The 144,179-nt window shown below is 45.1% G+C and overlaps 2 long non-coding RNA genes across 2 annotated transcripts in view; one reads left to right on the top strand and one right to left on the bottom strand.

Moving 5' to 3' along the window:
* Positions 1-983, top strand: part of LOC136568535 (uncharacterized) — a 1,796-nt gene extending 813 nt beyond the window's left edge. The window contains exon 2 of the long non-coding RNA XR_010785239.1: positions 296-983. This is a non-coding gene — a long non-coding RNA (uncharacterized lncRNA). The remainder of the gene's footprint in view (positions 1-295) is intronic.
* Positions 984-24,301: 23,318 nt separating this feature from the next.
* LOC136568563 (uncharacterized) lies at positions 24,302-135,487 on the bottom strand. Its single transcript, XR_010785253.1, has 4 exons — positions 135,383-135,487; positions 80,117-80,153; positions 78,681-78,751; positions 24,302-24,708 (listed from the first exon to the last, which is right to left on the bottom strand). It is a non-coding gene; the product is annotated as an uncharacterized lncRNA (long non-coding RNA).
* Between the last annotated feature and the right edge of the window lie 8,692 nt (positions 135,488-144,179).

The raw sequence follows: 144,179 nt of genomic DNA, 5'->3' as shown, positions 1-144,179 counted from the left end.
GCCGCCCCAGGGTCCTAGGACCCGCTGTTGCTGCTGGCCTTTTTGGAAAAAAAAAAAAAAAAAAAAAAGAAAAGAAAAGAAAAAAGAAATAAAAAAGGTGGAAAAGGCTGTGTTTTCACTGCCAGCTCAAAGTACTGGAAAACCACGAGCCAGCCTCGGCCCAGGTTGTTGGATTGAGGGCTGTGGCCAGGGCATTCCAGGAATTCTCTCAATATTGCTTGATAATTATATTATGTCACATTTGATAGATTTCTAATAATTGTTAGTGACTTTATTTACCAGTTCTCTGTTTCAGGATCAAGAAGGACCTTCAGGGATGTCAAAGATCAACATCTCCAGTCAATTAACCTTCTCCTGAAACTCAGCTGCTTGGACTTGAAACAATGAGCATTCTTTGCATGGTTGTTTGGGTTTCTTATATTGTAAGCCTTGTTTTAGTGATTTGATAGAAATAAATATTCTACAGGTAAAGAATCTCCCTGATCATTCTATGTCAGCACCTGATTAAAGTTCTGATTGACAACCAGCAAATTGTTAAGGGAACCTCTCAAGATGTGTTTGTTTTCTCTTCTGCAAGGGCCCAGAAGAAGAATCGCAAATGCAGCTCCTTTTCTTTTTATTATAGTAAACAGGGGGAAATGTGGTTTTCACATGCCCTCTGAACAGAGAGAAGCTGTGAGAGAAGCAGAGAAAAGAATTATCAAAACAATTCTTATCTCATTTGCTGCTCCTGTGTTTGTGCTCATGTGGAATGTGCTCTGTAGATTGTTTACCCAAGGTGATTGCTTGATTGGATTCTGGTGGAATTGTTTATGTTAATTAGCCTATCAGGTCCAAGCTGTGTGGCCTGACTGTCCAGAGACAGTCATGAGTATTCTTTAGTATTCTTAGTAGTAAGTAAGGTATAGTATAGTATCTCTCTTTAATATAGTTGTAATGTAATATAATATAGTTTTAATAAAGCGAGTGTTCAGCATTCTGAAGCCTTGGAGTCAGATGTGAATAATTTCCTTTGTCAGGGGCACCCTGATTACTTTAATCTATTGACCCCTTTAGGGAGGAGCCCTTGTGAATTCTTTTTAGACAATTTACAGATATTTCCCTTCTGCTTCCTAAAGTCTTGGTGTTTCCTGGTTCCTCTCTGTCACTCAGAAAAACATCCCCTTCCCTCACTGAATGTAGTTTAAAGCTCTACTAATTAGTCCAGCCAGCTTGCTTCCCAGAACACTCTTACCCCATCTGGTCTCATCTGATGTCAACGTACCCAGTCTCTCAAGGATATATCCAAGATCGTAGAACCCAAAACCCCAAGTGTGGCACAAGCCACACAGCTAGTCATTCACCTGCTCCATTCGTCTCTTCCTTCCTGGGTCCCAGTCCCCAATAGGGAAAATAGAAGAGAACACTACCTGCACTCCTGATCCCTTCAACATCTTTCAGAGTGACATGAATTCCCTTTTGATATTTTGCAATCTTGTTGCAGCCTCATTTGACCCTACATGAAAGACTAGGAGTCTTCTGGTTTTACTAGGCTTGGTAGCCTCTTTGTGACATTTTGAATGCAGGTCCCTGGTAGGCAGAAAACCTCTCTAGAGAGGTTGTCAAGATGGCAAATAGCTGCTTCCATGCCCGCAGCGAGGAGTCTCCAATTACTAACAGCCTTCATGCCTTTTTGGTGACACTGGTTTTAAGACGGGTGGTTGGTTGCATCAACTTTGTGCCACTGTTCTTTTCTTGGCTCTGACTATTTATCATGGAGTCTTCTCCTTCCAGCCCCAGAGCATCATATCTGTTATGTAAGGATATATCTGCAGCAAGGGGGAGACTTCCTTCTGCTCTGAGCAGAGACAAGAGTCCAGTCTCCCATCTTGCAAATCAGCTAAGCCTGCCAGCTCAGGGTTGGATATTAACTTATGTTCTGCTTGCAAGGAGTGAAGACAGGACTGTTGCTCTGCCTGTGTCAGTGCATAAAACCATGCATTGATCTGCTCATATTCACACATAATATGCTGTCTGGTGAGCTCTTCATGCAACAAGCTCAAAAAGCTTATCCATCTGGGCACGCTTGCACCCATGAAACCCACCTCTGCCTTTGGGCCTTAGGGGTACTTCCAGATTCTGGAGTTCCCTGCAGCTGAGGGTCTGGGTAGCTCTTCTGGTTGTCAGGAGGTCTGTTTGGATGTAGGCATCTACCTGGGAAGGCTTTGGCCTCTCTGTCTGGGTTCCAGCCTCAGCTAGGCAGCTGTGACAGGTAGACACCACTTTTATTTCAGTAGAAGGCTGCTTCTTGTTGCTCCCAGAATAGAAGTTAGTGTCCCTTTCAGCATGTCCTTCCGTACAAACTGCTGCACCATGCCCTGACTGATGCACCATGTCCTGGTTGTCTGCCCTGTAAAAGCCCTTCTTTTTATTCTTTACCTCCCTTGCCAAATTCAGCTCCAACTATGTCTTAGATTTCCTGATCCAATCCCTACACACCCTGGCAACATTCCTATATTCTTCCCATGAGATATGTCCCTGGTTCCACTGCCTGTACATTTCCTTGTACAGTTTAGTTTGAACAGGAGGTCCTTACTCAGCCATGCTAGTCTCCTGCCTTCCTTGCCTGATTTCTTACAAATGAGAATTGAGAGCTCTTTCACCCTAAGAAAAATGTCCTTAAAGAGCTGCCAGCTCTGTTCAGCTCCTTTACTTCTGAGGGCAGTTTCCCTTGGGGTCCCATCCACTAATTCCTTAAACAACTAAAAGTTCACCCTCAGGGTCTTGACTTTACACTTTGTCTGGCCCATATCCCTCAAGATTGTGAATTCCACCAGGGCATCGTCACTGCACCCCAGGCTTCCTCCAATACTGAGCTCTGCAGTTAGTTTATCTGTGTTGGTGAGCAACGGCTCTAGTAACATTTCTTCACTAGCTGGGCTGTCTATTACCTGGATTAAGAAATTCTCCTCAGTGCCCTCCAGTAGCTTGCTGTTCTGCTTTTCCAGGAGGTGTCAGGGTGATTGAAGTCCGTCATCAGGATCAGAGCCTGTGAGTGTGATGCTTCCTGTATTTGAAGTAATAATGTTTCTTCAACAGGGTCCCCTTGATTGGGCAGCCTCTAGTAAACACCAGCCACAAGGTTTCCTTTGTGGAAACTGGAGCTCCATGCAGCCTGAGGTCTGGACAGTTATATCAATCCTTAGGAGGTCTGTTTGGGTAGAGACTTCAGCATAGGTAGGCTGTAGTGCTTCTGCTTGTGTTACAGCCATAATCTTGCAGTTGTGGAGGGACACCATTTTCTTTCAGGAGGTCACAGTGTCCTTAGAGTTCCCAGAAAACTCACCCAGTTATAGAATGGCAATTCTTTTTAAAGATGTTGTCCTTCTAATTGTAATTTTCTAGACATCTCAAGCTTCTGGGTAAGCTTGCACAGCCACCAGTTAGTTGGGGGGACCATTGAGGATACAGTTTAAGTCTGTGGATGAACAGAGCAGGCAGTAGCTCAATAACTGGCAGTTTCCTTCCCTTCCCACACAAAATTCTAGTGAAATTGATGATGCTGCCCTGAACAGATACTGCACCCTGTTTGCATGCCCTAGTCTAGTGCTCTTGTTCTCAGCACTCCCTAGGGACCAGTTATACACAACTTTGTAGTGGATTGACCCTGGCTGGATTCCAGACACCAACCAAACCTTCTCTATCACTCCCCTCTGCAGCTGGACAGGGGAGAAAAAATATAATGAAGGGTTCATGAGTTGAGATAAGAACTAGGAGAGATCACTCACCAAATACTGTCATTGGCAAAACAGGCTAGAATTAGAGATATTAATTGAATTTATTGCTAACAAAACCAGAACAGGATAATGAGAAGTAAAATAAAACCTTAAAAACACCTTCCCCCCACCCCTCCCTCCTTCCCAGCTCTACTTCCTCCCCCAACAGCACAGGGAAATGGGGAATGGGGGTTATGCTCAGTTCATCACATGTTGTTTCTCCTGCTGCTCAGGGAGAAGAGTCCTTCCACTGCTCCAGCATGGGGTCCCTCCCATAGGAGATAATTATCCATGCACTTCTCCAACATGAGTCCATCCCACAGACAAGTCCTCCCCATACTGCTGCAACGTGGGTCACTCTTCTACAGGGTGCAGTCCATCAAGGACAGGCTGCTCCAGCAGGGGCTCCTCTGTCCATGGGCTTCCTATGGGGTCAAAGCCTCCTCCCAAGTATCCACCCGCTCCAGCATGGGTCTCCACGGGTTGCAGGTGAATCTCTTCATCCCTGTGGATCTCCATGGGCTGCAGTGGTACAGCTGCTTCACCATGGTCCTCACTACAGGCTGCAGAGGAATCTTAGGTGCCTGGAGCACCTCCTCCCCCTCCTTCTCCACTGACCTTGGTGTCTGCAGAGTTGTTCCTCTCACATATTCTCACCCCTCTCTTCTCTGGCTGCAATTGCAACTGTGCAATAACTTTTTTCCTTCTTCTTAAATATGCTATCACAGAGGCATCACCACCATTTCTAATTGGCCCAGCCTTGACCAGCAGCACATCCGGCTTTGGAGCTGCCAGGGATTGGCTCTGCCATACAAGGAGGAAGCTTCCAGCAGCTTCTCACAGAAGCCACCCCTCTAGCCCCCTGTGAGAGACTGGAGGGATTGCTGGCTCAAAACATTTCTTTGTGTGAGTGTGTGGGAGAAGAGGTAGATCAGGCCTTGCCCTGGTGAGGCAGTGCACTGCCCTGTACACCCCCCCCCGGGCCTATGTCCCAGCCCCTGCAGTGGTTGACAATCACTGGCACACCGGAGGCAATGCTCTACACCCTACCTCTGGAGTTCCTAACCCAGCTCCTAAGTGGCCAGATGACCAGAAATCCCACCTGGGGGAAGGGCCCAGGAAGGCCAAGGGGTATTTAAAGCGGAACACGAGGCAAGCACATGTCTTGACCCTACCTCCTCTTGGAATTTCTATCAGCTGAACATGGCTGGAACCCAGGAGTAGCAGTGTGTGTGCCCTTTTCTACATATTTTCTGTATTTCTTTCTTTCTCTTTCTTCTTCTAATTTCCTCTTCACAGAATATTTTAGTAACTTAAAATCAAACAGGCTTAGATTTTGCCAAGTTGAATGGGCTAAGTTAATGCTTTGGGAAGTGTTTTATGCTGATTGAATGTGGCTCTAAACTTTTTGCCAAAGTTCTTTGATTTTCTAAAGTTGCCAGTAAAGTTTTTCTTGCTGTTTTTCTCTTGAGAATACCTAGTCAGTATTTCTCTCATGCATCTAACTCAAAGTACATGAACAACCATAAGCTGTTTTGAAGGTCTCATTGAGTGAGTTTTATGGGGCCTTACACCCCTCCGCTACCAAAGCTTGGCCATGCAAACCCAGTACAAACTTCCTGCCATTTGAGCTGTCTGGAAGAACAGCTGATATTGCCCAACTCTCCCCTGCCCCTCTTGTGAGACCTGCTGTCTGCTGGCTGGTCTCTCCCCCACTTACAGCTCAAGGGTGTTGGGGGTCCAGAAACCATCTCAGACACCCCCTGGGTACCTAACAAGCCTTGCACTCTCAGGATGTGGCAACTGCTGCTGTTGATGTTGATTGCTTTCTACAATTTTATAAGATATAATAAAATTAATAATTAAAGTTTAAATAGGAAAACAATGAAAATTAAACAAAAATAAAACACAGGTTTGGGACTCTGCTTTATAAAACTGCTGAACAAACCCTACCATGTTTGGTGGGGGAGGAATTTAAGCCAGTGGGTGTTCAGTGTTCCTGAATGGATGGGGAACATTAATAAGTTTGAACATGTCTGTGGGACTAGGGACCAAACATGGGAGGCTAATCAAGAGGTCCACACACAACCCCCACCCTATGAAAAGAAGAGACCAGTCTTGTGAGTCTGACCAAGAGGTCCCCTGTGGTGGTTTGACCCCATTTGATAAATAAACACCACACAGCTGCTTGCTCATTTTCCCCTGCAGCAGGATGGGGGAGACAACAGGAAAAACAAAGGCAAGAATACTTTTGGGATGAGATAAAGACAGTTTAATAAAAAAAGAAAAAAAAAAGAAAAGAAGAAAGGGAAAAAACCCAAAGTGATGCAATCGCTCAACACGTTGCACAAGTAGACCAATGATAAGCCAGCCTCTGAGCAATGTCTCCCTACCCAAACCCAGTCTCCTCTCCATTTTTATTGCTGAGCATGATGCTATATGGCATGAAATATCCCTTTGGCCAGTGTGGGTCAGCTGTCCCACAGTGGGTGTTTGCAGCTACCTGCAAGACTGTTATTCTTAAGTCAGTTATGGTTTTAGCATGTTTTCAAAAGCTCCACCTGACTGACTGAACAGGTTGTTAATTTGGACATACCCATCATTTCTTTCTCAGCTGGCCACTGGGGAAGAGTTTCCCTTTCCTGTTTCTCTCTCCTTTCTCTCCTGCCCCCAAAAGGTATTTTTTACCACTAGAGTAAATGTATATCATCAGTTACAGACCCTGCAAACAATTCTTTGTGTATTTAAGTCTGTATCATAATCCTTTGTGCAACAGGGGAAGCAGTTGCAGGGCTGATATTTAGAGGGACTGTGAGAAGCTAGAGAAATGGCCTGACAGGAAGCTCATGAAATGCAACAAAGGCCAATGCAAGGTGCTGCATCTGGCATGGAATAATCCCATTCAATACAACAGGCTAGGGGGCAACTGGCCACAAAAGTTTTGCATAAAAGCATCTAAGGGTACCAGTAGAAAACAAGTGGAACATAAGTCAGCAGTATGCCCTTGCATCAAAGAAGGCCAACCATCTACTGGGCTGTATTAGCAAGACTGTAGCAAACAGGATGAGAGAAATATTATTCTCCCCTCTAGGTGGTACTTTTGAGTCTGAATCTGGAGTACAGTGTGCATTTTGGGGCTCCTTATTTAAGAGAAGGAAGACATTGAAAATACTGAAATTCATCCAGTGGAAGAACACCAAGATGATGAGGGGGTTGGAGCCTAGGGCATACAAGAAGAGACTGAGAACTATGCTTTTTCTTGGCTATTTTTTTTAATATTATTTTTTTTCCCTAAAAAACAGAAGGCAAAAGGGATGGGTTATCTTATTACTGTCTACAACTATCTAATGGGAGGCTATAGAGAAGACAGAGCCAGACTCTTCTTCATGGTTCACAGTGATAGGACAAGAGGTAATGAGCAAAAGTAGTAACATGAGAAATTCCTATTATATATAATGAAAAACCCTTTCCATCATGAGGTTGGCCAAATACTGAGAGATTGTCCAGACAGGTGGTAGAATCTCCATTCTTGGAGATACTCAAAACTCATCTGGACAAGTTCCCAAGCAACCTGGTCAAACTGGACCTTCTTTGAGCAGGAGGTTTGACTAGACGACTTTCAGTTCTTTCTAACCTAAATTATTCTATGATCCTGTGATCATCCTTCTCTGAGCAGACAGACTAAATGGCTTCCTGTTCTCCCTTCCAAGCAAAATTATTTTACGATTCTAGAGTAATGGAAGACTCAAGGAGTGATATCCTGTAATCATTGCGTCAACCTCAAAGGATCCATAAGTGCAGATTCTACAGACAGTATCAGTAGGTATTTAACACAGGTCCTCTGCCTCTGATAAAGGGATTACACTCTCTGGATACTTCACACACAGGGAGGGAAAGCCAGATCTGAGTAGTGTAATAGTCATCCTTGTTGATCAAGAAAGAGTTCTCTAATATTTGGGAACCTGCTTTCTTACCAAGTCACAATTGGATTGCAGCTCTTTTGTACCACCTCAGCATTACTGAGAGCTCATGACTGAACTAGCAAATCTAGTCACAGAACTCAACTTCTCCAGGCAACCTACTACCTCCAGCTGTTTCCCAGTAGAACAGACATGGTAGTCATAACTGGAAATGACTCCACTTTTCCTGAAGGGTGCCTGGAGTTCCACCACTGATGTTGCTAGGTCAAGGCCAAAAGATTCCCATAATGGTAATATAAGTACAACTTTTATTAAAGTCAAGAAGTAATAGAGGTCACCTGTAGAAGCCCTGCCCCTAATTACAATCACATGTCCGACTTGACCTTCTCTGTTCCAGTCACAAGGTCAGTTTATCCCATCTCTTTTTGCCCCGGAGGCTGGCATTTTAAAAAATGTCATAACCCATGTGTTCTCAGACTGCCCTGTGATTGGACAGAAGAGCAAGTTACTCCTTTCATTTTACCTGGAAAAACATCAGAACCAGTAACCCCTCCTACTACATGCAGAGAGGCTGCCATTTTCTTTCCACCACCATTTTATGGCAGGGACCCATCATTTTTGATTCCACTGTACCCCATGTGTTCTCAGACTCCCCTGTGATTGCCTGACATTGACAGAAGTGAGCAAGGCTACCACAGCTCCATGCCCCAAAGGCCTAACCAGTAGCAAAATTAATAATGTATTCCCAATAGGCACAGACACATGCACACACAAAAACATATGTATACCCACAAATATATGCATAGATGCACAGCTAGTCACACAGATTAACACAGACAGACACATTCAACTCTCACAAAAACACAGACACCACCATTTGCCTTATCCTGGTCCCATCTCTGGCTGATCAGGGTGAATCACAGAACCATACAATCATTTTGGTTGGAAAAGACCTCTAAGGTCATCCAGTCCTGTAAACTCATTGTTCAGGCTGAAACCCATCAAGATGAGTCAACACTGGGAGCACCTTTTGGACTGAGAGGGACCACTGCCTAGGGGTATGGGATACATTATGGACTGCAGGGGAAGAACATTTGGGGATTGCATGGGATTTTTATGGGATGCTTTGGGGGGAAACCAAAGATGTAGAAACAGAGGGATATAAGTAGTTTCAGAAGAAAAAGTGTGGAAAAACAGAGGTGTTGGGAAGGATGAAAGTTTGACAAGAAAGTCTCACAGATATGTATGCTTGGCAAAAGATTTTTGAATGTAGAACCTGAGAATGAAATGGAGATGGAAGCAAGTTTTGATATAGAAGAAAATAATTGCTGAGCCAGTGTTGCTGGACAACTAAGAAGGCAAAGGGTATGTTAGTTAGAAGGGGTTTTTATGGCTTAGAGCAAAGGATAAACCCACCTCAAACAAGATGTTTTTACCAAGCAGAATGATACCACTGGAGAAGAAGACTGCCGATGTTGCAAGTAGAAAAAAGGTCTCAGAATTTTCCACTGCAAGAAAACTGAAAAACAACTTCTAGCTTAAACTGTAACATACTAACTACTGTAACATACTAACTGATTGGAGAATAGTAAAATGAATATGGTAATTATAGTAGTTATGATAGGCTATAAGTAAAAGTTAAGGTATAGATTGGTTCTTATGTATTAAGATGCTCAGCAAAGTATATAATGCATTGTAACCAAAACTAAAGGGTCTCCAGGCTTGTCTGCAGCTGGAGCTGACAGCTGTAGGCACAGGCTCTGTCGGACACGACCCTGGACTGATGTAACATCTTGGATACAATAAATTGCATTTTGAAGAGCCACCTGGAGTCCCACATCTCTCATTACGGCTCTTACAAGAGGGAACAAAGGGATTAAAAAGGTCAGTCACAAAAAAAGACTTGCTGGTCAGTATACTTGTCTGGCCATGCAGAAGATGCTTTTTAGGTATCCCCCAGCTTCAGAGTCAGGTGCTGTCCTTTGAATACTTTCTTTAGACAAGTTTTTCACATCCACCTGTGTGAATACTGAGGCATTTTAAGTGCAGTTATCAATTATAGCCACAGTAGCATTGGTTTTACATTCTTGCATGTGCTGAAATGAACAAGTTTCATCTTCCCACTCTACTGGTAGAGCTACAGATCACACAAAGACTGCTGTTCCAATTAGTGGTTACAAATTGTTTTTCTCTAAAAGATAAAAGGGTACAAATATATTGAGTTCTATTATTTATACAAGTCAGGCACAAAGTGGGGTTATTGGGCATATATCCATTTATATTCTGGTTTAATTATATTCTTTTACTATTCACTACCAATTTTTAAACTTTCATATATGCTTGCTTAACCTTCAATTCTCTCAACGTGTAACCACTTAAGTACAGGTAAACATCTAGTTGGTTCCCTTCTGTTTTAAACTTTTTATCTTCTTGGTTTTCTTTTGTTAGTCACATATTTTTTTAAAAGAATATTATTGAAACAAAAAAATTATCACTGGGTTTGGTTGTTTCTTTTCAAGTTGCTGTTCTTCAAAGCATCACACAGTAAAATCCCCAGAAATATGTACCAAGGCCACTAAGGTTTTATACTTTGGCTTCAACTGACACTACTGAAACTATTTCATGGGACAGTCTACGACACCAGGCCTGCTGATGACAGATGAGGTACACCTGTCTCAAAGGGAGAAAAGGATCTTTTCACAGGAGTTAGCCGGGCTCATTGAGAGAGCTTTAAACTAGATCTGAAAAGGGAAAGGCAGAAAAACAGGGTTGCTAGAGATAAGTCTGGGGGCAGTTCACCAGTGTTTGAAGAAGAATGGTGAGCCAGTGAGATCCTTTGGTCTGCCATCTCAATGAGTAAGTGATAGAGATCCACAAAGCAGTAGACACAAGGGATATTGACGTGTTAGAAACCATGGAAGTGCCTGAGAATAGTCATATATGAATTAGGGCTTCTCCTCCTAAAAAAGTTGGAGGGGACAATAATCCAATTGAAATGCATTTACAGCAATGCACACAGCATGGGCACCAAACAGGAGGAGCTAGAAGCCATTGTACAGCTGGAAAACTATGATATAGCTGCCATTACAGAAATATGGTGGGATGACTTGGACAACTGGAATGCTGCAATGGATGGCTAAATACTCTTTAGAAGGGACAAGCAAGGGAGGAGTGGCATTGAGGTAGCCCTGTATGTCATGGGATGTTTTGATTGTCTAGAGCTTGACAATGGTGATGAAAGAGCCATGTCTATGGGAAACAATCAGGGGAGAGGCCAGCAAGTATGATTGAAAAGGACCCCTGGTCCTCAGATTAAGCTTAGCCCCGAGCAAGGCAGGCCTATCTGGATAACTCAGTCCCTCTTGGAGACAGAGTGCCCGAATACCCAGTCAGCTCGTAGCCGCTGGCTACCCTAAGCAAGCTTAGTGGATTTCAGCTCTTTAGTGATTCTCAGCTCTCTTAGGATTTCAGCTCGAGCTTGCTTGCTAGGGCGCCTTTGGGCTATGGGTAGAAGCAGATGCTGCGAGAGAGGAGAAGGAGAGTCCTGGTGGTTCCACAACGATGGTTTATTGAGGGGTCTGTGAAGGGTTCCAGCGACCGCTCTTCTTCTGCCAAATGGGCTAAAACAGCCCCTTTTTATAGGGTATAAGGGGATCCAAACTTGTCCAATAGTAGGGAAAAAGTGACTTATGGGGTTACAGAGATAAGCTATGGTTCGAGAGGCAGAAGACAGGAGCTTATTTTGCTGTCTCATCATGACTCAGCAGTTCCTACTGTTAAGTCTCAGCCCACCACGGGGCCTAGCCAACTCCATGGAGTCTGCTACATATGATCACAAAGACCACCAATTAACTGAGTCCCTTAAAGCTGAAATCAAAGAAAGTGAATGGGCTATCACACCGGGGGGACAGATGGTAGTCCCACCTCAGCGAGAACATGAAGGCACCCATAGGAGAACAGAGAACCTTTTGAAACAAATGAAGAAGGTAGTAACAGAAAGGGAAATTACTGATATTGCACAATCTACAACAAGCAAATGTGAAATCTGCTATAGAAACAACCCAAACATGAGCAAAAGAGTTGTGTTAGAAATAACCGAGGCAGGGGATTTTCCTGGAAATTATTGGCAAATAGATTTTGTCTGAGTTACCATGCAAATAAGGATACAGGTATATATTGGTGTTGGTTGAAACCTTTAGTGGATGGTCTGAAGCTTACCCCTGTCACACTAACATACCTAGAGAAGTGGTGTGAGCTTTGCTCAATCATATAATTCCAAGGTTTGGGGTTCCTTTGGGGTTGGTCCCCCAGTAATTGGGGAAATTAGTCAAATATTGGGAATTGTTTGGGATCTGTAAATTCCATATACACCCCAGACAAGTGGTAAGGCTGAACGTGTGAATGGAACTCTCAAAACACAGATCAGTAAAATTTGTCAGAAACATCCATGACATGGGTTCAGGCCTTGCCTATAGCCTTACTGAGAATCCGCATACAACCAAGGTGGAGAGATAACATAAGTCCTTATGAAATATTGCATGGCAGGCCACATCAAATTGTGTATAATATGGGAGAAATTAATATATGAGTGGGGAAATTGACTTACAGAGGTATTTAATAGCTTTAAGTTCCACTTTGCACAAGCTCCAGAGATTCATCATGTTATCCAGACCCATAGGACTGGACACACCTGCTCATTTTTTCCAGCCTGGAGACTATGTTAAATGGTGAGACAGTGACCCTTACAAGATAAGCGGAAAGGGCCATTCCAAGTCCTGACTACCCTCACCGAAACCATGGGTGCTGGCAGAGAACCCTGAATTCACTACTCCAGAGTTAAGAAAACCTCTGCTCCTGAAACAACTGGAAAACAGAGACTGATACAAATCAGGACAATGTGGTTTAAATTTGTTCTTTTGTGTCTTTTATCTGCACAGTTGGTAACCATGATTCAGATTTGGTCCCAAAATTTGCATGTGGCTTTAGTCCAAAATGTATCCAAAAGCTCTTCATAAGAACAACTTGTCAAGGTGGTATTAGATATGTGAAAATGAGACCTGGTAAGTTCAGCCTGTAGGTAAAGATTGGGCCTCTGCCCATGGAGCTGTAATTCCAAACATCATATTTGATCACATTAAGGGTTATTGAATATATTGAAAAGCAAATTTCAGATGCAATTTCAGCCTCACAAGAAGTCCATGATTTGTCTGGTATAGTTTTACAAAACAGAATGGCTCTCAATTTCCTACTAGCCACGAAATAATTAACACTGGTTATTGTTCTTATGTAGACCAGAGTGAAAGCATTAATAAGGATTTGGTTGAAATTGGGAAGCAAATTCAAATTCTACATCAGGTAGCTCTCAAAAGAGCTTACTGAACCTTGAATATACCTTCAGTACACTCACTTCATGGTTATCGAACTGGGACTGGATAAAAGGAACTGTTCACATTACTTATATCTGTAGTTACTCTTTGCATAATAATTGGCTGTATGATATGATGGTGTGCTTAAATATGGAGTAGAGACTAGACAAGGTAGAGTCTTGTTAGTCTCTAAAAAAGGGGGGAAATTATGCCGAATGATTTTTGCCTTTTTTGCTTTTATATATATTCTCTATATTCTTTACACATATATTTGTAGATCTGTAGCCTATTTGTAGCTAGCTTTCCTTACCTTTTTGCTACCCTGATAGGCAGAAAAACAAAACACATTACAAGGCCCCCTATCCTATCTTGGTTCTTTCTGGGAACCAAGGCCAAAAAACAGCTCTTCAAGACCCATTTTCATAAATAAAGTTTCATTTCCATCTGAGGGGGGAGGATTTAGAGAGGGGTGAATCGGGGAAAATTGCATCACCACTTGCTCCTAATTGGTGATTTTTGTCAATTATGCTAATTTGCTAAACATATAAAATCATATTCACCCCGTGGGGGTTGGGCATTTTGTGGACAGTTTTCCATATCTGCCCCTGGATGCTTCCAATAGAGACCAACTTTTTAATTACCTCCTATACTAATATTATCTTGAAAGTGTGTTGCTTCATTTCTAGGTTCTTTAAAGCATCATATCCTTCTGGACAAAATGTCCAGCATATAGCTAGATAAATACATAACGGCATGGCTTGCCAGCCAGGCACAAAGGGTAATGGGGGTTGCATCAGTCTGTTCACTAGTGGAGTTCTGCAGGGGACCATTTTAGGGACAGTGCTCTTCAACATCTTCATTAACCGTTTGGATGCAGGACTCAAAAGTATAATGAGTAAATTTGCCAGAGACACTTGTTGTAGTGCGTTTTTATACTTTGTAATACTTTGAAGTAATTTTGTTTTGTATCCCCATATTTTTCCCAAATGGTTTATCCCAGACTGTACCCCCCTCCCTTTACCTGTGTTATCCCTCTCCCTGGATGAGATCATCCCCAAACCCCCACCCTGGCTCTCTGTCAATCATTCAGCCTCCCATCCCCTCCATCCAGAAGTTTCGGTCCAAGTCATCGAGTGATTAGCCAGAGGCTAGAAGTCAGCCCCCCAAGCCTTGCCCCATACACTGTCCTATATGTCTATCCCCCAGCATCTATCCCTTAGAGTCACTTATTGGTTGGTAAAATGTTATCTACTTTTGGTTTCCACCTCCCTTTAAATGTAACCTTGGCACATCTCCCGGGGCTCTCGGCAGGAGGCCCCCTGAGGTGCAGGTGCTCTTTTGGGACTCCTAATAAAACCTTGGATTGACCCCTGCTAAGAGTCGGCCCTTTATCTTCTACCGATGTCTCTGGTGTCTCTTCTGCTGCAAAGGCGACCAGCCTAGGTGCCCTCAGTACCCTCGGGGCACGGGAGAGTGTCTCCTCGCTGTCGGCCATGTCGGGGCTGCCCCCCCCCCCCCCCCCCCCCGGTGTCTGCCGACTTGGGACTGGCCAAGGGTTCCTGAGAGGCTCGCAGAGGGACCGAGACAGACACTAAACTGGGAGGAGCTGTTGTCTCCCTCAAAGACAGAGAGACCTAGACAAATCAGAAGACTGTGCAACCACCAACCATATGAAGTTTAACAAAGAAAAGTGCCAGATTGTGCACCTGGGACAGGGAAACCCTGCATGTACAGACAAACTCGGGAATGAGAGGCTGGAGAGCAGCACTGAAGAAAGGGACTTGGGGGTCCTGGTTGATGGAAAGTTGAATGTGAGTCAGCAGTGCCCTGGCAGCCAGGACGGCCAACCGTGTCCTGGGGTGCATCAGACACAGCACTGCCAGACAGTCGAGGGAAGTGATTGTCCCACTCTACTCTGTGCTGGCAAGGCCTCACCTTATGTAATGTGTGCAGTTTTGGGAGCCACAATATAAGAAGGATATAAAGCTATTGGAGAGCATCCAAAGGAGGACCACGAAGATGGTGAAGGGTCTGGAGGGTAAGCCTTATGAGGAGTGGCTGAGATCACTTGATTTGTTCAGCTTAGAGGAGACTGAGGGGAGACCTTATCACGGTCTACAGCTTCCTCATGAGGGGAAGTCAAAGGGCAGGCACAGATCTCATCTCTCTGGTGACCAGTGATAAAACCCAAGAGAATGGTGTGAAGCTGTGTCTGGGGAAGTTTAGGTTGGATATTAGGAAAAGGTTCTTCACCCAGAGGGTGGTTGGGTGCTGGAACACACTACCCAGGGAAGTGGTCACAAGACCAAGATTGACAGAATTCAAGCAGCATTTTGTAAAACCATTTATGGGGACTGTTTTTAAGTTAAAGACTCTGCATCTGCTCAAATTATCAGGGTATATAGAACAAAAGAAAAATTTCAGAAAGATTATGAGCAGATGTTCATGGATAAAATTTTCATGGTAGCTGAAGTTTTGAGAAGGGGACAGATACTCATGTACCGCTTAATACACTATGGTCACGGAGCAATCAAGGGGATATTTTACACACAGAATCACACAGAGAATCACTAGGTTGGACGAGACCTTCAAGATCATCGAGTCCAACCCATGTCCTAACACCTCAACTAAACCATGCCAACCAAATGCCACATCCAGTCTTTTTATAAACACATCCAGGGATGGTGACTCCACCACCTCCCCAGGCAGACCATTCCAGTACTTTATCACTCTTTCTGTTAAAAACTTTTTCCTAATATCCAACTATGACGGTGTTCACAGGGGTCTTAGGATGAGGGAAGAGACGAGGATCTGACTCCATGTTTCAGAAGGCTTGATTTATTATTTTATTATATATATTATATTAAAACTATACTAAAAGAATAGAAGAAAGGATTTCATCAGAAGGCTAACTAAGAATAGAAAAATAAGGAATGAATAACAAAAGCTTGTGTCTTGGACAGAGAGTCCGAGCCAGCTGACTGTGATTGGCCATTAATTAGAAACAACCACATGAGACCAATCACAGATGCACCTGTTGCATTCCACAGCAGCAGATAATAATTGTTTACATTTTGTTCCTGAGGCCTCTCAGCTTCTCAGGAGAACAAATCCTAAGGAAAGGATTTTTCATAAAATGTGTCTGTGACATCCAACCTATATTTCCCTTGGCGCAGAGGACTGTGTCCTCTGGTTCTGTCAGTTGGTGCTTGGAGAAAGAGACCAACCCCCACCTGACTACAATCACCCTTCAGGAAGTTGTAGAGAGTGATAAGGTCACCTCTGAGTCTCCTTTTCTCCAGACTAAACAACCCCAGCTCCCTCAGTCATTCCTCATAGGGCTTGTGTTCCAAGCTCCTCACCAGCTTGTTGCCCTCCTCTAGACGTGCTCAAGTGTCTCAACGTCCTTCCTAAACTGAGGGGTCCAGAACTGGACACAGTGCTCAAGGTGTGGCCTCGCCAGTGCCAAGTACAGGGGAAGAATGATCTCCCTGCTCCTGCTGGCCACACTATTCCTGATACAGGCCAGGATGCCATTGGCCTTCTTGGCCACCAGGGCACACTGCTGGCTCATGTTCAGGTAGCTGTCAACCAGTACCCACAGGCCCCTTTCCGCCTGGACACTGCCTAGCCACACCGTCCCCAGCCTATAATGCTGCACGGGGTTATTGTTGCCAAAATGCAGGACTCGGCACTTAGACTTATTAAACGTCATCTTATTGGATTCTGCCCATCCATCCAGCTGTTCCAGTACTTTCTGCAGAGCCCTCCTACCTTCCAACAGATCAACACATGCTCCCAGCTTAGTGTCATCAGCAAATTTACTAATGAAAGACTCAACACCCTCATCCATGTTCTGAATAGAAATATCAAATAGAACTGGCCTCAGTACGGACCCCTGAGGGACACCACTAGTGAGTGGCTGCCAGCTGGATGCTGCACCGTTCACCACCACTCTCTGGGCCTGGCCATCCAGCTAGTTCTTAATCCAGCAAAGAGTGTTCCTGTGCAAGCTGTGGGGTACTAGTTTTTCCAGGAGTATGCTGTGGGAGACAGTGTCAAAGGCCTTGCTGAAGTCCAAATAGACAACATCCACAGCCTTTCCCCCATCCACCAGGCAGGTCACTTGGTCATAAAAAGAGGCCAGGTTGGTCAAACACGACCTACCCCTCCCTAACCTGAGGCAGGCTAGGTCTAATACCCTGGCCATCCTGTAAGTGCTGCGTGATGACACTCAGTATAAACTGCTCCATTACCTTACCAGGTACTGAGGTCAGGCTGACTGGCCTATAATTACCAGGATCCTCCTTCCCACCCTTTTTGTGAATGGGCATCACATTGGCCAGCTTCCAGTCATCTGGAACCTCACCAGTGAGCCAGGACTGTTGGTAAATGATGGAGAGTGGCTTCACAAACTCATCTGAAGCTTCCTCATCACCCTGGGATGGATCCCATCTGGGCCCGTAGATTTATGAACATCCAAGTGGCTCAGCAGTTCTCTGACTGCCTCCTTCTGGATAACAGGGGGACCGTTCTGCTCCCTGACACCATCTACCAACTCAGGAGGACAGATGTCCTGAGGAGAAGTTGTCTTCCCACTAAAGACTGAGGCAAAGAAAGTGTTAAGCACTTCTGCCTTCTCCTCATCTGCAGTTAGTAAGTTCCCTGTCGCATCCAATAGAGAAGAAAGGTTGTTCTTACCCTTCCTTTTGCTATTAATATATTTGTAAAAATATTTTTTATTATCCTTTACAAAAGTTGCCAAATTAAGTTCAAACTGAGCTTTGGCCTCCCTAATTTTTCCCTACATGCCCTAGCAACCCCCTTAAATACTTCTTGAGAAACCTGACCCTCCTTCCAAAGATGATACATCCTCTTATTCTTCCTAAGTTCCTTCGAAACCTCATTGCCCATCCAGGCTGGACATTTGCCTCATCAACTCATCTTTCAGCACACAGAGACAGTCTGTTCCTGTGTCCTCAAGATCTCTGTTTTGAAGCACACCCACTGTGGAATCCTTTGAACCCTTCAGAGAAATCCCCAGGGCCTCGCCTTGGAAGAATATACCACAGAGTCTCCACCTAGGCTGAAAGAGAAGACTTCCCCATGGAGCCTTGCAACACTATGATCCATCCCAGTTGCTTTCTCCATATGTCCCAAGTTCTCGTAGTTTCTCCTTTCCCTGTTTCATCATTGGTTGTGGCATCCCTGGTGGCCATCCCTGTCTTCCCTGTAGGGCAATGCCCTTTGCCCTGTCCTTTGTACTGCCCCTGTGCCCTCAGCTCATTGACCACTGACTCCATACTTAACCTTGTGCACACTACATGGCTTGGTCTTTTGTCCCTGATTTCCCTTCGGTGTGCTGGAATAAACCTTTGCTGGAATTTATCATACAAAAGGCCCTTCTGCCTCTCATCGCTGAGCTAGCCATGGTGAGTGTGGTGTGTGGACTTGACTGCTTTGCCTGAATGTTTACCCAAGCAGCTTTTCCACAGAAGATGCTTATTGGGAAATAGGTAGCAGCATCCACCATCTAAACCCCATGCTGCTACAGCCCACCTATCCTGGACTCCTTTGTTTCTAAGGGCTGCTTCCCAAGGAACTTTCAGAATAAGTCTTCTAAATAGGCCAAAGTCTGCCCTCTGGAAGTCCAATGTAAAGGTCTTATTGATGTTCCTCCTGATTTCACCAAATATTGTGAACACTATAATTTCATGATCACTATGCCCCAAGCAGCCTCCAACCAACACATCTCCCACCAGCCCATCTCTATTTGCAAATAACAGATCTAACATAGTCCCTCCCTTGGTGGGCTCACTCACCAGCTGTGACAAAAGTTGTCCTCCACACACTCTAAAAACTTCCTGGACTACCTCTTTTCTGCTGTATTAAGTTCCCAGCAGATGGCTGGTAGGTTATAATCACCTGTAAAAACAAGGGCTGGTGATCCTGAAACATTCTCCAGCTGCATATAGAATAAGTTGTCAACCTCTTCTTCCTGGTTGGGTGGCTGATAACAGACTGCCAGTAGGATGTCAGCCTTGTTGGCCTTCCCCTTAGTTCTTACCCAAAGGCATTCAACCTCATTGGCATTAGTTTCAATGCCCATGGCATCAAAAGCTTCCCTAATATAAAGTGCCACTCCTCCACCTCTTCTCCCTTTCCTGTCTTTTCTAAAGAGCTTGTTGCCATCCAGTGCAGTGCTCCAACTATGTGAGTCATCCCATCACATTTCCGTGATGGAGACTACATCATAGCTTTGCTGTTGCACCATGGCTTCCAGCTCTTCTTGTCTGTTATGCATTCTGCATGCGTTAATATACATTCACCTCAGCTGGGCTACTGATTTCACCCCTAACTCAAGCTTATCACCCTTGGGCCTGCTTCCAGACAGCCCAGCTGCATTCCCTTCCCCCTTCAAACCTAGTTTAAAGCCCTCTCAATAAATTCTGCCAGTTCATGAGCTAAAAACCTTCTGCCCTTAACAGAGAGATGGAGCTCATCCAGTTCCAGCAGGCCAGGTGCTGAAAAAGTTGCCCCATCATCAAAGAACCCAAAATTCTGCTGATGACACCAACCCTTGAGCCACATGTTAATAACATGTGCTCTCCTATTCCTTTTAACTTTTTCTTCCACCACCAAAGGGACTGAACAGAACACTACCTGTGCTCCTGCCCTACCAACCACTTGACCCAGTGCCCCAAAGTGCCTTTTAATTGCCCTGACACTCCTCTTTTCAATCTCATCACTACCAACCTGGAGTATTAGCAGTGGATAATAATCAAAGGGCTGAATCAGCCCAGGGAGTCTCTTGGTAATATCCTGTACCCGGACCCCAGGGAGGCAACAGACCTCCCAGTGGGTTGGGTCTGGTCAACATAGGGGATCTTGTCTTCCCCTCAGATGGGAGTCACTCACTACAACCATCCTTCTTTTCTTTTTAATGTTAGACGTGGTGATCTGTCCGACAGATAAAGAGTAATTGGGAGGCCCACTGGGCAGATTATTTTCTTGGATGTCATCTGGCTGACCCTCTAGATCCAGGGCCTCATACCTATTCTGAAGTGGCACCTGGGTAGGTGATGGGGGTTGGGAGGAATTTTTATTACCTCTCTGAGTGGGAACCCTTTTCCACTCTCCTTCATCTACCAGGTGTCCTCCTATTGCTTGACAGTGGGAGGCATGGGAGTCCTCTGACTCCTGATGGGTGTCCCTCAAGGATGGAAGGACAGAACTCCACCAATCTAATTCCCTTTCACTTTCCCTAATACTTCTTAGTCTTTCAACTTCCTCCCTAAGCTTGGCCACCAGTGAAAGGAGATCATTCAGCTGTTCACACCGTAGGCAGGCTTCTTCTGCAATGCTCCCTGGAACCACTGATAAGCTCAAACACTCTGCACAGGAACGCATCCTTTGTGGAGGGTTCTACTTGTCTACTTGTCTACATACACTTTTACTAATTCCAGGTTTTGATCATGTAAACACCATCACTAACAAAAAAAAAAAAAAACAAAAAAAAAAAAAAAAAACCAAACCAAAAAAAAACCCCAAAAGACCAAAAACCCATCAACCAACAGAAACAACAAACAAAAGACCTCACTAGCAGGAGGAAACCTGCAACCCCACCTACTTGCCCTGCCTGTGCGAACTGATGCACAAACTGCCATCCCACGCCCTCAGAGCTGTGCCACGTCCCTGTTTACCCGCTCCTGTTCACTGTGCTCCCTAGAGACCTCTTAATCACCCCACCGCTTGCTGGAAGAAAACCCTGCCCTGTGCCTGTGTGGCTAACAAGAACAAGGAACCCACCTGCCCAGCACCCCTCCTTACCCTGAACGCTTCATAAAGTGAATCCTGATGAGGACAGAATCTACAAAATTGAGGTTATTACTGCAAAAGCAAAAGCAACAGCTGCTCATAAAGAGGCATGACTGGCCCCAGAAATTTAATGGCTGGATAGAAGCTTTACAAGTACCAGATATCTAGTGACTGGGATAGCATTGGGGAAAAAGAAAGACTGCAGACCAGGGTTTTTACATCACACTGCCCAGCTGTGTCTGCCAGAAATTTCTCACAACACACCATCTCAAACTTCACCTCACTGGTGGTGAAACCCCTGGAGTTCTCAGGCAAGTAGGAGGTGGGGCTTGCGGAAATGCAGTACTCACACATATGGAATAACATTGACATTGGCAAAGACACCATCTTTAAAATAGTGCTGTTGGGTAAGATATGGCAGTATACTTTGAAGAAAGACTATCCAGCCATCTTCATGTGTATTGAGATTAGTCTTATTATGAACAATCTTATTAACCTCCACAACAAAGCTTCAGCCATTGCCTCTCCAGCCATAGGCCTAGTTGTTGTGGTTTAACCCCAGTACGCAGCTAAGCACCACACAGCCACTCATTCATTTCCCCCACAGTGGAATGGGGTAAGAATCAGAAGGGTAAAAGTGCAAAAACACATGAATTGAGATAAAAAACATTTAATAAGTAAAAACAAAAAAAACCCCACCCAAAAAACTCCTAAACAAGAAATACAACAAAGAAAAACAAATCCAGGAAAAATAAGTGATGCAGAAACCCCAACAATTGCTTACCACCAATCAACTGATGCCCAGTCAGTCCCCAGTCTTAATGGAAAACTTATCCACTCTCAGTTTTTATGGCTGAGCATGATGTCATATGGTATGGAGTATCCCGTTGGTCAGTTTAGATCAACTGTCCTGGCTGTGTCCCTGCCAAGCTTCCTGCACACCCCCACCCTCCTTGCTGGCAGGGCAGTGTGTGAAGCAGAAAACGCCTTAATGCTGTGTAAGCACTGTTCAGTAATAGCTAAAACATGGGTGTGTTATCAACACTGTTCTCATCACAAATCCAAAACATAGCACCATACAAGCTACTATGAAAAAAATTAACTCCATCCCAGCCAGACCCAGGACACTGGTCTGTCATCCTGTCATAAGGAAAACAAAGCTTAAAATGAATGAAAATCCATGACACTTCTCCTACAACTGGGGAAATAGAACATATTTTGAGGGCTTCTTCAGGGATTGCTGCTAAGAAATTTCCCTTTGTAGCAGACATTACTGGACAGTTTAATTTGCTCTGGCTCTACATGGACATTGTAGAGCACTAGCTTGCTGAGAACTTTATGTTTCCATTATCATGCTGTGTTCCAAACAAAAGTAATGACAATGAGGCTGTTATGGTGACATATGATAAGCTGTTCTGTGCCTATAAGCACAACAAGCATGTCTTGTTTTGCTTTGCGAAGGTGTTACGTGAGGTCGTTGGTCAGAGACAGACAAACGACACAAACTCTCTGAAGATCATGAGACAAATAGCCATGAGTTTAATATGGTTGCACTTTTTATAGGGCGTTTGAATTTCCCGGGCTTAGATAGCTGATTGGTCTGGTCTTAACACGGCCCAGCTCCTTGATCAGTGAGATGTCTGCAGCTTAGGATGGAACGTGATTGGGTGAAGTCCCTGTTTTGGTTTGAATGTATCCTATCATTGCTCACCCAGGGACTGGTTTATGGAACCAGACTGGGTTTCTTGTTTATACCTGAATTAATTGCCCAGCCAAAGACCAGCTGTGCTGTGACATGAAGGTGATTGTGAAGCTGCATCTCTGGACCCAGAAGTCGATGAAATTTCAGAAACCATGCCAAATAGGTAGTGGTAAAGAACTATGAGGAGCTGATCTTGTACATGAATAAACACAGAGCCCAGGCCGACAGTGGTCTCCCTGGTTCTCAAGGCGTTCCTTCGATGTATGGGATAGACTCTGGAAGTATATTCCATAGCCTGTTTTTCTAAATATTCTGCTTTGGAAAAGGAGCTTGGAAATTATTAAGCCACATGTTAAAAGCATCATTCAAGACGTTGCAACAATTGAGTTTGAAAGCATTTTCAAGAACCTCCTGGACAAGCTAGAAACATGAACCAAACAGGAGGTCTTGAGGGTTGATTATATTCAAAGAAAGAGCTTTAAAAGAAAGAGAGCTGTTTCATGCCCCCAGAGGGAAAGCTGACTCCAGACACTTTAAAGAAAAAGAATGGGTTGTGCCAGGAAGCAGTCTGACTGGGACAGGATAAAGAAAAAAAACAAGACAGTCTGAATGGTGCAAAATAAATTGAAAACCCAAAGAATGGAGGCCCATTCTATTGCTAGAAAAGGAGCTATATTTTGACAGGGATACTTTTTGTTCATAGCTTCTCAGAAGCATTCCTTGACTTGCTTCTCTATTGCAGACATGACACATTGTCCACACATTTCTCCATGAGGCTCTTCTACAAAGACACAGGCAAGTATCAGTAAGCAGTCACATTGGACAGTGCTGGTAATCAGGGGTTTAGGGAAATCTTGGCTCTGATAGCCCAAGTTATCACCATAATCTCATTCCTGTATGATCTGCAGGCCCCCCTCAAAATTTTCACATCTCGCTGGCAATAGTAACATAGTTCTTTCTTAAAGTCAGAAATCTTTTTCTCATCAGCTGTATATCATGCCAAGAATTGTGTTTTCTCCTCAAGTATCATGCTGTGTGCCCCATAATACTGCAGTTGTGGAAGAGGGCCCACATAACTTTGATTTTCAACAGTATAGCAAAAGCAGGGGAAATAACCTTTGCAGTCCTCAATATCCAGGACACGGGGAAGGTTGTTTAGTTACATGGATAAAAAATGTGAAGAGTCTATGAGACATACTCATCAAGCAAATGTCCATGCACAGGAGTTTACCACCTCCACTGCACATTAATTCTTTCCTTCAAAAGCTGACTAACAACAAATTGGGCTTCATAGCCTTTGGCATTATACACTGGGAAAGTGTAGGCCATAAACAGACAAAGTTGACAAGACATATGCCCCCTTTAAACTCCCATTCTCCTTCATGTTTCCTTTCTGCTCTATAGTGGGTTGATCTTGGCTTACCATTAAGTGCCAACCAAGCCACTCTCTTACTCCATCTCCTCAACAGCACAGGTGGAGAAAACATGATGAAAAAGCTCAGGGGTTGAGATAAAGATAGGGAGGGGTCTTGGTTTGAAAAGACAGCTGTCTTCTTAAGGAAGGTAGGAGCCTCCCCTGAAATGGAAAATGTAAACCACCTCCCTCCAAATTAATATGATTTTGAAATTAAAAGGGTCTCAGGCAAAGATATGGGAATAGGAATAACAGTTCTTTATTAGGAAAACTAAAAAAAAAAAAAAAACAAATGTAAGAGTACAGACAAAAATACCTATTGACAGAGCTAGAATACAACCTGACACCCTGTGGGTCAGGGTGTTGGTAGCAGTCCGATTGAATGGTGGCTGCAGTCCTCCTGGAGTGACAGATGTGGTTTTGTTGAAGCAGTGATCCTGTAGAAGGGTGTAGGTTTCCTCTGAAGATCCAGTGGTGGTGTAGATGGGCCTGGTCTTCCTCTGGGAATGCAGTGGAGAAGACTGTTGCTCCTCTGGGAATCCAGTGGGAAAAGGCTGCCTGGTCTTCAAATCTCAGATTATATCCAGTTAGGAATGCTTGACTCCTCCCCCTGGGCAGAGCTTCTCAGAATGGATGATGCAATTTTATCAGTCATGCAGTGAGACTTAATGGCCCATTAGCTGAAGATATCTCCCCTGAGGGCAGATGGGTTGTGGAAGAGATGAAAACTGTCCTATTAACAGAAGATAACTGCCCCATCAGATAAGAATGGAATACACACACGCATTTCCAACTTAAGACAGGAGGTCACTCATTAATCACAGTCATGGGTAAAACAGACTCACCTGGGGAAGACATATTTAATTTATTGCCAACTAATAACAGAGCAGGATAGTGAGAAATAAAACAAAATAAAAACGTCACCACCACGTCTCCCTTCTTCTAAGGCTCAACTTCACTGCTGAATCTTCTACCGCCTTTCCCCTAAGCAGTACAGAGGGATGGGGAATGGGGGTTGCAGTCTGTTCATAACGCTCCAACTTGGCCACTCCTTCCTCCTCACACTGTGCAAGCATGGAGTACTTTCCACAAGATACGGTCTATGGAGGCCTTTGAGCCTATTAGGGGAACTTTTAGAGTAATGCCCTGGAAGAATCTGTCACAGATTTAGAGAATGCCTCACTGCTTAGGGTGATATGAAAGGGGCTTCTCCCACGGTGCTCTGCAGCACTATGTTAATCTGCCCTTTATTGATGCCGGGCGACCCCAATGTAGGGAATAATGTGCTCTGACTCCATGATTCAGAAGGCTGAACAATTGCTTTATTAAGCTAGGTTATATTACACTAATACTATATTAAAACTATACTAAAGAGATACTATACTAAAAAGATACTAAAGAAAAACCCATGATCCTTTCCAGACAGTTACGACACAGCTTTGACCCAGTTGGTCAATCAGTCCAAACAGCCATCAGCAGAGTCCAATTAACAAATTACTTTCGGTAAACAATCTCCATAACACATTCCACATGTGCCAAACAACAGGAGCAGCAAGTAGAGATAAGAATTGTTTTCTTTTCTTCTCTGAGCTTCTCACAGCCTTCCCCAGGAAAAATCCTGGGAGAGAGAATTATGTCTCTGTCTGTTCAAAGAATGTGAATACTACAGCCCTTCCCCTATCGGCCATTGCCCTTTGCCCTGCCCTTGTACTGCCCCTGTGCCTGCAGACCATTGGGCCCTGACCCCATACTTAACCTAGGACACTGGATTATTTTCTCGTCTTCTGTCCCTGGACTCCTTCAGCATGACTCTACAATAAACCTCGCTGGAACTCTATACAGAGACCCTTTCCATCTTTCTTTACTGACCTATCTGTGGTGTGAGTGTGGATTGAGTGACTGTCTGTGCCTGCCTGAGCGGCTTTCTCAGAAGACGCTTTTGGGACGTAGCAGCAAACACCATCCATTTTTACCATGCTGCTACAATTGGGGCCCAAATGTGGGGCCCTTCCATGGGCTCCTTGAAAGCATCTCCAGTGGCCACTGCCACTGGACAAAAGCTGCATTTGGGAGTTCCAGTTTTCCTGAGGAAAAAAACCCCAATTTTCTGGGAGACTTTCCTGAGGGAGTGGCTGGCAATCCTCCATCGTCGAGGATCGGTTGCGTCAGCGAGACCCCCAGGAGATTTTTCTTTTGGCCAAACTGTATGGTGAGTATGTTGCAGTGAAGGGCACATTTTTATTTCATTTTCACATTTTTATCTTGTGGGAGGGAGAAAGTGCAAGATGGGAGCAAAATTCACTATCTTGAAATGGGAAGTTTATTTTCAAGTTTATGATACCCTTGTTAAAAATGGTGTTGGGTTTTCTAAGAGTCATTTAAAGTATTTTGTTAGCTGGATTTTTGAGTATTTTATGGATATCACACGGTAATCGGTTTTGTCAATTGAGTTTTGGGACAAAGTTGGGGAAAAGTTATATATCATGCAATCTGAGGGGAATTTTTGGGTTGGGAAGTTTTATCCAATTTTTCATTCTATTTATGAAGTGATTGAGGGTTTGGGGGAGCATTTGGGGAATGTTGAGAGTTCAGTACCCCAGTTATTACCTCAGTTGTCGTGTTCCTTCTCCTGTGTCCCTGTTCCCTCGTCCCCTCAGGAAAAGTCTGGAGATGGAAACTGCCTAAAGGTGCAGGAGAGCTACCTGCCTTCTGCCATCTCTGGTCCTCTCCTGTCCCCTTCTCAGGATGGCACTGGCCATGGCACCCTGGGCTCCAACCTAACCCTCTTTCCTATGCCCATGTGCCCAGTTCCCCCATTCAGTTCTATGGCTCAAAATGGTGCTGGCCTCATGGGTGGACCCACAATTTTGAATTATTTGGAGCAAAATTTGCCTGCTTTAGCCACACAAAAAAGTGCATGTGATCCTTCTCCTCTCCTGGCCCCGCATCAGGCTCTGCCTGTGTCAGGCTCTGCCCCTGCATTGGGAACCTCCCCTTACATCGGGAAGCCCCTCCCTTGTGCAGCCCCTGCCTCCTCTGATATGGCCACTCTCAGTTCCCATGCTTCTAGTGTGGGAACCAGAAGTGAAGCTGACCAGAAGGTAGCCATCTTGGATACTAAAGACCCCAAGCACCAGGGCTTGCCAGTCAGCTGGAGCTCTCATGCCCATGCCAGCACATCTCCCTCCTCTCTGGAGAAGGGCAGTGATTTCTCAGATTCAGATAGTGGTTCTGGAGATCACTGAGCAGAGGTACGAAAACAAGCAGCTCAGGAGGGTGATTGGGATATAGCTGGAAAGCTGCAAATCCTAGCCCCCTGCCTCCTCTGATATGGCCACTCTCAGTTCCCATGCTTCTAGTGTGGGAACCAGAAGTGAAGCTGACCAGAAGGTAGCCATCTTGGATACTAAAGACCCCAAGCACCAGGGCTTGCCAGTCAGCTGGAGCTCTCATGCCCATGCCAGCACATCTCCCTCCTCTCTGGAGAAGGGCAGTGATTTCTCAGATTCAGATAGTGGTTCTGGAGATCACTGAGCAGAGGTACGAAAACAAGCAGCTCAGGAGGGTGATTGGGATATAGCTGGAAAGCTGCAAATCCTAGCCCCCTGCCTCCTCTGATATGGCCACTCTCAGTTCCCATGCTTCTAGTGTGGGAACCAGAAGTGAAGCTGACCAGAAGGTAGCCATCTTGGATACTAAAGACCCCAAGCACCAGGGCTTGCCAGTCAGCTGGAGCTCTCATGCCCATGCCAGCACATCTCCCTCCTCTCTGGAGAAGGGCAGTGATTTCTCAGATTCAGATAGTGGTTCTGGAGATCACTGGGCAGAGGTACGAAAACAAGCAGCTCAGGAGGGTGATTGGGATATAGCTGGAAAGCTGCAAATCCTAGCAGCCCCAGTTATATTTAAAAGAGGGAGGAACCCTAAGTAGGAGTCAATCCCATATGGGGAACTTAAGGAACAATGCAAAGCATGTAAAGATTATGGGAGGAAATCACCCTATTTTAAAAACCTTTTATGAGTGACTTTCTCGAGCTATGTCCTTGTGCCACACAATCTTTGACATGTTACATCCCTCCTCCTCTCACCCACGGAACTTCTTCTGTGGGAATCAATTTGGAAAAAACAACTAAAAGCATTATTAAATAATTACAAAGGTGAGGATGGACAGACCCATTTGACTTCAGAGAAATTAAGTGAGGATGGCAATTTCAAAAAGCCATAAGAGCAGGCACAATATATCCCCAGGGCCATTCTAGAGGTTATTAAAAATGCTGCCCAGAACGCTTTATTCCAAACACCGGATGGCACCACCTCACAACAAAGTTTCTCGGACATTCGCCAGAGCATTGACGAGACATTAAATTCATAGACAGACTAAAAGACACTATTGATAAGTAAATTGATTGCCCAAGGGCTAGAGAGGAGCTGCTCAGCAAGCTAGCAGTGTCCAATGCAAATGCGGAATGCAAGAAAATTATAAGGGCACTCCCTCCTGACCCTGAACCCCACCATTCAGCAAATGGTGGAAGCCTGTACCTGTCTCACAACCACTGAACATATGGTAGCTCTGGCAGTGAGCAAAGAAGTAGCTGAAGCCTTTGTGGCACAGAATAAACAAAATATGAGATGCTTTAAGTGTGGTGAACTGGGCCACCTCCAGGTGGAATGTGATAAAGACTTTTTGCAGAAACACCCCTCCACTGGTTGTCCCTCCACTGCATGCCAAAACTCTAAGGAACATTTTAAACATTGTCCCCAGTTTCAATATCACCAGCAGGTCCAGCATCATCCGTCTTACCAGCAGAACCAGGGAAACTTCCAGCCAAGCGCAGGGCAGCCATGCACTGTGACACCAAATGCCAAGCTGCTCTGTCCCTCTTTCCCCACCATCTCAGAGAGTTGAGGCCCCGAGAGATCATCTATGACAACACCTACTATGACGAAGAGTGCCGACTCTCCAAAGCCTACCAACAGGTTCAGGCAGGAACACCATGCACGCTGGTAAGCGCCCTTTCCATCCAGTTTGATGATGAAGTGAGCTACCAAATTCCAACTGGTAAATTTGGACCTTCTGATGGACCAAGGAACATTTTAATCATAGGGAACTCTATTAACAGATCAGACAGGCTGCAAGTACTTTCTGAAGTTCAAACAGTGGGATCAAGGGATGAAATTACTGTGGCTGTCTCATGTGTAGACCCACCTTGGTTTTTGTCTAAGGGCACACCCATCACCCACGCTTTTCTCATACCTACCTGGACTGACATTTTGCCAGAAAACCCTATGGTTTTTTAGGCAGAGACTGTGGGCCAAGACAGACCTCTTATAGAGTGTGGCTTGTTTAACAAAGGGGACAAAGTTTATCTTCCAGGTGTGGCAGATAGCAGAGCAGACGTGACCATCATTGCCCTCTCTGAGTGGACACAGGGCTGGGGACTGGTGCCAGCCAATGGAGTCATCTATGGGATGAGAGGGGCTGCCACCTCTATGTGGAGCAAACGGACAATCCTTATTGAAGGACCTGAGGGTCAGGTTGCCACAGTAAGACCTTTTGTGGTAAGGGCACCTATCACCTTATGGGGCAGGGACCTATTGTCTCAATGGGGAGCAAGGCTAGAAATACCCTCACCACCAAGGGATTTCTAGCTGGGGCCACTGTGGAGTGCTCTACCATACCACTCACATGGAAAACTCATAAACCATTGTGGATTGATCAGTGGCCCCTCTCAGAAGTAAAGTTAAAGGCACTCGAATCCCTCATGCAGGAGCAGTTGTCCAAGGGCCACAAAGTACCATCCACCTGCCCTTGGAACACCCCTGTCTTTGTCATTTGTAAGCCAGGCAAAGACAGGTGGAGGCTCCTTCAAGACCTCAGGAAGATCAATGAGGTCATTGTGGACATAGGTCCTCTGCAGCCCGACCTACCCTCACCCTCAATGCTCCTGAGAGATTGGAAATTGGCAGTCATTGATATCAGAGACTGCTTTTTTAATATCCCTCTCCATCCCAGACATGCCCCAAGATTTGCATTTTCTGTGCCATCAATTAATAGACAAGCCCCTACAAAAAGGTATCAATGGCAAGTTCTTCCCCAAGGGATGAAAAATTCTCCAGCTATCTGCCGAATGTTTGTTGCTTGCATTCTCTCGCCCACCTGAAAAAAATTCCCTGATGTTACAATTTTTCACGATATGGATGATATTTTAATATGCACTGATACTACCTATTATTTGGAGATTGTTCTCAAAAAGATTCTTCAAGCCATCAAAGGAGTAGGATTTGAAATTGCTACAGAAAAGATTCAGCACACCTGCCCGTGGACCTACCTTGGACTCCAGATCAGCGAAAAGACCATCATACCCCAGAAGCTCACCATCAAGGATAACCCAAGAACTCTGAGAGACCTTTATCAGCTATGTGGGAGCATAAACTGGGTCCGTCCACTGTTAGGGATCATGACTGAGGATCTCGCACCCCTTTTCAACCTCCTGTGAGGCTGCAATGACCTCGACTTGCCACAAACTATTACACTGGAGGCCCAGGTAGTGATCCAAAAGGTATCAGAGGCCCTGTCCACGAGACAAGCCCACCATGCTGATCCTACCCTGCCTTTTCAATTTGTCATCTTGGGTAAGTCACCCAAGTTTCATGGGCTCATTTTCCAGTGGGCCCCCACTCTGAAGGACCAGTTTTTAATCATTGAGTGGGTGTTCCAATCACACCAACCAAATAAGACTATTACAACACCCCAGGAGCTGATGGCTCAGCTCATTATAAAAGCCAGAGCACACCTCAAGACCCTAGCAGGGTGTGAGTTCACATGCATTTAGCTTCCATTGACATCAGGTAATCTCGAAGCTTTGCTCCACACCAATGAACACCTCCAGTTTGCTCTTGACAGCTACCCAGGTCAAATCTCTATCCACCTACCAAAACATAAACTATTTAGTGCGTGTTTTAATTTGGTCCCCAAATCATTAAAGAGTCAAACTCCTTTAAAGGCGATGACTGTTTTTACTGATGGCTCCGGAAGACCCCACAAGTCACTTCTGACATGGAAAAATCCTGACGCTCAGGAGTGGGAGTCTGATGTTCAGCTTGTTCAGGGATCCCCACAAATCACAGAATTAGCAGCCACTGTCAGAGCCTTTGAGAAGTTCAAACAGCCCTTGAATCTAGTTACTGATTCGGCCTATGTTGCTGTAATAGCTGAAAGAGCAGAACATTCTTTGTTAAAAGAAGTGTCAAATCCAAATTTATATTGTCGTGATCGGCGGAGGAATTGCCTCACACAATATGCGTGAACAGCAAATCCCAAAGTTTATTGATAGCTCACACATATTTATATTGGTGTTAATGAAGCTTATACATATTGCAAAAGCTGAGCTCATTATTGGTTAAAGCACACTTAGATCAACCACACCTACTTCTATGCTCTAATGATTATTTTGTTTCTATGTTTACATTCTTATAGCTACTCTACCTAGGCTATCTTCATTTTCTGGCAAGCGATTTTCTCCCCCATCTTCCTGTTTCAGCGAAGGTCACCATGACCTCTGTCAGTGATTGGCCACTGGTTACTTAATCCCCAGCTTGTTTCCCCTATCCTTATCCAACGGTATCACATCGAAGTGGCCTTTCTCAGCTAGCCAATTATCCACAAAGCTCTCCACATTATATAGCTTGTTCTCAAAGCTAGTCTATCTCCTCTCCCACCAAGAACAACCATACCACATTATGCGTGTGAAGTCACACACCGACCTCCCAGGACCAGTTACAGAGGGCGACCAGAGGGCAGATGCTTTGGCCATGGCAGTGCAGACCACCCTGCCAGACATCTTCAATCAGGCAAAGTTGAGCCATCAGTTTTTCCACCAGAATGTGCCAGCCCTTGTTCATATGTTTAAAATCACAAGGGAACAGGCAAGAGCAATTGTGGGCTCCTGCCCCAATTGCCAGGACTTTGCTATGCCATCTATGGGGACCAGTGTTAATTCCTGGGGCCTCGAGAGTCTACAACTGTGGCAAACAGACATTATCCATTATGCCCCCTTTGGAAGACTTAAATATATCCATGTGTCTATAGATACATTCTCTGGAGCTGTATTTGCATTGGCCCATGCAGGAGAAAAGGCCAAAGATGTTATCAAGCATTTTCTCCTAGTGTTATCCACCCTAGGCATTTCCCAAGTCATAAAAACGGACAATGGTCCTGCTTACGCCTCCCAAAAATTCAAATAGTTCTTAAATCAATGGGGGAATGAGGCAAAGTGGAAATTCTCCAGGGTAGAAATCTATTTTGATTTAGGTGAAATGTACATCTTTGAGTTAAGTCTGTAGTTTGAAACATAGCTATGTAGCCTGACTGCAAGGCCTAGGCTCAGAGATTCAGTGAAGGACAGAGATAAGCGGGGGGAGACAGAAGGTGATAGAGAGAGACAGAGAGACTGCTGTAAGAGCAGGTCAACCTGACCTAAGAATTTTTTCTGATAAAGAAGAACTAGCGGCAAATTTCACATGAAATTTGTAAAAATGAATATGTATGAACCTATTGTGAAATTGTATGCATATGTATCTGAGAGGGGGATAAAAAGGGACCTGAAGTTCCCAGAGATACACATGCCTTTTAAGGAGAGTAATCTCTGCATACGTCCAGCGCTGTAATAATAAACATACCGGCTTTACAACTTTCACAAAGTTGTGGAGTTTTTGGCTGTCTCCGCAAAACATTTTGGCGATCTAGATGAGACCATCTCTGTCCCCGCAGGGACAGAGAGGATCGACAGACCTCCAAGGCACACCCCGGGATTTTCCCGGAAGAGCTCCGCTCATCTCGGCTTGCCTCCTGCAAGGACAGACAAGGACCTGCTGGCCTGTGGAGGATACGGTATGTATTGAGGGACCCCCAGAGGAAAAGAGAGATAGGACGGCTGAGTAAGTCACTCAGAGACGTCTGAGTGCTCGGCCTGTAGATGCAGCTGATAGAGCAGCTGGACTAGAGACGGGAGTTCACTGTCTGATAGGGCGGACCGCTAGCGACCCTGGGGGTGGGTCGAGTGAACCTGTGTGTGTGTGTAGTGTCCGGACACTGTATCATTGTATGGATAATGAATTGTGTGGGTAATGTTAATGTGTTTGTAATCGTGCAAGTGTGTAGTGTATGAAAGAGAGAGCGAACAAGTGAGTTCACCCATGGCATGGAAGGAGTGAGTTCTACCCGTGTTTGAAGCATCCGGGTGAGGCTTGAGGCGCTGGCTGAAGCAGGCTGTAGGGGCAAGGAGTGCCCTGCGGAGAAGTGGAACAAGTGGAGAAACGTCAGTGAAGGTATTTATTGTGTTTAAATATGATTTGTGTAGATTTAGCATATTTTAACTGTGAGTATGAGCTCAAGGAGTTCCTTTGCCCTAGTAGTTTGGACTTGATCTCTGGAATTTTACTGTGTGCTGTTATTTTGATTGTGTCCAGAGACAGCTGATGTGAGTAAATGCTGAATTATTGTATGTTGTGTTGTGTTGAGAAAAGTGGACACTTTGAGAGATATGCCCTTTCCCAGTAATTTTGTGTAGTGATTTTCTTCCACCACACTGTGGTAATTTGATTCTCAGATTGTATAGTGGTGTTTGTAGAAATTTTAAGATTTTGTTTGCAACAAGTGTAGCATTTTACACAGAAGAACTATGGTATGGTGATTTATGTTTAACTGTGGTAAAGCGAATTAAAGGAATTCCAAGAATTCCCCCCCACAGCAATTCAAGCCCTGGCTCTAGTGAATTTGAGATAGGGAGGGTGTGTGTGTGTCTGTGTTTGTGGGCATTTCAGAGTTTTTGCTGTAACAAGCGCAGCCTTTTGCAAAGCAGTAAAGTGAGTGTCAGTAGAAACAATGCTTTAATTAGATTGTGCAAGAAGAGAACTAGAAAAGACTGACATTTTGTAAAACAGAGTTTAGATAGAAGAGATAAATGAGTTAATGGGACTTCAGTAGGTATTATAGTAAGCTTAGACTGAGAACAACGTGCCGTAGAAGTTGAGTGATAAACGCTGAAGTGATAAACGAGATAGCCTGCAAGCAATTCCTTAGAGTTTTTGGTGCATTGAGAAGCTGGCACCTTATATGCAATGCAGAGTTTGTGAGAGGCGCTAGTATTACTGTTCTGTGTCTTAAGTGTAAATTAAAGGTTCCTGATCAAGCCGATTCAGAACCTGAGATCCTAAAGCTTATGTGTAGAGAATCACATCTGATACCTGCCACCTGGAAGTCTGCGTATGAAGAAAAACTGAGAAAAGACACTGTGAAGCTTAGGCAGAAACAAGATAGTATAAGGAGAAGGAGATAATGAGAACTAACCAGAGCAAAGAAGTTCCTGAACTAGCCCCTTTTGGGAGGGGCTCACTAGGACAAGGCTGCCAGTAGGGGCAGCTCAGAAAATAAAAAGATTTATAATACCTCATTGCAGTTAATGCTGTTTTTAAGACGGGAAAGTAAATGGTATGAAGTTTCGTATGCCAATATGTTTTTTATTTTAAGAAATCACCAAGAATGGCAAAAGGACTGTGGGATCAGACTGTTCTCGGATCCACTAGTCTTGGCCCTTGAAAAAGAAAACAAGGCAAAAAGAAGGCAAATCAAACGTGTTGTTCAGCATGCAGCATAAGATAGCAATGTATGAAGTCAGACAAAGATTATCATGCTGAAACGCAAAGCGATTTCAGTTCGCAAAATGAGTACATATGATTTGTTAAAGGCTCCTCCTATGGTAAGAGAGGAAAGATGAAGATGACCTCCCCAAAAAAGAAGACTCAGGCTCCAAAGGTATACCCATTCGCACCCATCCCCCTCCTGGCAGTCCAATTTCATCCAGAACTAAGAAGTAACAGACCCCTCTGCAAGAGGCAGTGAGATCAGAAGAAAGAAAAGAGTAGAATTTTAGTTGATACAGGGGCCATTTATTCAGTTTTAAATAAAGCTTTAGTACCTGTGGAAAATGTTTATGTTGTAGGTGTGAAGAACAACTGGCCAGTCTGAGAAGGCATACTTTTGCAAACCTTTAAAGTAACATGTGTACTTAGAAGCTTTTGTATATGCTCAATTCGCTAAACATTCTCAAATGAAGAGGTTACTCTGGAGGCAAATGATATAAAGATGTTAGGCTTAACACTAACAGCCACTGAAATTAGGAAAGACATTAGTAAAGAGATATTAGAATAAGTAAATAAGTATTTTCGAGAGTATGAGCCTCTGCTGTACCAGAGAGGGTGAAAAATGCCCCCGCATAGTAATCAAGCTTAAAGAAAGAACACAACCAGTGAGAATTGAGCAGTACCCCCTCAAAAAGAAGATAGGGAGGAAATCAGCCCAATTATGGATAGTACTGGATTGAAGGCTGTCAATAAGATAACAAAGAATTTATACCCTGTGGTAGAAAATCCATATACTTTACTAACTTTTTTAACACCTGAGCTAACCTGGTTTACTGTTTTAGACCTGAGAGATGCCTTCTTTTGCCTCCCTATCCATGAAGCCAGCCAGAAAATTTTTGCATTCAAATGAGAAAGCCCTAGAAGCAGTGCAAAACACAGCTCACATGGTTCATATGCCTGAAGGCTTCAAAAATTCCCCCTCTCTGATTAGAGAACAACTTGAAAAGATCCAGAGTCCTGGGAAGCTCCACAAGAAGGGAGGCTGTTTCAGTACGTAGATGATCTTCTAGTAGCCACTCAGATGAAAGAAGCATGTGTAGCCTAGACAGTAAGCCTTTCAAATTTCCTAGGACTCCAAGGATACAGAGTATCAAAGTAAAAGGCACAGGTAGTGAAACAGAAAGTTATCTACCTAGGGTACGAAGTGAGTGCTGGGCAACAGACTTTAAAGCAAGGAAGCCATATGCCAAACCCCGAAACCCCAGACAATAAAGGAACTCTGAACCTTCTTAGCATGGCAGGGTGGTGCCGGCTGTACATTTATAATTATGGACTGCTCGTCAGACCCCTCTATGCTCTTATTGCCAATGGAAAGAGAAATCTCCAGTAGACAAAGAAGCCACACAGGCCTTTCACCAGCTAAAGAGTGCCCTCATGTCAGCTCCAGCTTTGAGACTTCCAGATGTAAGTAAACCATTCTTTCTATTTTCCCATGAAAGACAAGGAATTGCCCTGGGAATACTGGCTCAAGACTTGAGTCCATACCAGAGGGCAGTTGCTTACTTCTCTAAGCAACTAGATGCAACAGCCAAAAGATGGCCAGGTTGCCTCAGAGCTGTAGCAGCAATCGTGCTGAATATTCAAGAGGCATGCAAGTTTACCCTGAGACAAAAATGACTGTGCTAGTGTCCCACAGTGTCTGCAGTACTGGCAGTAAAGAGCAGCCACTAGCTCTCACCACAGAGGTTCCTGAAATACCAGGCCATCATAGTAGAGCAAGATGATGTAGAGATAATAGTGACTAATATTGTCAACCCAGCTTCTTTTCTCAGTAGAATCAAGGAGAAGCAGTACACCACGATTGCCTGGAGACCATTGAAGCCACCTACTCCAGATGCCCAGACTTGAAAGACAGTCCTCTGGACGATGCAGAGACCTGGTTCACTGACAGGAGCAGCTACATTGCCAGTGGAAAGTGACATGTTAAGTACACAGTAATTACCTGCAGAGAAGTAATAGAGTCTAGACCCTTACCAACAAGTACCTCTGCACAGAAAGCCGAGATAAATGCACTGACCCATGCCTTAGAAACAGCAAAAGGAAAAGAAAATAAACATCTATACAGACTCGAGGTATGCATTCAGAGTCATGTATGCACATAGAGCCATCTAGAAAGAGAAGAGACTGCTAACCTCACAAAGAAAGAAGAGACAATCTGGCTGCTAGAAGCAGTTCAGCTGCCTGAAAAAGCATATTAAGGCACACCAGAGAGTGAGCTTAGAATTAGAAGAAAGAAATGAGCTAGCAGATAGAGAGGCAAAGAAAGCAGCAAAAGGTGAAGTAATTAGGGACAGATTTCCTCGAAGGTAAGCCAGAATATAATAATACTAATCAAAAAAGACATGCAACCACAAGGGGTGGGCTACCATTGAAAGAAAGCTAGTAATCCCTTCCCATTTTCATAGTCACTAGTGAAGGAAGAGCACTAGAAAACACACTAGGGCCCAAGTACTTAAAAGCTTTTATAAAGTGTAGCTCCTTTCCCAAAATGACCAAGGCTGCCAGTGATACAGAGTGCATCGAAATAAAGTGTTGACTTTGAAGTAGTAGTTTCCACAAGCTTTCTAGAACACTGATTGAAAGAATTGTTGTCAAGAATTTATATGCCACTATTACTCAGGTAAACCGACAGTGTGATCCTTGCCTCCAGACTAACCCCAAAAATACCCCCAGGCCAAAACTCGGTCAGATTGAGAGAGGCCATGGGCCTGGACAGCAGTAGCAAATTGCCTTTTCAGAACTCCCAAGGAAAGGGGATATCGGTATTTACTGGTATTGACAGATACATTTTCAGAGTGGCCAGAAGCATTCCCCACCAGAACTGTCAAAGCTCGAGAAGTAACCAGGGTATTATTGCAAGAAATAATACCACGCTTCAGAGTTCCAGCCACAATATCCTCAGATAGAGGATCACATTTCATTTCCAAAATAGTGCAACAGATTAGTAGCCACCTAAGAATAGATTGAGAACTTCACACTCCATACCGCCCCCAATCAAGCAGCCAGGTAGAGAAAATGAATAATTTTATCAAGCAGCAGATTGTAAGACTGGAGCAGGAAGTTAATCTACCCTGGCCCCAAGCTCTTCCACTGACACTATTGCAAATTCAAACTAAACCTCGAGCTAAAAGAAAGCTGAGTCCTTTTGAAAAGCTTTATAGAGGACCATATGGAATACAAAAGAGAATGTCCACCCACACTGGAGAAGTAACACTGGTCACCTACATGGTAGCTTTAAGCAAACAGCTCAGAGAAATTGAAAACACATGGCTGGAACTCAGAGCAAAGAGCTAGATAGACCAGTACATAATATACAGTCTGGAAATTATGTATATGTTAAGCCTCTTGCAGAAAAGACTTTAGAACCACAGTGAGAGGGACCACTGCAAGTACTTCTCATCACCTTCACCGCAATCAAGATCAAAGAGCAGAATGCCTGGATCCACCACTCTTGAGTGAAGAAAGCCCCAAGAGCCCCTTAGAGAGTGACACCAGGAGACAATGAACTGAGATTAGAACTTACTCAGAAAAAATGAATATACTGCGGTCAAAAGTAGTTCATACTTTGATTTACAGAATTGTTTTGTATGTAATTATAACTGAAGTTTTAGAACTAGAGAGTACCTCTATCCAAAGCAATGCTGAATAGCCTTAGTCCCAAGCTTTTAATCAGTATACTGGATCCATGGGAGAACTTTCTAAGATAAAAGATTTAAACCTATCCACTGTATTAATTCATGAGAATCAAGTATATGAAGAGCAAGAATGGCAAGAACGAGAACAGTAGGCACTTCAAGAGCTCAGAGAAGAAGAAATCAAAGTGCCAGGTCATCAATAGGACAGCTTATGAGAGACCAGATGCAATTAGTGTCTCAACCTCTCCTAGTGTATACAAACACCAGGAAGTTTGTGATAGCCTAAGTGAATCAAACTGTTAGTGTAATTTCACCTTGATACGACCTGTAGAAGTGACCTGCCTTTAGGCTCGAGATGCTATCAGGCTCTCATTTAAATTTAAAATGGACACTGCACTTTTTACAACACCAAGACCTTATACAACCCACACTGAAACTCAAATAGTTCAGACCCAACCCAAACTTGAACCTGAAGTGTATGAAATAGGCCCCTACTAGTGAAGAATGTGAGTGAACAACAACTGTTGTTCAATCCAAAATGGTCTCTCAAACGTGTTGAGTTGCTAATGCAAATTAACATCTCAAAAATCCAACCAGCCTGCTCCTCTTTCCTAAGAACATCCTTTGTGGGCTAGACAATGTGGTTACAAAGACAGGTATATCTCAGGAGCAGAATAAGAAAAGATCTGAGATATTAGAGACAAGATTAAGAGTTTTAAATAGAATTGGTTCAGAAATACTGATGAATAAACTGGCCACTGCAGCAGGTGGCCTAACAAAATTGAAGCAGCCTTTAGAGTCATCTCTATTGGCATTAAGAACTAGCCAGTGGCAGATTTCAAAAGCACTGCCAAAGTGAGAAAAAGCCGAGGACCAAGACCACAAGTTAATAGTAGAAGCACTTAGCACAGTTCAAGATAACGTGTCTTTAACTTTTAGTTGTATACAAGCACAGTTATAAATGCAAGCAACAGCAGCTCTGATCATACGAGAAAGAAGTGAAAGTAATTTTCCAGCTGAAATTTGGAAAATTGTCTAAGATAATGTGATTGATTTTGAAAAGAACTTTCAATCCTAGTAGACTATAGTAAATTTCACCTATGATCCTGCTTCTAATGTAGCCACTGCCTTTGTGCTTACCATGTGTAATGCCATTGTTTACGTTATCCATCCCATCATTGCACTAAGATTAAATCATGAAAAAAAAGTGCTCTACCCTTCAAAACATAGAGTGTGAGCATGAAAAGTGAATGAAAAGTGGCAAACAGTAAACTTAGAATCCTGCATTATGAGAGAACAACAGCTGAGATTCATTTGTGAAAGCAATACTATTATATGCCCAAGATGTGTGTCTAAACACTGAACAGAGTATTTGCCACTTTGAAATTCATCCAGTCACTGACCAGAAAACTGAACTTGTATATACTAGTAAAAGTTGTGTGTGCCTGAGAACTGCTTGTGCTGCTGTAAAGATTGATAACAGTGATGTTATTTTGTCTAGCAGAAATCATTTTAATTTTTGTATTTGTAATTTGTTAAGATTATCGAGTGTAGTTTTTCATACTTAGCCCAAGTGACATCCCACCAGTTGATTAAAACCAATTACACAATGAATCACAGACTATCACCTACTCCCATTAGAATGGACCTTACATTAGTAAAACAATTAATTAAGTACCAAGACCTACTAGAGATCTTGAAGAAAAACCCAAGAAAGCAGAAAGAACTGTCCAACATGATACAAAAAGAAATAACTAAAATTCTGCAAAGAATAAAACAAAATGCAGATCATCACTGGTGAAATGTGATCTTTGAGTAGTCACCAACTGCAAATAGAATCTTTAATAAGTTGTGTCATCCCATTGTAGTTTTGTTAATATTAGTTAGAATAAGTTTAAGATTATCCATTATATTGCTAATTTAGAATTAGAGAATACTACAGCGAGTAGGTGTGTTAACTTCCTTATCAAACGTAAATGGCAAAGCACTAAAGTATACTTATTGTCATAAGAATTTTCATGAAGTAAAAGAATTTACTTCCTCCTTTTTAGGAAAGGGGGGAATGAGGCAAAGTGGAAATTCTCCAGGGTAGAAATCTATTTTGATTTAGGTGAAATGTACATCTTTGAGTTAAGTCTGTAGTTTGAAACATAGCTATGTAGCCTGACTGCAGGGCCTAGGCTCAGAGATTCAGTGAAGGACAGAGATAAGTGGGGGGAGACAGAAGGTGATAGAGAGAGACAGAGAGACTGCTGTAAGAGCAGGTCAACCTGACCTAAGAATTTTTTCTGATAAAGAAGAACTAGCGGCAAATTTCACATGAAATTTGTAAAAATGAATATGTACGAACCTATTGTGAAATTGTATGCATATGTATCTGAGAGGGGGATAAAAAGGGACCTGAAGTTCCAAGAGGTACGCATGCCTTTTAAGGAGAGTAATCTCTGCATACGTCCAGCGCTGTAATAATAAACATACCGGCTTTACAACTTTCACAAAGTTGTGGAGTTTTTGGCTGTCTCCGCAAAACAGGGGGGGTGAAACACACCACTGGCATACCCCACTCCCCAATAGGACAATCTATTGTAGAGAGGACTCACCACTACCTCAAGAGAATCCTTGATCAGCAGCGTGGGGGGATTGAAACACTATCGAGTATAGAAAGATTATGTAAGGCCCTTTACATAATCAATTTTCTTAATAATTCCTTTATGGAGCCAAATCCCCCTATAATCAGACACTTTTCAAACACTAGCAGAGCTCAGCTCACAGAGAAATCACCTCTGCTGATCAAGGACCCCGAGTCCAAAGAAATAATGGGCCCCTTTCTATTAATAACCTGGGGTAGAGGTTATGCTTGTGTGTCTACAGGATCTGTCCCAAGGTGGATTCCAGGCAAGAATATCAATCCGTACATCGAACCGCCAAATGCAGCACCCAGAGACACTTTCCCGGAATCTCAAAGAGAACAACGAGACCAGGCTCAGGTGGCATGGAGGAGAAGAAAGAAAAGTAAACACAGATATTCCTCAAAAAGGAAGATAACCGTCCACTGCTCCACCTACTAGAATTATAAGACTTTCCTTTAAGTTTTAATCACAGATTGTATTGCACTGTTACCCCTTTTTAAAATTGTTATATGGTTGCCTCCTTTTAGTCTGTTATACTGTTATTCCCTCTTTCTTCCCATACCCCTTCTACTCAGTATAAACTGAAGGAATGGGATGAGAAGATATGAGAGGCTGTTAAAGTTATACAAGTCTAAGAACTAGTTTTTTCAAACTCACAGATCAACTCGTCATCCCTAAGTCTCCTGCCATGTCTTCAGTGGCAGGGAACCTCTGACTGCTCCATATAAGGTTTTTGATGCTCTTCACCTTTCCATCAGCTGGTGTGTGGATCGTCCCTCAGCCCAATCAGAACATCTGGTTCACACTGGCCAAGGCTTTACAACATGACAATCTATGTCTGTCCATGGGCAGCCTAGAAAACCCGCTGTCAACGTACCTGGTAGGGATTCCTTTAGCAGCAAATGAATACCCATATACAGGTAAGAAACCCAATCCAGTAGACACTTGGGATGAGTGGACCAAAATTCTGCTGCAAGCACCAGAGGAACCCCAGGAATTGGATTTGTTGGGGTCCTCCAAAGCTGTATATTGTGTGCAATTTTATTATAGACATCCTTGCCAACACTTGACCTGCCTTGACCTTATTAGGTCCACCCATAGAAAAGATGTAACACCAATTAACAAAATTTATAATCTTCCAAATTGGTGCAATTACACCAGTAATACACTTTCTTCGTCCTCGCTCCATTTCAAGGTGTTGCCCCGGGGAGTGTTTCTTATCTGTGGAGACCGGATATGGGCCAGGATCCCCTCATGCCTCCAAGGGTGTCCTTGTAGCCTTGGCCAGCTTACTACCCTCACCTCAAACATAACTTTACTTCAAAATTGGAATCAAAAAAGAAAATTTGCATGCCAAAAGAGATCATATACAGAATTTGATGAAAATTGTGACAGACAAGTTACTAATTGGAATAAAGGAAAGAGAGTCACAGTCTCATTATTTTTACCTTGGGTAACCACAGCAAAGGCTCTCGGTGAGCTTTCTCACCTAGGGTGTTGGCTTAGTAAGCAGACCAACACCATCTCCACTGCACTCCGTGACCTGCTTAGTGACACTGAAAATACCAGGCACGCGTCACTAAAAAACCAAGTGGCAATAGACTTTTTACTGCTTGCCCATGGACATGGCTTCCAGGACTTTGAAGGGATGTGCTGCTTCAACCTTTCTTCGCACTCAGAATCTATCCACGCAAACAGCCAAAAGCTGAAGGAGCAAGTAAAGGACTTAAAAGTGGAAAAGAGCCCAGACTGGGTCAACGAGCATTTTGGACCACGGGGATTGACAGGATGGGTTTCATCTTTTGTTAAAGGGATTTTGTGGCTTGTAATCATTGTTTTTATCATTTTACTTATGTTTTCTTTTTTAGTTAAGTGTCTGCAGAAATCCATTAGAGAAGCCTTTTTAGTAAAACAAAACGAGAGTTGTGGAGGCCTTTGAGCCTATTTAGGGGAATTTCTAGAGTAATGCCCTGGAAGAATCTGCCACAGGTTTAGAGAATGCCTCACTGCTTAGGGTGATATGAAAAGGGCTTCTCCCATGGTGCTCTGCAGCACTATGTTAATCTGCCCTTCTCCTATAGGTGATTGCCCTTTGCCCTGCCCTTGTACTGCCCCTGTGCCCACAAACCATTGGCCCCTGACCCCATACTTAACCCAGGACACTGCATTGTCCTTCCCACACGTTGCAGTTCTTTGAGAACTGCTCCTGCATGTTCCCTTTCCATGGAGTGCAGTCCCTCAGAAGCAGACTGCTCCAGCATGGGTCCTCCACAGGGTAACAGGTCCTGCCAGAAGACCTCCTCCTGAGTGGGCTACTCTCCACAGGCTACAGCTTCCTTCAGATCATGTTCACCTGCTGTGGTGTGGGGTCCTCCATGGGCTGCAAGGTGGATATCGGCTCCAGTGTGGACCTCATTGGGCTGCAAGGGGACAACCTGCATGCCACCATGGTCTTCAGCACAGGCTGCAGGGGAATCTCTGCTCTGGCACCTGGAGCAAAAAGCAGAGATTCCTTCTTAGAATTGTAGAATCAAGAATCATAGAATGGCTTGGATTAGAAGGGACCTTAAAGATCATCTAGTTCAAAACCCCCTGCCATGAACAGGGACACCTTTCACAAGACCAGGTTGCTCAGAGCCCCACCCAGCCTGGACTTGAATACTGCCAAGGATGGGGAATCCACTGCTTCCTTGGGAAACCTGTGCCAGTGCCTTACCATCCTCACAGTGAAGACTTTCTTCCTAATATCTAATTAACCTACTCTCAGTTTAAAACCATTCCCCCTTGTCCTGTCACTACATGTTCTTGTAAATACTCCCTCTCTGTCTTTCTTGTAGACTCCCTTCAGGTACTGGAAGGCAACAATTAGGTCACCCCAAAGCCTTTTCTTCTCCAGACCAAACAATCCCAATTCTCTTAACTTTTCCTTGCAGGAAAGGTGCTCCACCCCTCTAATCATCTTGGTGGGCTCCTCTGGACTTGCTCCAGCAGGTTGATGTCTTTCCTGGTCTGGGGACTATAGAGTTGGATGCAGTACTCCAGGTGGGGTTTCAGAAGAGTAAAGTGGGAGAATCCCCTCCCTTGACCTGATGGTCACGCTTCTTTTGATGCAGCTCAGGATACAATTGGCTTTCTGGGCTTCCAATGCACATTGCCAGCACATGTCCAGCCTCTCATCCACCAGCACTCCCAAGTCCTTCTTGGCAGGGCTGCTCTCAATCCATTCATCCCCTAGCCTGTATTGATATGAAGGCTTGCGCTGACCCAGGTGCAACATCTTTCACATGGTCTTGTTAAACTGCATGAGATTCCCATGGGCCAACTTCCTGAGCTTGTCCAGGTCCCTCTGGATGGCATCCTGTCCTTCAGGTGTGTCAACTGCACCACTCATCTTGGTGTCATCTGCAAACTTGCTGAGGGTGCACTTGATCCCTTTGTCTATGCCATTAGTGATGATATTAAATAGCACTGGTCCCAATAAAGATCCCTGAGGGACACCACTTGCCAGTGATGTCCATTGGGACTCTGAGCCATTGACCACTACCCTCTGAATGCAACCGCCACACCAATTCCTTATCCATCTAACAGTCCACCCATTTAATCCATCCCTCTCAAATTGGAGAGAAGGATGTTGTGGGGGACTGTGTCAAAGGCTTTACAGTGGTCCAGATAAATGACATCTGTAGTCCTTCCCTTGTTCACTGATATAGTCACCTGTAGGAATGTGCCCCCTGTTGATGGAGTGACAAAATTATCCTTTGTCTCCTTAAAAAGGAAAAAATCCCAGAAGTTTCTCTCCTCAATTGGGTAAAAAGACACCTCATAGGACCTTGGGGACTTCACCTCAAACTTAAGGATAGCCAATTGGACAGAAGCCAAAAAGTCCCGCCTAAGCAATTCACTAGAAAAAGAAGAGAACAAAGGAACTAATTGCTTTTGTGGCATGTTTTACCAAGAGCAAGAGCCTCTTGCCCCTAGCTTGTGTTTTCTCTCTAAAGAGCTTTGTTATTTTGCCTTTTATTAAAACTTTTCTGTTTCCAACATTACCACAGAAGCCGTCCTACTGATTTTATGCCATCTGAGGTAGCTGAGCTATCTCGGGTGTGATATATTTCTCTGAGACCTCATAAGACCTAGCTTGAAGAAATAATATAACAGTCACCCCATCAAAGAAGGCCACAGGTTGGTGAGGCAGGTTTTGCCCTTGGTGAAGCTATGCTGGTTGTCCTGAATCACCTCCCTGTCCCCCATGAGCCTTAGCAGAGCTTCTAGGAGGACCTGTTCCATAATCTTCCCAGGCACAGAGGTGACGCTGACAGGTTGGTAGTTCCCAGGGCCCCCCTTTCTAACTTTTTTAAAGAAAGATGGGTATAATGTTTCCCCTTTTCCAGTCACCTGGGACTTCTCCTGACTGCCATGACTTTTCAAATGTCATGGAGAGTGGCTTGGAAACTACCTCAGCCAAATCTCTCAGGACTCTGGGATGCATTTCATTGTGTTCAACAGACTTATATATGTTCAGGTTCTTCAGGTGGTCATAAACCTGATCTTCACTTTCAGTGGGAAGGACTTTGCTCCCCCAGTCTCCATCCTGCTGTCCATCCACCTGAGAGGTGTGGGAAGAGAGGTTGCCACTAAAGACTGCGGCAAAAAAGCTGTTGAGCACCTCAGCCATTTCCTCATCTCTTGTTTCCAGTTTAGCAGCGGATATGCTTTTTTTGACCTTCCTTTTCTGGCTGACATACCTGTAGAAGCCCTTCTTGTTATTCTTTGTGTCGCTTGCCGGGTTCATTTCCAGCTTCACCCTGTCTTTCCTCACCCCATCCCTACACTATACTCTTCCCAGGTCACCTGTCCTTGTTTCCACTGCCTGTGCATTTGTTTCTTTCTCTTTAGTTTGACCAGTAGTTCCCTACTCAGCCATGCTGGTCTCTTGCCTTCCTTGCTCAATTTCTTGCTCCTGGGAATCGCAAGCTCTTGCGCTCTATGGAAGTCTTTATGAACGATCTGACAGCTCAGTTCCATTCCCTTGTCCTGGAGGGCAGTGTCCCAGCCATCCTATTAACTATTTCCTTGAAGAGCTGGAAGTTTTCTTTCCTAAAGTTCAGGGGCCTAACTTTGCTGCTTACCTGACCCTTGTCCTTCAGGACTACGAACTCCACTGGTGCATGATCACTGCAGCCCAGGCTGCCTCTAGTCTTCACGTCCCCAATTAGTTCGCTTATGTTGGCGACCATCAGATCCAGTATTGCATCCCCTCTGGTAGGGCTGTCTATTATCTGGCTCAAGAAGTTATCCTGCATGCATTCCAGGAGTCTCCTGGATCTCCTACAGCTCACCAAGCTACTTTCCCAGCAGACGTCAGGGTGGTTGAAGTCCCCTGGCAGGACAAGAGCTTGTGAGCATGATGCGTCCTGCAGCTGGAGCAAGATGGCTTCATCAATAGGTTCCTCTTGGTCAGGCAGCCTGTAGTAGACACCAACCACAAGGCTCCCTTTTTTGCCTCAGTCTCTGATTCTTACCCACAGGCTTTTGACCTGCTCATGGCCATAGCTTTCTAGCAGAACAGTGGCTTCCAACTGGTCCTGTTTGTTGTCCATGCCATGTACATTGGTCTAAAGGCACCTCAGCTCCTCAGCTGGGCTGTTGGCTGTGTCTCCTTCTTAGAGGAACACCCTTTAAATTCCTTTGAAATATTTCCCTGGTGTTTCCCTGTTGGCCTCCATTACCTGACGAGTCCCTGTCTCATCTCTTTAAAACTGCATGTTCCAGTGTGGCCAGCACATTTCAAAATCACAAGGCAGAGGGCCCTCTCTAGCACTCTGTCCCTCTAACCTTTGCATCTCATCCCACAGCTTGCCAGGGACAAGCCTGATATTGTCCCCCTCCCCCATTACATCTAGTTTAAAGCTCTGCCAATGAGCCCTGCTAGTTCCCAAAAAAAGACTCTCCTCCCTCTCAAAGAAAGGTACGTCCTCACTGACCTTGGTGTCTGCAGGGTTGTTTCTCTCACATTTTTCTCACTCCTCTCTATCACAGCTGTTGCACAGCATTTTTTACCCTTTCTTAAATATGTTATCACAGAGGTGTCACCAGCATCACATTGGCTCAGCTTTGGTCCGACTTGGAGCTGGCCAGAACTGACTCTGTCCAACATGGCAATGCCTGATCTCTTCTCACAGAAGCCACCTTTGCAGCCCTCTTGCTGCCAAAACCTTGCCACATAAACCCAATACATACACTTTGTCCTTTATCCCAAGAGGCTTCCAGTACTGACTTCGTGGCAAAAATGTAGTTTGAGACACTCTTGTTGCCTGCTTATATTTGATTACCTAGAAAATATAGCCCTGCCCTGCTTCTGGGTTTTTGATCATGGGCATGAAGTATCAGTTCTGGTTTACATGATAGATATTTTCATAGCACATTCTCCACTTCCAGCCTTTACACTTGTGAAGTCTTTTCCACATAGGCCTTCCACTTCTGACAGAAGATCATAGTCAATAAATCAATTTGTGTTTTTAAAAGTTGGGGCCTTGTGCCTCTGCAAACATTCCCCATACCTGCACAGGAGTTTGTATTCTCATGCCTGTGTTAAGTGCACAGTCGCACAACAGGCAGAGTTGACAATATTTACATCTGTGGCCATGATTATATAATGTTTGATGAAGCTTAAATAAGTTTCTTGCCTCAAATAACTTCCTGACATCTTTAACTCCATGAAAAATTTCATTGTGCAAAAGCGGGAAACAGATCTTGAGATACATAAGACTATTGTTTGGCTTAAAAATCCCCCAACCTTTTTCCCCTGAAATAAGAGGCTGACACGTACATTAACATGTAGCAGAATCTCAAACAAGAGGATGTCACTCAGCATGACCTTCCTGCACACAGATCGCCTCAGTATTAAGAGATGTTATAAGTAGCCACTGCATCCAGCAGCTACAGGGCCTGGTGATTCCTCCTGACTGCTGGAGTCCAGCCAGGACACTTGAGGGTCTCTGTCCCAGGCTGATGGATGTAGTTGCTGCTTTCACATTTGCAGGTTCAAGCAGCGAGGCTGAGTGTATCCCTGTATTGGATTTGCGTGATGAGGTCTTGATATCAGGGAGGCTACAGGGGTGGACTCTGTAAGAAGCTGCTAGAAGCTATGTCCAATACAGCCAGTGCCGGCTGGCTCCAAGATGGACCTGCCACTGGCCAAAGCCAAGCCAATGGCAGCGATGGTGTGATAGCATATTTAAGAAGGGGAGAAAAAAACCCTGAGCACCAGCAGCTGGAGAGACAAGTGGGAATATGTGAGACAAACAAATGCAGACACCAAGGTCAGTGGAGAAGGAGGGGGAGGAGGAGGAGGTTCTCCAGGGGCCAGAACAGAGATTCCCCTGCAACCCATGGTGAAGACCATGGTGAGGCAGCTGTACCCCTGCAGCCCATAGAGGTTAATGGCAGAGATGGCAGAGCAGGCATCCACCTGCAGCCCATTGAGGACCCCATGTCAGAGCAAGTGGATGCACCCAAAGGAGTCTGTGACCCCATGAGAAGCCCGCACTGGAGCAGGCCTTCTGGCAGGACCATGTGGACACATAGAGAAAGGACCCCATGCTGGAGTAGGTTTGCTGGTAGGGCTTGTGACCCACGCTGGAGCAATCTGTTCCTGAAGGACTGCACCCTGTGGAACGGATCCACGTGGGAACAATTCATGAAGAACTGCAGCCCATGGAAGGGAAGCAAGGGAAGAGTGTGAGGAAAAAGGAGCTGCAGAGACAAAGTGTGACAAACCGACTGCAACCCCCATTCCCTGTCCCCCTGGGCTGCTTAGGGGGGAGGAGTTAGAGAACTTGGGAATAAAGTTAAGCCCAGGAAGAAGGAAGGGGTGGGAAGAAACTGTTTTAAGATTTAGGTTTTATTTCTCATCCTACTCTGATTTGATTGGCAGTAAATTAAATTAACTTTCCCCAAGTGAAATCTGTTTTGCTCGTAGCGGTAGTTGGTGAGTGATCTCTCCCTGCCCTTATCTCAACCCGCGAGCCTCTTGTTATTTTTTTCTCTCCCCTGTCCAGTTGCGGAGGGGGGTGGAGTGACAGAGCAGCTGTCCTGGTTTAGGGCAAATTTGGGAGAAAACTTCCGAAGGGGTTCTTCTAGAAAGCAGATTCAAGCGGCCCTTCCCCCAACTGGTTCAGGAAAAATTTCCTTGGAGAAAAGTGGAAAAAACCTGTTTATTTAACAAGCAAAGCATTCACCAGCACAAAAAAATGAATAATATTAAACAATAAAACATCTTGCTGGTCCAAAGAGATTGACAAACTCAGAAAGTCCCCTTCGTGGGCTGTAGTTCGGCTTACTCAGTCTCTTACCAGTCCCTCTGGTGCTGGAAATGCCGTGGCCCAGGCCAGACCCTGGCGGGCCACAGGTGCGAGCTGCTGGTGCTCTTCTGGATTTTCAGTCTAGAGTAGATTTGAACAGTTCCAAGAAAAATAAAAACCACATTCCAGGGAACTTCTCTGCCTCAGCTAGCTAAAAACTAACTAAAAAGCAAAGGAGAGCTCTCTCTTGCTGTCCATTCCGCTGACAACATAGTCCAGGAGAAGGAATGCGGAGGAGCGAATGCAGTTTCTGAAAACAAACTCCGCACTTCTTTTTCACCCCCTTCACTCTCAGAACCAGCCTTAAAGGTGCAGAACTTAATATCCAGCATAAACAGAACAGAGGATTGGAGATACCAGCATCATATAGTCAACCCAGGACAGCGGCTTTCAGGAACACCTGGCATCCAGCCAGGGTCAACCCACCACCATCCTGTAGACACACACAGAGGACACTGGCACAGCTGACTGCACACTACTGCTACAGACAAGAATCTGCCTTTAACAGCACCTACATATAAGACTACCAAGAGTCACATAAAACATAAGTATAGACAGCCAAGTTCCCTTCCTTCTCTCTGACTGGTAAAGACTGAAGTTCGCAAGTGAGAGCACACACTCCCTCATCCTAAATTCACAAGCACACGTACTTTTGCAGATCCTTCACACAGTGGCACAGACCTTCTGTTTGTTTGATACCCCTAATTGGATCCTGAGCCCTCTTACCCACTCCAGAGGTCTCCTACTTGCCACCTAGTTCATCTTGATGCTTGCTAACAGATGCACATGTTTACAGATTTGCACAGTCATCTCACAGGGAGTCCACACTTACAGGTCATCCTGAATACCAGCACTCTGACCACCTGATATCCCTGTACAGACCCTGAGCCTCCTACTTGCTGTCTGGTCCAGCTTGAAGTTTGGTCGTGAATTACACACAGTCCTCCACGCACACCAGGTTTGGGAAGGATATATATACACTGTGAGCACTGCTCCACCAGCTGACACCCAAGCACATTGGCCTGCGACCCATGGTCTTACTCCAGTCACTGGTGCTGCGACCCTCACTCACCCTGGCCTGCCAAGGAGCTATGTCCAGGACGCATCCCAGTCCCATCTAAGTGGAGCCGTAGACCACTGCTCCAGTGATTGGCACTGACACAACCCTATTCACTTCAGTTGCTGACACCACAAGCGAGGGGGCACCTACACTCCCAGTCTGACTCCACTTCTTGGCACCAAATCCACTCGTGGTGGGCTTGGGCTAGCCAGTAGCTGGTATCTAGTCCTTACAGCACTCACACACACAGGGTAGAGTCAGATTACACAGAGAGATAGTTAAGAAAAGGATTTACTAAAATAGAGCAGACTGCAGTGATCAAACACAGGGCTTGGTCAAACAAACATAATAAATGGTTCCATTTTATATGACTGGCCTCTTTTATACCTGTTTTATACCTGTTTCTAATCTCTGCTTTGTTCCTCCTCAGTTGTCTTCTTCTAAATATTCCATAATCGTTTTTGGAACAGGTCCCCCCTTGAATAGCCCAAATCCTCATGTTTCTCTTTTTTCTCTCTTCTTATCAGTTACAAAGTTCAGGTGGCCCTCTCCAAAAGCTGTGCCTCTAGTTTCTTGATGGGCTATCAATTAGTGACCAGAGACTTTGTTCCTTGGCATTGTCTCTGTTATCCTTTGTCTACCAGGTTTGTGTGTTCTCCTTAGTTGCTTCCTCCTTTACTTATTATCTTATTTTGCATTGAAAAGGTCCTTGATCAGATCACCTTAATGAAGCAGATGAAATCCTCTTTCCACAGATCCTTACACTCTGTTTGGAAGCTCTTTTGCACCTATTAACAGTTCTGTACCTGTTAGCTCCTTCTGTGCTGTAAGCACTGCAAGACTCCCAGCAAAGCAGATATTATTTTCATTATTTAGGCCAATTAAATAGAAGCATTTTTTATCTATTTTAGAATGAGGGATAGACTGTAGAGTTCTGTGCATCCCATCTCCAATGCCTTTTACAATAAAGATAGCCAGGCAGACAGTCTAATCAAAACACAGCTCTTTTACTTTGTAAGAAAGTGCTGAGCCAATCGTAAAAAAACCAAAAAACAACAACAACAAAAAGACAAAAACCAAAAAACCCCTGCATTCATATTGTTTACATTAATAGTGGGAGAATATAAATTTGTTCACCCTGATAGCTTCAACAAATTGGCATAACTGCCACTTTCAAACAGCTGGAGTAGACAAAAATTTGCTCTACACCCCAAAAAAATGTTTCATAAGTTTGATGTAAGTGATACCTGATATAAATTAGCAATACTGTACTCTTCTACACTTCACCTAGCCCCAAACCTGGAAATCAACCATTTCTACTGCTGCACATGCTCTATGGAAGCCACAATCTGGACTGCCTACACCTCCCCTGCTACATTTGAGGGCTGGATTTTCAAATGCCCCCTGAAGGGCTTGGGAGTGTTGCTGGTGATCTCTTCAGGGAGTCATCTTCATTGTGAACTTCTGGGAGCATAGCCTCTTGATTTGTAGGGATCTGTGGTAACCAGGAAGTCACTTCCAGGGGGTCATCTTTTGCCCTAGTAAGATGCATCAGTGGTCCATCAGGTTCAGGAAAGGAGTTAACATTTTATGACCCTTGAGGTCCCTGTAAAACTCTTGCCAACAAGAGGCTTGAAGTGGTGCAAAATTAATTTAGTTTTTCTAATTAATAGTCTTCCTTGTAACAGCGTTTTCAGTTTTACTAACCTGTGAACCAAGGCCCTAGACTTATCAGCAACAGCAGCACTTTTATGCCCTCCTTCTTGCCTACCACTCCTTGAACATGATAATAATAAAGGTCTTTCATCTCTGCAACACCTCATTGGCTCTTATTGTTCACCTTGCTCCTTCTGCAGTAGCTGTGGTCTCTAAGAGATAATCCTTTCAAACAGTAAGATGTACAAAGTTATAGGGAAAATTTCCAAGAAAGCTGATGAAGCATGAAGGACTTATAACATCATAATCAAATAAACCACTAGAAAATATTAAGATGTGTTAGTGAAAGCATATGCAAAGTTGAACCACTGCAGCTAAAACAAGATAACTTTGAATCTAGAACCTTAAGGTGAGGAAGAGGCAGAACTAGGCATTTTATGCATTCTGCATATTTCAGGCTAAGTATTTTATTTCACTTATCTGTATCATATACATGTTTAATTTAAGGGAATAATTTGTCCCTTATTTAGTTCCTTATCTGGCAGCTTTTAGTGCCATCACTGCTCCTATGGTGCTTTATTTTTTACATTACTATAGTGTAGTCAGTTTGGTTTTATTTGCATAGCAACTAAGGAAATAGGTGGATGAGAACTCTAAAAGGGACATTCCAAAACTAGCTACAATTTGCATCTTTGTGGGTTTATTTACAAAAAAGAATAGTGAGAAATTAAATGAGCAGGCAGTAACTTAACTAATTGCCCAGTCTTGCCTAAGACTGGGAGAAGGCCTAGCTAAGCATGATGTAGAAGTACTTTAGACTATAAGGACACTGATTTCAGAAGCTTCAAAATTGCATTTTCTGTAAGTAAACATATCATGACAAGATGCATTATGTAGTGCATTTCACAGTGAAACACTAAGTCTTACAAAGAAAAAGTAACCCCAAATCAGATTGTTCTTGCACCACTCTAAAGACAGCTGGCAGCCAGAGAGGAACGTAGACTACATGTTTCTTTTCAACTAATAAAAGCATCTTTTTGTGGAATTATACTAGCGTTGAAATAAAAAGCAAATGTAGTAATGTCTTAGGTTACAATGTAAGATGTAACCAAAAGTATGTATTCTGTCACCATCTTCATAAGGTGTTAAAAATAGGTAAGGCAGTGTTCTTTATCTCCTCCATGACTCATCCCTGATATCTCCCTCCGGGGTCGATCTTCTGCTAATGGGCCATCAAGGACTTACTGCATGACTCATAAAATTAGATAATTGTCATGGTTTGATGCTGGCACAATGCCAGTGCTCCCATGAAAAAATGTTCTCCCTGGTGTCTACTGTGAGATGTGATCAGAAATAGAGCAAAGCAGGCTCCAGCTTAGGAATAAAGGGAAAAAAAACCTTTACTAACCTACAACTATATGTAAAAAGAAACACACACAGAATTCAGAATGAAAACCTTCCAAAAACATTCCTCCTCCCCCCCACCAAATTTCCAGTACATCACAGTAGGACAAAACCATGGATTCTCCATTCAGTTACCACCCCTCAGATAATCAACTCTCAGTCCATCATCACCCTTTAGAAAATCAATTCTCAGTTCATCAAGAAGAGAGGAGTCCCTCTTGTACCATAGGCTTCCCCTGGAAACACAGTTGAGACCTCTTGTGTTTCCATGTCACTCGTGGCACCGCCTGGAGAACATTTGCCATCGTGACATCTTCCTTCCATGTCCAGTGCTCTCACCACTGCGCATGGACCAGAGCTGCTTCTAGGGTTCCCCTTTTAAGGATGGTTTGCCCAGTTCCAAAAAAAAGCAGTCTCTCACTTTTGGGACACCTGCCCCCCCCAAATTCACCCCCTGGGGCCGAGGGGTCTCGTGAACAGAGGTCTTCTTCTTCCCTGAAGACGGAGGGCACCACCACCCTCCTCACCTGTCGTCTCTGTTCACGCACCCCTTCACATAACATCACTGCACTGTCTTGGCTCCAAGCCATTGCCTCCCCCTAAATGCAGTCTCTGTGTCACAGGAAAAAATGGTTCTGTCCATGGCTGTACAAGAAAAGTCCAGCCAAAGGCCACTCCATCATCTCCTCCCATTTAGGATTCTTCTCAACTTTTCTCGGACGTCTTTCACTTGCACAAACTTGCATCACACCTGTCCATTTCCTCCTATTTCATCTCTATCTTTCTTCTCATTCAGCTCCAGGAGGATCAGCATTTGTAAGGTTTCCATCATCCAAGAAAAGGGTTAAAATCTCAGGCTCTGCCTGTCCAGAGCTCCCACAGATGCCCTGCTGGGTACCTTCTCACCACACCCCCCCTTCTCCTTCTCGGCTGGCCATGCTATCAAATTTCAAGGTGGCACAAGCACAGGCACGGGCTCTCATTCTCTCTCTCCTGGGGGGAGGGGGGGGGGGGAGGTGGCTGCCCGATGCCTCTCAGTGCTCCTCCACCCTTGCATCCGGCAGGGGCCTTCACCTCCTTTCTCTGTCCAAGGCCCCAGCCTACCTCACCCAGCCCACAGCTGGGAAGGGGAGGTCTGACCTCTTTCATGGACGGAACCCAAGAGACCTTCCCCCTGGGAGTTCTCTGATTTTAATCCCCTATGTATCCATGTCCTCAGTGGCCACACCAGGTGCCAATACTCAAATCTGAGCACCTATTGGTTTGACCACACCATCCCAAAAAACTCACTTCCTTTTCAAACCAGGACCTATTGTGAGATGCTCTGTCCAGGGGGGGAAGAACCAAGCATTCCTACCTGGATATAATCTGAGGTTTGGGACAGCACGAGCAGCTTTACCTACTGGATTCCTAGAGGACAAGAGCTACATAACCACCACTGGACCTTCAGAGGAAGACCAGATCCTTCTAGAGGATCACCACTTCAACAGAACCACATCTATCACTTCAACAGGATCGCAGCCACCATTTAATCGGACTGCTACCACCACCCTGACAAACAGCGTGTCAGGTTGTATCCTGACTCTGTCAGTTTCAGCCAGTGTTTTCTGCCTTTAGTTTTCCTATTAAATTGTAGTTCTGACTTGGAATCTCTCACTGGTTTGCTTTCAAACTAGTACAAGTAAAAATACTTAAAGAAAATAAACTGAATATTGTTTAAAAGCATTGAAAAATAATCAGTGTCTCTATTTACCTTTAATGGGGAGCCACTCTTGAATTTTAAATCAAAGGAATATTTTTAGCAATGGCATTTTCTTTTAATAAAATACTTTTCCCTAAATGCAGTACCTCAGGAAGAATTTTCTCAATTTTTGTGATTTCTTTAAGAATAAGAATTCCAACCTCATCTTATATTATTAGTCTATTAATTTAAAAAACACAGGTATTAAATATATATGACGTGTTGCACTTCAAAAAAAAAATTCAAAGAAATTTAAAGTATATAAAAGGGTCCATCTGATTCATGCATTGATACTTGAAAGTTTCTACCTTGAAAACAGCAATTTAAGACTTGTTTATAACCATTTTATACCACAACATACAATGAAATACTGTATTGTACATATATTAAATACTACAGATTTTAAGGGATAATTTGCAAAATTATTCATTTTGATGCTGTGAGGTTAAGCAGGTTCATTGTATTACCAAGCAATGGCTGTCTTTTTTTAATGCCATGAGGCCACACATGAAGAAATCCTAGTCTTCAGCTTCCTGCTGATCTCACTGAACATGAATCCAAGATTCTTGTGTGCCAAGTCAACAAAATGCAGTAACTGGTGTGGAAATTCTTATTCATATAGACACATGGAGTATTAGGAGAAAGGGGTAGGACTACCTCAGGGTACTGAGGGAGCTGGCAGAAGAGCTTACTAAACCACTCTTCATCATTTACCATCAGTCCTGGCTAACCGTAAATGTCCCAGACGACTGAAGGTTGGCCAATGTGATTCCCATCCACAACAAGGTTTAGAAGGAGGATCCAGGGAACCTCAGGCCTGTCAGGCTGACCTCAGTGCCTGGCAAGGGTATGGAATGGATCATCGTGAGTGCAATCATATGGCACATACAGGACAACTGGAGAATCAGGCTCAAGCAGCATGGGTTTAGAGGAAAGGCAGGTCCTGCCTGACCAACCTGATCTCCTATGACAGAGTGACCCACTTGGTGGATGAAGGAAAGGCTGTGGATGTTTTTTACGTGGACTTTAGTAAAGCCTTTGACGCAGTTTCCCACAACATTTTCCTGGAGAAATTGGCTTCCCGTGGTGTGGATAGGTATACTGTTTGCGGGGTAAAAAACTGGCTGGATGGCTGGGCCCAGACAGTGGTGGTGAATGGAGTTGAATCCAGTTGGTGGCCAGTCATTAGTGGTGTTCTCCAGGGATCAGTGTTGGGTCCAGTCCTGTTTGATATCTTTATTGATGATCTGGACGAGGGGATCAAGTATATCCTCAGTAAATTCATGGATGACAAGTTAGGTGGAAGGGTTAATCTGCTTAAGGGTAGGAGTGCTCTGCAGAGGAATCTGGACAGGCTGGATTGACGGGCCAAGGCCAACAGTAAGAGGTTCAACAAGGTGAAGTGCCGGGTCCTGCACTTGGGTCACAACTCCCTGCAGTGCTACAGGCTTGGGGAAGAGTGGCTGGAAAACTGCCCAGTGGAAAAGGACCTGGGGGTGCTGCTTGATAGCCAGCTGAACATGAGCCAGCAGTGTGCCCAAGTGGCCAAGAAGGCCAATGGCATCCTGGCTTGTATCAAGAATATCATGGCCAGCAGGGCTAGGGATGTGTACTCAGCACTGGTCAAGCTGCACCTCAAGTATTGTGTCCAGTTCTAGGCTCCTCACTGCAAGAAAGACATTGAGGTGCTGGAGCAAGTCCAGAGAAGGGCAACAAATCTGGTGAAGTGTCTAGAGGGTAAGTCCTATGAGGAGTGGCTGATGGAACTGGGGTTGTTTAGCCTGGAAAAAAAGAGGCTGAAGGGAGGTTGTATCAAGGTGGGGGGGGGGGGGGGGTCGGTCTGCCTTGCCTCCCAGGCAACCAGTGACAAGACAAGAGGACATAGCCCCAAGCTGCTCCAGGGGAGGTTCAGGTTGGACATCAGGAGGAATTTCTTCACAGAAAGTGTCTTTAAACATTGGAATGGGCTGTGCAGGGAGGTGGTGGAGTCATCATCCCTGGAGGTGTTCAAGAAATGACTGGACATGGCACTTAGTGTACACACATAGTCTATTTCACAAGGTGGTGATCAGTCAAAGGTTGGACTTAATGATTTCAGAGGTCTTTTCCAAACGAAATTAATTTTTGATTCTGAGATTGGTATTATATCCTACTACTGCAATTACTGCTTTTAAAAAACAGTATTATAGCTCAAGCTTGGCAGAATTGTGAACATTCTTGAAGAGAAACAATAATTTTATTGGGGGAATCACCAGGTTCTCCTATAAAGTGCAAGACAGTTTCACATTTTTGCACAGAAAAATCAAAGATAAACCTGACATCTGGGGACAAAAACATATATCTGTAATGCTTCCAAAATGCATTTTTTCTGTGTTTTGAACTTGTTTTACTTTTGTCCTGGATTGATGTGCCAGGCCATCAGATGCACACTGTCCAGAAGATCTGGTTTTCCCATGCCTCTCCCAGGCTAGAGGCAGGACCCCTCTAACCCTGGTTATTATTTCTTTCCTGAGCATACATGGTAGAGGTACCTTCAAGGGGATCTGACAGATCATACTCAGCAGCTTGGTCATGGGAGGTTGAGGCTACCTTCACTTTACTGGAGTTCCCTCGGTTAGTGTTTCCCTCCTTGAGTTGACGCACCCGTGCTGCCAGGACAGAAGTGGGTTTCTCATACCACCTTCCCATGTCTTCCCCATGGTTGCGCAGAAAGAACCATAGGTCAGCCCGTGGGGTGTACCCTCTCTCTCTAGCTGGGGAACATTGGGCTCTGACTTTGGGGCTTGTGACTCGCACTGGTGCGATGTGGGAACTGTTCCTCCTCGCCTCCTCCCTCATATCCCTCATCTCCTCTTTGAGTTCCTTGACCACAGCAGAGATATGAGCTTGCATTGGGCCATTGATCATACTTTCATAATTTCTAAGCTTGTTGGCAACAGAACCCACTGTCTCTCGGTTGGTATCAGCATCAATCGTTGCAATAAAGGTGGTATATTGAGATGGTTCTAGATTTGTCAGACTTCACAACATTTGCCCTGTGCACCTGACCTTGTCAGGGTCATTATCCTGCTGTCCATCCCTCCCAAAGAGTACCTCCAATACTGCCACTTCTCTCAACTGTTGGATCCCATCCTCAGGAGTCTTCCAGAGCATTATATGGTGGTGCTCCTGCATTCTCTCCCTGTGGACAAATCTCTCTCTGGCACTTATTAAAAGCCGCACCCAGAGGGAAAGGGACCCTGGCTCTCTTACAAAAATCTGATTGATACCTGAGTCCTGGGTCAAGGGTCCCAGATTCCTTGCCTCACCACCATTCAGCTGCACGCCTGTACCCATAAGGTCCCAGACCTGAAGTAGCCAGGTTGTATAAGCCTCATGTCCCTGTCGTACAATATCTTTGTGCAGATTACGGAGACTTTCGTATGTCAGGGACTCAGTGATGATTGCAACCTCTGGCTCCCTTGTGGGTTGAGGCCCCTCCCCTATCTGGGTGCTCTGCTTTTGTCTTAGATCTCCTTGTTTCTACAGGGGCAACTGCTGCTGGCTGTGACTGCCTTTGCAGTTCAGCTGGAACCTGGACATTGCTGAGAGAGAGAAGTGGCCAAAGCTCTACCTTTATACTGATTCTTGGATGGTAGCCAATGCTCTGTGGGGCTGGCTGGAAAGGTGGAAAAAGGCTAACTGGCAGCATAGAGGAAAGCCAATCTGGACTGCTGATGAATGGAAAGACATTGCCACTCGGGTGGGGAAGCTACCTGTGAAAGTCTATCATAGATGCCCATGTCCCCAAGAGTCAGGCTAATGAGGAACACTGAAACAACGAACAGGTAGATCAAGCAGCAAAAATACAGGTGTCAAAGATAGACTTAGATTGGCAACATAAGGGGGAGTTGTTCCCAGCTCGATAGGCCCATGATGCTTCAGGTCATCAGGGCAGAGATGCCACCTATAATTGGGCATGAGTCCGAGGGGTGGATTTAACCATGGACAGTAGTTCTCAGGTTATCCATGACTGTGAGACGTGTGCTGCCATCAAGCAGGCCAAGCGAGTGAAGCCCCTGTGGTATGGTGGGCGGTGGTCCAAGTACAAAAATGGAGAGGCCTGGAAGATTGACTACATCACACTGCCCCAGACACGCTAAGGCAAGTGCTATGTGCTAACCATGGTAGAAGCCACCACTGGATGGTTGGAGACCTACCCTGTGCCTCATGCTACTGCCCGGAACACCATCCTGGGCCCGGAAAAGCAAGTCCTCTGGAGACATGGCCCCCCTTAGAGAACTGAGTCTAACAACGGGACCCATTTCAAGAACAGCCTTATCAACACCTGGGCCAGGGAACATGGTATTGAATGGATATATACTATTCCTTATCATGCACCAGCTGCCAGGATAGTTGAATGGTGCAATGGACTACTTAAGACTACCCTGAAGGCAATTGGGGGGGGGAACTTTTAGAAATTGGGAAACAAACTTAGGAAAAGCCACCTGGATGGTCAACACCCAAGGGTCCATCAATAGAGCTGCTCCTGCCCAGTCTGAACCCTTGCACACAGTGGATGGAGATAAAGTCCCTGTTGTACACATGAAAGGTATTTTAGGAAAAACTGTTTGGATTAATCCCACCTCAGGCAAAGACAAATCCATCTGTGGGATTGTTTTTGCTCAAAGACCTGGTTACACATGGTGGGTAATGCAGAAAGATGGAGAAAGCCGTTGTGTACCACAGGGCTTAAGTGAGAACTCTGTGTAAGGTTTCATTGTGATGCAGATGGAAATAGAATAAGGGGTGGATAATGTCCTGGATTGTCAAGCAAATTGTATTCTATTTGCCATCTGTATGGCAGTTGTCTTCTGTTAAGTGGGCAGTTGTCCTTATCTCTTCCACAACCAATCCTCCCTCCGGGGACACATCTGCTGATAATAGTCTATTGAATGTCACTGCATGACTGATAAGAACTATAACATCCCATTGTGAGATGCTCTGCCCAGAGGGAGGAGCCTAAGATTCCTATCCAGATATAATATTGAGATTCTGGAACACCAGCACGGCCTTCTCCACTGGATTTCCCAGAGGAACAGCTGCCTCTTCCACTGGATCTTCAGAGGAAGACTACACCTTTCTGCAGGATCACTGCTCCAACAGAACCACGCCTGACACTCCAGGACTGCAGTCACAATTCCAATTGGACTGCTACCAACACCTTGACCAACAGGGTGTCAGGTTGTATTCTGACTCTTTCAGTGTTGTTTTAGTCTACTGAATTGTTTATTTTATCTTTTTATTTTCTTCCCTAATAAAGAACTGTTATTCCTACTCCCATATTTTTTGCTGAGAGCCCCCCCTTAATTTCAAATTTATAACAATTTGGAGGGAGGGGGTTTACATTTTTCCATTTCAGGGGAGGCTCCTGCCTTCCTTAGCAGACACCTCTCTTTCCAAACTGAGACAACTTTAATCAGCTCTTACAACTTGGTGTTCTAATTTGATACAGTATCAGTGCCAATAAGAAAGGTGGATTCCCTCCTCCTGTCTTCCAACGAACATGTAAACTAAAACATTCTAGTCCCTTTGTTCTATGAATATGGAAATCAATCAGATTCCATGCAATTCAACAATAGTTATGCAGTCTTCTGGAATTTCAACATGCTGTGTTTTCAAAAAAAATTTTTCCCAAAATTTTGTGATATGGCAAAAATGGAATTCTCAACTGAAATTAAAACTTTTAAAATGGAACACACATTATCTTCCCTAAAATTTGTCTTAACCCAACTACTAGTAAAAATATGATCATCATAATGACAGAAAGGGAGGAGTGTTAAAGAGGAAGGAAGTTCCAGTATCACAGAATCACAGAATGACTAGGTTGGAAGAGACCTTCAAGATCCTCGAGTCCAACCCATGCCCTAAACACCTTAACTAAACCATGGCACCAAGTGCCATATCCAGTCTTTTTTTGAACACATCCAGGGATGGTGACTCCACCACCTCCCCAGGCAGACCATTCCAATATTTTATCACTCTTTCCATGAAAAACTTTTTCCTAATATTCAACCTATATTTCCCCTGACGCAGTTTGGAACTGTCCCCTCTCATTCTGACATTTGTTGCCTAGAGAAAGAGACCGACCCCCATCTGACTATAACCACCTTTCAGGAAGTTGTAGAGAGCGATAAGGTCACCTCTGAGTCTTCTTTTCAACAGGCTAAACAACCCCAGCTCCCTCAGTCGTTCCTCATAGGGCTTGTGTGCCAAGCCCCTCACCAGCCTTGTCGCTCTTCTCTGGACGTGCTCAAGCATCTCAACATCCTTCTGAAACTGAGGGGTCCAGAACTGGACACAGTACTCAAGGTGCGGCCTCACCAGTGCCGAGTACAGGGGAAGAATGACCTCCCTGCTCCTGCTGGCCACACTATTCCTGATACAGGCCAGGATGCCATTGGAACTTTGCACATTAGTGTAGCTCTGAAAGGAATTTACCACTGCTTCCTCCTATCCCCCAAGAGTCCACATGGAATATAACTCACAAGGAACAAAATAAATTCATGAATATGCAACATACAAAAGGATCTAAAGAATCTTCATTTTGCTACTTTCTACAAATATTGCTACCAACAGATGTATTGGCAATGTGGCAAAAACTGTGGAATTTGAACTCACGCTACAGTTATAATTAATACAGCTTAATATACAGCCTGTGACTATGTACCTATCCAGCCCCCTTAGTCATCAATAGAACATCAGCCAGACAGTTTCTATCTTCATGAGGTAATTGACCAATTGATAAAAGACCCCCCCTTCCCAGCAAGGCAGCACTCAGTGATGGTCTAACTGCATTCAGGCCATGATAGTCCACTGTCACTTTCCATTCTCCATTAGAAATAAGCACAGGCTGTATAGGGCTACTGAAGGGTTAGTCAGTCTTGCTGACCACCCTCTAGCTCTCTGTTGAGAGGTTTTTACAGGACAATGGACATGTGCAACATATGCACAATCCAACTGTAGTGGTTTGACAGGAAATGTGTTTTCTGGGATGCTTTGGTCAGGCCAATGGATGTTCAGACTTTAATATTGGCATCTAACCTGGCCATTAGGACATTGGACACGCCTCTGAGAACATGGGGTTAAAAGCAGAGCTCTCCCCTGGGAGGCTCTCTTGGGTTCCAGTGAGGAAAGAGTTCGGATCTCTCCCCCGTTCAGCTGCTGCTGCTGGGCAGGGGAGGGGAGCCATGCAGCTGGATGAGGGAGGCCGAGGCTTGGACCGAGAGGGGAGGTGAAGAGGCCCCCGAGGATGGAAGGGTGGGAGAAGTACCGGGAGGCATTGGGCAGCCCCCCCCAAGAGAGAGAGAGAGTACAGCCTGTGCTTGAGACTGCTACCTTGAAACTTGATAACATGTGCCGGCAGCATGGCTGAGAAGGAGAAGCGGAGCACGGGGGGGGGGGGGGGGGGAGGATGCAGCGAGAAGGTGTCCGGCCGCTTGTGGGAGTTCCTGAGAAGGCAGAGTCTGAGTTTTTAACCCTTTTTTGGACAATGAAAACTTTGCAGAACATTGACCTTTCCTAGAAGAGAGATAGAGTGGGAAATGGAAGAAGGAAATGTGCAAGTGTGAGAGAGGTCTGGGCAAGAGAGAGACAGTGGAAGAATAGAGAAGAATCTTAGTGGGAAGAGATGATGGAATGGCTTTTGCTGGACTCTGTTTGTACAGCCATGGACAGAACCATGTTCCTTGTGATACAGAGACTGCATCTAAGGGGAGGCAATGCCTCAAAACCAAGAGGGTTCAGTGTTGGTACCCCTTGGCCCCAGGGGGTGACAAATATGGGGGGGACAGGTGTCCCAAAGGAGAGACTGTGGGGACAGGTGTCCCAAAGGAGAGACTGTGCCTTTTTTTGGATCGGGACAAAGAATCCTTAAAAAGACAAGCCTAGAAGCAGCTCTGGTCCATGTTCAGTGGTGAGAGCACTGGACATGAAAGGAAGAGGTCACAACGGCAGATGCACTCCGGGCGGTGCCACGAGTGACACGGAAACACACGAGGCTTCAACTGTGTTTCCAGGGGAAGCCCATGGTACAAGAAGGACTCCTCTCCTCTTGATGAACTGAGGATTGATTGTCTGAAGGGTGGTGCTGGACCAAGAGTTGGTGATTTGGGGAATAGATGTATTGTATTGGAAATTTGGTGGGGGGAGGAGGAAATGTATTTGTAAGGTTTTCATTTTTCCTGTGTGTGTTCCTTTTTATATATAGTTGTAGTGTAGTTAATAAAGTTTTGTTTTCTTTCTTCCCTAAGTAGGAGCCTGCTTTGCTTATTCCTGGTCACATCTCACAGCAGAAACCAGGGAGAGGGTATCCTCATGGGGGCACTGGCATTGTGCCAGTGTCAAACCATGACACCAACCTTCATAGAAACTGAGCAAGATCACAATGCCCTTGAAGGACACAAAAGGAGAAGAACACGCTCAGAAGAAGATGGTTCAGGATGTAAAGGCAGAAGCTGGTCGAAAGTATCCTCGCTGCCCCAGCGAGAAGCAGAGGTGGATAAAGGAGCTCTGATTGAAGAAGAATTGATCTCACCCTGATCAGGTGAGCAGCCAGGGAGGAGATGGGGTCAGACCATGAGAGAGATGGGGTCCAGAAACTCCTCCAACATATCCTATATAAGAGAGGGCAGAAATATGATGCTTCCACTCTGAAGGGACTTATTTACTGGGCATGGGAACGAAACCTCATACCAGGAGCGCAGGTCGCTTTTGAGGTATCGACATGGGAAGCTGTGGGCGGCATGTTGTGGGACTGTATTGCCTCGGGAGGACATGAGGCTAAAAAGGCATCTAAATATGCTACCCTGTGGAAAAACATCGTAGAGGTATTATGGGTGATGAAGGCGGAAAAAAAAGCCGCTGCAGCAGCTTGCGTTGCTTTTTCCCTGAGCCCCAATCCTGAGCCACAGGCATTTCCTGCAAGTAAGTTATTTTCAACTACGTTAGACGCTCCTTCGCGGTGCCCAGGACCCTGTAGCCAGGTTCCACTAACCAAAGAGGAACTCAAAACCTCAGGACCCTCAGATGAGAAGCAGAGTCAGGAAGCAGCCACCCTCGAAGATTCCAGCTGCCAACCTGAGAATAAAAGTATTCAGGAAAAGGGAGCAGCTGGTGGTGAAGTGCTAGAAATAATGCATTCATCATCTGAAGATGAGGCTGAAGAAGAAAAGACAGATTCAGGATCTGCCTTGGTAGAGGAGAAATTAAAAGCTTTGGTAGACAATTTGCAGAAATTAGTAATTCAACAAAGCAATCGAGTTGCTCCCCAAAAGGACTATTCTTTTGAAAGGAGGGAGCTGCCAGCTACTTTGAGCTCTGAAAGGGCTCTCAACGAGTGGAGGGGGAGGAAGATACCCCCCTCAACCACAGAAGTTCAGGAGTTAGAGCTAGATCCTGAAACAGAAACAGCACAAAAAAGAAAGTGGAAGGGAGTTATTACTGAAGCAATAATTGAGGGGACATTCTCCCCTAGTACTATAGAAGCCTTCCCTGTGGTAACCCAAGCCGCAGGGCGAGGATGGGAGCCATTCTATTGGAAGATATTAGAAAAATTGAAAAGTGCCATTACACAATCTGGCTTGAAATCTCAATTAGCACAATCATTATTGCAATTCATTTTTACAGCAGATTCCTTCGTTCCAGCTGATGTTCAAACTGGTTAGGTTAATCATGCCTCCTCACCAGCAGATTCAGTTCTATAAGAATTGGGAAGGGGCATGTAAAAAAGAGGAAGCAAGACCTTGGTCTCAGGGGGACCCATTGTTTGGAATCACAGCACAACAGTTATTAGGAGAAGGTCCCTGGTCCACAGAACTGCCCAAGCCCAAAGTATTGATGAAGTTTTGCATTTAAGCCAACAACTTGCATACAACTCGATCCTTGCATTGCCTGATGGGCTGCATACTCAGGCTTTTACACAGATATGTCAAGGGGGAAATGAGGACTTTGATAAATTCGTAGACTGCTTGCATAGAGCTATTTATGATCACCCTGATTTGGATCCGGAAACAAAGCAGAAGCTAAGATGCTTGCCTTTGATAATGCTAACGATAAGACTCAACAGATTTTAGGCACGTTGCAAAAGGGAGCAGAAGTTGTTGACATGCTAGAATGAATGACTAGAACCAGAGAGAGACAAAAGGCTGCCTATGTGGCTGCTGCGGTACAAGGCGCTGTAAAGCCACTACTTTCAAAATTAGAAAAGAAGGAAGAAGGGAAAAATGTCAAATGATTTGGGTGCGGGAAGGTCGGACATGTACGGAGTCAATGTCGATCTGTGCCAATAAAGAAATTTTGCTCCATCTGCAAGAAGGATAATCACCACGTGAGAGACTGCAGGTTCCAGGGAAACAGATCATGGAGTGTGACCCCACATGCAAAGACACAAGCTTGGGGAGCTGCATGGGTGGCTCAACCCCCCTCTGGAGGACTTTACTCACTCCAGTCTGCAACTCCTGGAAGCGCCAGAGTGGACATGGAAACAACAATAGACATTATCATCACTGACTCTGCAGTACATCTGGTGGAGACTAATGTAAAGGGACCTCTGGGGGGTGGGCTTAGTGCTTTCCTGTTAGGAAGGTCATCTGCTAGCAAAAGAGGATTGGATGTAATTCCTTGAGTTATTGATGCAGACTATCAAGAGGTTATCAAAATTATGGTTAGGACATTTTTTCCTCCTGTATCTATCCCTAAAGGATCACAAATTGCTCAACTTGTTCCTTTTAAGTCTTGTGTTCCCTGTACAGGATTGAAGGAGTGGGGAACAGGCAGTTTTGGCTCCACAGGTAACCCAGAAGTCTATTGGACTATGGACATTATGAGAGGTAAACCAGATAAGCAGGTAAACTTGACACATCCCAATGGTAATTCTATTACCAAGAGACTCACAATTGATACCGGAGCAGATGTAACGATCATTTCAAGCACTATATGGCCCAAAAATTGGCCAGTAGTCAATCCTGTTTTGGGAATTGCAGGGATTGGTGGAACCCAAGCAACTTGATTAAGTAGGGAACCCAAGCAACTCGATTACTTTCCCAAATGGAGTGAGCGTAAAAACACGACCCTATGTCATGCAGACTCTTGGTAATTTGTTAGGTTTAATTGGCAGGGATTTGTTAAGTCAACTGAAGGCCACAATTGTCACGCAGCCTTTTCAATAGCAGCCACTGGGGGGCAGCCAATCCTCAAAATTAGCTGGACTACCGATACCCCTATATGGATTAATCAGTGGCCGCTGTCAAAGGAAAAGCTGCTCAAAGTTCAAGAGTTGGTTCAAGAACAACTTTAGGCTGGTCATATAATACCATCATCTAGCCCATGGAACCTGCCTATTTTCACAATTCCAAAAAAGAGTGGGGGATGGAGGTTGTTGCATGATCTTAGAGCAGTCAGCGCAGTAATGCAGAGTATGGGAGCATTAAGACCTGGACTCCCATCCCGTTATGTTACCTGAGTCCTGGGATTTATTGATTATTGATCTCAAAGACTATTTTTTCACTATTCCCTTACACCCTGAGGATACCAGTTATTTTGCTTTCTCAGTCCCCTCCAGCAACAAAGCAGAACCCTACAAGAGATATGAATGGGTAATTTTTCCCCAAGGGATGAACAACTGCCCCACTATGTGCCAGGTTTACGTAGCCTGGGCATTAGAGCCAGTGCGGCAGCAATTTCCTAACTGTATCATATATCATTACATGGATGATATCTTGGTAGCAGGACAGCAATTGGACTTTGAAAATGTTTTAGCAAGCATGACAACTATTCTAGAACAGAGAGGGTTGAAAATTGCCCCTAAAAAGGTACAGAGTTCAGCTCCATGGAAGTATCTTGGGTGGCACATTGATCAAGCTGTAGTGAAACCTCAGAAGATTACCATTACTACTGAGATAAAAACTGTACATGATGTTCAAAAATTAGTAGGAGATATACAATGGATTAGAACTATTTGTGGAATAACTAATGAAGAACTTGAACTGTTAATACAGCTGCTAGGTACCTCATCTCAGGCAGACAAGCGCCAATCACTGGATAGGACGCATCAACAGGCCTTGGAACACATAGCCTCAAAGGTTGCCACAGAACATGACTGAAGGTGTCCCAGTTCAACTGATGATCAACCATAGCAAGGAGGGTGACCAGAACGCCAAACATCCTTTTGCATTAATTTATCAATGGACAGAGACTTGGGCTAATCCTTAAACCATTCTGGAGTGGGTATTTTTACCTGTGTGACAGCCTAGAACCATTACCACTCTCCTAGAACTATTTGCTCAATTGATCATGAAAGGCAGAGGGAGGATACTAGAAATTTGGGGACAGGAACTGTACGCGATTGCAGTACCTTTAGCCAATTGGTATCTAGAATGGGGAATTAGGCCTTCTGTACCGTTACAAATAGCCCTTACTGATTATGGCGGAAGAGTTCACAATACCTATTTGCAACATTGTGTGTTGTCCTTGTTAGAGCAGCAGTGTCTGGAAGACAGGCCCTGGAGATCTGAATGTCCTGTATCCGGACTAACAATCTTTACAGATGCAGGCAAATGGTCTAAAAGGGCTGCTTGTACGTGGCAGCAAAAGGGTTCATGGAATCAGCATATAATTCGTGGGGAGGTAGGAGATACATTGCAAACCTTGGAGTTGAAGGCAGTTATTTGGGCCTTTGAGAATTGGAACGATCAGGCTATTAACATTGTTTCTGATCCACTTTACATGGTTGGCTGTGTACAACGCCTTGAAAGGGCGGTAGTTAAGGAAATTAATTAACAAATATTTGTATTCACTTTTAAGCAGACTACTGAGAAATTTGAACCAACGCCAACAGGAGTATTTTATTACTCATGTTCGCAGTCATCAAAATCTCCCTGGTCTGTCTGAAGGTAACGCTCAAGCTGATTGGTTGGTAGCTGCTGTCTGGCCAATGCCAACCTCTGATAAATTTCAACAAGCAAAAAATTCTCATGCCTTTTTACATCATTCCGCAAAGATGTTGGTTAAACAATTTGGTATCCCTCTTACTGATGCCACTGGCATTGTACGATCCTGCCCAGATTGTCAAAGGGATGGCATTGGCTTAGGCACTAGTGTTAACCCAAGAGGTATCCAACCTTTGCAATTATGGCAAATGGATGTAACACGTGTAGCAGAATTTGGCCAGAAGAAGTTTGTGCATGTTTGCATTGATACTTACTCTTGTGTTATATGGGCTACCCCTTTAACAGGTGAGACAGCACGTCATGTTGAGAAACATTTGTACAATTGCTTTGCAGTATTGGGAGTCCCTTTAGCCATCAAGACAGATAATGGCCCTGCTTATTGTTCTTTAAAGTTTCAACATTTTTGCACCTTATGGGGTATTCAACATGATACCAGTATTCCACACAACCCTACATGTCAGGCGATTATTGAGCGAGCCCATCAGATGTTCAAGGGCATGCTGCAAAAACAAAAAGGGGGAGTGATAGGGTTATCCCCGGAAGAAAGGACAGCTAAGGCTATCTTTGTATTTAATTATCTCAGAACAACAGGAGATAGGGACGAACCACCTATTCTTGTACATGATGCCCTCATACGTAGGCCAAGTGAGGAATTACCTGACGGTATTCAAGTCACGTTTAAAAGCCCAGAAACAGGGATGTGGGATGGGCCAGGAACCGTGAAATTAATGGGAAGAGGTTACATGTGCTTACTTACAGATAAAGGAATTCACTGGATTCCGGCTAAGTGGGTGAAACCTTACCTAAAGTCACACCTGCCAGCTAATGCTCTGTCCAGAAGCAGAACATTGGCAGCTAAACCCGATACTCCAGCACCTGACGGTTGAACAACGATTGAACTTTTTTCCACAGCTATTAACCCATGCGGGCCAACTACCTGGACCTGGGGTTACAATAACCAGTTATGACAGCTTACCACCACTTCCAATACAGGTCTTAAACCAAATTGAACGAGCTTGTTCTGTTCATGGCTATTTTTGCAAACCATGGATCAGGGTCCAGTGTGTTAAATGCAAACTGAAGTGGTGGTGACAAGTCCATCAGGAAAATAATCTCTATAGCTCGCAGGAAAAAGTAAAAATTTAGCTCTACTAATTTAGCTTGCAATAGATGTTTTAGTATACTTAATACGCTTAATGTTGAGTGCACACTAGAAATATTTTTAGGGCCTAGTCATAGAAGACAACCTCCCCCAGAACCCTATAGAGGGATATTTTTACAACATTGGAATTTTAACCAGGATTTAGCCCTTATTGAAACACAGGATCAGCGAAGTTTGCTTTGGATTCAATTCCACTTGGCAAAACAGGCAATAGCAAATCACATTGTATTGCAAAATCAGATTACAGCTGCAGAATGTGGGAGAGGAATAGCAGTGGCACAACAGCATCACGTTTCTGAGTCAGTGGGACGAGGCCAAAGAATATTGGCTAAAGCATAGACATGATCAGCAAAGGTGGCAACAATGGCAATTGTCCAGCAAATAATATTGATGATAATCATTACGATAATAGGAAAAACACGGGGATTGCATAACATTGATCAGTGAACAAATATGTGGGTTACATGGGCTAATCAAACAGGGCAGGAATAAATTTGCTTATCATTGGCTACACCTTCCGATCCTTTTTGTACTTGTTTAATTGTAGTTCCATTAGATTCTATGGAAGAATTTGGACCTTGGACTAAGGCCACAGTGCACAAAAATTTAAATGAGGCTTGGTCAAGTTGGTGCATGGTCCAATGGTGGAATATCCACAGCGGACCAACCTCTGCAAATTGGTGTGACACTTTTGGGATTCCAATGAACCCCCTGGGAGCACAAGATTTTACAATTGCCCAGGGATTGAATATCACCGGCATGGAGCCACAGGAACTAGACATCCTGGGTTCTATGCCAGGCAATTACTGTCTATTTTTTGGGTATTATTCTGCGGGCTCAGATTTGTTTGGCATAAAAGAGGGACAAGCAAAAAATGATAGCACTTGGATATCCCCTGGCTCCTCATGGTACTACAATACCACAGATTATTGCAACAATTAGATAAGGCCTTTACCAACAGAGCAAGGTGAAGCTAAAATGCTATCTCTTGGGGTTTTCCTCATTTGTGGGGATAAAGCCTGGCCTGCGGTGCCCCAGAAAGCGTTGGGAGGACCATGCTATTTTGGCAAACTAACATTATTCACCCCTAACATCCACCAGATGCTTAACATCAGTCACAAGGCCCAACGCTCGAGACGTAGTGCGCATCAGTTGGGCCCTGAATGTAGAGATGAGGTAAAATTATGGGACTCACCATCAGTTATATTGGCATCAGTTTTCATGCCAGGAGTAGCCTTAGCACAGGCCCTCACACAATTAAGGCGACTAGCATGTTGGTCAGGGAAACAAATTAACATCACGTCCACAGTGCTAGATGAACTCACTACTGATGTTGATAGCATACGCCATGCTGTGTTGCAAAATAGGGCTGCCATAGATTTTTTATTGCTAGCACAAGGGCACGGGTGTGAAGATTTTGAAGGGATGTGTTGCATGAACCTCTCTGATCACTCTGAATCAATTCACAAGAAACTTTCAAAACTTAAAGAAAACATGAAGAAACTTACAGTTGTTAATAACTCTTTTGATGAGTGGTTAAAATCTTGGGGCATTACTGGTTGACTTAAAGACTTAGTTCGCTTTGGCATTATGTTTTTTTGCATTATTTTAGTGATTTTGCATATTGTACCCTGCTTATTGCGGTGTGTGCAAAGAATAACTGAACGTGCTATTAATTCAGTCTGGCTTGTGCAAAAACCAGACAAGAATTGTTGAGAGTTTTTTGCCGGACAATGGACATGTGCAACATGTGCACAATCCAGCCTTCATAGAAACTGAGTAAGGTCACAATGCCCTTGAAGGACACGAAAGGAGAAGAACACGCTCAGAAGCAGATGGTTCAGGATGTAAAGGCAGACAAGAAAAACGCAGCAAGATGCATGAAGAAGAAAGACTAACTAAAATTAACTGAAATAATAAAATGCGTGCGTAGAAGGATTTAACCAATCATGTATTAGCTTGAGGTGTGAACAATAGAAAACAGTATAAATATAGCTTGCTTTTTGTAATAAATCGGCTTCACTTGATCATATTGATAATGGCAAGATGTCCTGTTGCTGATCCTCCGCAGCTCTCCAGTTCACAGATTATCTTATGGATGGGAATCATAGAGTCTTGATTTGTGCAGTATTGCCAACAATGGACTGTTGTACTGGCAATCGCTACCTGCTGTTCTTCAAGCCTCTGGAGTCCTACTGCAGAAGGGTCCTCTGAAAGACCAGGAAAGGTGCTCAACTGCCTAATGCCTTGTTTCCACAGCAGCTATCCCAAAAGCCCACCTGAGTCCTTTTGGGCCTTTGAAATAACCACTCCTGAGGTAATCTATACCAGTAATACACAGGGTGTCTGGACAAGTCACAACTGGATGTTTCTTGCACTCCTTCCCAGTCAGTCTCACCTCAGCTTCTAATAGAGTCAACTGCTAAGGACCCCCCCCCATCACCTCGGTAATGGAAACAGGTTCTGCCCTACATGTCTCGATGGTATTAGAGCACATTGTGAACCAGTGTCAGCCAAAGCCTTGTACTTTTCTGGTTTTGCTGTGTCAGGCCATCGGATACACACAGTCCAATAGACTAGATTTTCCTTGGCCTCTACCTCGCTAGAGGCAGGGCCCCTCTAGTTCTGGTTATCATTCCTTCCCTGGTGTACATTCTGGAGGTCCCTTCAAAGGGCTCATACTTGTCATTCTCCCTCCTGTTATGCTTAGCAGCTCAGTCACAGGAAACTGGAGCTCCATTCATTCTTGTAGAACTCCCTGTGTTAATAGTTTCCTCTTTTAGCTTACACACTGTCTTGGGGATGGGGGTTTTTATTCCATATCCATTTTTGGTTTTCCTTCTGTTTTGTGTCCAAGGTGGTTGCTGCCCCCCCCCCACCCCCCAACCCCGGCTCCAGGAGTATCACGATGGGTGAGAGCCAGCCCAGGATTTCCTGGGAGAGTTGGGGCTGGGGGTGGGGGCGTGGGAGGGGCGAGGCAGTTGCTTTATTCCAGGCAGGTGATTTGTCTCCATGGCTAAGAGGTGTGATCCCTCTCAGACAAGAGATACTGTTACTGGGTGGATTTTGCCCATTTTTTTCTTTCCCTTCGGCACTGTGACTGGAGCTTATTGGCTTGCTTCTTTGCTTCTCTGCTTCTCTGGTGCTTGGGAGCCCAGAGCCAGTGTGTGCTGTGCCAGGATCCAGGAGCCGGCAGCACTCCCTTCCCTGCTGGAGACTGCCCCCTTGGCACAGCCTGATCCTCCAGTCATCCATCACTGGTGAGCTACACAGGGCAGCAATTCCCCATCTGGTCCTGCTGTTCTCTGCCATTTCTTCAGGGATTCTTGCCTCAAGCCTTTGCTACTCTTTGTTTTGTCATCCTGGGTGTGCCTGCCTCTGCCATTCCAGCTTGCTGTTTCCGAGGTTTCCTGCTGCAGTCCATTCAATTTCACAAGGGGTACTGAGACCAGCTGCTTCCCATGAGTTTGCAAAGGTAAGCCCCTTTTCTCTCTCTCACTAGCTCCCCCACCAGAACTGCATGGAGAGCGATGGCCGACCTCATGCCACAACCTCCCCTGTAGCCACGGCAGAATCATTGCACCTGCCCTGCCCAGCCGGGAGCCAACAGTGCCCCTGCTGGCTGTGACCATAAATACACCAAAGGGGAAAGTGCTTGACAGCCAAGAGAAGACTGTTGTTTGGTTTCTGGTTTTTTTTCTGCTGTTGCTGCCATTGTTGTTGTTTATTTGCCTTGTTATACATATACATACTAGTAAAGAACTGTTATTCCTTTTCCCATATCTTTGCCTGAAAGCCCATTAATTTCAAAGTTAAAATAATTTGCAGGGAAGGGGGTCATATTTTCCATTCCAAGGGAGATTCCCACCTTCCTTGGCAGACACCTGTCTTTCAAACCAAGACATGCACCCATGCTGCTAGGACAGAAGTGGATTTTCCATCCCATCTTCTCATGTCTTTCCAATGCTCACATAGGAGGAACCACAGGTCAGCTCATGGGGTGTACCCCCTCTCCCTAGCTAGAGGATATCTGCTTCTGATAACAGGGGCTGTGGGCTGTGTTTATGAGACTTGGAGAAGACTCTCTTTAAGCTCCTTCCTGAGTTTCTGATGGGTCTCTTCAATCCTGTCTTTCAATTTCTGCATATGATTGATAAAGTCCATTTCCACAGCCAAGATTTGGGCCTGTGTTGGGGTGTGGAAAGTATCCTCATATGTCCAGAGCCTTCTTATCATAGTGTCCACTGTCTTTTTTTCCCATTCCACTGCAGTGATACTAGGAATTGGGCATACACTTGGGTTCCAAGTTGTGCAAGTTTGAGCTGCATCAGCGTTGTACATTTTACCAGGTCTAGACTCTTAGTGGTTTGGTCATCATTTGAGGAAAGGATCTCTAGCACAACCAGTTCCCAGAAGCATTGGATTTCTTGCTCCATGGTCTTCCAAGGGCCTTACTGCAGCTGGAGATCTGGGCAAAGGTATCTCTCCTTCACATTTGCTGAGCCGCATTCAGAGACTGAAGGGTTTGGACCTCTCACAATGCCCTGGTCAATACCCACATCACATGACAGAGATCCCAAGTACCTTGCTTCAGTACCATTCAAAATTGTACCATCACCTGCAGTGTCCCCGACTCAGATAAACCAGCTCAATATAGACTCATCGGGTTGCTGGGTAAGGTCTCTTCCCTGATTGTGGAGACTTTCTAAGGACAAAGACTCAGTGATTATTTCTGGTTCTGATTCCTCCTCTGGCTGTGAGGGTCCTGGCTCCCCATCGTCATACACTGGGTGAATGGACTTGGTTTTATATTTCCTCCTCTGGACAGGGGCGACTGCTATTGTCTTAGGCTTCCCTTCTGGTTTAACTGCAGCCTGAGTGACCATGGTATCTGTAGATTTGTTCTCCTTTCCCTCTGGCTGTAGCTGCTGCTGTACAGTAATTAGCAGGGTGTGATAAGCATTAACCAGGGCTCAGCAGAGTGCAATGAGCTGCCCCTCTTTGGAGCTATCCATGCAATTTTCTTTCAGATATTTCCCTACCTCAGCTGGGTTTTGAATATGTTCAGGGGGAAATTCTAAGCTATTGGGGCAGAATATTTCTTCAGAACCTGGCCTATATCCTCCCACATCCTGTTCTACTGAGGATTTTCCACCACTGGGGCAGATCTCTTTGCAACCTTCCTGGAAATCTCTGCCCTGATTCTAAATGTGCTGTAGGCCATATAGAGGAGACCTAACAGAATAAGCAACAAAAATATGGAGTCTTGAACATACAGAGGGAAATGAACATTCTCAAAAGGTTATGCATCAGACCTGAAAGGGGAGAAGGAGATGAAAGGCTGGGAAAAATCATTTCCTACTGTTTCCTGAACAGGCTGGGTACCATTATTAATGAACCCCCAGAAGTAGCAGCTGAGATCAAGACAGGCAAACAGCAATGAATACACATCCCAAATAATTCTCATTGCGTCTGATGTTACCTTTACATAAGCTGGTATCACAGAGTATATCAACAAAGCACTCTTAGTTTCTGGGCCTGATCCAAAAGAGAGCCATATCTTGGGCAAAATGTCACATATATACAGAGAAGCATACATTCATTCCTAGGTGCCACAGTCCCATGATTAGACTGGGCAGCATGGTGGCCAGTGAGTTCTGTACCCAATATCAAATGTTCCAGACAAAATTGCTATTTTTTCACTTTCTCTGTCATGCCCCACTTGAATGCCAAATTTTTCTTGGTTCAAGACAATTTAAAGGGGAACACTCTAAAATGAGTTACCTCCCCCTTTGTTTTAATCAATCCCTTTTTACCAATAGGAAGAAATGAAATACAAGGAGATATAAGTGAAAACAAATAGTTTGCTAACAAGCAAAACTGAAACAGGAAAAAATAGCAGTCAACAATCACTAGATACAAAATTGCTAAGTCTCACAAACTCCCTGAGAACAAAGAGATACACAAAATGGTGGAAATACCCTTTCCAAGATGGCTCCTGCCATGGGCAACCACATGTAGGGAGAAAAAGAGAAAGGATGGCAGCAAACTCTCCCAGGAAGGCAGGACCTAACAAAGCAGTTCTAGTGGCAGATGAGAAGTTCCAGCTCAGGGGGAAGTTCCACATTGCTGCTGGCTGCTTCTTCCTGTCCCCGCTAGACTCCAATGGTGCTTGTGCTGCTGTCCTCCGAGCTGTGGGTGTATTGGGAGGGAAGAACTGGTCTGTCGGTACTGCTGAAGGGTGTCCCAGCCCCAGGCACTGGCCTGCTTTGCAAAGTTCACTCCAAAACAGTTTTTGATTGCAAAATGCATGTTTGCCAAATTGCCTTTGTTGCAAACTGAGGAAAAAACCCCAACTTTCCGAAGCAACCCTCTCTGAAGCAGAGCTTCTGCCTTCAGCAAACACTGACAAGAGAGACATTTCTGCTTCCAGGCTCCAACTTAAAAAGGGACCGTGGAAATGCCCCCACCCCCATTTCCATTTTCTAGCTGCAGGTTCTTGAAGAGACAGTAACAATTTTTTAGCACAGGTAGATACAGAATACATTACCATTTTGGGTTACCTGTGATGGGCAGGCAAACCCTCCCCCCAAGATGGCACAGCCACGTAGTCTGGGAGACAAGAGGAAGATGGCAGACAAACCCTGCTCAACCTTCCCCCGGAACAAAAACATGGGAGGGTAGGAGCTTACAAAGCAGTTCTGGTGGCAGATGGAAGTTGCTGGCATTACCTATGGAGTTTTGGCCCTGCAATGTCAGCCTCCAGTTCATTGGGTGTCAGTGCTGCTATCTCAGGTCCCTGTTCTGATGGAGAGGGGAAGAAAAATGGACTCCTAAGCACCAATGAATGGTGGCCCGACACCAACTGGCTCTGGCTTTGCACTGCAGACAGGTGTTGCAAAATTCATTCTGAAACAGTTTTGGTTGTGAAATGCAGCTTTTCAGGTTGCTACTGTTGCCAGTCCAGAGAGGTGTCTGAAGCATCCCCTCTGGAGGCCAGAGAAGAACAAAAGAAAACCAAAGAGGGAGCCTCCATCCATGCTGCTTCAGTTCTCTCCCCACAAGAACAAAACGATAAGAGCCAGAGCCAAGAGAGCTCTGCCTGAGTGGTCTGACCTTAAAAAGACCAGTATTTCCCCCTAGCCCTGTGGTTCCATTTCTGGCTGCATGGCCAAGTCTTAAAAAGACAGTAACAATTTTGGGCACAGATAGACATGGAATACAATAACATAAAGCACTGGAATGGTCTGCCCTGGGAGGTGGTGGAGTCACCATCCCTGGATGTGTTTAAAAAAGAGTGGATGTGGCACTCGGTGCCATGGTTTAATTGAGGTGTTTAGGGCATGGGTTAGACTCGATGATCTTGAAGGTCTCTTCCAACCTAGTGATTCTGTGATTTTAGGTTACCGAGGATACTGTCCAAGCTATGAGCTTCAGCTTCTTCAAGAGAATTCTGTGAAACACAGTGTCAAAGGCTTTAGTAAAGTCTAGGTAGACAACATCCACAGTCTTTCCCTCATCTACTAGGTGGATCACAATGTCATAAAAGGAGATCAGGTTGGTCAGGCAGGATCCGCCTTTCCTAAGTCCATGCTGACTGGGCCTGTTACCCTGGTTGTAATGCATGTGCCATGTGATTGCACTCACGATGATCTCTTCCATAATTTTCCTTGGCACCGAGGTCAGACTGACAGGCCTGTAGTCCCCTGGATCCTCCTTCCAAACCTTCTTGTAGGTGGGCATTACACTGGCCAACCTCCAGTTGTCTGTGACCTTCCCAGTTAACCAGGACTGATGGTAAATGATGGAGTGTCTTGGCAAGCACTTTCACCAGCTCTTTCTGTACCCTCGGGTGGATCACATCCCTCCCCATACATTTGTGAATGTCTAGGTGGCACAGCAGGTCTCTAACTACTTCTTCCTGGATTATGTAGGGTGTATGTTACATGTTACATTTTGTACTAATGTTAATTAATTTCTGTTATTAAGGAGAGGAAGTGTTAAGGAAAAAAACACATAGAAGAACAGAAACATGAATGCAAGTTGTGACAGTAATTCAACCTGAAAACTTTTCCTTTCTGTATCCCACAGATGTATTTCTAATACATCATATAGCTCACATAAACATTCCTGATATATCACTGAACACAACCATTCCAATACGCATCTCTACTAACTGAAAGCAATCCAGCATGTGAGCATGATCCCTTGATAAAAGGTTATGAGAACACTTGGATGGTGCTAGATAACATATTTTAAAGCAACAATAATGAACAATAGGTTCCTGTATGTAAAACCTGGAGTTGCCATCTCCAAATATAGAACAGAAAGCAATTGCAAAAATCTCAGCTTTGTTAACTAGCTCAAATCTCAGAAGACACAAGTGAGGAGTAAGACATGTTAGTATGCCTAACGTATCAACAATGATTTTACCACTCTTTATTACCTGTGAGTATCTGTATGGTAAATCACTGTTTTGGGGTGATTTTATGATAATACTGTATTCCCCTATCATCTGCTTTATGCCAAGAAATGGGTCCTGTACCTTTAAGCTGGGTCCAGGGTAGGGATGGGAGCCGGGGGAACTCTGGCGTGGCTTGTGTTCAGGCACTCACTTTCCTGTGTGCTCAGCTTTGTGGCAGGGAAGGAGTTGCATTTTTGTTTTTAGCTAGCTTGGTTTTTGTTTGCTGAGGCAAGAAATTTTCCTGGGACTGCAATAGCAATCCTCCGGTGACTTCCATGGCTTCTTCTGGAACTGTTCAGCTTAGCTTTGGTCCTAGAACCAGGTCATCAGTGGGAACCAAACCCGCGGACTGGCGGGGAGGCCGGAGGACAACACATCCCAATTCCAGACCTCAGGAGAAGCTGAGCCAGCTAAAGAAAGAACTCTAAATCCACCAGTTTTCTTTGCAGCGAGGAGGTTCAATATTTAACAGTTATTCATTTTTTTCCCGTGCCCTGCGGGCACTTTGATTGTTAAGTAAACAGTTTTTTTCACTTTCATCAAAAAAATTCCTTTTGTATTGGTGGGGAGTGCTGAAACCCATTTTCTTTATAGGAAACGTTCATTCCAGAGCATTTCCTCCTAAAATTGTCTCTAAACCGAGACAATCACAAACATTTATAATAGCAAGGAAATGCAAGACACAAGAAAAATATGCTATAAGACAAATATCTCTTTAATCAGCTGAAAAGATTGTCTTGAGTGAAGCAAGTACATATACTTCTTTAAAAGCCACAGAGATTTCAAATTGTAACACTGGAAATTAGCTACCAAGCCTAGAAAACTAACACTATTAGTACAGTAAAATCAATGTGATCCATAAAAATATGCACCTTGTAAATGGAACATTTATGCAAACCTCACCTTGTCTCTGCCATTGCTGCAAATGTGATCTGGATGTACTGTCTGACATTGAAAGGAAGTGCCAATGCCTCCTGCAAGAGAAGCAGGGGAGGGGAAAAAAAGTAATTAAAATGAAAACCAAATTCCTATGAACACTAAAAATATATATAGACTACAGCACGAGCCAAAAACGTTTTTTACAAGGCAGAGATATTTACTTGCCAAACACCTGCATCAGACAGCTCTTATATTCAAGATAATTAGCAGCAGAGAGACATTTTTCAGTGTGCCAGCAATAATTTCACCCAGATTATTTTTTTAATCTTTAATGATAACAGAATTAGCAGTGGTTCATGAATTCAAAATAAACACATGCAGTAAAATGCATATGTACAAACTTAAGTAAAGACTAAGCTGTACTGAACCAAAATAATTAGAGACTGAGAACAGCTTTTGGCTAATATGCAAATGAATACATGTACAGAGGCTGTGCGCTGTGGAAAAAAAGTCTCCCTTTTCCCATTGAGCAAAGATATTAAAAAAAAAAAAAGTAGAAAAAACAGTCTCATTTCTAAAGCTGCATTATTACATTATTTCCTTGAGGAATATGTCCCTAAAATTTTTCCCTAATTTCTCACTGGTTTTGAAATATAGATAATTTTATTTTGTAATTTCACATGCAGCATTTTTATAAACCTTTGTGGTCCACATTGCTTTGGACCATAAGAGGACCGATCGAAGATCTTGTAAGACTGCATGACAGAATACAGACCAGGCACAGGCAGAAATCATTGCTAGTGCAAGATCTTCGTAGACACCTCTCCCAACACAGGGAAAAAAAATGCAACGTGTCATTGCTTTTTGCCATCACTAATTAAACAAAAATGTATCAGTCATTAAAACAGATTTCAATATTTTTGTTTATTGATTTTAAAATAGGAAGTCAAGAATCATGTGTGAGCTTCAGTTATTTGATGAGTACATTCACTTTGTTGCCAACTTATTTTGCTCAAGGACACGATCTTCAAATTTAATTTTTTAGAAAAGCTTTAATCCTTCTATTTTCAAATGGAAAGAATGCTTGCGAACATGTCTTTTGGTTATGCACTCCCTCCTTAAATAATCCCATAACTGTATTTTAGGAAACTAAAAGTAGTAAAAAAAAATTGGTAGAATCTCTCTGTTAGTCTGAACACCCTTCATGCATGATTTCAATACACTGAAATTGTTAAATCGTTGCAAATTGCTTAAGTAGTACATAAATGTAATGAATAGCCATTAAACCTAGATAGATTTTGGGCTTGAACCTGAAAAATTGATACCAGTTGCAAACTACAAAAATTGATCCAGCTGTCACAGCTTCTTTAAAACTGTTAGCATTTGTGCTCACAAGCAGGCTTTGAAGTGAATCTAGATTTCTGTGGTGGATTGACATTGTCAAGCTACCAGGCACTTACCAAGCCACTCTCTCACTCCTCAGCACAGCAGGGGAACCTTGTGGGTTGAGATGAGGACAAAAAGATTACTCAGTAATTATAGTCATGGGCAAAACAGACTCAACTTGGGGAAATTATTTTAATTTATTGCCAAATAAAAATAGCATAAGATAGTGAAAATAAAAATCCAGAACCTAAAAGCACCTTCTCCCCGTCCCTTTCTTCCCAAGCTCACTCCTGACTCTTCTACCCCCCCCCCCCCGCCAACTTTGCAGGAGAACAAGGAATGGGAGTTGTGATCAGTTCATTATAATTAATCAATTAATCTCTGCCACTCCTTCCTCCTCATGCTCTCCCCATGCTGCGCCGTGGAGTCATTCCCAAAGGAGATAGTTCTTCACAACCTTCTCCAGTGTCAGTTCTTCCCACAGGTTGCAGTTATTCAAGAACTGCTCCAGCATGGGTCTCCTGAGGGATTACAGGTCCTGCCAGAAAACCTGCTCCAGCATGGACTCCACAGTATGCAGCTTCCTTTAGGACATACCCACCTTCTCTGGTGTGGAGTACTCCACAGGTTGGCTCTCTGCTCCACCATGGACCTCCATGGGCTGCAGGGGGACAGCCTGCTTCACCATGGGCTGCACCATGGGCTGCACCATGGGCTGCAGGGGAATCTCTGCACTCCCATTAACCTCCATAGGCTGCAGGGGGACAGCTGTTTCACTTTGGGCTGTGCTGCAGGGGAATCTCAGCTCAGGCAACTGGAACACCTCCTCTCCCTCCTTCTCCACTGACCTTGGTGTCTGCAGGGTTGTTTCACATTTTCTCATTCCTTTCTCCCAGCTGCTCCTGCACAACATTTTTTAGCCCTTCTGAGCAGTTTTACCACAGAGGCACCACCAACATAATTTATTTGTTCAGTTTTGGCAAGCAGCAAGTGCATCTTGGAGCTGGCTGGAACTGGCTGTGTCCAACAGGGGGGCAGGTCCTTGTCTCTTTTCACAGAACCCACCCTGCAGCCACCTGCTGCTTTCACTATCAAAACCTTGCTGCATAAACCCACTACAATTTCGCAGGGGGTTTTATTACTATTATTTTGGTCTATGTAGTGCACATGAAATAAGAATAGTTTTATTTAGGACAACACTTTTTTTTTTCCATGTAAATGTTGTTTAAATTCTTGAAAGCTTCACAGTTAATTCAAACATCAATCATCATTTAGCTTCATATTCTTCCTAGTATTATTTACAGGGTACTAGAAATGGCAGAAGGGTTTTTCATGCTTGGGTACAGTAATTTTGGGGGAGGAGGGTGCCTATCCATCCCAGTCCTGCTAGTTGGGTGCCAACACCTGTAATGGATGCCCAGAACAGTGCAAAGGCATTACAGATACTCCAGCCAGTGAGTTGGCTTTCTCTGGGGCCCAGCTCAGATGCTTGTACACAAACATACATAGTATGGGGAACAAACAGGAGGAACTAGAGATGTGTGCATGCCTGTGTGGGTGTATCATTGGCATCACGGAGACATGGTAGGATAGAAGGTTTTAGGCTTTTTAAGAAAGACAGGCTAGGGAGATGAGGAAGGGGTGTAGCCCTCTATGTTAATGACCAGGTAGAGAGTATGGAACTCCACCTGGGGAAGGATGATAAGCCAGCCAAGAGCTTGTGGGTGAAGATGAAGGGGAGGGACAGGGGATATTATAGTGGGTGTTGACTACAGGCCAGCTGATCAGGAGAATGGTGTGGATGAAGCCCTCTATAGGCAGATAGGAGCAGCCTCACACTTGCAAGCCCTGGTCTTCATGGGGGATTTCAACCATCCCAATATCTGTTGAAGGGACAACACAGCAGGGCACGACAATACAAAAGGTTCCTTGAATGTGTCAGCGACAACTTCCTTACAAAAGTGATTGAGGAGCCAACAAGGAGAAGTGCCATGCTGGATCTTGTGCTCACCAAAAGGGAGATGCTGGTGGGGAATGTGATGCTTCAAGGCAGCCTTGGCTGCAGTGACCATGAGATGGTGGAGTTTGAGATCATTAGGGCAGTGAGTGTGGCAGGACGTCTACCCCCCTTCTCTCTACCACAGACCGTTGGTGCATAAAGGGATAACCTGGGCTGAAAAGCCCAGCAAGGGGTCATCTATGGCACCAAAAGGGCTCAGACCCCAGCTAAGAATCAGCATCTTAGTCTGGAGAGCAGATGTGGGAAGAGATAAAAGAAATATTCTTGACTAAGAGACGCTGTTTTACAAACTATAAAAGACGCACAAGTTATCACAGAGGCAGAAGCCTTCTACACACACATCCTGAAAGTGTGGGAGACCTCTACCCAGAGTTTGGACACAAATTCTGTGGTTACTTCCCTGGGGATTGAGGGAAAGTGTGGAGAGCTTTGTGGATAATTGGCTAGCTGAGAAAGGCCACTTCGATGTGATACCGTTGGATAAGGATAGGGGAAACAAGCAGGGGATTATGCAACCAGTGTCCAATCACTGACAAAGGTCATGGTGACCTTCGCTGAAACAGGAAGATGGGGGAGAAAATCGCTTGCCAGAAAATGAAGATAGCCTAGGTAGAGAAGCTATAAGAATGTAAACATAGAAACAAAATAATCATTAGAGCATAGAAGTAGGTGTGGTTGATCTAAGTGTGCTTTAACCAATAATGAGCTCAGCTTTTGCAATATGTATAAGCTTCATTAACACCAATATAAATATGTGTGAGCTTTCAATAAACTTTGGGATTTGCAATTCACGCATATTGTGTGAGGCATTTCTTCCGCCATTCACGACATATGGTGACCCGAGACGTTTTTTGCCGGTAGCCACGGTCGAGTGCCGTAAGGAGTTCGGGTCCTACCGCAGCCGAGGACGGCGAAAGCACCGCTGAAAAAGGGAAGGTGCCGCGCCTCGGGGACCTCATCGGAGACCCCGGTCGATATGTGCTGCCGGAGCCTGGAAGGGCTGCAAGAAGCGCGCTGTTATCTTTAACATGGATAAAGAAAGGCAAGCAGCATATGATTTATTTACTGGCTTTTTATAAAAGCGTCAGGTTAAGGGTATAGATTTGCAGAAAGAGCTTCATGGGTTGTTAGCTCATGGGTATGCACAAGGACTGTTTCAAAATCCTCACACAGTGCATAAGTTATCAGAGTGGCGTATATTTGGGGATAAGTTGTGGCAGGCAGTCATAGATGATGATAAAACCGCGAGAAAGTTGGGAAAGTTATGGCGAGTTGTGCATGATGAATTGTTGAAATACCAGGCAGAGGAAAGAGCTGCCCAGCAGGCTAGTGCAGCCCATGAAAGAAACAGGAATTACGGAGACTGGTTTGGTTCCCCGTTACCCCCTGTTACGTCCACAGTCAATCTGCTGCCCGCATCGCCTTCTGCTCTAAACGGCAGTTCCCCACCCACACCGGCGCCTGCTTTAAGCAACGCTGCTGCGCCGAAATCGGCGCCTGCTCTAAGCAACATGGCCCCGCCAGCATCGGCGCCTGCTTTAAGTGGCACTTCCTCACCGACTTCGGTTCCTGCCTTATACGGTGGTCCCCTGCCGGCACCGGCACCTACTTTAAGCGGCGGCTCCCCGCCGACACTAGTTCCTGCTCTAAACAGCAGCTCCCCGCCGCTATCAGCTCCTGCTTCAGGCAGCAGCTTCCCCTCCGCGTGTACTCCAGCAGTGCCGTCCGCGCCGCCTGCCCCGGTGTCAAACCCTACACCTCCTCCGCCTAGTAATGCGCCCATCCCCGGGTCAGAGAGTGACCTAGCAAGGGCCGTTGCACAGCAGCGAAGGGAGGCATGGGCGGCGGTAGCGAAAGAATTCATGGACACGGGGGATGACGAAGCGATATCAGCTGCTATGGAAATTGCCTGCCCAGTGGTTTATTCTCCCCTGGCGGGGGGAGGGTTTCAAGCTACAATAACTGCTTTGGATTGGAAATTGCTATCACAGTTACGATCCACGGTTAGTCAATTTGGAGTAACCAGTGAACCCACAACACCGGATCCTACAGACGCCGCTCAGGAAACGGCAGAGCCAGCGCGTCCACCAGCCGCCGCACCCGGACACAAGTAGCAGCTGTCACCGCTTCAGCTCAACCTGCCTCCAGCCCGCCACCGCCGGGAGCCTTGGATTGGACCTGGCAGCCGCAGCCACAGTAACCCTGATGACTACCCACCCAGAAAAGGTTCCAACTGGGGTAAAGGGACCACTCATTATTGATGGATTACCTATGGGAGCTTTGCTTTTAGGTCGTTCCTCGGCTACAATGATGGGATTATTTGTTTTATCTGGAATAATAGATGCTGATTATACAGGGGAGATTTCTATTATGGTGCATACTCTTTTTCCACCTATGTGAATCGAAAAAGGACAAAGGATAGCTCAATTGATTCCTTTGCAACAGTTGGCTAAAACTGTACCCCTGCGTCAAGCACAGTCGAGAGGAGAGCATGGATTTGGATCCACTGGGGGTCTTACTCTTTTAACAATGAACTTGAATGAACGACCAAAGCGCACTGTCATTTTGGATTATCAGGGTGAAAAGCAAACCTTGGTAGGATTATTAGATACTGGCGCGGACTCCAGCATTGTGAGTCCCGATTTTTGGCCCCACAACTGGCCATTGCAGTCAACCACAATGCCAGTAACTGGAGTTGGAGGCCTGACACTTGCAAGAAACACACCCATGCTATCTGTGACTATTGATGACAAAACTGTGCGGGGTGTTTTATCAGTTGTACCTTTGCCTCCTACTGTGCAGTGCCTTATTGGTCGGGACATTCTGGCTCAGATGGGTGTAGTACTGACAAATGAACACCCTTTGGGCTAAGGGCCATTGCATGGACTTTCCCAATCCCATTAACCTGGACCACGGACGTTCCGGTATGGGTTGAGCAGTGGCCGTTAAAAAGGGAGAGTCTCGAACAGGTTCACATACTGGTATATGACCAATATAAACAAGGACATTTACAGTTGTCAACAAGCCCATGGAATACCCCCATCTTTGTTATTAAAAAGAAGTCGGGAAAGTATCGCTTAATACATGATTTGCGGGCTGTAAATGAACAAATGGAGCCTATGGGAGCCTTACAACCAGGATTACCTAATCCGGCTATGCTGCCAAGGGACTGGCCACTTTTGATTATTGATCTGAAGGACTGCTTCTTTACTATTGCTCTTCATCCTCGAGACACTCGGAGGTTTGCATTCACTCTGCCAGCTCTAAACAGGAGAGAGCCGGACAAGAGATTTGAATGGGTATCTCTACCCCAGGGGATGCGGAACAGCGCCACCTTGTGTCAACTTTATGTCGATGCAGCTTTACAACCCTTACGGCATGCCGGGCCTGAAACAAACATTTACCATTACATGGATGATATTTTATTTGCGCAACCAGAACCTTTTACAGGTCGACAAATTCAGGCAATATATGATGCTTTGAAGCTTTATGGACTGACTGTAGCTTCTGAGAAAATTCAATTATCTGCACCTTGGAAATATCTGGGGTGGACACTTACTGATCAAATTGTTACCCCTCAGAAATTGCAATTAAACATTAAATTACATACATTGCATGATGTTCAGAAATTACTGGGGGACCTACAGTGGCTACGCCCCATTGTTGGTATCCCTAATGAACTGTTAGATGAACTTCGACCTTTACTAAAGGGAACTGATCTGGCACAGTCTGTTCGTATAACCCCTGAACAGGTTGAGACACTGCAGCAGATATTGGACTGTGTCACACAAGGCAGTGTTCGGAGACGTGATCTTGATCTTCCTATACAGCTGACAGTTTGGTGTGGACCAAAATTTTTACTGGATGCACTTACTCAGCATAACAGAAAAACAGGGGAGATATGGGCCTTGGAATGGATATCTCCTCCACTTCAACAACATAAAACCCTTCTTCAAAAAATTGAAATTTTAGCTGATTTGCTCAAAAAGGGTCGTGAACGGGCGGTACAGATTACGGGAAAGGAACCTGATCAGATACAGATACCAATGAAGAAAGATACATTGACCTGGTATCTGACAAACAGTATGGAGTTACAAGAGGCCCTATTGGGAGCCGGTAGTGTGACTGCCACTGATGATATTCCCAATGTACCATTGAATTGGATAGGACAGTGGGGTTGGATTCAATGCCCAAAAAGATCACTAAAGCCCTTATCGGATGCTATAACTGCTTACACAGATGCAGGAAGAAAATCCAAAACTGCTGCAGTGACCTGGCAAGAAGAGGGGCAATGGCATCATCATATACTCCGAGCTACTGAGTTGGACACTTTGCAAACGATGGAGCTATTGGCTGTTGTATGGGCCATGATGCATTTCTCTGGACCTCTTAACATTGTAACAGATTCTTTGTATGTTGCAGGAGTGTGTGAGCGAATAGAGGATGCCTCCATAAAAGAGGTTCAAAACCGGAGGTTACATGAGCTGTTTATGCAGCTGCAGAGAGCAAATGGTACCTTGAAAAGATATTTGAGTAAATATATGGATACCAGAGAGCCACAAGAGAGATTGTTAAAGTGTTTGTTTGTTTTGAACCACTTGTGTGTTTTTGGGGAAAATAAGGTTCCTGCTGTGATTCGTCACTACGTACAAGAAACAGATGGTGTAAAGAAAGATGTATGGGTGAGGTACAGCGATCCTAAATCAGGACAATGGCAAGGTCCTGCTAAGGTGTTATATTGGGGCTGCTGATATCTTTGTGTTTCTACCCCTACAGGATCTCTGTGGGTACCTGCTAAATGGACCCGAGCAGCTGTGTTTGATGGAAGACCTCGATCAGCTGAGCGAAGAGGATCGTCAGCGAGTGGAGACGAAGCTGTTGATCATCCTTCGACCGATACTTCTTAGACTGAAAGGATAGTGTGATGCTGCCATTGATCGAGCAGTTGATCGGTGCAGATCTCTTGATAACATATTAAGCTTGCATTCGATGTTTTCTGATTTCGAATCTGAAGGGCCTAGGGATTTAGCTTGTATTAAGTGTCAAGATAAACGTTGTGCTGCATGGATACTGCTTTTTTGTGGAGGTTGTCAGGAAACTAAGTGGGTACATCAATCTCAATTAGCTGAATTGTGGTGTCAAAAGTTTGGTTTCTATTGGCGGTTTGACTCTTGGCAGAGAGATCTTAAATTGTTTACGGGACTACCTGGTTTCCAAGGGCTACAGTTGTATGAGTCCCCAGAACAGAAAATCCTTGCATGGTTTAGATGGGAAATACAACATTTAGTCAAACGTGTTTTGGGGCTATCTCAGTCGTGTATTTTGCAGACTAAGTGTGGTAGAAATATTCCTCTGTCACAGTCGAGTGTGATAGGTCCTATTTCGGGAGGTCAGGATCCCAACCAAGTGTGGGAGGATTGTTTGAAGAACCTAAAGAAGCTAAATCTGAGAAAGAAGAGACATTCTTAAAAATTTGTGACAGACATGATGGCCGGGTGGTTCAAAAAAGTGCCTGGAAAGATCAGGGTGAGATGGAAACTTTATGTTATTGCTTTATTAATTTTTGCTTCTTTTGTGGACAGTGTAGACCATCAGGCATGGGCCCCACCTCAGCCCAAGACTAACATATGGGTCACCCTGGCAAACTTGACTAAACAGGAGACTATTTGCCTGTCATTATCTTCTCCTGGCAATCCATTCACAACATGTTTGGTTGGATTACCAGCAGATCCCTGGCCGTGCCCTTCACATGTACCAACTTGTAAGGTCAGCAATGCTAGGACGAGTGTGGATAATTGGGATCAGTGGATTTCCCACTTTCCTATAGCACCACAGGAACCCCAAGAGTTGGAGTTGTTAGGGTCAGTGATGGCAGATGCATGTATTCATTTTAACCATAGAAGCCTGCTGTCAGTCAAGAACCATTCTAATGTTGTAACTTCCAGCATGACTGTCTACCGAAATGCATCGGCCTGGTGCAATTATACAACAAAGAGAGTGTCAGTCTCATCAAATGACCCTATTCAATTGCCAGCAGGATATTTCCTGATATGTGGAGACCGTGCTTGGGCCGGTATCCCATCAATGCTGCACGGGGGACCATGTACACTTGGACGGCTGTCTCTACTTACACCTAACATGTCCATGATACTAAACATGAGCCACCGCCATCGTAGAGGCAAACGAATGGCCCATGCATTTGCAGCAGACTGCCGGTATGATGTAAAGTTTTGGTCCCCAGCGGCCATAGTTGCAGCATCTTTCTTAGCTCCAGGGGTATCAGCAGCACGTGCTCATGCTATTTTAAACAGGTTAGGGTGTTGGCTTGCTAAACAAACAAATGCAACTTCTTTAGCGATTTCTAGTCTTTTGCTTGATGTTGATTCTATTCGCCATGCGACACTTCAAAATAGAGCTGCAATTGATTTTCTTTTACTTGCACAAGGCCATGGCTGTGAAGAATTTGAAGGCATGTGTTGCATGAATCTTTCTGATCATGCACAGTCTGTTCACTCCCAGCTCTCTGAGTTACGGAGGTTAACTGGGAACTTACAGGTAGAATCAGGCCTTGGTATTGATGGATGGCTCAAATCTTTAAACTTAGGATCATGGTTACGCTCTGTTGTTAAGGTTGGCATTGTAGTAGCTATTGTAGCTTTGTTGTTAGTATTAATTTTGCCATGTTTTTGTATATGCTTACAGAATATGGTGCGGAAGATGATAGCTACCGCATTTAATCAAACCATGCTTGTTCAACAGAAAAACGGGGGAAATATGGAGAGCTTTGTGGATAATTGGCTAGCTGAGAAAGGCCACTTCGATGTGATACCGTTGGATAAGGATAGGGGAAACAAGCTGGGGATTATGTAACCAGTGTCCAATCACTGACAAAGGTCATAGTGACCTTCGCTGAAACGGTAAGATGGGGGAGAAAATCGCTTGCCAGAAAATGAAGATAGCCTAGGTAGAGAAGCTAGAAGAATGCAAACATAGAAACAAAATAATCATTAGAGCATAGAAGTAGGTGTGGTTGATCTAAGTGTGCTTTAACCAATAATGAGCTCAGCTTTTGCAATATGTATAAGCTTCATTAACACCAATATAAATATGTGTGAGCTTTCAATAAACTTTGGGATTTGCAATTCACGCATATTGTGTGAGGCATTTCTTCCGCCGTTCATGACACCACCCCTGGAGCCAGAAAGCTACCGACTGAGCTATCCGGGCTGCAGGGCTCCCATACTATGCATCTGATCATTGACGGCACGTAGATCATGCAGGAGCCAATATTTGCCAGATTTCTTTTTGATCACAAAAATAGGAGTATTCCAAGGACTAACAGATAACCGGAGATGTCCTTGGTCAAACTGCTCCTGGACCAGCTTGTGTGCCTGAATGAGACTTTCCCCTTTTAAAGGCCATTGCTCAACCCACACCGGGTCCTCTGTTTTCCATCGGAGTGGGATTGGGAAAGTCCATGCAATGGCCATCCTTATAAAGGGAGATCTGTGGTAAGGACCATTCCCAACTGTGCCAACACATCGCGGCCCCGCAAGGCGTGGACACCATCAGGGAGCAGTATTACAGAAACTGTACAGGTGACAGTCTTTCCCTCTATAATAATTTTCAGCAGAGGGGATTTCCGTGCAAACGTGAGTCCTCCTACTCCTGCGACTGTGGCATTTGCCGCATGGGTGGGCCACTGGGGTGGCCATTTCTGTGTCCCTATGATGCTGACATCTGCACCCGTGTCTAGGAGCACAACCAGGGTGATGGTTTGACCCTGATACTGGACATCAATATGTTTTTTAGGACGATGCTTTAAGTCCACTGTTAACAATGCCATTGTTCCTGTGGAACCAAAACTACCTTCACCACGTCACTGCTTGCCAAGTGGTACAGTCCTTACTGTTAATTGAGGCAAGGGGATTAATTGAGCAATTCGCGATCCGGCCGGAATAAACAATGGTGGGAATAGTGTTTGTGCCATTGTTTGTATTTCACCTGTATAATCAGCATCAATTAGTCCAACAAGAATAGTAAGTCCCGACATTCTGGCAGACCAGCGTCCAATCAACAAAGCTCCCACGGTTTGTCCGCTGGCTGTAACAGGGCCCTTAATCCCCATTGAGATACGCTGTGGTTTGCAGTCTATTAAGGTGCAGTCTATTGAGGTTGACAGGTCCAAACCAAGGCTTCCACTGGTTGCGGGGTGGAGGGAGGAGGCGCTTGTGCTGGGAAGGCGCTTGGGCTCTGGGCCGCCACTTGTGTCGGAGCACGGCAACCCCTCCCACTGGGCTTCCTGTTTTCCGAGACATGCCGGCAGGCTGACTCATTGTGTGTGTCGGACTTGCAGCGCTGGCACCACACAGCTCCCATGGTACAATCCCGGCGCATATGGCCAGCAGTTCCACAGCAGAAGCATCGGAATCATGATGGTTTTTTTCTTTGAAGCCGATTTACCGACGCTTGCAAGGGGGCAAGGGCAGCCAACACCTGACTCTGCATCGCCTGCGCCTGCTCCCTGAAACTACTTCCCAAATCTCTTACTGCTTCCACTAACATAGCCTGCGGCCCCACCAGCACCTGAGCCATTCGTTCTAAAGTCTCCTCAACAGTCCAGGTACCAGGGAGTGTGACAAGTATACCCCTAGTGGTGGGATTGCAATTTTGTAGGGCACATTGCTTTAGTAGTGCTCCGTGCATATATTCTGGGACCCCTGCTGTCTGAATAGCATTCGCCACTCTGTCAATAAACAACCCAAATGGCTCTTCTCTTCCTTGTTTAATTCCCATGTATGAGGGAATACCCCCTGGGGATTTCACCCTATCAAGCCCCACCCGGGCTAATATCATAGCCTCCCTCAGCTTCTCGGGCCCGATTAGTGCTTGCGCCTCCATCCTTAGGTATGCCTCTATCCCCATAAGTTCCTCTAAAGTAACTCCATATAGCGGATCCCCTGGCTGTCTCGGGGTAGCCACAGACTCTTGGCATGCAGCTTGCCAGTGAGCATTAAACAACAACTGTTGATGCTGGGTAAGCACTAGCCTCATGAGGCTTTTAATATCTGATGGCAACAGTATGTTTCCTCCCCACAAATAATTGAGCATCTGACGAGTTGGTTCTCCGTGGATACCACTCACTTACAGTGGCACGGAGCTGTGCCAGCCATTTCCAATCTAAGGTAGTGATAGTTGCTTGCAAGCCTCCGGCAGGATTTGGTGCATAAACCACCGGACAAGCCACCTCAAGCAAGGCATCAGCAGCCACTCAGTCGTCCGCAACTATCGCCTCACCTGCAATCTCTCGCCATGCCTTACACCTTTCATTAGCAATTCGTACCGCCTCGGGGTCAAGCATTTCCTTTGTTCTTTCCCCGCCTTCCTCTCTAGCCGGAGATGGGGGGGCGATCCCTCCCTGCCAGCGGAGGCGCAGAAGGAGCGGCTCAGGCAGCTGGCGCGGAGACCGTCCCCGCCGGCAGATACACCGTGTTAGTTGCTGGGGGCAGAGGATAAGAGGACGTAGACACTGAGGCCCTGCTATTCTCACTAGGAACAGGCATTCCCAATCGGGCGGAGGCTGCCTGAGCAGCATTAGTAACTATCCGCCAAGTTTTAGACAACTTTTTTGCAGTTTTACACTCATCTAACACAGCTTCCCACAACTTATCCCCAAACCTACACCACTCTAACTCCTCAAAGACCTGGTTGGGATCTGCAAAGCACCTTTTTGCAACTCCATATGCAAGCAATCCCAGGAGTTCTTTTCCCAGGTCCATACCCTGTAATTCCCGCTTTTGTAAAAAGCATTTAAAAAGGTCATAGGCCGCTTGTCTCTCCATTACCTTCTAATTTAGTCGTCAGCACTGTTGCAGCCCTTGCAAGACGTCGACAGCGCTTAGTCGGCCGAGACCCTTCTCTAAGGTTGCTCAGGGCACGTAGCCTGCTCTTTCGCCGGCCGAGACCCTTCTCTAAGGTCGCTCGGGGGACGCGGAGCCCGCTCTTCCGCCTCCCATGCTGCGTCGGGACCGACGCGGAATACTACACCGGACCGTAGCTCACAGGTTCAAGCCCTCTGTAGGGTCCCTGTTCAGGGGCCATTTGCTGTGGTGAGGGAAACTTGGACGCTAAATATGAGTGTTTAGCAAGCTTCCTTTATTGAAGAGAGCATCAGACTTTTATGCACAACAAGTAATAAGCTCATACATATTCTGCAAGCTAAGCAATCTATTGGCTATACTACAATATCAGCTCTTCCTCATACCTTAGGGGTTACATCTTTCTTTTCTCATGTCTCTCTCACTGCTTGTTATTGTACCACAGCTATGCTCAAGGACACAGTGTTTTGCAGGTGCAGGGACCCAGATTAGCTGCATCCTCCCGATTCTTGGTCCAGAACGTGGCCCCTGTCATGTAGCCATTCCTCCACACACAGGTAAGGAAGAAGCAGTACAGGGCTGGGCTCTGCGGTGGCAGTGGATTCTCCCTGAGGTAAGCAACCACTCAACCATCCTGCTCTGATACCGAGAGCGAGAGAGGAGCCGAGCTCAGCCCCTGGCCAAAATCTCTCCTCTTCCTAAGACAAAACCCCTCAGGTAAGACAGTAGCCAGCTGCACCCTTCCCCCTCCTCATCCTAGCCATATCTTTTGTTCTCTTAAGTATCGGTAGTGTGGATATTCTCAGTTCAGTCGAAGAAAGAACAGAGATAATTTGTCCCAGGCCAAGCCTGCGAAACTTAGAGAAAAGAATTAAAACAATTATTATCTCTCTTTCTGCAACTGTTGTTTATAGATATGATTCTCCAGAGTGTGCTATTCATAGTTCATCAATAGTGTGAGAGGTTTTCACTTTGAGACCAATCAAGTCTCAGCTTAGCGAGTCTGGTTATAAAAAGACATGCTACATTCCATTAAACGTCTTCTGTTCACCTTCTGAAGATTGGAGTCTTTCTTTCCATCCCTCACACAACAGCGACATTGGTTGTAATTGTCTCTTAGCAAAAAATGGGACAAAATTCCATGAGAGAAAGGGAAAATAAAGAAAAAATCCTAACCTCCAATAAATGTGTGGGATCGTCTCCCCAAAGTTTGGGACACCTGCCTTATGGTTACTCTCTCAAGGGTTGAGTGAAAGGACTCTGTGTATGCTATCGTCAATTCAGTGGCAAAGTTACATTGACTCCTAATTCTCGGGTAGCTGGTTGATAATTGCTGCCCCGAGATGCGTAGGATGTCTCTGCTTCGGCCCGCGCAACTGAAGAACGAGTCTGGACACTTCACTTTTTGGTCTTAAAGTTGTTTATTAATTCTTAGCTATAAAATTTTCTTTCTGCCCAGCCGAGGTCTGCTCAGCAGGGCAGCCACAAGCACTCTGACTGCTCCCGAGGCGGTGTTGTCTTTTTATACTACAAACGATGTATAACATATTTACACTTAATTCCCAATACCTATCACCTATGTTAGACAGTGCACTTCTACTCTAAACCAATCCCAAAGTGCCAACATCACTGCAGAAAGTGGAGAACAAGAGGAAGAAGAAAGGCTAGACACACCCAAGTTCCTCCATCTTGTCCCCATAACCCCCATACCAAAAATCCTAAAATCTACATTTTCACCCTGTGATAATTTTATTATTACACTATTCAAACCTCTGTGACTTTCAGGTCCTCATACAAAGTTGGCAACTTGCTCCAGGGGTCAAAATCAAATCCCCAGGTGTTTTGGGCTGCATGCCAGGGTCTCCAAGCCCCCCGGCGGGGTTCTCAGCAACTCTGGACACCCGGAGGGATGTACTGAGTTCCGACACCTAATCAATACCATTTCTTTGCTAGCTATAATATAGGTACCTTAATGTCATGCACTGTTTTATGTAACCTACTAGTAGTCCTTTTGGTTTATACTGTGTAGTAAGTAAGTCTTGTGAGAAACGACCCTCACTTTTAAAATTTTAAAGGTTTATTAAACCCTAACAAAAAAATACAACAAAGGACTGAATGTTGGGGAAGATGAATAAGGAAAAATTCCAGTGCTGGGAGTCTTTGTGACTAGCAGCTACGTGCTCATGTACAAAATGGATGCTTTGCCTTTTATACTCTTAGCCCCTCTCAAAGTTTTGTCAGTCAACTCCTTTTCTGTTGTCCACTGGTGGAGATTACTTTATTACATCTTGATTGGAGGTCAGGTGTTGTTATGCTGCACCTCCTGGTAAAAAGCTGGCATTCCCCAAATGCCCTGACTACTAAGGCTATTACAAGGGAGAAGGAAAAGAGGACTATGGGAGGACATATTACAATAACATCACCATACATCTTAACATGCACATGTGAGAAACGACTACTCACTTTTAAAATTTCAAAGGTTTATTAAACCTTAACAAAAATTATAACAAAGGACTGAATAAGGAAAAATTGCAGTGCTGGGAGTCTCCATGACTATCAGCCATGTGCTCATCTACAAAATGGATGCTCTGCCTTTAATAACCTTAGCCCCTCCCAAGGTTTTTTCAGTCAATTCCTTCTCTGCCGTCTATTGGGGGAGATTACTTTCTTATATCTTGATTGGAGGTCAGATGTTTAAATGCCACGCCTCCTGGTAATAAGCTGGCCTTCCCTAAATGCCCTGACTACTAAGGCTATTACAAGGGGGAGGTGAAAGAGGTCTAGGGGGGGACATTTTACAATAACATTAGTATATATCTATCTCTTAATTGTGAGAGCCAACCTTTGTGGCAGCACCTCTCTGGCCACAGAGAGCAACAGGCACAACTTTCCCAGGTATTGTCCTGGGGAAGGCTGTGAGAAGATCAGAGAAAAGAATGATAAACAATTCTTATCTTCACTTGCTGCGCCTGTTGCTGTGAACATGTGGAATGTGTTATGGAGATTTGTTTACCAAAGGGTGGTTTCTTAATTGGCCAATGGTGATGGTGTTTGGACTGGAGGACCAATTAGGTCCACCTGTATCATAACTGTCTATAAAAGCAATGGGTTTCTTAATAAGTATACTATAATAAAGGGATAGATCAGCCTTCTGAGAATCATGGAGCCAATGCTAATTATTACCCAGCTGGGGGCCTGCGACAACAGCAGGCTGCTTTAGCATCCTCTGCACCCAGTACACCCTCTGCTCACCCAGCTCTCTAAACCCTTCTGTGAGATTTGAGCAAAGATTTGGGAATTTGTTAGTCGGATGTGGTCAATGCTGCTTATTCAGGGGCCTACCAAACAGGTACTAGCTGCTCAGTAGTAATTATCTCCCAGCTTTTAAGAATGGCCCTAGACTGGGTCACCCCCTATATTGAGCATGACCTTATGCTCCAGAACTCTGATTGTTGTGGTCGGAGGAGATGGAGCGACAACACGACATCAGGTTCACGTAGCAGAGAGTGAGTTTTTAATGGCGCACACAGCTCTTGTATAGTGTTGGGGAAGATGAAACAGGAAAGCTTTATAAATATGATTGTCTGGAAAAGATTTTGAGAATATAGAAACTATAAGTGAGATTGAAATGAAAGCAAGCTTTGAGATACCTTAGTTACTGAACAACTGGAAAACAATGGTGTGGCCGGCTGAAGGCAATCCCCTTTTGATGAAACAATACCCTCTGCTTGCAGACAGGTCCAAGGGTCAGAGCAGACCCTACTAGCTTAGCAGAAGGGGTCCAAAGAGTAGTTTTTAGGGTTTAAAATGTAACACAGTATGGTAATGTAAGGATTCTTATAGGCTGTATGTAAATGCTATAGGATTTGTATATTGTACTGGATTAGTTAGTAAGAATTAGAATATTCAACACAGAGGAAGATTTATTGTATTGTAACGGGAACCTCGCTTTCTTACCCTTTTACGCTCTTACCTTTTTTACTCCCTTACGCTCTTACCCTCTCATCCTCTCTACCCCTCTCTTCTCTCGGGCCTGCTCCGAACTGCGGCCGGCAGCTCCAAGCAGGGCCCCTGCACCCACGCCCTTTGCAATAAACCGCAAGTTCCACGACCTGGCTCCAGAGATCTCTCGTCTCCATCCGTCCTGACCGTCCTACCCCCCGACGCTCCTACAGTATAGGTTATTCAAAAGACTCCATGTTCGAACCTGATTGGCTATGATTGGTTACTACCCAGCTCACTGGCCAATAGCTACCTGCTTAGGTTCATCATCAGGAATTGGCTGGCATCTGCTCTTTGTAGCCAAACCCCTCCTCCTCTCAGGCTCACAGACCAGCTGTTTAGCTGTCATAGTTCCCTCTTTCTGTTTTTAAAATATAAAAGTCATGTCTATCATTTCTCTGTGGGGTCCCTTGCAGAAAGGATAACAAACACGGTACAAGGAGAATGATTTTTAGCTATTGGTGTGTCTCATTAAAATTTTTACTATCATGTCCAGGAGCTATTAAAGGCACAATTTTACTGGCTGGCATGCTGCAGGTAAATTCCTTAAAGCTTACAACTTATAACTTGAATGTTGCAAACAAACTAACTTAAAAACTATCAGAGGTAACATTTAAAACTATTAGAGGTAGCATATCCTTTTGCTAGTAATGTCTTAAAAGTGTCTGACTCTTGAGGTCCAGTTGAAGTCACAGGTGAGTTGTCATTCTAAAGGTTTAAGATTTTAGATTTTTATCCAACTGGTACAGAGGGTTGTTCTGGTCATTGTTCTATGGTATCTACTGAGGTGCTGTCAAGGAAGCATTGTTGATTGTGGTCCTGAACAGAGCGTAGAGCAGGTCACACACAATGAGTAGGTACCTATTGAATGCTGGCATCTGTGGAAATATGTCGTAGACAGGTAGAAGAATTATAAAAGAAAAAGGCCTCATAAAATCAGGCCTACTCTGTTGGATTGATAGCTGGCCTGTCATTTCTTCTCAGTGCAGCTCATACTTTGCACATTCCCATGCAAAACCAATCCTGGTATGAATAGTTCACTAACATAACAACCTATTCTTGGGTGAAAAATAAGTGCACCTGCATAAACATTAGATCTGTTCCATGGGAACCCACAAAAGAATAATGTAAACAACCTGAACCTTAGCATGTACACACAAATCACTTTCTGACCAATAAATGAAGTAGTAAGAAAACTACCAGCCAATATATGTTGCACACAAGGTCTGTGAAAACTGCATAAAATAAGTTATGTGAATAAAGATTCGGCTTTTCCCGCATGAAGAAAAGGGAATCTCGCCTGTTTTATTCTGACAGAAATACATGTATACTCGTGCCCCCAAGTGACAAGGTCTCAAGGGCCTTCTCATTTGTTAGTAATGAGGTCCTGCACTAATACTTTAGGTTTAGGTAACTCGATGTTATTAGAGGATTGTAATGACAATAAATGATTTAAGATGACAGGGTTTTGGGACTTTTGCAATATTGTTAGATGGTTTAAAGTGTACAGGGCTTTGGCTACTTTACTCTGCAGGGTCTCACTACACATCCCCCTTTTCTGTTTTTTAAGGACATGCTTTAAAGTGCTATGTGGACAGTTAGAAATTGCTTGTCTTGTAGGGGAATGAGGAATACTTGTGTGGTGTGACACTCTAGAGTTGTAAAAACTGTTGAATGTTCTGTGATATGTATGTAGGACTATTATTAGTTTTTATAGTGAGGGATGCCTAAGGCAGCAAAGGCTAGTTGCTAATGTGCGATGGCATCACAGCTTCTTTAGTGTGAACTGATGCCCATCTGGTAAATGAAAAAGTGTCTATTGAAACATGGACATATTTAAAGTGACTGAATTCTGAATGTGTGTGACATCTGTTTGTTAAACTTGTAAGGTTTGCAGACTACAGGGGTTAATTCTTATCTGCAGTGGTGCAGTGTGGCTTTGACAATTAGCACAAGTGTTAACAATATTGCGTGGTTTTGTATTTGTTAACAATAATTGTTGTTGTGGAGTTTGAACACTTTGATGGAAAAAGGCATGTGATGCTTTTGCTTGTGCTAGCATATCTGGCTGTGGCACTGTCCAGGCAGGGCTGGCTAGCTTCTTAGCCTGGGCATTATTTTTTGCAATAAAGCTTGGCAAGTTTGTATGACTTTGAATATGTAAAATGTAGTAAGGGCATGTTTTTGCTTGGATTGTGTGCTATAAAGTTTTTAGCAATTCAAATAATGCAGCATTATTACTTCTTTTAGTAGTGCTTGGTTTAATTTTTCTGTGATGTCTATAACACAGGTGGAATTGGTCACAATATTTAAAGGAACATGAGGAAAATGTTGCAAAGCTATGGTTACAGGATGTAATTTAAGTAGTTAAGGTGATCTACTATCGTGACCTTTTAGTGTCTGCTAACCATTATTATTTTTCTAGGTCACGATTGCTTTTCTTCTTTTTCTAGACCTATCAGTGAAAACTGTGAGACTTTTCAGGGGAGTGCACTTGTTCAGTGGTTTCAGGGATAACACTGGTCTCACTTAATTGCAACAATTTTTGGTTGGGTAAGTGATAGGTAATTTGCTCTGTATAGTTTTGTAAAGCACTTTGTAGTGGTGTGCTATTTGTAAAGCACCATTCAAAATATTCTTGTTGTACTGGTAAAACAATTTTTGAGGGGTCTTTAGCATTTAGCTGCAAACACTTTAGGTGGCATTTGATAAATAACTGTGTAATTAGTTTAAAAATAGTAGGTGCTGTCTTTTTAGGTCGGTGGGGCAAAAAGATCTATTTTTAAATGTGTAGTGGGTCAGACCACTGTGTGTCTTATTGAATAATAATTCTTGTATGATGTAAATCAACAATGACAATAAACACTATAATACAAACTTCAAGACACATCTGGTAAACCTGTTTGTTTATTATGGCTTGCTTTACTGTTTTAAGAGCAGTTTTCACTCACAGACCAGCTGTTTCGCCATCATATCTGATGACCTAGTTGCTCTTCTGGAGTTTTTCTCAGAGTTAGCAATTGTGCAGCTGTGACTGAGGCTACCTTACTGGAGCTCTGAATGGGGAGCCAGCTGACTGATGACTCCACAATTTGTGAAGCTTGCTGTGGAAACAGGGTGGTAAGAGTGATCCCTTATGGTTCACTATAGGTTAAAGCTGACTGAGACCCTCAAAGATGACGTGGCCAGGGTGGACCGACCCCAGAGGCTGTGACAGCTCTCAGGTGAGCAAAGATCCTGGAAGTGACAAAAGATCCTGGAGATCAAGGCAATGTGTAGAGACAAATGCTAGGGGGATCACAGAATGGTCAAGGTTGGAAGGGACCTCTGGAGGTCATCTTGGCAACCTCCCTGCTCAAGCAGGGCCACCTAGAGACAGCTGCCCAGGACTATGTCCAGATGGCTTTTGCATTATTTCCACAGCCTTTCTGGGCAACCTGTTGAGACAGGGGGGTTAGAAAGTAAAGGTAATTGATTTAGAATAGCTGTTTTAGATGGTGTATATTGCTTAACATTTGCTGTGCTTGCAAAGCAGGATTCTAGGCAGGATACTTGGAAAAGACGACAAAGGAATGCAAGGATATCCTGAAAGGAGTGAGCTGCTTACCCAAAACAGGATAGAAGAATGCCAGGCTTGTAAGGCTGTTGAAGATAAGAGGGGCTCCTCAGACCCTAAACTGGCTTAAACCAGCCTAGTGGTTTGAACGACAGAGACTAGAGGGCATGCGCAGGGAAGGAAAGGTGAAAAGTTCAACTCTGAGGAAGACCTTAGAAGACTTGTTTACTTCCTCCCTATGACCACCAGACAACCACCAGAAAGCACTGCGCAAGAGCAGAAGGACTGATAAGCTAATTACAATACAAAGCAGGGCTAGGTGGGGCTAAGAAATGAATATGCATGAATCTACTTCAAAAAACTTGATGCATATATAATATTTTAGAGAATAAATAGAGGGTTAGGTTTCTCGGGAGGCACGTATGTCTTTGTACGAGCTATCCTACACATGCCTCAGTGCCAAATAAATACATACCTGCTTTACAACTTTACAAGTTGTAGAGTCTTTCTGTGTATCACTGTTCCAGTGCTCAGTCACCCTCACAGTAGTGTTTCCTAATGTTCAGATGGACCCTCCTGTGTTTCACTGTGTGCCCATTGCCTCTAGTCCTGTCACTGGGCTCCACAGAAAAGAGCCTGGCTCTGTCTTCTTTGCACCCTTCCTTCTCATATTTGTATATATTGATGAGGTCCCCCAGGCTTTCTCTTCTCCAGGCTTAAACAGCCCCAGCTCTCTCAGCCTTTCTTCATATGTGAGATGCTCCAGTCTCTAAATGCCCAGATGTGGCCACAGCTCTTTTCACAGAGTGCAGCAGGCACAACTCTCTCCCAGGTTTTTTCCTGGGGAAGGCAGTGAGAAGCTCAGAGAAAAAAAACAATTCTTATCTCTACTTGCTGCCCCTGTTGTTTTACACATGTGGAATGTGTTATGGAGATTGTTTACCCAAAGTGATTTGTTAATTGGAAACCGGTGAAGGTTGTTTTGATTCCTTGGCCAATTGGGTCAAAGCTGTGTCCTGACTGTCTCAGACAGTCATGGGTTTTTCTTTAGTATTCTTTAGTATAGTATCTCTTTAGTATGTAATTTAGTATAGTATTAGTGTAATATAGTATAGCTTAATAAAGCAATTGTTCAGCCTTCTGAATCATGGAGTCAGAGTACATTATTCCCTACATTGGGGTCACCCTGCATTGATACTCAGAGACCTTGGCTGGTAATGCCTGAGACCAGTAACTGTGAGTAACAGCACAGCAGGAATTGATCCAACTTTCAGCTCAATCTTCTTGGACCAGCAGCAAACTCCCTGATGGGAAGGAAAATTAAGACCTCACCTAGTGAATGTAACACTGGGGGTAGGAAGCAAGCAAATGAGTGAGTGTGTGAGATAATCAAGTAGGGTAAAAGTTCTAATCTTGTTGGTTCTTAAATAAATCCTAGTATCCGGATCCACTCTGGGTTCTCATTTACTCTATTTCACCTGTGGCATCCTGCCAGAGGATGAGCCCATGGCAGTACGTGCCATCTAGCCACAACCCTCATCCCAAGAGTAAGAACACAGATGGAGGGAAGTGGTATGCTTTAACTGGGGTGCACAAGGCCACTGTGTTGTCATTTAGCCCAACAAACTTCCTACTGTGTGTCACCGCACAGCTGGTCTGTGGCTGGGCAATTAATTCAGCCATAAATAAGAAACCCAGTTTGGCTAGCCTGGTTCTATAAATAGGTCCCTAGATGAACAATGATAGGTTATATTCAAACCCAAACAGGGACTTCACCCAATCACATTCCATCCTAAGCTGCAGACATCTCACTGGTCAAGGAGCTGGGCGGTGTTAAAACCCAGACCAATCAGCTGTCTAAGCCCGGGAAATTCAAACCCCCTATATAAGGAGGGTCCGAACAATAAAACACGCTGTTGTCGTAAGGATCTCTGAGAGTTCATGTCATCTCTGCCGCAAACCAACGACCCCACATAACAACCGTGACCCTTGAAAAGGCTTTTACTCCTCTTAGTTTTATTAGAATTGGTCAAAATGCTAGAGGTAAAGACAATCCCTGTAAAAAAATGTTCCATGTTTTTTTTCTTTTCCCTCATACCCCACTGTGGCATTCAAGTTGCCACAAAACACAACTGAACAGGCAATCTTTGGGCAGCTTTCTTTTTACGTCCCCTCTCACTCTCTTTTATTCTTTTTTGGGGGAGAGGGGGGAGAAAACGACAAAAGTTTCACAAGTGATATTTTTTTCCTTTTTCTAATGTGGCACTCTTAAAAGTTGAAAGTTTTCCTCCGTTTTGGAACCATCACTGAGTGACAAAAGAAGAATGGAAAATAAACTCAGATTTTGCAAATGGTCAGAGGTTGGGAAAGTCCTGGAGAAAGTGTCATATACACTTGTTCTGTTCTTATCCCCTTCTTTCGACATCCACTTCTAGTCACTGTCAGTCAAAAGATACTAGGTGGGCCTTAGGTCTGACCCAGTATGGCTGTTATTATGTTTTCAATGAGTGGAATAAATGGAGAAATGGAAAAAGGGAGACTGGAAGAAGGAAAAAAAAAAAAAAAGTAATTTTTGTAATTAATTTTGTGATCACTTTTATTTATAAAACTAACTCCTCTTCCATTTTGAAACCTATGGAACTCAAAAGATTTGAGCTTTTCCAAGGATTTAATTTTTTATTCTGACTTGTTCTATCATAATTCTTCTTGATTTATATGTTGCCAAAAATATGCTTAGCAGTTTGAAAATTTTCCTCTGTGGAAAACCAATTGACTTTGCATTCAAAAAGACAGAAAAAAAAGCTTTTCTGATGAAAATGTGTTTGGTTGTTTCTTCTGTTTTGTTGTGCTTGGTGCTGTGCATGGAAAAAGTGAGCATGTCAATATTTTGGTGTTTGTTATCTTCACATTGGGGTTTGAAATTTGATGATTTCAGTTGAAATTCAGTGGGTGTATAGGGTAGGAGTCACCTGTTCTAGTTACAGAATAAAATGTGGGACATCTAGTCACTCCAAGCTCCTTTTCCAAATCAACAGCACCCCTAAAAAGTGATGCATGACACAAGATGACTATCTAAAGTAGATTAGATGGCTCACCATGTTGAGCAGACCATATCTCTCCAAAATGGCTAGCTCAGTGTTAGGGCTGCAGGCAAATTACAATACCACTGAGGTTAGTCTAACTCAACAGGGCATGGAAAACTACTGGCCATGACATGAGAAATTGCTGGAAGTGTGTAGTGGGTTGAGCACTGGCCAAATGCCAGTGGACCCACTACATTCATTGGTGCATTGGCTGGGAAATTGAACCAAACCCTCTACACTGTGACAGATAACTGTCAAAACACTGAGTGCAATAACAGACTGCCATTGCCCTCACCAACCTTACATGTAACTCCCACTCATATACCCTCTGCTCACTGGTCCAGCAGCTCCATTTAGGTTGAGGCTCAGAATACATGTTCTTGCCTGAGCTATGTTGCTGGTATACTTTCCTCCAGTCCTGTCTCTTGTCATTCCTGACATGTTGATAGGACTTATCAGATTGACCTCAGACCTGACTTGCTACCTCAACTGTGTCTGATGATTGTTGGACCTGCTTGCTATCATTACCCCTGCTCGCTATCATTACCCCTGCTCTGCTCACCCTGCTCAGACACCATGATGTTGTGTCCTTTTTGGTTAGGTCACTGCCCCTGCCTGCACTGTGGTTGCCCTTTAGTCAGAATCCAAAATATTCTCACCAGGTTCTTTTAGTTATTCCACATGAAGAGGGTTTAAGATCAGATTTACTTATTTGTAGGTATTTGACATTACATGGGATTTTTGATTTGGCAGAGTGATACAGCAACATAGTGAAATCACAGCACAAAAAAACTATAGCAATTGCAACATATAGTTGGATCACAATACGAACATGATTCCTGTTACCAATATCTATGTGCTCACCATCACGACACTAAGCATCCCCAATTGCCAGGAGGGAATATGTGGGCTGAAGCCAGCTCAAGCCTGTTGATCTCTTCAAAGTTCACCTTGCTAGTTATCCAGTTTTTATGTTCCATATTGGTCTGAGACACATATACACTTCCTCCATGGTCTGTCTGGCTTAGGAAGATAATACTTTCTACTGATTATTTTTAGGGAAGGCCATTTACATAACCAGTTGACCTACTCAACTAATACAACTGTTTATCTAAAACAGTCCCCTTTGTGTTGAGAGAAGTTCAGCTTCCTTTACAAGAGGCATGGTCACTTCTTATATTCTTTTCTGAGCTTCTTGAGCACATCAGCCTTGCCTATCTTCTCTGAGCCTTCTTCCATTGTAGGGGTAATCAATTGGTCACACCTTGGTTCTTGGCTCACCTTCCCTTGTGCAGCAGTTCTCCTCTTGCTGGTCCTTGACAGTTAGCTCAGGCCTTGTTAGCTTGAGCCCTGAGCTGAGTGCCATGGAGTCTGGCTCTCAGGCTGGACGGGGGCTTGGCCCCATGGCACCCCCACAGCTCCAGGCTGACTTCAAAATCCTGCAAGAAGCTGTAATCAGCATGCAGAGGCAGGCTACAGCCTGTCCCTGCCCCTCACCTCCCCAAACCTTTCAGTGGGCATCAGATGAGGGTATGGGGATTTATTAGTGAGATATAGATAATCTGTACTGCTTATCCAACAGAAATTAGCCACACAGCATTAATAATATCCCAGCACTCAGGGATCACCCTACACTGCGTCACCCCCTATATGGAGTGCAATGATGGTGCTCCAGGAGCCCGATAATTTCTTAATTGCTCTGGAACAGTTTTGGGGGAGGCTGAAGTCATGCAGCTGTGGCTGCCTTGCTGGAGCTCTGGCAAGGGAGTCGGTCAGACATGAACTACACAATTCAATTCAATTATTCTTACAGTTGGCATGGAAACTGGGTGAGAGGAACCAAGCCCTTATGGCCTGTAAGAAGGACCACTAGGACCACTTTGATTTTTATTTATGCCTCAACATATGTTATATTCTTATAAAGGCTGTATATGTGCTTGCAGCCCTGTCTCTGGGGAGGCTTCTCCGGGCAGCCAATCAGGGCAGAGAAAGCCTCCATGATCAGATTGTGAGTGACCCCCCCCCCCCCCCCCCGCCTTGCTTCACCATTCCTGCAAACCAGCTTGTTATCGGGACGACTTCGTGCTCCGCTACCTCCCTGACGGAGTGGGTGCCGCTTCCCCCATCATGCTTCCCGGGCAGTCTGCAACATGAGCCCGCTTGCATCCAGCCATGACCGCTGCTGCCGCTGTGTTTCCTGCACTGGCTGCCTACACCAACCTGATGTAGCACTAGCCCGTAGTGACCAGCCTGCCACTGCCGCCTGCACTCAGTCTTGCCTGACCCTGGGAATCTGCAGCTGCTCCAGGATTGTGCCCATGGCCACGACAGCCTGCTCCCCACTGACGGAAGGACCACGCAGTCTGCTACTGTTTGGAAATTGCGCCCAGCCCACCACGGGAGCTACACAGACACACCACAGTTCGCAGCATGCATGCTCCGCCTGCTAAGCTGATGCCAACAAAGAGCCAGGGTTCTGGTGGCAACACTGTCCCTGTCTTCTGTTTCTTTCTCCGGCTCTATTTTCCCCTCTCTGCTCCTTTTCTTATTCCCCTTTAGTAGGAACACTTACCTTTTTTATCAATAGATGGTTCTCAGATATAATATTGCTGCATTTGTGCTTTATTTTTGTCTAAGAAGTCTATCAAAAAGAATCTTTCCCGATTCCCCCTTTTCTAGCAGAATGGGACAGCCTGTTACAGATCAGGACTTACTGAGGCTCTCAAAGATGAGCTGGCCAGGGCTGAGCCACCCCAGAGCCTGGGGCAGCTGTCAGACCTGACTATCACTCTGGAGAAGTGCCTGAACACACCAGAGAGAGTGCACCTCCATATTTTGCTCCACTTCCCCTATCCCAGAGGAGGAGTCCATAGAGATAGGCAAAACCCAACCTCACCTCAAGACTGAGAATGCAGGTGGAAGGAAAGGATATGTTTCTATTGTGGTGAGAAAGGCCATTGTGTTGCCACTTGCCCCAACAAATCCTCTACCTTAACCACTGTGGTCAGGGGCATCTGCACAAGGTGAGGGGTATTGTGAGTCCAGGATCATCACCCTCCCAGGTGGGCACACCCTCTTAACTACTGCTCTGGTAGACTCAGGACCTCCCACTGGTTTATGGCCCCTGAATCCGAAAAGAGTGCCCAGCCCTTACCCATCCCAAGCACAGTCATTGCTATAAGCTGGAAGGAGAATTTAAGATTGAGGGAGGGGGGAACGGCATCAATCATGAGACTTTTATTCTTTGGGTAGCCAAGGCACCTGGACACTGAGTTTTTGCCCTTCCTCATCCTGCACACACCCCTCTTTCTAGTCATCCTCAGGCTGCCCTGGTTGTAGAAGCAGAATCTATCATTAACTGACAATTGGTCTTGGGCTTTCCTGTGGAAAGGGGATATTCAAAGCCTGAGGTCAAGATCTGGCCCTGTGATTCTCTTGGGGCTGTCTCTCTGGCCACAGCACCCTCTGTGACTTAATCCAGAGACTCCCATGTTCCTGGCTCTATGTCATGTGAGCAGTTGTCCAACTTGAACATTCCTCTGCCTCAGTCACTGTATCCCTCATTCCCAACAATGTTCCTAGATGAGTACAGTGACTTTGCAGGTGTTTTAGAGAAGAAGGGGGTGGAAACACTGCTTCTCTATTGCCTGTATGTTTATATGACTTTTTTATATGGAAGGAGAGGGGCATTAAAGAGGGGAATCCACACAGCAATCTCTTGGCAAAGTGGCTTGGATACCAACAGCTGTTAAGAAAGAAATGGGAGTACAAATAGTGTGCATGAATATAATGCACAAACCTGTTTTATAGAGTGTTTGTTCAAAAGCAGATGAGGCTGAAGAGGAAGTCTGTTTAAGATGACCATGAGCCAAATTAAGGAGTTGTCCTAGGTTGTAAGATATGGTTTAGAAGTGTTTATTCTATTTCCCATCTGTTAAAAGTAGAGCAGTTATCTTCTCTTAATTAGACAGTTTACTTTCTCTCTTCCACAACCAATCCTCCCTCCAGAGAAATATCTTCTATTAATAGACCACTGAGTCTCACTGCATGAGTAATAAAATTACATCATCCCATTGTGAGATACTCCACCCAGAGGGAGGAGCCAAGCATTCCTACCTAGATATAGTCTGAGATTTAAAACAGAGAAGCAGCCTTTTCCCACTAAATTCCCAGAGGAAAACCAGGCCCATCTACACCACCACTAAATTTCCAGAAAAGAAACTACACCCTTCTACAAGATCACTACTTCAACAGAACCACATCTGTCACTCCAAAAAGACTACAACCACCATTTAATTAGACTACTACAACCACCCTGACCAACAGTGTCAAGTTGTATTCTGACTCTGTCAGTGTTGTTTTGTATTACTACATATTTTATTTTATTTTTATTTTCTTCCCTAATAAAAAACTGTAATTCCTACTCCCATATCTTTACCTAAAAGCCCCTTAATGTCAAAATTACAATAATTTGTAAAAAGAGAATTTACATTTTCCATTTCAAGAGAGACTCCTGCCTTCCTTAACAGACACCTGTCTTTTCAAACCAAGGCAGAAGTATCCAGTAAATTAGCAAGAGTTTTGGAAAAAAGGCATCACCTAGAAAAGAAGTACTAAAGAAGCATGAAAATTAGTAACAGTGGGCAGAAAGAAGTGGGAACAAAGCTGGAATCAAACCTGGTTTGACACTGCCAAAAGTCACCCTTCAGACATCATGACCTCTGCCTAGGCCTGACAGAGCAGCTTCCCTGTGGGATGCTATGAGTAGCCTGCATTCTAGCTAGCACACTGATGGTAGAGAGTGCATGCAGCAGGTAGGGACCCACACCTTCAGGATGTCTGTGACCTCATGGGGTGCTGTCTCACCAGGAATATAGGGAGCAGCATGGCTTCACATAAAGCTGGATCACCCATATCTGCCACAAGAAGCATGTGCAAATAGAGGTATCCACACTCCCAAGAGAGGATGTGTGTATACCTGTGTGAATGTAGGGGGAGGGGATTAGAACTTCTTGGGGTTACAGAAGGGTGCTTAAAAATTTGTAATTGTTTATTACTATTTTGTAAGTGTGTAGTATTGTGCTTTATCTGTTGAATTCCTGATGTTGATCCTGAATGTATAGCTCACTGACTGATGGCTAAGTCATTCATAAATCGATAAACCATTTGCATCCTGATTTGACTTCAGCTATGTGTGTTTGCCATCTTTTTTCCTGCAACAGAAGTATGAGGGCAGTGAAAACAAGGGTGAAGACATGGGAAAAGGAGCAATTTCTGCTAATCACAGGATCAGGGCTGCCTAGAGGCACCTGCCAGACAGCCCTGTGCTGAATCACTGCAGCCTAAATCAAGATGTTAAACAAGTCCCATTGTTCTGATCATGCCATGCAAATCAAACCTTTTTCTGTGGTCAGGAGAATGGCAGTGAAAGAGGGCTGCTTTCCCTAACCAGGAGAACACTGACAGGATGGGTCAAGCATCCTGATATTGCCGTATTAGTGCTTGTTGTAGTCACGATGGCATTTTACTAATCAGTACCTAACATCTGGCATAGTTGGCAGGATACTGATCTGAAGTCAGCAGAGTAGGGATATTGATGGACAGGTATGTGCGGGAAGGGAGGGCAGCATGGACAAATCCTAAACTATGATCCTCCTGGATGAAATGGAGAAATTGGATGGCCCATCCAACATAGTCACTAATTACTCTAAGAATGAGAAATTACCTAAGGCCCCCCACCCCCAGTCCCACAGCCTGCAGCTCTGACTCCTTGGATTCCTGATAAGACCTGTCCTTTTCACCACACTGCCTCTAGTGATGTGGGACTGTACCCTGCTGATGAGGTCATTGCTTAGACTGTGTTGTGGCTGCCCTCAGCTTCTGGCTTGCTTTCCTTGGAGCAGTCCTGCTCTTGCTGCTCCTTGAGAAGTGTTTCAGTACCTAGGGCAGTTTCTTAAAGGTTAAAAAGTGATCCCACTTGATGAATAGGTAGTCTAAATGATTGTTTTGAAGTAGGCAGGGCTTTAGCAATGATAAAGAATGCCCATTTATGTCATCATGACATTACACAATAGCTTACATGCATGACCAGTTCTGCTCCATCTCATTTGTTAACTGAGAGAGGCTATGAAATTCTCAGGGAATGATAAGAGTGACTCCTTTGTGAGGGAGGGCAAGCTGGGAGACAAGGGTGACAGCAAGGCAGGCCGGGGCAGTGACCTCACTTACAAGGTGTGCAGCCCCCCTCTCAGGGTGCAGTGGGGTCTGGCTGCTGCCTGAGGCAAGAGGAGCCAGCAGCTGAGCATAATAACAAGGCCAGCAGAAGCAGTGCCTTGCCAGCAAGGGCCCAGTCCCACAGTACCTGAATGAGGCAAGCAAGGCAGGCCTGGGGATGGTAGCCAGATTCAACCAAAAGTCACAATTGCCAGGCAATTCTGTGGTGATGAGGCAGTCCAGAGGCCAAGCCTCTGACTGTGCCCAGATCAGGGTTTGCATCAATGGGGCCTATAGTCTGGTACAGTGTCCTGGTTTAGGACAAATTTTGGGAGGAAACCTCTGAACAGGTCTCCTCTAGAAAGCAAATTTCAGCAGCTTCTCCCCCAACTGGTTCAGGAGAAAAATCTCCCTAAAGAAAAGTGGAAGAAGCTGTTTATTTACCAAGCAAAGTATTCACAAACATGAAAAATTTAATAATATTAAACAATGAAAACTCTCATTGCTCTGAAAAGATGGCAAATTCAAGAGAGATCCTGTCTGTGGGTGTAGCTCAGTCTCTCAGTCTCTCCAAGGCTCAGGCCCAGTGTGCTAGGCCCAGCATGCAGCTTGGGGGGCCCCATGGCGATTCTCCTGATGTCCTGGATTGGAGAGAAGCTGAACAGTCCCAGAAGAAGAAGGCACAGTCCAGGGAAAAGCAGCGAAAAAAGCAAAGAAATACTCCCTCTCTCTCTCTCTGCAAAAGCTGAGAACTCAGAGAGCACTGAGCCTTATCTCTCTCTCGCTGTCCGTGCTAGGCAGCACTATCCTTGTGAGAGAGGAATTCTGGGGGAGTCAAGTGAAGCTTCTGCAGACAAACTGTGTGCTGCTTCTCCCCCCTCTTCGCCCTCTCTGTCTCTTTGGGCCTAGCTTAAAGCTACAGGACCCATTTCTGAGCAGAAAAACAGACAGTGGGGATACTGGACCATACAGTCATGGCTGTGGTGTACTTGTAGCTCAGGTGGGGGCCAGCTGCTAGACCCTCAGCTTAAAAGCAGCTTTCAAGGGAAGTAGAGGTGTGTCTGGCTGAGGCATCCCAGAAGAGCTACCTCACAGTACCCTCCCCAATATCACCAGAGAGAAGGGAGAGGGAGGGCTGCCCTCAGCTGGGCTATCCCTAAGTTGGCCCTGAGCCCAAGCAGCCCAACCTCCAGCAGGAGGGGCTGCTCTCAGGGCCCTTAAACCCTCAGTACCTACCTGGATGAAGAGAGTAGAGCAGGTCCTGTGGCAGTAACCAGGGTCAGACAACAGTCCAGATGGCCAAATGAGTTTATAGTTATCATTGAATAGTTTGGATTGGAAGGGACCTTTAAATGTAATTTAGTCCAACCCCCTGCAGTGAGCAGGGACATCTTCAATCAGGTCAGGTTGCTCAGAACCCTGTCCAACCTGACTTTGAATGTTTCCAGGGATGAGTGTGGTCAATGGGCAGAATTTTACAGTGTTGCTTTAAGATGGTCAAGAATTAATGAGGCTGATTGAAAAAACATGAGCTGGGCCCCTTGCTTTTCTTGCACCTGGCTAGAGCAGGGCCTCACAACTGAAGGATGTCTGGAGTGAAGGTCTCACTGCCCAATGTTGTTTCAGTGAGGCACAGAAGAGCACCTGCATCTCTGTACCAGTTGTTGGCCTCACTCCCCTTCACTATGCAAAACAAGCTTTGTTGTAAATCTGGTCCATTAATAGATAAGGATGCACACAGAGATTATCCAGCAAAGGTCAGACAGCCTTTACTTGAACATGCCTCTGCCTTGGTCACTGTATCCCTCGCTCCCAATGATGTTCCCAGATGAGTACAGTGACTTTGCAGATATCTTTGAGAAGAAGGTGGTGGAAACACTGCTGCCCTATTGCCTGTATGACTGTCTCATTGAGCTGAAAAGGAGGACCCTTTCAGATGCATCTATGCCTGGAATTAGCAGCTCCTGAGGACAATCTTGCACATGGATTCATCTGTCCCCTCCATCTTCCCCACAAGGATCTCCATATTTTTCAGCAAAAAGAATGATGGAGGTTTCTGCCCCTTCATAGAATACAGAGGGGTTGAATGATACAATGGTTAAAAAACATCACCCTCTTCCTCTCATCCTGAAGCTCTTGATAAGTCTGCGGGAGGCTCATTGGTCCACAAAGCTGAGAGGCTCCTACAACTTGCAGGGGGACAAGTAGAAAACTGCTTTCCACATCAGGTACAGTCACTATCAGTATCTTGTGATGCCATTTGGTCTCTGCAGTGTTTCACTCACCTACCTATATTTTATAAATGGTGTCCTGAGGGATTTACTCAATGATTCTGTTGTGGCATACCTGGATGACATCTTGACTTTTTCAACCACTCAAGAGGCTCATATAGACTACATGCAGGAAGTCCTGAGTGACTTGTGACAGGACCATCTCTGTCAGACTCATGTAATGCTCCTTTAAGTAATTGAAATGGGCTTTCACTAGAGCTCCATCCTAGACTACCCACATGGCCTTTCATTGTAGAAGTGGATACCTTAGATGGAGCTGTAGGCATCATCCTCTCTTAGAAGGTCATCCCTAAGTGAGAATTCCATACCTGTGCCTTTTTGTCTCAACAGCTCGCTCCCACTGAGACAAATTACAATATCCAGGAGAAGGTGCTCCTGTCAATCAAAGCTGTCTTTCAACTCTTCAGGCAAAAGACCAGTGTTGCTGACTGACTACCATAGTCTGGAATACTACTGAAGGATGTTTCTCTCTCCCAGCCTTGCCCTCTAGGCTTCTCTCTTTTTGCACTTTCACTCCATCAAGGACAGGACCAGCAAAAGACAACTTATGGTTGGGGTATACTATAGGCTGCCTGACCAGGGAGACCCTGGTGACAAGGCCTTCTTGCTTCAGATGGAACAGGAAGCATCACAATCCTAGGCTCTCATGCTGATGGGGGATTTCAATCACCCGGACATCTGTTGGGAGAGCAATATAGTTGTCTGTAAGCAATCTAGGAGACAGAGTGTGTAGAGGATTGGTGGCAGCCTAGGATGTAGCAACCATGCCCTGGTTGAATTTGTCATCTCAAGAAGAGTGGGCCTGGCAAGGAGCAAAGTCAGGACCCTGAACTTTGGAAGAGTGAACTTCCAAATGTTTAAGGAGTTGGTGAATGAGATCCCCTGGAAAACTGTCCTTAGGGACTGTGCTGATTTTGGCTGGGGTATAGTTAATTTTCTTCAGAATGCAAAACAAGTTTTATTGTTGTAAGAGGTTGGGATTGATTTTTTTTTTTCTTTCTCTCAGGGAATTTTCTCCTATTTGTTGCCTAAGAGATGGTAACAGCGGTAATTATGAGACAAAAGATGTGCTGGGAGGAGGAGGAGGGGAAAGGGTGCAGTTTGCTACTGTCCCTTAGCTGGGGGGCTTTCTGTTGAGAAGTGCCGAGATACAAGATACGTGAGATTTTGGCTGGGGGGGTGAGGGCTTAGCTCCTCGATCTCTCTCGCTCTCCTGACTGGAGGTGAGATGGTTTGGGCTGCTGCTGTGGGGAGAATTCACTGCTACTGTGGAGTTCTGCCCTGCACTGCTTTTTCCTTACTGTAGGGGAGCTTCTGCTTGCAAGACCAGCGGTTGAACTGGGATCTTTCTGTAATATATGTTAGAAATAATTCATGCTATCAAAGAATGTATTTTATAAAGATTGTGAAATCTAAACTAGTCTCTGACCACAAGCAGCCTGAGGGACGGATGTCTATTCAAACTCCAAAATTCCTGGAGATGGCTAGATAATGATCGGCATTTTAGCCTAAGAATAGATGCACCCAACACGATGATCACCGGTATCTCGAGTCATTGGAAACCGCCTAAGAACAATCATCGTCCTGAAGATAACATCAATCAAGATAGCCAGAGTCGCCAGGAAGATACATGTGATTACATGACTTCCCTGGATTCAATCAACACTGGCTATCAAACAGGAGATGGCCTTTGTCCAGCTCTGCACAGTGAAAGAACCAACTATGAATGTGAAGAGTTACAAAAGAAATTGGGACTCCTTCGCCTCGGGCACAATAAACTGTATAAAACCTCGTCGCTAGAAGCGGCTCTTGTAAACGGGGGGGATCAGATGCGATAGACGTCGGATCCAGTTTCGCCCAGCGCCGATCCTGGACTCGATGCTGTCTCTTTGGCTGTGGTGCTTTTGAGGACTGTATTTTGGTCGCGCAAAAAAGATAAATAAATCTTTTCACATTTTTGATAATTTGACTTTCGATTGATCATTTATAACAATTGTGGCGACCCCGACGTGATTTGAATTTGGGGTTCGGGGACCCCTTTCCAGTCAGGAGGCGCCCCGCTGATTTCAGCGGTCTGACGGGATTGGCAGTTCGCAAAACCAATCAAACACCGAACCTAAGCCAGAATCACAGCCAAAGAGGGATAAAAATGGGCCCAGCTCTTGGAAACTTGGAACGATCTGAAGAAGGATCTCCAAGGCCAAGGTGCTTTTTCTTTTCCACTCGGAAAATTGGCGTGCACGAAGAATCCACGTGGGAAAGGAACCATGAGTATCATGTGGTTGAGTGGGGTGTGATTGAGCGTGTGTGAGACATGATTCTATCACGAAGTGAGTGTGGACCCCACGATTGCAGTTCCACTTTCCCACGAGGGACATGGTCAGTCAAGGGGGAAGCGAGTGCTTTTTCTTAACACATGAGGGACGTGGGACTCGTAGGGATCTCAGGGAATTGATCATGGTTGGGTTGGGAAGGGGAAAAGATGTTCCCAAAATATTTCAGGATCCGATCTGCCTTCTGACCCAGAGAAACAGGTAAGAAAACTCGAAACCAGTCGAAAGACCTGCGGAATGGTTCTCCGCGTGGCTGAATAGACTGGCGGCGTTTCGCAAACTCAGGAAATCAACATCGGACAGAGACTTGGGACTTGCATCGCGCGTCCCAGCCAAAGGAGACAAGGTGAGAAAATTCACAAGCGGGTTTGTTGGGAAAATGGGGTTGGGAAAAAGTAGGTCCCAGAAAAAGCGCCAAGAAAAACTTCCCCAAGATCCCGGGAAGGTTCTGCCTGAAATCCCGAGAGAGAGCCTGTTGGGATGGATGTTAGAACATTGGGACGACAGCCCCAGGAGAATGGGAAAGTCCAAGGAAAAGATGATACAGTTTTGCATGGAAAAGTGGGGAGGGAAGGAGATCACAAAATACGTGGTTTGGCCAGTGTTCAGCACTTTTGAGATGTGGACATGCGTATCCCTGTACGACCACGTAGTCGATCGCCACCTGCAGGACTTTGAGGAAATTGAATATGCTGAGATGTGGAAATACGCTTGTTCGGGGTTATACCCGATCAGAGCTCTCAGACGCTCTGCAAACCGGGGCGAGGAATGGGAGCTGCTGGACAACCTTCCACCTCCCTACCTTGTCCCTCCACCCCAGCTCGCACCAGCTCAGGTACCTCCAGTGCCCGTGTTGCCTCCCGAGGCATCGATCCCGCAGGGACAGGCTTCGGCGCCACTGCTCCTACCGGAGCTGGCCGCGGTACCTTCTCTTCCACGTGGGCAGGCAATGGTGCCTTCGCTCCCATGCGAGCAGTCCCAGCCACCAACCCTCCCCAAGACTGAAGAAAAATGAGTAATTTTCCCCAAGAAAGCCAGCTCTCCTCTGGCCCATCAAATGAGACAGAGAACGAGGAGGGCGACTACTGGAGACAGTGATGATGAGGAGGAAAAGCCTGATCTCTTTCCTTTATGGGAAGCGCCGATGGCTCCGGGAAATATTGGCTTCGTACATGCACTGATCGACACCGGGGATGTGAGGGCTTTCAAGAAAGAAATGGGGAAATTGATGGACAATCCTTTGGGGGTGGCAGAAAGACTAGATGAATTTCTAGGAACCTGTGGGAACTCAGCACATCACTCCGGATGTCCAGAGTTACCGAGAGAACCCTTGGGGGTCTCGGAAATCCTGGAATGTTGCCAGGACTGTTTGGTGGCTTGATTTTGATCCATCTACGGAAGTGACAGCAGTTTGAGGATGTGAGAATCACTTGGGAGTGAAGGGTGCAAAAAGACACATTTACAGGGTGAAATATAGATTTTAGGGTTTTTGGTACAGGGGGGTTATGGAGACAAGATGGAGGGATCAGGGCGTGTCTCGTCCTTCTTTTTTCTTCTTCTTGTCATCCATTTTCTGTGGTGATGTTGGCACTTGGGGATTGGTTCATGGTGAAGGTGCACTTGCCAACATGGGTGAAAAGTATTGGAAAATAAAGGTAAATATCATGTACGTAGATTTTAGTATAAAAAGACACAACCGCCCCGTGGGTGGTCAGAGTGCCTTTGGCTGCCTTGCAGGTCAGACCTCTGTTGGACAGACAGAAAATTTTGTAGATAAGAAATAATAAACAATCTGAAGATCAAAAAACTGAAGAGTCCAGACTCGTCCTTTGAAATGCGGGCCACCCAAGAACCACCCTACCCATGTCCGGGCAGACACAGACAGCTAAACCGGACATCTGGCGTCCCTGGGTGGGCCCCCGGTGGGCAACCCGGGGGGCAACCCAGCGGTGACCGGCGACCCAGCAGCATCTGGCGGGCACCCGCTGAGCCACGGTGAGCTCTGGTGTGCACCTCTCGCACAGGGGCAGCCTTGAAGCGCCGAGTGGGCAGCTCCCGAGCTGGAGTCGTTCCCAGGAGAGCGCTGATAACTCCTTGGGAAAGCAGCCAGAAAGCAGCCAGGAGAGTCTGAAGACGCAGCAGCCACTGAGAACATCGCACTCCACTTCAGCCGAAGAAAGTTCGTAGCAGAACAGCCCGGATCGGAATCGGAAAGGCGCCTCCGAATCCATCTCCTGTGATCTGCGGGCCGGTGACCAGGAGCCTTCGGACTGCTCTGACGACAAATTCAGTGAGAAGGTCAAAAATTAAGAACATGGGGGGTACACTCTCCCAGGAACAAATAGAGTTTCTGTCCGACCTACAGGGTGTGGCAGACACACACACTAGGGGGATCCCAAAGAAAAAGCTTAGAGAGCTGTTGTTGTGGGTGCGGTGTAATTACCCGTACTCAGAGACACGTTTGTTATTTGAAGTGGGTTTTTGGCAAGAAGTTAATAGACACCTATATTTTTTAGCCATGAATGATGATAAGACGGCCTTGCGATTGCTGTCTTCTGCAAGAATTATGTTAGAAGCGACCTCGACTCAGTCTAGGGGGTCGGCCAGGCAACAACTTGTTACAAATCCCACAGGGACGGAGGGAGGAGAGCAAGGCTCGAAACGGAGATTGGCTCTGATCCCGATTGGCCCGGGGGAAAAAGCGCCCAAGGAAGGGAAACAAGGAAAAATGTCATTGCCTTCAGTCCCACCATCCCAAAGACGCAAGGGACCTCCAAAACATCCTGAGACCCCAGAGAGTGCAGGGGCTTCAGGCTCCGACTCAGGCACAGACGACACCATTCCACTCCCTGATGAAATGATGTTTTCTCCCAGCGACATCGAGGAGACAGGTCGCTCCTTAGGAGCGCACCTTCCCGATTCGCAGGATACAAAGGGAGATGGGGTTGCAAAAGTGACGGAGTCGGGGAAGGGGGTTGAAGGGGAACAAGAGGGAAGCGGGGATGCGCTCTCTCGTGGCGGGCGTGGTGGCACGGCGGCGGCGCTAGCTGGCGGGAGGGGCATGGAGGCGATGGGGGACACGGGTTCTGGTGTGGCTTTTGCGAGCACAGCGTCGAAAGCGGCGGCAGTCTCGACTGGCACGGTGCCATAAGTGCGCGCGAGGGGCAAGGCTTGTGGGACAGCCGGGGAGGGCTCTCAAACCGATGCGGCAGCGTCAGACACGGGCAGCAAGGGTGGAGCAGCTGCAGGGCTCCAGCAAGCTACCGTGGGGAGACACAAGGGACGCGCGGTGATGATGTCAGACCCGGAGGTCGGGACGCGGAGATCGGCTCGGATTGCGGCGCGAAAGGGGGGTACCGCCAGGGGGAGGGCCGGGCGCTTCGGCGGGGGATGTGGATACAGCGTCAGAGGAGGAGGAGAGAGGGACAGGAACAGACACTAGGGAGGAGATTTCGGAGGTGGAGCGGGACGGAGACAGTGACGTCAGTTATGGGAAGACAGGGGGTGTTCCCGAAGGCGCGCGTGCGCGGAAGGTGCGGACGGAGCACGGACGGAGGCAGGTCCAATCCCGTGACGTCTCAGGCAAGGAGGAGGGGCCATGCTCGGGGTTCGACATCCTGGGGCTCCACCCCCTCTCCGGTCCCGATGCCTTCAGCCTCAATCCCTGTGGTTCAAACCTCTTCCACTCAAAAGAAACATTCAAGTATTCAGCCTCCAATGTCAGCTCAGTCAACAGCCATGCAAACTCGGTCTCAAACACGATCGCAAACATTGCAGTCTGCTGAACAGGAACCGATCGAATTCGTGTCGTCATCACGGTCGTCCAGGCAGACGACAGCGCCACCTCGTGGAGGGATGACCGCAATACAGGACATGCCAGACCTGTTTGACAGCGCCACCACATCACCTGCTGGCGAGACTGCAACAATGCAACAATTTTTTCCAACAACGTACAAAAAGAAAACCATATCAAAGAAAACAACAACAACAACACAACAAAAGGATAATCCTCCATCAACTTCAGGATCTCATGAAGTTGAGGACAATTCAGATGAAGCACAACCCCAAGGAGAAGAAATGATACACATTACAGCATCAGAGGGAATTCCGGCATGGATGTTTTCGGCAGCGGAAGCAGGAGGAAATCTTCTGCAGTCTTTGGATGCAGCAAGAAGAACGCGTTCACGAGAACCTCAAGTTTCTTTTTCGGATTTAAGAGCAAGACTGAAAACTTCAAAACAAAGAACATGGAGCAAAGAATCACCAAGGGCCTCCACGATTCCACTGTGCATGCAATGGCCAATGGAGTTTTCAGAGGAGGAAGAAGAACAGCCAATGGAACCAATAGACTGGAAGGAAATTAGAAATGTGTTATCAAAAGAAAAGGGTCTGATCAGAGGATCAGCAGACATGATAATGCCAGTGACATATGATGCACAAGGTCAAAATCCAAGGTGGGAAAGGCTGGGTCATGAAGTGGTCAAAGACTTAGCAAAGGCCATTCAGAACAATGGTCTGAATTCACAATTCTTCAAACAACTCCTGAGGGGGACATTCAATATGTACGACCTCACACCATATGACATCCGATGTCTTGTGTCAATGATTCTCACTGACACACAAAGTCTCATCTGGGAAAGAAGATGGCGAAGGTATCTCACAGAGTTGAGAAACAGTTATCAAGGTGGGCCAAATGCAAATCCCACAGAGGCACAGTTGGCAGGAGATCCTCCAGATGACAATCCAGCAGAGCAAGCAGCACGGCTTCCACGACAGGTGTTGAATGACATCAAGGAAGCAGCGCTCAAAGCGATCTTGCAGATTGCTCCGGCGGGAGTTCAGGATGTTCCATTTTCATGCGTCAGGCAAGGTCCCACAGAACCATTCTCATCATTCATAGATCGACTCACGCAAGCTGTGGATAGACAAGTGACGGTTGACGAGGCGAAGCAACCTATCATGGAAAGTCTAGCTTTCGGCAATGCCAACCTGGATTGTCAACGGGTCATCAGCGCAATGCCAGGACGGCCATCCTTGGCAGAGATGGTGGAGGCATGCAGCAGGGTGGGAACACCTCAGCATGTCGCGTTGATCGTGAGGGATGAGCTGAGAGGAGAATGGGAAGAACAGATGAGAAGCAACTCGGAGAAGCAGCCAGAAGACAAGGACAAGGTAGTTGAAAAAATGCTGCAAGAAGTGCTCCAACAACAGAATAAAGTTCTTGCAACCATCCAGAAAAAGAACAATCCATCGGGAGGACAATGCTACAAATGTGGAGCGTTTGGACACTTCAAGAGGAATTGTCCACAAACGCACGCACAAGTGCAGACACAAAAACCTGAAAAGCCACTCTGTGCACGATGTGGAAGAGGAAGACACTCTGTGAAAGAATGTTATTCCCAGACAGACGTGGAGGGGAATCCTTTACCACTTCGGGGAAACGGGAGAAGGAGCGCGCCCACAAACCGTCAGCGCGCGTCGACACAAGTGATGGCGGTGACACAGCAGCAAACAGAACAGTCATCGGGGAACGTCAAGCAGATGCCCTCAGCAAACTCCTCAGTCGATTCCCAAGCGACCCAGACCTCCTTCCACCAGGAGCACAGTGCACATTGGCAGCTTCAAAGTTAATATGCTTTCTGGATGAAAGTCATGCGGAGATTCCAACAGGGATCCGCGGAGATTCATACAAGAAACAAGATTTCTTAATAATAGGACAAGACAAAAGCAGAATTCTTGGACTCATTGTTTGTCCATCAGTTGTTTCTGCAGACAAGAATACGGAATTGACAGTTTTAGCAAAAGCACTTCGTCCACCGTTGACCGTGGCAGAAAACACTCAGGTCGCGAGAGCTTTTGCGTTGCCACCACACGCCATTGAAGAAGTCATGTCAATCTTCGATGAGGAAGGGCTTCCTTTGAAGGAACATGTTGAAATACATACCACATGGATAAAGCACATAGGTCGAGATCGACCCATGCTCACGTGTCAATTGACTTGTGGAGACAGAACAATAGCGGTCAGAGGCATGCTCGACACAGGGGCAGATGTCACAGTAATATCCTACATCTTTTGGCCTTGCAATTGGAGCTTGATTGCGCCCTTGGGATCTCTCTCAGGCATAGGGGGAGTTTCTCTGTGTCTGCAGAGCGAGAATTCCATCGTTGTCACGGGACCAGGAAACAAGACAGCGATCATTCGTCCTTTTGTTGTGCAAAAGCCAATCACAGTTTGGGGACGAGATCTTTTGGCACAATGGGGCACGAAGATCGAGGTGGATTTTTAGTCGGGGTCACTGCGGCACTCGCCACATTGAAGTTGACTTGGAGAACGGATGATCCAGTCTGGGTGGATCAGTGGCCCCTGGAGCGAAAAAAGTTGAGTGCATTGAAAACCCTGGTCCAAGAACAGTTGCAGAAGGGACACATCAAGCCGACAAACAGCCCTTGGAACTCTCCAGTGTTCGTCATCAAAAAGAAGCTATCAGGAAAATGGAGGCTGTTGCATGATCTCAGGAAGAGCAACGAAGTTCTCGAAGACATGGGACCGCTTCAGCTGGGCCTTCCATCTGTTTCGATGATTCCCAGAGATTGGCCGCTTGTGGTCATTGACCTCAAGGACTGTTTCTTCAGCATTCCGCTTCATCCAGATGATGCTCCAAGGCTTGCCTTTTCAGTTCCAAGTATCAACAAGGAAACGCCTCTGCAGCGGTACCATTGGGTGGTCCTTCCTCAAAGCCTCAAGAACTCGCCAACAATCTGCCAATGGTACGTGGCACGAGCTTTGTCACCAGCGCGGAAGAAATTCCCGAAGGTGAAGATCATTCATTATATGGATGATTTGCTCATTGCGGCATCAACACAACAAGAGCTGCAAAAGGCTCGTGACTGTGTGATTGCAGAAGTGCAAAAGGCAGGTCTGGAAATCAGTGTTTCAAAGATTCAGGAGGTCGCGCCTTGGAAATATCTAGGGTGGAAGATCTTGGAGAAAACAATAAGGCCTCAAAAGATGGAGATCAGCACAAAAGTCAACAATCTGCATGATTTACAGCAACTTCTAGGAGAAATCAACTGGATGAGGTCGATTTTGGGAATCACGAACAATGACATTCCAGCATTGCTTGATCTCTTGAGAGGAGACACAGACATTCGATCTCCCAGAACGCTCACATGGGAAGCGAAGAAAGAGTTGGAGAAAGTTACAGATGCTATTCAGAAGATAGAAGCACATCGATTTGTTGAGTCATTGCCTTTTCAGTTGGCAGTGTTGGGAAAGAAAGCACAATTCCATGGTTTGATCTTCCAATGGGATTCATCCCAGAGAGATCCTTTGATAATCATAGAGTGGATTTTCTTACCGTATAGGCCTTCAAAGACAATTCTGACAGATTTGGAGATGGCAGCACAAATCATCATAAAGGGGAGAACAAGATTGCTGACAATGGCTGGACGAGAATTTTCAAAGATTTATCTGCCTTTGAAGAAAGATTATTTCGATTGGGCGATGCAGAAATCAAAAGATTTGTTAATTGCGTTGTTAGCTTTTCCAGGAGCTTGCACAATCAATTTTCCACAACATAGAATGTTGCAATCGCAAATATGCTACAGAGCAAAGCCAAAAATAAGTGAAGAACCTCTGGACGGGATCACAGTGTTCACTGATGGCTCAGGGAAGACACACAAATCAGTGATCACGTGGATGAACTCAACGACATGGGAATGGGACTCAAACGTGAAGACGGTTCAAGGCTCTTCACAAATTGTGGAATTGGCAGCTGTTGCCCGAGCATTTCAGTTGTTCCAACAACCGCTCAATTTGGTCACGGATTTTGCATATGTTGCAGGTGTGGTCAAGCGATTGGAAGGTTCGCTCTTGAAAGAAGTCAGCAGCGAAGTTTTATATTCCTATCTGGCAAGCATGAAAACATTGCTAGAAAGCAGGGAAGAAGAATATTTCATCACTCACATCAGAGCGCACACAACACTTCCAGGATTTCTAGCGGAAGGGAATGCTCAGGCAGACAGATTGACAATGCCCATTTCACAAACACTTCCGGACATTTTTGAGCAAGCACGACTGAGTCATGCATTTTTTCATCAGAATGCGCAGGTGCTGATGGAATCCTTTCGTCTCACAAAAACTCAGGCGAGGGAAATCATTAGTGCTTGTCCAGATTGTCAGCTCATGCAACCACCTGCTTCAACAGGAGCAGTCAACCCACGAGGACTGCAAAGTCTTCAGCTGTGGCAAACAGATGTCACAAAATATCCATCATTTGGGAGACTCAAAAATGTTCATGTTTCAGTAGATACATTCTCAGGGGCAGTCTTTGCATCAGCACATGCAGGGGAAACAGCAGAACACACTTGTCGACATTTCCTACAAGCATTTGCATCATTAGGTGTGCCTCAAGAAATAAAAACAGACAATGGTCCAACATATACAGGCAGGGTGCTTGACAGATTCCTGAAAAGATGGGGTGTCAGACACACATTTGGTATTCCACATTCACCCACAGGTCAGGCAATCATTGAAAGAACACATCATACCCTGAAATCCCTTTTGGATAGGCAGAAAAGAGGGGAGCCAGAGGTGACACCACACATGAAGTTAAACAAAGCATTGTATGTGTTGAATTTTCTTAACAGTTCGTCTTCAGAACCCAATCCACCAATTGTGAGGCATTTTTCAAATAGCTCTCAGGCAAAACTAAGGGAGAATCCTTTGGTTTTGATCAGAAACCCAGAGACAGGACAAATAGAGGGTCCTTTCAAACTAATCACTTGGGGCAAGGGTTTCGCTTGTGTTTCCACAGGGCGAGGTCTGAAGTGGGTGTCAGTGCAACACGTGAAGCCATTTCGGAGAAGAGAGCAAGAGAGCACTGATCCCAAAAGCAGAGAAACGAGCACACAGACGGAGGAAGAAACTCAAGCTGTGAACAACGACTCAGAAGAGAGACAAAAAGAATAAAGACTTTGGGGGGTTTTTCCTTTGGGGGTTTGAGTGAGAACATGACAATGATTTTTCATAGGGATGAAGTCATGAGCTTCATGATGCTCATTCTTTCATCTGTTGCTTTAAGCAATGGAGCAAATCTACCCATCGATCAACCAAAACAAAATGTTTGGGAAACTTTAGCCCAGGCAGCGAATTTAGAAAGTATCTGCCTGACACATTCGAAACCAGGGAAACCATTCACAGCATGCATGGTTGGGTTGCCAGTGGATGAATGGCCAATTCCAGGGCACTCTCCAATGGAGATTTCGCAGGTCATCAAAGATCCTGTGAATGAATGGTGTGCTTGGACACATCTTCTACCTGTGGCTTCTACTGAACCGCAGGAATTGGAAATTTTCTGGTCCACAACAATGGAACTATGCATGAAATTTGAAATTTCGAATGTGTCAAAGACAAACAAAAGCATTGATGTCACTCCAAATCACGAGTTTTGTAGAAACGCATCAGCTTGGTGCAATCACACTGAGACGACAGCCAAAGGATCAATCCAGGTTCCAGTGCAATTGCCACGTGGATTGTTTTTAATTTGTGGGGACAGAATTTGGCACGGCATTCCTGCAAATGCCAAAGGAGGTCCATGCAGCATTGGAAGGATTTCAATGTTGTCACCAGATTTGAAAGTGTTGAGAGAGCAAAAACATAAAGACAAAAGGTCCTTGCAACATTATAGTGCAGATTGCGATGATGAAGTGTACACCTGGGACAAGGCAAGGAGAATTGCGGCAGCAATTTTCTCACCTCAGACGGCATCGGGGGTGGGCTTGACTCAACTGGACCACATGGGTTGTTGGTTGAGCAAGCATGCTCAATCAGTCTCTCTCGCATTGAGTGATATGTTAAAAGACATAAGTAGTGTGAGACAGGCAACTCTTCAAAATAGAGCAGCGATCGATTATCTATTGCTCGCTCATGGACATGGGTGTGAAGAGTTTGAGGGAATGTGCTGCATGAATCTCTCAGATCATTCAAGATCAATTCATGAAAGTATTCAAAAAATGAAAGACAGTATAAAGAAACTTGGCGAAATCACTGGGTCATGGATTGATGATGTGGTGGGATTTTTTGATCTTTCTCCTTTATGGAGAGGGTTTTTAAAAATGGGATTTTATATTCTAATAATACTCTTAGTCCTCATGCTCACTGTCCCATGCATCTTTTTATGCGTGCGACGTGTAATGAGTCAGGTTGCCAAAGATGTACTCTTGGTGCAAACAGAAGGGGGAGAGGAACCAGCACCTACACTTACGAAGATCTCAACGCAATCCTGAGGTCGCTATTCATCAATGAGGAGAGAGAAATGATCAGACAAGCTGCGATCAGGGATTGGGAGAAGAGGAATCCCCAGGGGGAGAGGGGAGATCAGAGGTGGCCGGACCAAAAGCCATCTTGGAGTGCCCAGATGGAGGAAGGGAGGCAGAAAATGATAAATTTGAGAAATATGATAATGCAAGGTATCAGGGAGGCGGTGCCGAAGGGACAAAATATGAGTAAAGTACTCAGGGAATGTCAGGGAAAGGACAAAACCCCCACGGAATGGCTGGAAAGGCTCCGAAAGAGCCTGAGAATGTATTCCGGGACGGGCCCGGATTTTCCGATTGGGGCGGTTTTGCTGAAAACTCTGTGGCGAAATCATGGGAAGACATAAGGAAGAAATTAGAAAAGATAGATGGATGGCAAGATAGGGAACTGCAGGAGTTGTTCCGGGAAGCCCAAAAGGTCTACATGAGGAGAGATGAAGAAAAGCAGAAGATTCAAGTGAAGGTGCTGGTGGCTGCAGTAAGGGAAGCACAGAAACAGGAACAGGTCAGAGACTCAGCAAAAACGGCGCTGGTGAAGAAGCAGAATCCTTCCCAAGGAAAAGGTTCAATCAACCAGAAAAAGGACATTGAGTGCTACTACTGCAAGCAAAAGGGACACATTCAAAAGAATTGTCCCAACAAGGTCAAGGATCAAGCAATGTTTCAGGAAGATTAGGGGTGTCAGGGGCTTTTCAGTTTGGGGTCTGGAACACCGAGGGAGCCCTTGATAAAATTGAGAGTGGGACCCCACAGGCAGGAAATTTGGTTTTTAGTAGATTCTGGGGCAGAATGGACCACAGTGCAGCAGTTACCGCAAGGGTGCTCTCTGAGCGATGATACAATGATGGTACTTGGGGCAAAGGGGGAACCTTTTAAGGTCCCGATTATAAAAAATGTAGAAATAGAGACAGAAACTAAAAAGTGTATAGGAAATATGTTATTAATAAAGGATGCAGACTTTAACTTGCTGGGACGGGACTTGATGGTGGCATTGGAAATCGGTTTCGCAGTAGAAAATTCCCAGCTCAAGGTGAGGTTGTATAAACTCACCACCCAGGATAAGGAGAAAATTGATCCAAAGGTTTGATATGTCCGAGGGGAGGCCGGGAGGCTGGACATAGAGCCAATCCACATTGAAATTGAAAGGCCGGGGGACCCCATTCGGGTCAAACAGTACCCCATCCCCATGGAAGGACTGAAACCAGTGATTGATGAATTAATAAAGAAAGGAACGTTGGAGCCGTGCATGTCCCTGCACAGCACCTCAATTTTGGCAGTGAAAAAGACGGACGGTAGCTACAGGCTAGTGCAAGATTTAAGGGCTGTGAATCAAAGGACTAAGACACTGCTCCCCACGGTCTCGAATCCTTACACCCTGCTGAATAACATCTCTCCCAAGGACACGTGGTACAGCGTGATTGATTTGAAGGATGCTTTTTGGACCTGTCCTTTAGCAGAGGACAGCAGCGATTACTTTGCGTTTCAGTGGAAAGACCCAGAGACGAACAGAAAGCAGCAGCTCAGATGGACATTGTTGCCTCAGGGCTTTATTAATTCCCCAAACCTTTTCGGGCAAGCACTCGAACAGGTGCTGAGTCACTTTGTACCAACGGAGGGAACAAAATTGCTACAATATGTAGATGATTTGTTGATTGCAGGTCCAAGGGATGAGGATGTGAGGACAAGTACCATTGAACTTTTTAACTTTTTAGGGGAAAAAGGATAGAAGGTGTCAAAGTCGAAGTTGCAATTCACAGAGCCCGAGGTCAGGTACTTGGGACATTGGTTAACCAGAGGGAATAAGAAGTTGGATCCTGAAAGGGTGGCAGGGATAATTGCCTTACCACCCCCACAGACAAAAAGAGAAGTTAGGCAACTTCTGGGATTGTTGGGATGTTGCCGGCAGTGGATCGAGGGATACAGTGAGAAGGTGAAGTTTTTGTATGAAAAACTCACCATGGACAGGATCAAATAGACAGAAAAGGATGAGGACGAATTCAGGTGAGTCAAAGAAGCGCTCACAGCAGCATCAGTGCTGAGCCTCCCTGATGTGAGACGGCCATTCCAGTTGTTCGTGGATGTGAGCAATCACACAGCACACGGTGTGCTGACACAGGACTGGGCAGGGGTCAGGAAACCGGTGTGTTACTTGTCTAGGCTTTTGGACCCGGTCAGCAGGGGCTGGCCCATGCGCTTGCAAGCGATTGTATCTGTAGCATTGTTGGTGGAGGAAGCTAAGAAAGTAACCTTCAGAGCACCTTTGGTAGTATTTGCACCACACAAGGTGCAGGGCATACTACAACAGAAAGCAGATAAATGGCTCACGGATGCTAGATTGCTGAAGTATGAAGCCATTTTGATTCATTCACAGGATTTGGAATTGCGGACAACAACGGCGCAAAACCCGTCTCAGTTCTTGTTTGGGGAAGCTTCAGAGGAACTCGTTCAAGATTGTGTGGAAGCGGTCGAATTGCAGACAAAGATTAGGGAGGATTTGGAAGAAGAGGAATTAGATGAAGGGGAAAAATGGTTTGTAGATGGTTCAAGCTGGGTGATTGACGGAAAAAGAAAGTCAGGATATGCAGTCGTGGATGGGTGAACAGGAAAAGTGATAGAAGCAGGCCCCCTGAATGCGGGTTGGTCAGCATAGGCTTGCAAACTGTATGCAGTTCTGAGAGCCTTGAAAGGACTGAAGGGAAAGAAGGGAACAATTTTTACAGACTCTAGGTATGCCTTTGGGATGGTTCACACCTTTGGGAAAATTTGGGAAGAAAGGGGGTTGATCAAAACACAGGGACGGGGACTGATGCACAGGGAATTGATCTGGCAAATTTTGGAAGCAATAAGGGAGCCAGAAGAAATTTCACTTGTCCATGTGAAGGGACACCACGCAGGGATGCAATTCCGGACCCAGGGAAACAACTTGGCAGACCAGGTGGCCAAGACCGCGGCACTGATGACAGTAAGTACTCCGGAGATCGAAGGGATCGAGGTCCCCGACGACCCTCGTCAACCCTCCCCAAAGAAGATTAAAAGTTATGAGAAGATTGGGGGAAAACTGGAGGAAGGTAAGTGGAAATTACCAGATGGGAGAGATTTAGTCTCTAAAGGTTTTACCAGGAGGATTTTGAGGAAGCTGCACCAGCAAACACATTGGGGGGCACAGGCCCTAGCTGAACAATTTTTGAAATTTTTCAGGTGCAGAGGAATTTACAAATTGGCCAAACAAGAGATACAAGGATGCCTGATCTGCCAGAAAATTAACAAAACTAAGGCAAGACAGGCAATCTTGGGGAATCGCCCCATTGCGTACCGACCATTTGAAAGAATTCAAGTCAATTTTACTGAATTGCCCAAGGTGGGAAGGTTCAAATTTGTACTTGTAATCGTAGACAAATTGACCCACTGGGTGGAAGCTTTCCCCAGTCCAAGGGCAATGGCTCAGACAGTGTCCAGGAAATTGCTGGAAGAAATTGTGCCCCGATATGGGGTGGTGAATTACATTGACTCAGACTAAGGGACTCATTTTACTTTGAAGATTATTAAGCAGATGGGACAGGCGCTAGGCATTTGGTGGGAATACCACACTCCATGGCATCCCCAGAGCTCAGGACAGGTTGAAAGGATGAATCAGACCTTGAAGGCACAGTTGTCTAAATTAATTTTAGAAACTCGGATGTCCTGGCTGAAATGCCTCCCTCTGGCCTTGCTTAATATCAGGACGATGCCTCATTCAGAGACGGGGATCTCACCCTTCGAGATGCTATATGGGATGCCATATAAGCACGGGATGCCGGTGGGACACCTCAGATTGGAGGACAGCCAGATTCAACCATATTTGGTAGCGATAAACAGAAATTTACAGGAACTGAGAAAGCAAGGGCTAGTATCTCAGAGCACTCCTCTGGGATTTGCTATCCACAAAATTCAACTGGGTGACAGAGTGCTTGTGAAAGTGTGGAAAGATGTACCCCTCTCCCCTCACTGGGAAGGTCCCTTTCTTGTCCTTCTGACAACAGACACGGCCATTCAGACAGCGGAGAAAGGTTGGACACACACGTCCAGAGTGAGAAGAAGGTCGAACACCAGGAAGAAGCACCCAAGTGGAGGGTCACTTATTCCCCAGGCGACCTGAAAATCAAACTCCAATGTCCTCATAAATGACTGACGGTGAACGGATAGGTTGTATACTGTCAGATTGTGTATGCTATCCATTTGTACACTTTAAATGTAAATATTGTCAGGGAACTTTTATTATACATTGTAGAAGGGGGCAGAGGCGAAAGGCATTGTGCATTCAGTGTCTGGAAAAGGAGCTTGAACTGACTGACCATATTCTCGCCCTAGCCACAAATTTAGGAATCATTGAATTAGACTCACAGGAGTGGTTCCACATTTTTCAGAACGGGGTCCGTGGAAAACTCAAATCTATAGCAGAGATTTTGGATGTGGAGTGTCGGAAATCAAAGTACCGTGCAGCTCAGATGCTGTCAAGGTCTCACGGTGGGGCACCTTTAAGAGGAGGTATGCGGCAAGGTCCGAGAATGTATTCCCTGAAGAATACTCCTGCTGCCACGAAGATGGTCTTCCTTGCCGCTGGTGGCACCCCAGGGGGCAGAGGCAAAGGCAGAGGAGTACACCTGGTGGGAATCCTGATTGGCCTGAGCCTAGCCATGTGCAGGACGCAGAGTCTGCACATTGAGACCCCGATCCATGACGGAAATGAGAGCTCCGTGGACAAGTGCAATAAGTGCACTCAGATAGTCCCAATTGAGCAAAGGGACAGGGGAACTTCAGCATACCAAGCCCCGGAGGAGTGCATCAGTGAGTCTGGCAGGTACTGTTTGATAAACGGCACTCAGGTCAGATTATGCAAATCAGGCAAAGAGATCTTATGTATAGATCCAGAGGCGGGGACCCGGAACGGACAGTCAGACAAGCACCAACATCAGATACGGAAAAGGAATGTAGAAGTAATGTCAATCCCCATTTGCAATCAATGTAATTGGACAATGTGGGTTGGGGGAAAGACAGAGTCAATTTTTGTAGCATATCACCAGGTGAATCCATTGTGTTATGACAATTCGAAACTGGGGATGTGTGTGATGAACAGAAAGATGTATTGGGTGGGAAGAAATATGAAATTTGACAACCAATTCACCCTAAGCAGGGAACTGATCATATTTGACTTAGCACAAGCAAACGATGATAGAGTCTGCCTGCAATATGAAAGGGTTGTCTGTTTTGCAAGAAACAAAGATGGAATGGATCCTGAGGGAAAGATGAGGGAAATTTCTCAGGAACTGAAAAAGAGGGAGTCAGAACTTAGGAAGAAAAGAGTGGAGCAAGAAAGATTGAAAACTCTGTGAGAGCAGTACGAACTGCTCGAGAAACAATACACTGGTGGAGAGCTACCTTCCCTAGACCAGAACTTATTCATTGATTTAATGCAGGAAATTGCCACGGAATTGGGATTGTCAAATTGTTGGATTTGTGGGGGGCTGAAATTGGCAGAGAAATGGCCTTGGAAGAGTGAAGGCTTGGCTCCGGAACAGCTTTTGAAATGGGACAACCCAAGGGTCTCAAAATTGGCACAGAGACCTGAGGGATGGGTGTTGGATTAAAGGGTGATTGGAACGATCTGCATCAGTTGAGAGGAAAAAGAATATACCAAAATGGTGGGATACACTCCGTGTATAACTACCCTGACGGTAAATTCAAACAGCAAGGGCAAAGTCTGGCAACCGGAACCTCCTACAGGGTACTGGAGCCAGAAAAACGAAACAAATTGTGAATGGAACAGACAAATAGGACTTTGCTGGGTCAAAAGTCCTGGAGCCAATCCTTACCAATCCTTGGCAGGTGTGAGAGAATATTGGGGAGACCCAGGGAAAACTAACTTTAGATGGAAAGCCCCAGATAGAATTTATTGGATGTGCGGAAAGAAAGCATACAGTGAGTTGCCTCCAAGGTGGAAAGGATCATGCACTTTGGGCATGATCTGGCCAGTCTTCTTCACTCTCCCCCAAACAAAAAGTAACTTACTAGGGGCTCCTTTTTATGAGACCCTGAGGAGGGAGCGAAGAAGCCTGAAGAAAATGATACCTGTCATAAGTGGCAGGCAAACTTGGCGGGGGGAGAGTGGCCGGCAGCAAGAATAATTGATTATTATGGGCCGGCCACATGGGCTCAAGACAGAAGCTATGGATATAGGACTCCAATTTATCTACTGAACTGGCTGATCAGGTTGAAGGCAGTGGTGGAAATTGTGTCAAATCACACTTCAGAGGTCCTGGATTTACTAAGTCGGCAGCACACCCAGGTACAAGCATTTGTGTACCAGAATCGGATAGTTTTAGACTATTTGATAGCCGAAGAAGGGGGAGTGTGTGGAAAATTCAATGAATCGGAATCTTGTATTGAAATTGATGATTATGGGGAAACCATAAGAGGATTGGCAGCCGAAATTAAGAAGGTGGCCCATGTCCCAGTTCAAAAATGGAATACGATTTGACAATTATCCTGGTGGGACAGATTGTTTGATGGGGCCTGGTGGAACAAAATAATATTCTTTGTGCTGTGTTCAGTAGCAGGAATCCTATTTCTCCCGTGTCTAATTCCTTGTTTTATTAGACTGATTCATTCTGTGGTACAGGGTATGCAGATAGCTATAGTACCCGTGGACCCGGAGTTGGCTTCCGGAAACAACACATCCAAGGTCATGAGCTTGGGAGAGAGAAAGTGTGCAAGCAATGCTGCCGAAGTCTTGGCAAAACTTGAAAAATGGGTCAAAACGAATATGAGCAATTATACTGGTTATCAGGGAATCCCAAAAGGAGAACATGGAATAAGAATCTAATAAAGTTTTCTCTTTGTAGGAGACCCTTAAAGGTGGAGGGTAGAAGTAAGAAATAAATAGATATTAGTGATTTTGGGATATAGAGGGAGCATGAATTAATGTGATGATATTAAAAGGGAGGGATTGTAATATATGTTAGAAATAATTCATGCTATCAAAGAATGTATTTTATAAAGATTGTGAAATCCAAACTAGTCTCTGACCACAAGCAGCCTGAGGGACGGATGTCTATTCAAACTCCAAAATTCCTGGAGATGGCTAGATAATGATCGGCATTTTAGCCTAAGAATAGATGCACCCAACACGATGATCACCGGTATCTCGAGTCATCGGAAAGCGATCATCGTCCTGTGGATAACATCAATCAAGATAGCCAGAGTTGCCAGGAAGATACATGTGAATACATGACTTCCCTGGATTCAATCAACACTGGCTATCAACCAGGAGACGGCCTTTGTCCAGCTCTGCACAGTGAAAGAACCAACTATGAATGTGAAGAGTTACAAAAGAAATTGGGACTCCTTCGCCTCGGGCACAATAAACTGTATAAAACCTCGTTGCTAGAAGCGGCTCTTGTAAACAGGGGGGATCCGATGCGATAGAGGTCAGATCCAGGTTCACCCAGCGCCGATCCCAGGCTCGATGCTGTCTCTTTGGCTGTGGTGGTTTTGAGGACCGTATTTTGGTCGTGCAAAAAGATAAAAAAATCTTTTCACATTTTTGATAATTTGGCTTTCGATTGATCATTTATAACATTTCCAACACCCAATCTCACTGGGAAGGGGACCCTGACCCCCTCCAGAGCGAGTGTCTCCTGGCTGCTTGCGGCAACTGCCTGCAGCAGCCTGTCTGCTGCCACCCAGACCTGCTGTTTTCTGCCACTGCTTCAAGCCTTTTTGCTACACTTTAGCCCGACACCTAGCGTCCACCAGGACCCCCTGCTGCTTCTGCTTCTGCCACTGCTTGGGGCTTAGTGCTACACTTCGATTTGCTGCCCCTGGGGGTCTGCTCACCTCTGCCATTCCAGCCTGCTGCTCCAAGGTACCTGCTACAGCCCATTTCACCATCCGATGGGGCACCGAGACCAGCTGTCCCTGTGACTTTGTAAAGGAAGTCCCTTTTCTATCTCTTCTGCTCTCTCACCCGCCATTACCCACGTGGAGAGGTGGCTGAGCTCATGCCAGTGTCCCCTGTAGCTGTGGGATAATCATCATACCTGCCCTGCCTGGCTGGGAGCCAACAGTACCCCGGTGGGTGTGATCATAACAACACCAAAGGGGAAAGTGATTGACAGCTGAGAAAAGACTGTTGTTGGGTCTCTGGTTTTTTTTCTGTTTGTGGTTGCTGCTGTTGTTGTTTGTGTGCCTTGTTATATATATATATATATATATTCTAGTAAAGAACTGCTATTCTTTTTCCCATATCTTTGCCTGACAGCCCATTAATTTCAAAGTTATAATAATTTGGAGGGAAGGGGGTCGTATTTTTGCATTCCAAGAGAGAATCTCACCTTCTTTGGCAGACACCTGTCTTTCAAACCAAAACAGTTGTAAATCTGGTCTGTTAAGAGATGAGGATGGACACAGAGACTGTCTGGCGATGGTCAGACAGCCTTTACTGCCACCTCAGTATGTGGAGGAGGACCCAAGTGTTTATTCTACTTTTTTTGTCAACTGTAAATTCTGACCAAATGTAACTGAGAACCTCATTTAGCCTTATTTGCATATTAATTTTCACACCTCTAAGAATGAAAATGAAAAGATGACATGGAATACATGTATGACCAAAGTCACCAAAACCCCACCTATGAGACGTGATTGTTCTATCCCATTGGGAAGGGCTAAAGAGCTTTGCACACCCAACCACATTGGAGCAAACCCAGGAATATTCATTTACACATGTATAGCACTATTATATTTCTGTTACTATACTTTCTGTCACGACTTATATTAACACTGTAGTTACCACATTTATCACTGGCAATCCTGAACCTGCTTTCCTGTTTATTCAATAAACTGTACTATTTATGAATCTGAATTGAGCAAGTCCTTATGAAATATGATCAGACCTATAGTACTGATTGGTAAATTGCATTATTTGTGAATCTGTGCTCGTGAAAGTTCTCCTTATTGAACTCAACCAGAATTATAGTGCTGAATTAGCTATAATCAGAAATTAGGCCCAGCCCACATCCAGCCCCTCTGATCAGAGAATCACAGAATCACCTAGGTTGGAAAAGACCTTGGAGATCATCAAGTCCAACCTATGACCTCACACCACCTTATCAACTAAACCATGGCACTGAGTGCCTCATCCAGTCTTTTCTTAAACACATCCAGGGACAGTGACTCCACCACCTCCCTGGGCAGCCCATTCCAATGCCCAATCACTTTTTCTGTAACTAATTTTTTTCTGATGTCTAGCCTAAACTTCCCCCGATGCAGCTTAAGACTCTTTCCTCTCATCCTGTCACTGGTTGCCTGGGAGAAGAGACCAACCCACACCTGGCTACAACCTCCTTTCAGGTAGTTGTAGAGAGTGATAAGGTCTCACCCGAGCCTCCTTTTTTCTAGGCTAAACAACCCCAGCTCCCTCAGATGTTCTTCATAGGGCTTGTGTTCTAGACCTCTCACCAGCCTTGTTGCCCTTCTCTGGATGTGTTTGAGCATCTCAACATCCTTCCTAAACTGAAGGACCCAGAACTGATCTCTGAGGACCAGATGGAACACAAGGGGGTTTATTTTCTACTAAGTTTCTATACACTTAGCACAACAATGAGACATCTACCAACTCTCTGGGAAACCTGTTCCAGTATTTCACCACCCTCATTGTAAAATATTTCTTACTTTTATCTAGTATAAATCTACCTTCTTTTACTTTAAAATCATTACCCCTTGTCCTGTTGCAACAGTCCCTGCTAAAAAGTTTGTCCCCATCTTTCTTGTCGGCCCCCTTCAGGTACTGAAAGGTTGCTATAAGGTCTCCCTGGAGCCTTCTCCAGGCTGAACAACCCCAACTCTCTCAGCCTGTCTTCATAGGAGAGGTGTTCCAGCTCTCTGATCATTTTTGTGGCTTCCTCTGGACCCACTTGAACAGGTCCATGTCTTTCCTGTGCTGAGGGCTCCTGAGCTGAATGCAGTACTCCTGGTGAGGTCTCACCAGAGCAGAGGGGGAGAATTACATCCCTTGACCTGATATTTAACACAGGATCTGCATTAATGACGACCAAAACCCTTGAACAACCCCGGAAAGTTCCATCCATTTTCAGAAAAAAGGCGAGAAAGTGAACTCCCCCAAATCTAATGGCAAGATCTTGGTACACAGTTTACAAGACTGCGATGAACTGAACAAGCAATAAAGGTTCCAATGCTTTGCTGTACCTAAGAGTTTCCAAGTCACAGGCAATGTAAAACCTTTTCTTGCTCAGTAATGCACTAAGTCAATTGTATTATGAGATTACCAGAAGTGTGGGAGAGTTGTGAGAAGATTTGGGATCAGACTACTTCAACCTGAGTTGTTCAACTACACCAAAAATGTCCAATTTCTAACCAGCAGAATTTAAATGAACTTGTGTCAAGTAAAACTTCCCTTCCTGAGATCGTATATATCTGAAGATTATTTTTCCTGTTGCATATATTTTGTGAAAGGCACACATAACTGGAAAGGAGAGATAACTATATAAGATACAGAGATATTTCTACAACATATAAACCAATTCAAATGTAAAAATAAAATTCCTTCTAAATTTTTAACATGGTATTCCTTTAAAATATTTCCAACCACAAACTCCAAGGGAAATTGGTGAACCTTATGTATAAAATATATTTAGTTTTAGAGTAAGATTTTTAACAGTGTAAATATCCATACTACACACTTCCATAAGTCATCTAAATAACTCCCCAAGACATAAGCAGTTGCAAATATGTTCCAGGAAAGGACTTATCAGTCTATTTCTCCATGCTCCTATTCCAAAGAATGATCTCTCATTGTTTGCTGTGCTCCTGTAATCTCAAATTAAGAATAAAACATACCAACAGTCAATGAAATATGAAGATAGCACAGATACTATTTACGTCTTGCCTGTCCGCGCTGCTGCTCTTATGCCATCCTCGGGAACTCGGCGAGGCGACAGCTCAAAAAGGTCATAAGCTCTGAGGTCTGAGGGTAGATACCCCAAAGGAGATGGAGGGTGATACCACGACTGGTCTCTCCCCCATCCCCGGGTGTTTTAACAACTGGCGTCCAGACACCCGTCGTGTCTCCTGTGGGGACACACATACTCGGCGGGGTGGGCATAACTCCAATTAAGTGCTGCAGAGAGTGTCAATTTCTGGGACCTTTGAGGGAGAAGATGAACAAAGGGAGATGGGGGGGAAGGATAGCTTTCCCCGCCCCAAAATAACAAAACACTTCTCTGACTCACACGCACCACTTACAAGTCTGGTGCCCATGGCGGTGATGTGTCTGCCTCTGCCTTGGCTCTGAGTTCCTTGATCAAGGATGCTCGGCCTCTGCAGGGTTGGCGGCGGATGCCGGCAAAGGGTTGGGGGAGGCGGCTGCTGGAAATGAGCGGCACCCCTGTTCATGATGAGGCTGAGGAAGCTGGAGTGGATTCGGGGGGGAGGCTCCAGGAGGAGGGAGGGAGCTGGGGGGGGAGGCGAGGGCTGCAGCAGCGATGGGGGAGGGGAACGAGGAGAAGGCGGGTGTGAGCGCAGGAGGGAGGAGGGAGACGGCGGAAGTAACCACAAATCTGCTGGTGGGCCCAATTCCCCTACCCGCCTCTCCCACCTGGCGAAGGGGATCCGATTGATCTTCAATGCCATCCTCCCCGGACTTTACGGGTTCCCAGTCGTGGTTCCGCAGGCAGGCGGAAGGAAAGAGGCGGGAGTCAGGCTGCACAGCGCGAATTGGTTGCAATTGGTGGCAATCAGCATCACTTCCCCCCCCCCCCCCCCCCCCCCCCCCGCCCGCCTCCAAGTAGTTGGCAGCAGATGGGGTCCCAACTGCCCAGACAGTGCACGACGAGTGGTGGGCATGGCAACAAACTTCCTTTCGGTCTCTCCTTTGCGAAGTAGCAGCGCTGGGGCAAGGAGGCTGCCACCGCCCGTTGTCCCCTGGTATGGGCTATGGGGCACTAGGAGGGGGGGCTGAGCCTTCTAGTTCGGCAGGGAAGGTGATTAGCTGTGCCTCACGACTCAAAGGGCTAGAGCTCAGTGCAAGAGGCAAAACAAGGGCAACATAGAAAGCTACTATACCTCCCTTGCCTCCGCTCTGGAAACAATAACAGCACTACGCCAAGGGAATGAAAGTAAAGGTTATCATAATCAGTGAAGTTCGTAGCCTCCTTCCCTTCCGTCTCGAGGACTTCCTCTGCCATCTTGGCCTGCCTCGTACAAGACAGCAAGGTCCACTTCTCAACCCCAGGTGTGACTGGAAGAGGGGGATGATTGCCCGTGGGTGCCTGTTCGTGTATTAGATTCTCCTCTGCGTGTGAGTGTGCCTTCCCCTCTCCCTGAGTAGGGAAGGGGCAAGTCCTCTATCACCTAACACTGTTCTGGCTGCTCTCTAGGAAAAAGTTGCTTCCTTCCTTCTCTGCCATCAGCGTCACCATCCCAGCATAAGTTATATGCAGTGAGAAAGAAGAGTGCCCGGCTCACAGCCAGCCTGGCATCTTCCTGCTTCCATACCAACTTTGTCCACTTGGATCCTGAGGCAGGCAGCTCCCACATGGAACAGAATGCAACAACCAGGAGAGGGTCTCATCCCCACCAGACACACAATTTTTTCTTTCCTTGTTTTGTTGTCCCTTCTCCTTCCTTTCTCCACCTTTTTTCCTTCCATTACAGCATTCAGCTTCACCAGCAGGTCTCAGCCCAACCACCTTAGGTATCACGAGGCCATACTGTAAGGCAAAAGCTGTCCTGCCTCATACAAAACTTGAAATGCTAGGACACATACTCTCCTGGGTCTTGCTCCCTCCTTTCTTTACCCAGACACTATTTGCCCCCACCACCAGTGGTGACAGTGACAAATGTCTCAGCAGTCAAGAGCCTGGTGCTGCATTGAGGCAGAGCTCTGCTCATCTTTATCTTTTTTCCCTTCTTCTTTAAAAAGCCTGTGACCAAAGCATACCAGCAATGGAGGGAGGGCAAGCCCACATTAATAGCACATAGAAAACAGAAAGCCACTGGCTAGCAATACTGCCTGTGTGACGGTGTTCACAGGGGTCTTAGGATGAGGGAAGAGACGAGGGTCTGACTCCATGTTTCAGAAGGCTTCTTTTATTATTTTATGATATATATTATATTAAAACTATACTAAAAGAATAGAAGAAAGGATTTCATCAGAAGGCTAGCTAAGAACAGAAAAAAAAGGAATGATAACAAAAGCTTGTGTCTTGGACAGAGAGTCCGAGCCAGCTGACTGTGATTGGCCATTAATTAGAAACAACCATGAGACCAATCACAGATGCACCTGTTGCATTCCACAGCAGCAGATAACCATTGTCTACATTTTGTTCCTGAGGACTCTCAGCTTCTCAGGAGAAAAAATCCTAAGGAAAGGATTTTTCATAAAATGTGTCTGACATCGCCTGTACTGCTTGGCACATACTGGAGCATGTCAATATGAGGAAAGGCTGAGAGAGTTGCAGCTATTCAGCCTGGAGAAGAGAAAGCTTGGGGGGGACCTCATCAATGTATACAAATATCAGAAGGGAGGGTGCAAAGAAGTGATGCCCAGCGACAGGACCAGAGGCAATGGGCACACAGTGAAATACAGGAGGTTCCATCCGAACATCAGGAAACACTTTACTGTGCAGGTGACCGAGCACTAGGACAGGTTGCCCAGAGGGGCTGTGGAGTCTCCATTCTTGGAGATAATGCAAAAACCATCTACCTGGCCATAGTCCTGGGCAGCTGTCTCGAGGTGGCCCAGGTTGAGCAGGGGGGTTAGCCAAGATGACCTCCAGAGGTCCCTGCGTGATTCTGTGTATGTGTGCACACACAGAGCTATAAACTCAACAAGGAGGGCTTGAAAAGTTTTGTAAGACTTTTTCCAGTCCTGGCTCCATGCCATCCATGCAATTTCAGTTAAATTAACCTTTGTCTTACCAAGGAAGCCCTGGTTCCTGGGAGATCTACACAAAGCCAGGAACTCTCTGCCTGCAATTAATATGCAACAATCAATCATGTTGGAAAGCTCTGAACAGATCAGACACACCAAACCTGCAATCACCATTGTCCCCTTTGCATTGCTTCATTAATTAGAACTCAAGTATGACCTTTATGCTCAAGCGACCCCTAGCTTCTCCCATTGCTTTAATTCAGAAGCACCTACAAACATCTCCCCATGCCTTTCCCCCAACCTCCATCATGAAGTGTTAGCAGGAAGCTGTGGGGAATGTCTAATTCCAAAGGCCTTTCCAGCAACATGGCTGTTATTGCAATAATGTATTTCTCTTCCTTTCAGCCACATGCTTTGTGGGCGGGGCAAGGAGCCAGGTGGAGTGGGAGAAGTGGGAACTACTGCGATCCTTCGATTGGGCAGCCAGGCTATTGCAGGGGCTATGCTTCAGCTGCAGGGCTGGCTCTTCATCCATTACATGCAAGTGCTTGTTGCTGTTTGGGAAGAAGAGTTGAGCAGTTGAAAAGAGCAGGGCATGGAGGCATGTAAAGCTGATCTCTCAGGCTGTTCGGGTCCGATCCAGCTAGCTTTGGACCCTCAGCCCATCTCAGCCTTACAAGGACAAAAGTAAAAGACTGGAGGTGCTCTTCTCCTTGGGACCAAAAATCCCACAGCTTTATTGTGGAATTACTCCAGGGGATCCGAGAGAGCAGGAGGAAAGGAGAAGAGGGCGAGGGTCTTCTCCCCGGAGATTTTAAATTCAGGGGAATGGAGGGTGGAGAAGAAGGAACACAGTCAATACAAGTGATGGGAGGGGCGGGGGGAGGAGTTGACCAGGAGAGAGACCACCGGCAGGGGGCTTTGGGGGAGAGGGGTGTGTGTGGAAAAAACTATGTGAACTATTCAGTGCAAAATAACAAGACCACCCAGTGCAAAACAATAACTAAAGAAACCACTTAGTACAATACAACAGTGGCAGGGACAGGAATAAATATTTACAAAAAACAACGGTACCTGGAGCTTGTGGCAAGGTTTTGGAGAGGGTGAGTGCATGTGTGCAGTATCTCAGAAGAAAACACCAGAAGCTGCCCCCGTGTCAGATGGAGCCAGTCTCAGCTGTGTGAAAAATGACCATATAATATTGGCTTTCGCATTTATATATTATCTTACACGTGTTGTTAGTGATTATAAGTATTTAAAAATAGTATCAATTATAGCTCTTTTTTAGCTGCTTGTTAATATAATCTATCAGCTAAAGTATGCACTGTCTTGCTCATAGAAATAGTAGTATAATTAATATAATATCTATGTATTGCTTATGGAAATAATAGTGTGATGAATGTATTGTATTATAGACCTTAGCAAAACATAAGATGTAAAGAAAGGCTTTTGTGTAACTAAAAACAGTGTAAGACCATCCACTGACCGACCTGTCCCAGTGATAAAATAACCGTGACACAAACCAGAGCACTGGAGGACAAGTAGAGAATACCATGTTAAATTTAAGGAGGACATACTAAATCCTTATCAGGGGATGTGAAACAGCAGGATGGAGACACAAGAAATAAAATATATTAACCTGATGTGAGAGATAGCTACTCACTTTTCATAGTTTAGGAAGGTTTATTAAACCTTATCAACAATACAACAGAAGACTGAATAAAGAAAAAAGGTTACGACGCTGGGAGCAAAAGATTTTCCCCGCCATGTGCTCAGCCCCCTCAAAATGGATGTTCTCCCTTTTTAACTCTTTAACCCCTCCCAAAGTTCTGTCCATCAACACCTTCTTCACTGTCCAGTGGTGGAGATCTCTTCCTCAAATCCTGATTAAGGGTCAGATGTTGCCATAGTGATAAGCCAGCCCTCCCAGATGTCCCAACTCCAGCTGTCCCTTGATAACCACGCGAGGGGGTACAACATGACTCTAAATCTATAGAACTTTTCTTAACCTATATACATGATATTTGTCTGTTAATTGTGAGAGTCAATCATCGCATTACTCATCTATCACAATCCCCCCTTTTCCTTTTCCACAAGTTATTTGGCTCGAACAATTTAACTCAATGAGTCATACTAGCATCTGTTGATGTGGGCAAGGACAGAGGGAACCAAAGGGAGAAGAAACAAAAACTTCCTTAGACACCCTTATCCAGAATGAACAGAAGGACTTAACAGAGGTCCGATATGGCTTTTACCCCCATCTGCCTTACCTATGGGATTGCTACAAATAGGAGGTACCTTAGCGGTGAGTACAGAGGCCAACTCAGTCTTGCCTTCCAGTCCCTTCTATTTGAAGACATTTGGTGAATTATAGGGGTCTGGTATGGCTTTTTGCCTTTACCTTACCATGCCTATGGGGTTGCTACCCGCAGCAGGGCTATGGGGTCTTCTTGGTAGCAAACAAAATGGGCCAACCTGGTCTTGCCCTCTTTCCTTTGTCTCATTTTTCTAAAGGAAGCTGTCCCATTACTTTTTACGGTCCCTTGTGTACATCCCCTCAACATATACTTGTAATCCTTCCCCATTAAAACATGAAAACAAACGAACAAACAAACAAACAAACAGCAATTATTGGGTTGGCTGGTGAAAGCTTGAGTCTACTTTTTGGGTGTCTTGGTGTCTTCTTGATTGTCTCTCGGTCTTTGCTTGAGAGTCAATCTCATTTGCCCCGGCCTGGATGTTGCAGTCCATTCTCTGGGTTCTTCTACTGGGCCTTTAACTCTATTGGCATGAGTCCATCCCTGCTCTGTAGTTTGCAAGGCCAATTTGGTGGTGAGCAGTACATGAAAGGGACCTTTCCATTGAGGAGTTAGAGGTTGATCTCTCCATGATTTAACCATCACCCAATTCTCAGGATTAATACTATGGATTCTGAAATCCAGGGTGGTAGTTTGAGGAATTGCCCCTTTATGTCTTAGCCCTTCTAAGGTTTGTGCTATAGACATAACATATTTCTTGGCATTGGTTTCCCCTTCCTCATAGGTGGCAACCTTCTGGGGTGAGGTTAGGAAGGGTAACCCAGACATCATTTCATAGGGTGACACCCGCAAATCTGACCAGGGTTGGGTTCTAATTCTTAATAAGGCCAAAGGGAGACATTTTATCCATGACATTTGGGTTTCAATCATTAGCTTAACTAGAGTTCTTTTAGGAGTTTGATTCATTCTTTCCACACAATCAGAACTCTGTGCATGCCATGGAGTGTGTAACTCCCATTTCATTCCCAGGGCTTAAACCACTTTTTGCAATATCTTTGATGTGAAATGAGTTCCCCGGTGTGAATCAATCCTGTTTACCATTCTATATTGAGGAATGATTGGTTCTAGGAGGGTTTTTCTCACAACTTTGGTATTGGCTTTCACAGTGGGTACCACCTCTACCCAATGAGTCAAGTGATCTACTATCACTAGCAAAAACTTCCACCGTTGTACCTGGGGAAGCTTAGTAAAATCTGCTTGGATGTTTTGAAAGGGTCTTAAGGCTAGGTCTCACCCTCCTCTGGGTGTTTTCCTCATGACCTTCTTATTCACTGGTTGACATATCCTACACCGTTCAGTCACCTGTTTAGCTATCCTGAAAGTTCCTATACATCCCAAATCCCTTAGAAATTGATTGCTCAGAGCTTGTATAACCCAATGTGTTGTCCCATGTATGCCATCTAGCATTTTCCTGGCCAGGGGCTTATTCAACATGTGCCTCCTATCCACTAATCTCCATTTCCCTTCTTTATCTTTTTTGGCCCCTATTTTGAGGAGTTCTTCCTCTTTTGCCCTACTAAACACTGGGACTTCTTGTATTTCTCCCATGGGGGTTAACACCATCATTAGTTTTTCTGTCCCTGATTCTGCTGCATTTTTAGCTTCTAAATCTGCTAAATTGTTCCCTCGCACCTCTTGAGTCGCCCCTTTTTGATGCCCCTTAACTACACTACTGCTACTTCCTCTGGTAATTGTAAGATTTCTAATACTTCGAAAACAAGTTTTTCATGAATCAATCCCTTTCCCTTGGAATTTAATAGGCCCCTCTCTTCCCAAATGTTTCCAAAGGTATGTACTAGACCAAAAGTGTATTTTGAGTCTATATATATTGTTCCCCTTTTCTGTGCTAATATTTCCAGAGCTTGTTTTAGGGCATATAACTCACATGCTTGGGCTGACCAGTTGGAAGGTAACTTTCTCTTTTCTATGGCTACTAACCCTTCATCCACTATAGCGTACCCCAAAACCTGGTGCCCCTGGATTACCCTTGAAGATCCATCAATGTACAATTGTTTCCCTCCTTGGAGCGGTTGATCTGTTAGGTCCTCTCTTACTTTAGTTTGATAGTTTATAACTTCTAGACAATCATGTATTAATTCCTCACCTGGTTCTCCATACAAAAACTGGGCAGGGTTGAGTTGGTTTCTCACGATCAGCTCTAAATCACTATTCATTAAGATGGCTTCATACTTTAACAGTCGGGAATCAGTGAGCCATTTCTCAGCCTTTTGGCTTAGGATACTTCTCATTCAGTGTGGGGTATATACTTTCAATTTTCCCCCAAAGGTTAATTTTTTTGCTTTCCTCTATGAGTACGGCAGTCGCTGCCACCACCTGAATGCAGGTCGGCCATCCCCAGCTGACAGGGTCTAGCAGTTTTGATAAACAGGCCACTGATTTCCTGGATCCTCCCCAGTCTTGGGCTAGCACTCCATGTGCTACCCCTCTTTCTACATCTATAAACAGATAAAAAGGTTTAAGGCAGGAAGACTCAGTGCTGGTGCACTGACTAATTTTTGCTTTAAAGCTTCAAACTTTTGTTTGTCATCTTTTTCCCACCTGATCTCTTCTTCTACTAGCTTTTCATACAAGACCTGCATGTATCTTTCAATCCATAGCCTACAAGATTCCACCAAGCCTAGAAACTTTCTAACTTTTCTCTTAGTATTTGGTCGTTGGAGTGAGGCTATCCCTACTATTCTCTCAGGGTTCAGCCGACGGCTCCCTTGACAAATCACATGTCCTAGGTATTTTACTTCCCTCTCTACAAACTGGAGTTTCCCTTTTGATACTCGAAGTCCTTGGTTTCCCAGAAAGTTTAACAATGCTATGATGGATTTTCGAAATTTGTTTTCTTCCCGTCCTGAGAGAAGCAAATCATCTACATACTGGATGAGCTTTATCTCAGGTTTGATGGAGAAGAGTTGTAGTACTTCTCCCAAGGCTTGACCAAATAGTTTTGGGGATTCGGAAAACCCTTGGGGTAACCTAGTCCACCTAAGCTGTTGCTTCCTCCCAGAATCAGGGTCCTCCCATTCAAAAGCAATATATATCACTACTTTTCTCTGCCAGTGGACTTGCCCAAAAAGCATCTTTTAAGTCTATCACACTGAACCACTGGTGCGATGGGGGGATATGACTTAGTAATCTATATAGGGGTTAGCCACTACTGGGTACTGATTCACTGGTTTTTTGTTTACTTCTCTTAAATCTTGAACAAGCCTGTAGGTCCTATCTGACTTCTTTACTGGTAATATGGGGGTATTATGGGGAAACATACAGGGTTCTAAGGTCCCGTCCTCAAGCAGGTCCTGGATCACCGGCTGTAGTCCTTGTCTCCCTTCCAGGGAGAGTGAATATTGTCGTACCGGGACTGGATAGATGTCATCAATTAATTTTATTACTATAGGTTTCATGTTCAATTTGCCTTGATTTTTTGGTTTTGCTCACACTATCTCATGAATTTTGCCCTCATCCTCTTCCCTTAATTGGAGAAGTTTAACCACCATTTTTCTTTCCTCTGGGAGTACTCTAATGCTTAACTGCACTTGTAAATCTCACCCTAATAGCTTGCATCCTGCTTCTGGAACTAATAGAACATCCCCAATTCCTACTTTATTTGTCCCTTCAAACTTTACTTCCTTTATAACTGAGACCTTGAACCCATCCCCTTTTGCACCTACTACTTGCATGGTATTGTGACCTTTTCTGCACCCTTTTGGGATTCTACAAACACAAGTTCTTTCAGCCCCCATGTCTACTAAGAATTTAAATTCTTCCTACTGAGGGCCTATTTTTAAATTTATCAAGGGCCCCTGATGGTATTCTGTCCCCAGGAGGTAGAGCCCTTGACATCCCTAATCCTCTACTTCTTTTTGCTCAGTCTTATAGACCCTCAGATCCTTTTCCTTCTGGGGGCAATTCCTTCTAATATGTCCATTCTCTTTACAGTAAAAGCAGACTGGTTCTAAGTTCCCCTGTTTCCCAAACTCTCCTTTTTGTGCCCAGTCCCAAGGAGCTGCATCTCCCCTCCATCTATCTTCTTGTACTCAGAATCCCCCTCACTTACCTGGGTAGTTCTTTTCGTGCTGGTTCCCTTCCCTAATGGCAGTTGCCATTACCTTGGCTTTTGCCTTGGCCTTCTCTTTGTCCCTTTTTACATATACCTTCTGTGCTTCCCTTAAAAGATCTTCTAACCTCTT

This window comes from Molothrus aeneus, chromosome W (assembly GCF_037042795.1).
Source record: "Molothrus aeneus isolate 106 chromosome W, BPBGC_Maene_1.0, whole genome shotgun sequence".
Taxonomy (NCBI): domain Eukaryota; kingdom Metazoa; phylum Chordata; class Aves; order Passeriformes; family Icteridae; genus Molothrus; species Molothrus aeneus.
Note: the sequence above shows the minus strand (reverse complement) of the source record. Positions and strands in the feature narration are given on the sequence as shown.